At 44.2% G+C, this 144179-nt stretch overlaps 2 protein-coding genes across 2 annotated transcripts in view; both read left to right on the forward strand.

The window, feature by feature from the left end:
• Positions 1-4753: 4753 nt before the first annotated feature.
• LOC137519015 (carbonic anhydrase 2-like) lies at positions 4754-78530 on the forward strand. The gene is made up of 7 exons (XM_068237589.1): positions 4754-5167; positions 9613-9810; positions 47341-47459; positions 55822-55914; positions 69754-69816; positions 74089-74244; positions 77961-78530. The coding sequence occupies exons 1-7, from the start codon at positions 5134-5136 to the stop codon at positions 78078-78080; spliced, it is 783 nt and encodes a 260-aa protein (XP_068093690.1). The 5' UTR covers positions 4754-5133; the 3' UTR covers positions 78081-78530.
• A 21467-nt stretch (positions 78531-99997) lies between these two features.
• The window catches only part of LOC137519016 (carbonic anhydrase-like), a 71076-nt gene continuing 26894 nt past the window's right edge, over positions 99998-144179 (forward strand). The window contains exons 1-3 of the mRNA XM_068237590.1: positions 99998-100104; positions 101185-101377; positions 109256-109453. Coding sequence (XP_068093691.1) covers positions 101344-101377; positions 109256-109453 — 232 coding nt within the window. The 5' untranslated portion in view covers positions 99998-100104; positions 101185-101343. The remainder of the gene's footprint in view (positions 100105-101184; positions 101378-109255; positions 109454-144179) is intronic.

Raw genomic sequence — 144179 nt, forward strand, 5'->3', positions numbered from 1 at the left:
TACACACAATGCTATATAGTCTGGCTGAGCGGTGTACACAGAGTGGCAGTACACACAATGCTATATAGTCTGGCTGAGCAGTGTACACAGAGTGGCAGTAAACAATGCTATATAGTCTGGCTGAGCGGTGTACACAGAGTGGCAGTACACACAATGCTATATAGTCTGGCTGAGCGGTGTACACAGAGTGGCAGTACACACAATGCTATATAGTCTGGCTGAGCGGGGTACACAGAGTGGCAGTAAACAATGCTATATAGTCTGGCTGAGCGGTGTACACAGAGTGGCAGTACACACAATGCTATATAGTCTGGCTGAGCGGTGTACACAGAGTGGCAGTACACACAATGCTATATAGTGTGGCTGAGCCGTGTACACAGAGTGGCAGTACACACAATGCTATATAGTGTGGCTGAGCCGTGTACACAGAGTGGCAGTACACACAATGCTATATAGTCTGGCTGAGCGGTGTACACAGAGTGGCAGTAAACAATGCTATATAGGGTGGCTGAGCCGTGTACACAGAGTGGCAGTAAACAATGCTATATAGTCTGGCTGAGCGGTGTACACAGAGTGGCAATACACACAATGCTATATAGTGTGGCTGAGCCGTGTACACAGAGTGGCAGTAAACACAATGCTATATAGTGTGGCTGAGCCGTGTACACAGAGTGGCAGTACACACAATGCTATATAGTCTGGCTGAGCGGTGTACACAGAGTGGCAGTAAACAATGCTATATAGTCTGGCTGAGCGGTGTACACAGAGTGGCAGTACACACAATGCTATATAGTCTGGCTGAGCGGTGTACACAGAGTGGCAGTACACACAATGCTATATAGTCTGGCTGAGCAGTGTACACAGAGTGGCAGTAAACAATGCTATATAGTCTGGCTGAGCGGTGTACACAGAGTGGCAGTACACACAATGCTATATAGTCTGGCTGAGCGGTGTACACAGAGTGGCAGTACACACAATGCTATATAGTCTGGCTGAGCGGTGTACACAGAGTGGCAGTAAACAATGCTATATAGTCTGGCTGAGCGGTGTACACAGAGTGGCAGTACACACAATGCTATATAGTCTGGCTGAGCGGTGTACACAGAGTGGCAGTACACACAATGCTATATAGTCTGGCTGAGCGGTGTACACAGAGTGGCAGTAAACAATGCTATATAGTGTGGCTGAGCCGTGTACACAGAGTGGCAGTAAACAATGCTATATAGTCTGGCTGAGCGAGGTACACAGTGGCAGTACACACAATGCTATATAGTCTGGCTGAGCGGTGTACACAGAGTGGCAGTAAACAATGCTATATAGTCTGGCTGAGCGAGGTACACAGTGGCAGTACACACAATGCTATATAGTCTGGCTGAGCCGTGTACACAGAGTGGCAGTAAACAATGCTATATATAGTGTGGCTGAGCGAGGTACACAGTGGCAGTAAACAATGCTATATATAGTGTGGCTGAGCGAGCGGTGTACTACTGTTCCCAGCAGCGACACACAATGACTGGGGGGGACCCTGGCTAGCGTGGCTGGAGAGCGAACTACCCTGCCTGCCTACCCAAAGCTAAACCCACAGAGAAATGGCGGAGATATGACGTGGTTCGGGTATTTATTTACCCGAACCACGTGACCGTTCGGCCAATTAGAGCACGTTCGGGTCCGAACCATGTGACCCGTTCGGCCAATCACAGCGCTAGCCGAACGTTCGGGGAACGTTCGGCCATGCGCTCTTAGTTCGGCCATGTGGCCGAACGGTTTGGCCGAGCACCATTAGGTGTTCGGCCGAACTCGAACATCACCCGAACAGGGTGATGTTCTGCAGAACCCGAACAGTGGCGAACACTGTTCGCCCAACACTACTGTTAACATGTGCAGTTTGCGGTAATGCACTGCATGCAGTGAGATACGATGCTGCACACCGTTATATCACAATGCACCCACCGTTTTTACCCAGGAGGTAATGTTAAATCATATTTAAAAAATAAATTTGTACTAAAAAGTTGGTCAAAAGTAATTTCAAACTTATTTGAATGTTTTCTGGTTTGCCAGAGAGTCTGGACTTTTGAACCTGAAGTGAGGAAACATAGCATTACATGTAGGCAGGGGATTAGTGTTAAGTTGGCCATACAAAATTCAATTTCTTAATTTTTTTTTTTTTTAATAAAATTTTGATCTATTAGATTATTTCATAATTTCAAAGCAATCGACCTTATTTTTCTACACATCCAATCAAATTTGTATAAAAACAAAACAAAAAAAAAAAAAACCTGAATAATCGATCATTTTTTATCAATTGAAAAAAATATTATTTTCTATTTCTTCTCTATGCAATCATTTAGGTCAAGTAAAAGGGAAAATCAAACGATTTGCTTGTATAATGTATGGGTACCTTAAGTGGTAGATGGTGGGTGGAGTGTGGGGGGTAGTGTTAGGCATAGGTTATGGGTAGTGTTAGGCATAGGTGATGGGTAGTGTTAGGCGAAGGTGAGTGGGTGCTAGGTTAGTGTTAGGTGTAGGTGGGGGGGGGTAGTGTTAGGCGTAGGTGGGGGGTAATGTTAGGTGTAGGTGGGTGGGTAGTGTTAGGTGTAGGTGGGTAAGTAGTGTTAGGCATAGCTGGGGAGGTAGTGTTAGGTATATGTGGGGGTTAGTGTTAGGCTTAGGTGGGGGGTATTGTTAGGCTTAGGTGTGGGAGGTTGTGTTAGGTATATGTGGGGGTTAGTGTTAGGCGTAGGTGGGGGGTAATGTTAGGCATAGGTGGGGGTGGGGCGAGTAGTGTTAGGCGTAGATTGGGGTAGTGTTAGGAGTAGGCGGTGGGTTAGTATTAGGTGTAGGTGGGGAAAGAGTTTGTGATAGGCATAGATAGAAGGGTTAATGTGAGGTGCAGGTAATGGCAGCCTATAGAATATCAGTAACATTTGATTACCGATATTCTATCGGCAAGAGGTGGAGCACAAACTAACAGGTGCTCTTCTCAAACACACTTTATTGTGTACCTTAATCACTACAGCACAGAACGTTTCTATGCTACTGAATACACAGTGTTTTTATTTTCAAAGTTTAAAAATAGATCAACAGATCAACAGATTCAAAATCTGCAGTAAATTATTTATTTATACTCCGGGAGCTTTTTTTTTTTAATGCTGTGATTATAGTTCCAAGCCAATGTCAAGCGTACTTCATCTATTAATGCCAAATAATAAAAGGTATGTGACAGGCTAACAAATCCAGTCGAAGATAGTTGGACATGGACACATTTACAAACTCACTGTGACAAGCATTACCATAAAAATAAATGTTTCATGTATCTAATGAGTTCTGTTCTAACAGTCTAGTCGAATATTTCCAATCAATGATCACCATTTATTGAAACCAATGAGCTGTGGGATCCATGCAAAGCAGAGCGAACTAACAACTTTTGGCCGCTAGGTGGAAATACTGAGCCATGTACATACAGTCACGCTGCCTAGAGAAAGCATGTATATCTGTATGCTGCTATTTTCCCATTTCTCCAGCAGAGGGAAGAGGAGTACTGACTACGAAATTAAAACCTGATGAAAATAAAAATAGATGAAACAGTTCCAAGAAAGGGGTCAATTATTCATTATTTCCGAGGCCACTAGAGAGAAGGTAGGTGCAGGGAGGGAGTTGAGGTCATTTAAGGATAGGGGGGCATCCTCTGCTTTTTATAGACCGTGCCCTGTACTCGGGTGCTCAGCAAGTGTCTGAAGGATCCTACAGTGCTCAATCGATTAGATGTTGCTGAGAGGTGTGGAGGGAGAGCGCAGGTCTGTAGTGTGGATGAGACATACGATCTGTCACATGAGATGCCATTGCTCTGCTAATACTGGTGCATGTATTCCTCTGGCTGTCAGACTGCCGTCCATCTCCCCCGCTAGCAGAGCCGGGACAAGGCCCTCCAGCACCCAAGGCTGAGACACCAAAGTGCGCCCCTCCATCCCTGCCACCCCAGCCATCACACACTGATTGCTATTAGACTAAGAGGTGCCACACGGCCCACAACCTCCCCAACACCTTAATATCTAGTTATCTGGCTTGCAGTGACTGCTATGTATCCCTTTTTCTTATTTCTTTCTGCTTCAAACACAATTAGGAATGACAGCTGAATGAATTCTGCGCCCCCTCCTACACTGCGCCCTGAGGCTGGAGCCTCTCCAGCCTATGCCTCGGCCCGGCCCTGCCCGCTAGCATCTCCCGGGGAATGCAAAGCTTTGGAGTCCTCCAAGCGTCCCATCAAGCCATAGAAGGCAGATCTCCAGCGCTGTCTCTGGTTATCTGGTGCTGATCGAGGATGACTGTGAATAGTGGAAAGCTGAGCTCTGCAATTTGCGAGGGTCACTTTGCAGATAAACCTACACGTGACCTTGACCGAGATACTTTATCTGGCCAGAAAGGAAGGAAATTCTGCAAGCCTTGTAGAACTGACTGTGATTGGAGACCTAGACTTGCCCTGACGAGCTTGTCATCAGAGTGCTGAACAAAGTGGAATAATAGGAAGCATTTCCAGCAATTATGGGATGAGATTTTGAATGGAAGTTTATGTATACCCCTACCCCAGCCTTCTCTACACAACTGCAAGCCTTGCTGGTGAGTGCAGATCACAGTCTACTTTGCACATGTTGCAACAGAAGGTATGAATTGCAACACTTTGCTGTGTGCAAGTTGTAATCCTTATGCTTGCTCATCTCCTTTTTGCTTCTTGCAGTTATGAGTGTTTTGGATTTGTTTTTAGGAAAAACATGACCTGCCCCAGTAAAATCTGGAAGTGTCTCACCTTGTTATGGGTGCTGAGACATGGCACTGCTGAGCCTGTATCTGTAATGTGTATACAGAAGTTAGAGAGCAAGAGGGAGGCGTGTCCAAGAAGGGACTGTGAAAGGAATAAAGTCATCGTTATCGACTTGGAGCGAAAAGAAGGGGTTAGTTTTTTTCTCCGCCCCTAAACTGGCTGAGCTGTGACAGCCAATCAAACCTACCGTGGTCTGAGCGATATGTAGCTGGTGGGACCCTATATAACCCCAGAAGAAGAAGCCTGGTGGTTGTCATTGACTCACTGGCATCCAGAGGACAGAGTTGGCCAGCAGGAGCAGCAGAGAGCAGCTAATCATGTCACACTCCTGGGGATATGGTCCTGACAATGGTGAGTGATGGGGCCAGGTGTCACCCTTCTTTGACACCTACTTTAGAGTGTTACTCATATGACCTGCCGGCGGTATGCTAACTGCTGTGAAGTTCACATATCCCCAAACCCATAAAACAAGTGAAGATTCCTAGAGAGATCAGCCAGGAGAACATAATCTATTTTTAATGTCTACAGCCTTCCTTATGGAGTGGGTGTCAGTGCCTGTAGACCACTTACTATAACTAAAGTGCCCTGGTTTATTCATTGCGGTGGATTGACTTTTCATTAACTCACAGAGGCTCCCACTGGACTGCAGCGGGAGCAGAAATTAAACTAATTGCATCTGGAAGACTTTCAATGAGATCATTTATCTGACACTCTGGCCCTGCAGTACGTCCTGCATATTGTAATGACAAATCAGAAAGTGCTTCTCTTCGATATACTGTAGCACTATGTGCACTTATAATGCATTGACAATGGATAGATTTAAAGCAAATCTGAAGCGAAAAAAAACTTTATGGTATAATGAATTGTATGTGTAGTACGGATAATGAATAGAACATTAGTAGCAAAGAAAAAAGTCTCATATTTTTATTTTCAGTTATACAGCTTTTTTTTTTTTTTATAACATTGCATCATTCAGTTATATTTGCAGTTTAGAAACCACACTTTGTATTTTAAACTATAAAACATAGCAGTTCTAATGGCCATTTAAACTTTCCTGCAGTAAAACCTTCTCTCAAGCTTTCTCTCACTGTTTCTTGGTTGTACAAGTGCTTCAGAAGACAGGAATGTGTTCGACCCACGTTTGGTGGAAGAGCTCAGAGAAGCTCTTTTTCATAGATAACAACTGAAGTTTCTTAACTCTTCTTGTACTGGAAAACAATGAGACTCTTTTCTTTGCTACTACAGTAGAATTCCTTTATAGTAAACTCCTAGGGACCGGGAAAAGTAGTTTACTATATCAGAATTGGTCATCCATTGTATATTTATACAGACACATTTGCTGGCACCTGAAGACTGAGTTTTCTATATCCAGAGGTTTACTTTATCAGAGTTTACTATAACAAGATTCTACTGTAATGTCCTATTTTTTAGCTGTACTACACATACAGTTTATTATCTCATAAGTTTATTTTCGATTAAGGTTTGCTTTAAGTTATAAATTCATAGTTTTTAAAATGCTTCCAGTATTCGCCATGCTTGACCTTGACATTCTCACACAGACATAACTGTACGTTGTAGAGCAGCGTTGGTGTCACATCCGGTTTATTAGCAAGGCTGTGAATAGTCAGAAGAATCTGTTGAGGAAATGTCCAATTCCATCCAAGACAAGGCTTTCCTAGTGGGGATACTTGTTGCATACAGATCACAACGTGTAACGGTGTTCTTTCTGTGAATGGTTTAATATTAGCACACATCGTCTGCAAAATTCATGATTAACTTTTAAAGTGTTACTGACTAACCTTTGAATCATCCTGGTATGCCAAGGTTTTCATTGCATTTTGGCCTTGAGAAAGCTTTACAGTACATGGCATGCTTCTCCTGAGGCATAGTTCTCCGTTCTGACACACTGGAGGACATTTGTAATTGAAATGGAATATACAGACTTATTATCAGAGGCTTAAAGTTAACCTGAAGTGAAAAAAAACTTATGATTTATTGCCTGTATGTATAATACGGATAATGAATAGAACATTAGTAGCAAAGAAAAGAATGTCATATTTTTATTTTCAGTTATATAGCTATTTTTTTCATATCATTGCCTTATTCTGTCATATTTGTGGTTTTCAAACCACACTCAGTCTTTTTAAGCTATAAACCAATGCAGAGCTAATGCCCCTTAGAAACGTTCCTGCAGGAAAACCTTATCTCAAGCTGACTCTCACTGTTTCTTGGCTGACAGGACTGTATTTAACCACCCTGGCATTCTATTACCTGCGCCAGGGTGGTGGCGCAGCAGTTTTTTTTAAAAAATTTTTTAAATCATGTAGCCAGCCTGGCGCTAGCTACATGATACCCCCCTCCGTGCGGCGTCCGACGTGTAACTTCGATCGCCGCCGGCGCGTACCCATGTAAGGAAATCCCGTTCTGAACGGGATTCCCTAAGGGCTTCCCCGTCGCCATGACGACGATCGCGATGATATCATCAACGTCGTCGACGTCGTGACGTCAGACGGAGTCCCGACCCACCCCTCAGTGCTGCCTGCCACTGATTGGCCAGGCTGCGCAGGGGTCTCGGCGGAGGCGGCGGTTACGTGGCGGATAGCAGCGCATCGGCGGCGATCGGGACCAACACGCAGCAAGCAAAGTGCTTGCTGCATGTTTTAAAAAAAATTGTGAAAATCGGTCCAGCGGGGCCTGAGCCGTGCCCTCTGGCGGTCATGGACGAGCTGAGCTCGTCTATACCGCCAAGGAGGTTAATCCAGTAGGTTGAATAGCTCAGAGAAGCTCTTTTGCATAGATAACAACTGAATTTATTAACTCTTCCTATACTGGAAAACAATATGAGACTCGTTTCTTTGCTACTAATGTTTTATTTCTTAGCTGCAGTACACATACATTTAATTATCTCATAAGTTTATTTTCACTTCAGGTTTGCTTTAATTCAAATTTAGATTGAAGGTGCCCATTAACGATACAATCCCGCAGATGAACGATCGTCCGATTTGATCATTGTGATTAAGTGGAAATGAGCGACTATGCCCACCAAGGGACAAAAACCTGCTAGTCAATTAGATCAGATTGATGGGATCCTTCCGAAAAATTGATCAATTCCATTAATCTGATTGAAGTGGTTACCAGTATTTCGTTGCGGGATTGTATGGTTAATGAGCACCTCATACTTTGAATTCAGTGCTGTATATCTTATTTGGCACTTCACCTCTTTCTGCCTAATACTGGTTTCCAAATTTGGATGGTGATAAAAAGCAAGGAGCGGTTGCCTCACCCTGGAAAATCTACTTAATATTCATGGTCAGTGAGTTGTAAATAATTCTAAGATTTTAGAAATGTTATGATATTTGTATGCCCGTGTATGCAGCTTGAAAATTGACCAATCAAATGTAGCCATTCAAGATGCATGGATTTGCATACATATACCAAAAGGTTGCCTCAATTCAGAATGACAGCCATCTCACGTTGCATGCCTGATTACTGTAGTTAGTAATATGAGTAGTATCTTGATTATATGCTATTTTTATGTAGAGTATGGAGACATCAAAACCAGCAGTACTATAAGCTTTCTGAGCAAGGCTGGATTTATACTTTTTACGCCCCTTAGCCAAGTATGTTGGGGCTTCCCTTCCATGTGCAGCAGGGCCCCTCCCATTCCAAGTACAGCCTCCTCTTCCATGTGTATCTTCTATGTACAGCAGATACTTTCTTTTATGGACAGCTCCCTTGAGCACCAGTTTCCCTTTTTCATGTGTTTCTGACCATTTCAGCCTCCACTTTTATATGCTTTTTGCTTTTCGTGAAACTACTCTCGCTCATCTCCTATCTGTACATCGCTGCCTGTACCAGGAACAAATGCAGATCCAATGTACTATCCTTCTGAAACCCTTAGGGTACCCATACATTACTCAATAGTGTGGGATGGTTGTCCTTCTGATTCGATAATAAGAAGAGAATCAGTGCCACAACATGGCCGCCCAATTGATCTTGCGATTGATTTCCATCTGAAATTGGTTGAACAGGTTTATTGGGAATTGGGTAAAGTCTCGATCACAGAGGGTCAATTGGGACCGCAGCGGACCGATCGCCTCCTGCCCGGTGTCCCCCCAAGTATATCTGTGTCCCACAGTGCCCATGTGCACTATAGGCTCACCTCTCCGCCTGCATGACTTCTGGCTCCCTGTGTCTACCGTCACCTGACTGCCTGTTCCATGTGACGCTGGTGCATGTTGTGATGTCACTACATGCCCCTAGTCACATGGTACAGGTACGCGTGGTGACGCTGAACACTGGAGGCAGCCAGAAGTCAAGCCAAAGGAGAGATGAGCCTTTAGCACACAGCACAAGCATGGGGGAGTAGGGAGACACTTATACACATGAGGGGCAGTCCGGCAGGCGGTGCTAGGACATTTTCCAATAGATTTAATAATGACATCTATTGGAAATCACTGGGCAGTGTGTGTGAGCAAGCAATAGCTCCCTCTCTGATCAGAGTCAATCAGAGAGACATCTTTGTCTAATGGTCGGTCAGGTGTCCTTCAAGTAATGTGTGGCCAACTTTAGGCCTCTTTTCCATGGGCAGTTGAACTGTGTGCTCAGCAAGCAGTTACCAGGCAGCAGCAAGCAGTTACCAGGCAGCAGCAAGCAGTTGTGAGAGTTTGAGAGGCATTTCACTGCCTATCAGCTGTCCGTGGAAAAGACCATGTGCAGGTTTACCACAAGAACTAGGACACGTAATAATACAGCAGTAGCACATTTGTTTAATCTTACTTTTCTCCTTGTCTTAGGGCCTGACACTTGGCATCATTCCTTCCCCAACGCTGTGGGGGACCATCAGTCTCCTGTGGACATCAACACACATGAAGCCAAGTATGACCCATCACTGAAACCTCTGAGCATCAAGTATGACCCCTCCACTGCTAAATACATCTGGAACAATGGCCATTCCTTCAATGTGGAGTTCGATGATTCCGATAACAGATCAGGTCAGTTTTTTTTTTTTTAAATGTGCCTTTACTGTACTTGCTAATGAGAATTTGGAATGAGGTTACTGGTGAAGATCTGGATAACATCTTCCCGTTTTTTCATCCATGTGGGTGCTGTCAGTAATGGTGTGCTACCATGTTTCACCTGCTGATTGCAGTGTATACATGAACTGGACTTCCTCTGCCAACCAGTAGGTGGCCTCCTCTAGCGGTTGGACAAACAAAGCAATTCTCTGTTTTGCCTGTGAGTGGTTTCTGGAGCGCTACAGGAAAGATTCAAGTTCCTAGATCTCCGGAAACCACCCACATGAAACAGAGAATTAAAGTGTCTGTCCATCGGCTTGAGGGGGCCACCTGCTGGTGGACAGTGAAAGTCCATCTCAATTCAAATGAGATGGACTTTCACAGTTACTGCTACCCACATGCAGAGCGTTACAATACATCATTCCTGGCATAAAACTAAGAATTGTAGTGTTTAAAGTGGACCCAATTTAAAAATACAAGATTTCAGAAATAAAATCTATTTTCTAAATTATAATAATAAATAGCAGCTTTTTTTCAGCTGCATGATGACAAAAATACAATATTTTACATTTATTGGAGGAACCCCTCCCTTCCTTTCATATTGCCGGGACAGAATCCGGCAGACTGGTGGAGTAGGAGGTGTCCGGCAAAGGAGGAATTGCTAATGGCTGCCCCCAGTATAATCCTAGTTATGAAGAGAGAAGGGTGAAAAGCATGCACTGAAATGCTCATAGGCTTGAAGGAGTGTTTGTTTATCTTTGTATGTGTCAGAGTGGTGCAACTAAATATTTTGAATTAAAAAAATGCTTGGTTTGGGTCCGCTTTAACATGGGCTGAAGGAGGCCATCTGCTGGTGGGCAGCGGAAGTCCTTCACAGTTAAATATTTAAAGAGAACCTGAACTGAAAATAAAAAGTCTAAATAACCATACACAAGTCATACTTACCTCCTGTGTAGTCTACTCCTCAATCACTTTCTCTTCTCCTGCGTCTTGTTTGTCCACTGTGGTCAATGGAATTCTCTGTCCTCCATTTTATAAAAAGCCATTACCCCATAACAGCTTCCTGGTCGGCACACTCTTAAACTGTAATATCACCCACTTGAGCCATAGGGAAACATGGACATTTCCTTGCACATTTAGTTGTAACTGACAGCTGCAGATACATAACTGACAGCAACTGGTATATTTCAGTTCTGACAAAATATTGTCAGAACTGCAAGGTATCACTGTAAGAAGAAAATAGTGAGCTTCTGAGAGGAACTGATGGTGAGGTTAGTATATAATATTCATTTGCAGCTACGTCATGTCTTTATTTTGAATAATTTTTCTCGCTTCAGGTTCCCTTTAAAGTGAACCTAGACTCATGCACAGGATACAAGGAAAACATAGAGAAATGCACCCCATAGAGAATTTAGCCTGCCTCCATTAAAAACAGCAAGTAGACACACTGCACATTTATTGCACGATTTGTATCAGCTGTAGCAAAGAAATGTCTTTTTTCCTTACACAATATTATGCTGTTGCTTATCTTTTAGAGCAGAGAAGAAGTTCTGAGTTCAGGTCCGCTTTATGAAGTCAGCAATGGCACCTTCTGTGTTTCTCTCATTTCAGGCTTCATTGAAAGTGACTCTGAGGGCTGGAACCCACAGGAGCGCTTTTGGCAGCGTTTTGGCAGCACTGCGATACGCTAGCAGTTTGCCAAAACGCTGGGCTAATGTTAATGGATGGGGCAACTTCCACAGGAGCGTTTGCGTTTCCCAGAAACGCAAACGCAGGACCTGCAGCATTTTTGGAGCGTTAGCGCCTCAATGTAAAGTATTGAAACGCTAGCGGAAACGCTCAGCAAAACCTAAACTGAGCGGTTTTGCTAGCGTTTTGCGGTTCAGCACACTGTAACAAAATTAAAAATAATTCACAGGACCAATCAGGATAAAAACGCAAAACGCAAAACGCTACGCACCCGCTGGGCAAAAAAATACAATGTTGCAAAACACGACCAAAAACGCGCATGAATCCGCTTGCAAACCGCTCAGACAAAACGCTAGCGGTTGCGTTTTGCGTTTGCTGATTTCAGTGGGTTCCAGGCCTGAAGCAGATCCATGAATATGAATCCAGTGTTATATCCTGAAACAGAAACAAAGCTTATACATTGCTTCTGTTGTATGATATAACAGTGGATTCAGGGCCGAGCCTGGGCGGGTGCTGCGGGTGCATTGCACCCAGGCGCCTGTCTCCAACAGGCGCCGCTCAGCCTCCGCTCACCCCATCTGGCCGCCGCTCTCTCCCTCCCTTCCTCCCTCCCTGTAGCCGCCGCCGCCGCCGCTGCGTCAGACCTCGATCAGGCGGCGACCAATAGTGCGGGCGCTAGGACCCAGCGCCCGCACTGATATGCGGAAGTGACATCACTTCCGCATATAGAGCGGGTGCGTCCGGCGCCCGCACTTACTGGTCGGGTCGCCGCTGATCTTGAGGTCTGCTGAGTGCTGGCTGACTGACTGCCAGGTAAGGAGGGAGCGGCGGCGGCTAGAGGGGGGCTCCCTGTCACTCGCTCACTAATGGGGCTCCCTGTCACTCGCTCACTAATGGGGCTCCCTCTCACTCACTCACTAATGGGGCTCCCTGTCACTCACTCACTAATGGGGCTCCCTGTCACTCACTCACTAATGGGGCTCCCTGTCACTCGCTCACTAATGGCGCTCCCTGTCACTCACTCACTAATGGGTCTCCCTGTCACTCACTCACTAATGGGTCTCCCTGTCACTCACTCACTAATGGGGCTCCCTGTCACTCACTAATGGGTCTCCCTGTCACTCACTCACTAATGGGGCTCCCTGTCACTCACTAATGGGGCTCCCTGTCACTCGCTCACTAATGGCGCTCCCTGTCACTTGCTCACTAATGGGGCTCCTTGTCACTCGCTCACTAATGGCGCTCCCTGTCACTCACTCACTAATGGCGCTCCCTGTCACTCGCTCACTAATGGGGCTCCCTGTCACTCACTAATGGCGCTCCCTGTCACTCACTCACTAATGGGGCTCCCTGTCACTCACTCACTAATGGGGCTCCCTGTCACTCACTCACTAATGGGGCTCCGTCACTCACTCACTAATGGGGCTCCGTCACTCACTCACTAATGGGGCTCCCTGTCACTCACTCACTAATGGGGCTCCCTGTCACTCGCTCACTAATGGGGCTCCCTCTCACTCGCTCACTAATGGGGCTCCCTCTCACTCGCTCACTAATGGGGCTCCCTGTCACTCGCTCACTAATGGGGCTCCCTGTCACTCGCTAATGGCGCTCCCTGTCACTCACTCACTAATGGGGCTCCCTGTCACTCACTCACTAATGGGGCTCCCTGTCACTCGCTCACTAATGGGGCTCCCTGCCACTGGCTCACTAAAGGGGCTCCCTGTCACTCGCTCACTAAAGGGGCTCCCTGTCACTCGCTCACTAAAGGGGCTCCCTGTCACTCGCTCACTAAAGGGGCTCCCTGTCACTCGCTCACTAAAGGGGCTCCCTGTCACTCGCTCACTAAAGGGGCTCCCTGTCACTCGCTCACTAAAGGGGCTCCCTGTCACTCGCTCACTAAAGGGGCTCCCTGTCACTCGCTCACTAAAGTGGCTCCCTGTCACTCGCTAACTAAAGTGGCTCCCTGTCACTCGCTAACTAAAGGGGCTCCCTGTCACTCGCTAACTAAAGGGGCTCCCTGTCACTCGCTAACTAATGGGGCTCCCTGTCACTCACTAATGGGTCTCTCTGTCACTCACTAATAATGGGTCTCCCTGTCACTCACTCACTAACGGGTCTCCCTGTCACTCACGGGTCTCCCTGTCACTCACTCACTAACGGGTCTCCCTGTCACTCGCTCACTAACGGGTCTCCCTGTCACTCGCTCACTAACGGGTCTCCCTGTCACTCGCTCACTAACGGGTCTCCCTGTCACTCGCTCACTAACGGGTCTCCCTGTCACTCGCTCACTAACGGGTCTCCCTGTCACTCGCTCACTAACGGGTCTCCCTGTCACTCGCTCACTAACGGGTCTCCCTGTCACTCGCTCACTAACGGGTCTCCCTGTCACTCGCTCACTAACGGGTCTCCCTGTCACTCGCTCACTAACGGGTCTCCCTGTCACTCGCTCACTAACGGGTCTCCCTGTCACTCGCTCACTAACGGGTCTCCCTGTCACTCGCTCACTAACGGGTCTCCCTGTCACTCGCTCACTAACGGGTCTCCCTGTCACTCGCTCACTAACGGGTCTCCCTGTCACTCGCTCACTAACGGGTCTCCCTGTCACTCGCTCACTAACGGGTCTCCCTGTCACTCGCTCACTAACGGGTCTCCCTGTCACTCGCTCACTAACGGGTCTCCCTGTCACTCGCTCACTAACGGCGCTCCCTGTCACTCGCTCACTAACGGCGCTCCCTGTCACTCGCTCACTAACGGCGCTCCCTGTCACTCGCTCACTAACGGCGCTCCCTGTCACTCGCTCACTAACGGCGCTCCCTGTCACTCGCTCACTAACGGCGCTCCCTGTCACTCGCTCACTAACGGCGCTCCCTGTCACTCACTAATGGGGCTCCCTGTCACTCGCTCACTAATGGGGCTCCCTGTCACTCGCTCACTAATGGGGCTCCCTGTCACTCGCTCACTAATGGGGCTCCCTGTCACTCGCTCACTAAAGGGGCTCCCTGTCACTCGCTCACTAAAGGGGCTCCCTGTCACTCGCTCACTAAAGGGGCTCCCTGTCACTCGCTCACTAAAGGGGCTCCCTGTCACTCGCTCACTAAAGGGGCTCCCTGTCACTCGCTCACTAAAGGGGCTCCCTGTCACTCTCTCACTAAAGGGGCTCCCTGTCACTCTCTCACTAAAGGGGCTCCCTGTCACTCGCTAACTAAAGGGGCTCCCTGTCACTCGCTAACTAAAGGGGCTCCCTGTCACTCGCTAACTAAAGGGGCTCCCTGTCACTCGCTAACTAAAGGGGCTCCCTGTCACTCGCTAACTAAAGGGGCTCCCTGTCACTCGCTAACTAAAGGGGGTCCAGGCTGGCTACATATACTGGGGACACTGGCTGTTTGTCATTATGTGCATTTACTGGTGAAAAGCTGTCTCTTATGTGCATTTGCTGGTGAAAAGCGTTCTTTTTATGTGCATTTACTAGGGAAAAGCGGTCTCTTATGTGCATTTACTAGGGAAAAGCGGTCTCTTATGTGCATTTACTGGGGAAAAGCTGTCTCTCATGTGCATTTACTGATGAAAGGCTGTCTGTCATTACGTGCATTTACTGGTGAAACGCTGTCTCTTATGTGAATTTAGTGTGGAAATTTTGTCAGTAAAAAATATTTTCTCAGTAAATTTTTAGGTATTTGTCAGTAAAAAAATAACGTGAAAGGTTGGCAACACTGGCTGGCGGCATAACGGGAAAGATACAGGCAGCCTACCTCACGCTTGGGCTTGGTGGGGGGAGGTGCCAACAGCGAGCGAAAGTAGGGTGGCCGCAGGCAGCCAGAAGTACGCAGTGTGTGACTGCGTCGCACTCGCAGAGCCTCTCAGCCTGAGTCAGTCCAGAGACTAGCAGACTCGCAGGCAGCCAAAGCCAGCCAGGAGCAAGCCCATGGAAGAGGGGTAAGAATGGGGTATCACATGCATGCGTAAAGAGGTGGAAGGTGTGGGTGTGATTAGGCAGGACATGGGTGTGGTTATGTGGTTGGGCGCGGTTAATTTAACCACTCCCATAGGCGCCAGAAAAAATCTTGCACCCAGGTGCCAGGCACCCCAGGCTCACCCCTGAGTGGATTTATATGCATGGATAGACTGCATGGTGCTGATGTAATGCATCACTAATTTTGCTTCTGTAAGGACGTTACCCTGCAGTGCTTTTCCTGCTACTCCGGTCCTCTGTCCTACTTATACTGTGGTAACTATAGCTGTATTATGAATGGCAGTAATAGCATATACCTTGTGTAGTGTGAGATCAATCCATACGCTCTTTTACTGTCATCCCATCCCACCCTCAGATTCCTCTCCCAGCAACACAGCAGCTTATACTGAGCTCCTGGTCTTTAGGCAGGGATTTGAAAGCAGCCCCAAAGCTTATTGGTCAGCTTATTAATCAGTAAATAGTAAGCTAGTCAATGTATGCCGTTATAATTAGTGTGGCGCTAGTGTGAGAAGGGCAAAAGCACAAGGTTAAGACAATGACCTTTGAATCAATAATTCTGACGGCATAGGCAGGTATTTTACTGTTGTATAAAAGCTTTATGGTATGTTGTTCATGTGCTATGCTATGTACTATGGTGACAGAATGATTCGTACTCCCTGCTTGTCATATATAGTATGCGGAGCCTGTATGGTGCAGTGACAAATGCACACATTCTCAAGGTTACTGCAGGCTTATCAGAAACTGATATGCTGTGTACACAAAATACAGTAAATCTGTAGCCTGCTTCTGTAATATTACCTGCACTTCACACTTCTGTAGCAGAGCAAAGCACAGAGCTGCTCTATGCCTTCCGTGCTGCATTGCACAATGTGCTCTCCAGCAGAGAAAATCTTATATTCAAGGGCGTAACAATAGACCCTGCAAGGGATGCAGCCGCAGGGGGGGGGGGCTGTCCTGAGATACTGACAACTAATGGCACAGAAAGAAAAAACTTTCTGCTCTCTGCACAATTGTTCTAATGACTGCATCTGCTCAGCCACTGATAAGGAATCTTACAAAGTTTTGCAGACAAAGATTTGTAGACATTCACTATTCAGGGTTCAGCAGGGTCTTGTGTACAGCAATGCCCTACCCCTAGCCTCTCTGGGGGGAGGGCGGCCCCATCCAAAGTTTCGCAGGGGAACCCAGTGATTTCTAGTTACGCCCCTGCTTATATTAATCTCTTATGCTAGTGAAGTGTGGTCCGTTGTTATGCTGGGTACACACGGTACGATTTTCCGTGAGATAGATGCATCCCATTGATAAAATCCCTCATGTCCGATATTACTCCCAATCGATTCTGCGCTCGATTTCTCATAGAAGTGAATGGAAAAAGGTAAGAAAAACGAGCGAAGATAAGAGAATCGAGCGCAGAATCGAGTGCAGAATTGAGCGTAAAAAAACGAAACGGTCGGAAAATTGCACGGAAAATCGTACCGTGTGTACCCAGCATTAGTCGAGGAGCAGAAATGCAGACATCAAACCAACAAACGTTGAATCCAGTGAAAACTTTAATGACTAACTGTATATGGTTTATTGCGTTAAGTTTCTTCTTTAGGCATTATACAGAACTACAGTATGTCAGAACCGTACAAAGGTTCTCATCCAGTTCTGTATGATGCCTGAAGAAGAAACTTAAAGTGAACCTCCGGACTAAAAATCTACTCAGCAGAACTGAAAAGGCTTGGTGTTTCTTTCAAGAGAACCCGAGGTGGGTTTGAAGAATATTATCTGCATACAGAGGCTGGATCTGCCTATACAGCCCAGCCTCTGTTGCTATCCCAAACCCCCCTAAGGTCACCCTGCACTCTGCAATCCCTCATAAATCACAGCCACGCTGCTGACAAACAGCTTGTCAGAGCTGGCTGTGTTTATCTCTATAGTGTCAGTCTGCTGCTCTCCCCGCCTCCTGCAGAACTCCAGTCCCCGCCTGCATCCCTTCCCTCCCTGCTGATTGGAGGGAAGGGACGGGGGCAGAGACTGGAGCTATGCAGGAGGCGGGGGAGCAGCTGAGACTGACACTACAGATGTAAACACAGCCTAACAGCACGGCTGTGATTTATGAGGGATTGCAGAGTGCAGGGGGGACCTTAGTGGGGTTTGGGATAGCAACAGAGGCTGGGCTGTATAGGCAGATCCAGCCTCTGTATGCAGATAACATTCTTTAAACACACCTCGGGTTCTCTTTAACAGTTTCACAGCATCAGAACTTTAATTTTCTTACCAAAGCCTCATTTTCAGCTGCATTTTTAGCTAAGCTCCACCCATCAAAGAAAACTGCCCGGGCTTTTTTACCCTGATGCTGTGCAAAGCATGATGGGATTTCCTATGTTGTTATTCACATTGCCTAGCAACTGTGAAGGGTGATCCGCACACAGGACAGTTGGAACTGTGTCTCATGCTCCCTGTCACCTCCTTTCAACCAAAAAGATGGCTGCTCCCATGAAATCACAAACATTTGCCTGTTCTTTTAAAACAAGGTGGGTAAGAGATTATATTACCTATCTATTTTAATTAACATAACTAATGTAACTTAATGACAGTATGTTTGTTTAGGCTGAAGTTCCTCTTTAACGTTTCGAAAGCTTGCAATAAACTGAATTTCCGACCCAAGGGCTGCAGCGTGTTACCGCAGGTGCCGCACTTAACCCACGGAGTCTGCTGTAATGGAAGTCTATGGGCAACGCAGTAAGTGTAAACAACGGGAGTGCGGTGCGGCGTGCATGCGCGGACCGATTGGAGTTCCAGTGACATTCTTTCTGCCCAGCAGGAAATATGTCACTTGGGAGGGGAAAATGCATGCCTATGCATGCACAGACTGATGGGAGAATCCCAGTGACATTCTTACTGCCCACCAGGCAGTACGTCACTTGGGGAGGCGCTATGCATACGACCTGTTGGCGCACTTTGCCGCAGGATCATATGATTGACATTTTTTGCGATGTAGCAGGAGTATCACACCACACCGCAACACAAAAAATAAATATAAAACCAGCCTAAACAATCTTTAATAGATCTGTATTTCAATCAAAATATTTAATCCAAGCTGTCCTAGTGTCGATAGACTGTCATTAGATTTGATTATTTTATTGGATTATTTTATGGGATCTAACGTCAACTCCACTAAAATATCGAACAGTATATGTCCAGGTTTCAGATTAGTAAATGAGAATTTCTGAATATCTAAGCTAAGTACATCAGTGACAGTGACAGACTCACATGTCATTTTATAAGACCGATGTTCCTCGCTACACTGTCTCGGCATGTAAGTTACTGTTATTCTGATTTCATAATAACAGCTTGCAGATCCCCAGACAGACACACAGCCGATAGTCACTGCAATAAAACCGGCAGTAAATTATTATCCTAATTGATTTTCCCATAGTGGAGACTTGGCCAAGTGTAAACAGAGGGAAGGTGTGGGAACCCCGCTGTGCAGGATCACACTATATCAGCCACACTAGTGGGAGGTAGGAACCGTGATAAAGCCAAGAATCATTGCGTTTCCTTCTCAAGCCTGCTGCAGTTGTTTATGTGAATTGTAAAGCAAGACGCTTCTGCTGGTGGATACAGACAAAGAGAAAGTTTATAGAAGAGAGTGGGCAATAAAAAACTGCTAATTAGTAATGTTGGCACCTGTGTAAAGGTCACTGAATTTAAAGTGTAACTGTCGGGCATAAAATAAAAAATCAATTCTTTATTTATATCTGGTAAACAAGTAATAAGGATGCTAGCCAGGCAATCCAAAAGTTAAAATCACTAATACTATCACAGTTTTTTATATTCAGTAAGTAGAGCATTATTTGACTACTTGCCGACTGCTCCACGCCAAGTGGCGTGAGCAGTGCGGCAGCCCCAGGACCGCTCCACGGCGATTGGCGTGAACGGCCGTCTATGGGGCTAGCAGGAGATCGCGCGCACACTGCGCGTGCATCTCCTGCTCGGGGGCGGAGCTCCGCCCCGCCTTCAGTCTCGAGTGGCAATTGCCGCTCCGGAGACTTAGACGGTGAAACCGCCGTCTAATAGGGTAGTACAGCACTGCGATCAGCAGCAGCGCTGTACTGGGGACAGCCGTGTGACACGGCTGTCCCCTTGGGACATTAGAGAGCGATGGGCAATCATAGGCAGAAGCCTATGACAGCCGATCACCATGATTGGCCGGCTACGGGAAGGGAGGGAGGGGAGATAATAAAAAAATGTATTATAAAATAAAGCAATAAATATTTATTAAAAAACAAACTAACAAACATCTGGGGGATGATCAGACCCCACCAACAGAGAGCTCTGTTGGTGGGGAGAAAAAAAAGGGGGGGGGGGATCACTTGTGTGCTGTGTTGCTTGGCCTTAAAGCTGCAGTGGCCTATTTTACTAAAAATGGCCTGGTCACTAGGGGGTTTAACTCTGCGGTCCTCAAGTGGTTAATATATTATGTATAAAAAGAGTTGGTGGGTATGTTTTAGTTTTTGAAAAAGGAAAATACCTGTTGTACTAATTCAGCTCCTACTTCTGGACCAACATCTGGCTGCTCCCCCCCTGTCCCCCCCCCCCCCTTTTGGTCACATGGACAAGCAATTAAAACCAATTAATGCATGAGACACAAGGAAAACAGATTAATCCACCCTGTTGGTGTTTAGAGTGAAGAGCCTGTCAAATTCTCCTTCACCTGCAAGTAATCACAATTGAAATTTGATCCCTCAGCTGTCAGCACAGGAATCTGCAGCTAATTTGTTAACATGGGATATTAATGCTTTATCTGCTTTAATTAAAGCAGGAAGTAGACATATTGCAGATTTATTGCAGGAGTTCTGTGGGCTGTAACAAAGAAATGCTTTTTTTTAAAAATACTACAATGCCCTAACAAGTGTTTTAAAATGACAATGTACAAATAATGTCTAAGATAGGGCTGGTGCACACCGAGCGGCTTTTTGGGCGTTTTCAGATCCGCTTGCGGCTGCGGATCTGCTTGGTCAATGTATCTCAATGGGGTGGTGCACACCAGAGCGGCAGGCGTTTTGCAGAAACGAAAAATGCCTGGGTGAGGCATTTTTTGGATTTCGGATGCGTTTCTGCCTCCAATGTTAAGTATAGGAAAAACGCAAAACGCCTGTAAAACCGCTTGATCAAGTGGATTTTGATGCGGATGCGGATGCGTTTTGACATGTGTCATCAATATATCGCACTTTAACCCCTTGTTTAAGGTCTTTCTACCTCTTTTCCTGAAAAACGCAAAACGCAAAACGCTTCCAAAAACGCTTGCAAAAACGCACGCAAAAAACGCAAAACGCCCCAAAACCGCGCTATCAAAATGACACTAAGCGGTTCAAAAACCGCTAGCGTTTTGCGGATCTGCTTGCGGTTTTTGGTGTGCACCAGCCAGGGGCGTAACTAGAAATCACTGGGCCCCCCTGCGAATATTTGGATGGGGCCCCCCCCATAGGTGCCAAATAATCGTAATGGGGCAGCGTTTCACTGTAAATTAATTGTAAAGTGGGCAGCATTTTACCAGACAATCGTAATGTGGGCCAGAAAATCGTAATGTGGGCAGAGTTCACCAGAAAATCGTAATGTGGGCCTTTAGAAAATCATAATGTGGGCAGAGTTCACCAGAAAATCGTAATGTGGGCACCAGTCACCAGAAAATAGTAACGTGAGCAGCAGTCACCAGAAAATTGTAACGTGGGCAGCATTTACCAGACAATCGTAATGTGGGCAGCGTTCACCAGAATATCGTAATGTGGGACAGAAAATCGTAATGTGGGCAGAGTTCACCAGAAAATTGTAACATGGACAGCATTCACCAGACAATCATAACTTGGGCAGTGTTCACCAGAAAATCGTAATGTGGGCCAGAAAATCGTAATGTGGGCAGCGTTCACCAGAAAATCGTAACGTGGACAGCATTCACCAGACAATCGTAACGTGGGCAGTGTTCACCAGAAAATCGTAATGTGGGCCAGAAAATCGCAATGTGGGCAGCAGTCACCAGAAAATCGCCATCTGGGCAGCAGTCACCAGAAAATTGCAATGTGGGCATCAGTCACCAGAAAATCCTAATGTGGGCAGCAGTCACCAGAATATCGTAATGTGGGCAGCAGTCACCAGAAAATCCTAATGTGGGCAGCAGTCAGTCACCAGAATGTCGTAATGTGGGCAGCAGACACCAGAAAATCCTAATGTGGGCAGCAGTCACCAGAAAATCGCAATGTGGGCAGCAGTCACCAGAAAATCGCAATGTGGGCAGCAGTCACCAGAAAATCGCAATGTGGGCAGCAGTCACCAGAAAATCCTAATGTGGGCAGCATACACCAGAAAATCGTAATGAGGGCAGCAGACACCTGAAAATCGTAATGTGGGCAGCAGACACCTGAAAATCGTAATGTGGGCAGCAGACACCAGAAAATCGTAATGAGGGCAGCAGACACCAGAAAATCGTAATGAGGGCAGCAGACACCAGAAAATCGTAATGAGGGCAGCAGACACCAGAAAATCGTAATGTGGGCAGCAGACACCTGAAAATCACAATGTGGGCAGCAGACACCTGAAAATCGTAATGAGGGCAGCAGACACCTGAAAATCGTAATGAGGGCAGCAGACACCTGAAAATCGTAATGTGGGCAGCAGACACCTGAAAATCGTAATGTGGGCAGCAGACACCAGAAAATCGTAATGAGGGCAGCAGACACCAGAAAATCGTAATGAGGGCAGCAGACACCAGAAAATCGTAATGTGGGCAGCAGACACCTGAAAATCACAATGTGGGCAGCAGACACCTGAAAATCGTAATGAGGGCAGCAGACACCTGAAAATCGCAATGTGGGCAGCAGACACCTGAAAATCGTAATGTGGGCAGCAGACACCTGAAAATCGTAATGAGGGCAGCAGACACCTGAAAATCGTAATGTGGGCAGCAGACACCAGAAAATCGTAATGAGGGCAGCAGACACCAGAAAATCGTAATGAGGGCAGCAGACACCAGAAAATCGTAATGTGGGCAGCAGACACCTGAAAATCACAATGTGGGCAGCAGACACCTGAAAATCGTAATGAGGGCAGCAGACACCTGAAAATCGTAATGAGGGCAGCAGACACCTGAAAATCGCAATGTGGGCAGCAGACACCTGAAAATCGTAATGAGGGCAGCAGACACCTGAAAATCGTAATGTGGGCAGCAGACACCTGAAAATCGTAATGAGGGCAGCAGACACCTGAAAATCGTAATGAGGGCAGCAGTAATGTGGGGCTGTGGTGGGCAGCGAGCGGCGGGCAGATACATACCTGCTTCCGTGCGTTCCATTGGAGACTTCTCCCTCTAGCGGCTGACGTCACTTCCGGAAGTGACGTCAGCCGCTAGAGGGAGAAGTCTCCGATGGAACGCACGGAAGCAGGTATGTATCTGCCCGCCGCTCGCTGCCCACCACAGCCCCACAGACACTTACGAGCTGGAGGGGAGCACAGAGGGGAGAGCCCCGAGGTGAGGGAGAGGGGGGAACTACCCCTCTCCCCGCCGACTGTGGGCAAGGCTTTCCCCTCATGCTGCCACCCCTCCAGCACCCACAAAACGGCCCCAAGCGGGCCCCAGGGGGGGGCCGGGCCCCCCCGCGGGCGCAGGGGCTGCAGGGCCTATTCCTACGCCCCTGGCACCAGCCCTAACTGTGTAAACATTTTCCTACTTTTCATGTTAAATATCAAAGCTGTAATTTATTGAGGGTAGGATTTAGCTATATTGGGACAAATCAATTGCAGAAGGGGTGCCTGTTTCAATGCACAGCCAGAGTTGCATATCAGGCTACAGAGTATTTTTCTCTGAAAGCAAAGCCAGTATCAAAATCTGCGACAATTACAAATGTTAACAAGTTACATTTCCTCTGCTCTCTTCACACACTTCAGTCAGAAACACAGGACACAGAAGCTGCAGCAGTTTGGAGCTCTCTCTCTCTCTCTCTCTCTCTCTCTCTCTCTCTCTCTCTCTCTCTCTCTCTCTCTCTCTCTCTCTCTCTCTCACACAGAGTTAAGGCTCATACACACATCAGACCATAGTCTTTTGAAAATGAAAGATCACAGACCAATGTTACCCCCTTCCATGTAGTATGAGGGCCATACCTACACAGTCTATTCTATGGAGCTGAGCTCCCAATCAGACAGAAATCTTTGCAAGATGCTGCACACAAAGATGCTGTACAGACACAAAAGATCAGTACAGTGGCGTAGCTAAGGAGCTGTGGGCCCCGATGCAAGTTTTACAATGGGGCCCCCCCAAGCACTCTATACATAGCAATTGATACGGTGCACCAAAACCTGCCAATGGCAACTACAGTGTCAGAGGAGCAAGAAGGGGATGGGAAACAGTTTGTTAATGATTACCACTATTCAAAGTATCTAAAGAAGTGATTATTATGAGCACAGGACCAATAGAGAGCTAATACTGTAGTTGAGGGAGGGCCCTTCGGGGCCCCTCTGGCCCAAGGGCCCTGATGCGGTCGCTACCGCTGCACCCCCTATTGCTACGCCCCTGGATCAGTATCTGCAAAAGATCTGTTCCTGCAAAAGACCCGTTCCTACAAAATGCATTCATAGTCTATGAGATCTGCAGATCATCATACACACCTTGTTTAACAGACATTCATCTGTAGATCAGATCCACCAGGATGGATTTTCAGATCTGCAGATGATTGTCTGATCTGCAGATGAATGTCAGTTAAACAAGTGTGTATGAGCATCTGCAGATCTCATAGACTATGAATGCAATTTGCAGGAACGGATCTTTGGCAGGAACAGATCTTTTGCAGATACTGATGTTTTGTGTCTGTACAGCATCTGTGTGTGCAGCATCCTGCAAAGATTTCTATCTGATGGGGAGTTCAGCTCCATAGAATAGACTGTGTAGGTATGGCTCTCATACTACATGAAAGGGGGTAAAATTGGTCCGTGATCTTTCATTTTCAAAAGACTATGGTCTGATGTGTGTATGTGGCCTAACACACAGGGTTAACTGATCAAGTGTGAGGGGAATTTCCCCTCTCCTCATGGCTCATTCTGCCGCCAGTTTTGGCGTCAGTAAACTTTGAAAGTATTTTGAGAACAGTAAACAAAGAGGTTGCCAGTGAAATGTATACACCAGTACTTAGCAGCACTTCCCAAACAATTCCTATCTCAATTGAAAAAAATATGTAGATGATGTTGCGGAGCTGCGTTCTAAAGTCTTACAACGCAGCTTACTGCAATGCAAAGAAAATTGTACACAGCGTTCACAGTGCGATGTTAACATTGCATTGTAACGTGTAGCATTATGGTAACGCACTGCTGCAGTGAGTTACCTCTAAATGCACACGTTACCAGATACAGAAAAGCATACATTTCATTGACTGTGACCTATTTTATGCGACAGTAACACAGTGCTAATCTCTGTTACCACTTTCTTGTTGCATTGTAATGTTGCGTTGCCACTTTACAACGAAATGTCCTACTGTGAACCTAGTCTAAAGGTTATAATGCTGCTGCTTATCTTTGAGAGCAGAGAGGAAGTTCTGAGTTAAGGCCCTCTTTAAAGCTGACAGCCTATCTGGAAGCATTGCCTTACACTGACAGGAAGTGGTTTGCTGGGAATGGTTATCAATTTTTTCGAGGCAGCTAAGATGAAATTGGTGTCCCAAGTAATTGAAAGTTGCAGTTTTTTTGTCGTACTTTTTCATGCAAAATTAATAAAAAATAACTCTCCAATAATATCATTGTAACCCGATTTTACTTTATTATTATATTATATATAAATATAGCAATGATCACATCTTCCGCAGCTCTGTACAGAGTATATAGTTTTGTCACTTAAAGTGGACCCAAATTAAAAATACAAGATTTCAGAAATAATCTATTTTCTAAATTATAATAATAAATAGCAGCCTTTTTTCAGCTGCATGATGACAAATATAAAATATTTTACATTTATTGAAGTAACCCCTCCCTTCCTTTCAAATTGCCGGGATTTTTCCGGCAAACTGGTGGAGTAGATGGTGTCTGGCAATGGAGGAATTGCTAATGGCTGCCCCCAGTATAACCCTAGCTATGAAAAGAGAAGGGTGAAAAGCATGCACTGAAATGATCATAGGTTTGAAGGAGTGTTTATTTATCTTTGTATGTGTCAGAGTGGTGCAACTAAATATTTTTAATTAAAAAAATGTTTGGTTTGGGTCCGCTTTAAGGTGGGTACACACATCAGATAAAAGTCTTTGGAAAATGAAAGATCACAGACCAATTTTACCCCCTTTCCTGTAGTATGAGAGCCATACCTTCACAGTCTATTCTATTGAGCTGAACTCCCTATCAGATAAAAATCTTTGCAAGATGATGTGCACAAAGATGCTGTACACAAAGATGCTGCACACATGCAACAGATCAGTATCTGCAAAAGATCAGTTCTTGCAAATTGCATTCATAGAATAGACTGTGTAGGGTATGGCTCTCATACTACATGGAAGGGGGTAAAATTGGTCTGTGATCTTGCCTTTTCCAAAGTCTTTTATCTGATGTGTGTACCCACCTTAACTGTCCCTCAGAGGAGCTCACAATCAATTCCCTACCTTCTTTATGTTAATTATGCATAGGGGAATCAAATAGCTCATCAGTATGTTTTGGGGATGTAGCAGGAAACCAGAGGGCCTAAAGGAAAAACGTATACAGTAAATTCAGCGAGTACATGTAAACTCCATGCAGATAGTTTCCAGGCCAAGGTTTAATCCTGAGACTCTCAAGAACGATTAAAAACCTGGGTCTTTCTCAATCAATTCTGATAGAGAAATTGATTGGCTATTGATTGGTTGTGAGGGGAAGAGTGATTTATAGATAGCCTCATAGCTTTATCTAAAGCTAAATACCCACCAGCAGATATGGCCAGACGTTTTGGGGGTCCCCACTGACGAATGATTGTTTCCCCGATTCGAGTTGTTGGTTGCTGCGGCGGAAATTAACGATCATGTAAACTACAGTTTACATGATTACGGCAAAACCCACGCAAGTCAATACGGATCAACAACTCATCGGACATGTCGGTCATTCAGAAACGAACGATTACCATGGGTGTCGTGCATCGTTAAACATCAATTAATGAATTTTCATTTAACGATGTTGTGCAGTATCGCAAAAAAAAAAAATTGTTCTTTGCACAAAATCGTTTACGAAAATTCGGTGTGTGGGTATGGGCCTTAAAGGTGGCAAAGCAGTAAAATGACCAAGTGATATCTGATCAGGAAAATATTGATTGTTTGCTATCTCAAACCATCTAATAGTGGTGATGTTTCTTTACTCAGACGCAGCTAGTAGCACCCCCAAAATGTAGGGCTTAGCCAATCATGTTGCTGGTTGAGTCCTATGGTTTTCATTGGCTTCGAATATTACTTCGTTTTTACATAATAATGAAATCCAAACATGTTGACTTTGCACTGACCCTTCCAGTCTCACCTTCCCTGCTCCCTCCTGTGTGCTATTTGTAGCATTGGCTGTGAGCTCCAGATCACATTGAAGCAGCTGGTAAAGCAAGCTCAGTTCTCCATTTAGAGAGTGCATCTTCTAGGTTGGCTGAGTTATCATGGGAGATGCATTGGATGATAAATGATGATGAGTATTTTAAGTGAGCTATATGTATTATGCAGCCCAGGCTATGGCAGGAGAGCTGGGAATGCTTCTTGCTGTGACTTATAGGGGTTATATTGGGTAAGGCAGGAGAGAACATTCTGTACAGATCACCTGGCAGGACTAAAGATGTCACCACTAGTGATGAATTTCAGAATGTTATTCAGGTAGAGGAAAGATGTTACAATGGGGCTGCTCTTATGTATTAAAGGGAAAGGGTGTGAGGGATTTGGAGGCTGCCATATTTATTTTCTTTTAAACAATACCATTTGTCTGGCAGTCCTCCTGATCCTGTGACTCTTATACTTTTAGGCATAGACCCTGAACAAGCATGCAACAAATCAGGTACTCTGACTCAGCTGACTCAGGTTTTACTGGATTAGCCATATGCTTGTTCCAGGGGTTTGACTCAAACACCAGTTATGCCAGAAGATCAGCAGGGCTGCCAGGCAACTGGCATTGTTTACAAGGAAATAATTATGGTAGCCTCCATATCTCTATCACCTCGGGTTCCCTTTAACCCCCTGGGAACCGGCTGCCTAACCCCCCTTACGGACCAGTATTTTAGGTGCGGGGGGCACGTTTAGAGGGTCAGGCTGCCGGATCCCCAGTGTATATAGCTAGCCATCGGTGTACCCAGTATAGCCAGATGTCCCCCATATTGCCAGCAGCCTTTACTCACCTCCCAGGCTCCAGCGATGAGCAGCTCTAGCCCCCTCCGCTCTGGCCGGCATCCCCGCTCACACTGCCAATAAGTTCCAGGTCGCGGCTTGATGACGTCATCAAGCCCCACCCCTAAACTCAAGACAGAGTGAGCAGGGATGCCGGCCAGAGCGGAGGGGAATGCCGATCGCCGGGAACGTTAGGAAGGTGAGTCCCGGTCCTCTTCTTCCGCTCCGATCGCCGTTGCTAACATTGATCACTACAATCAGCCGGCGATCGTAGTGATCATGTGATCACGAGCCAATCGCCATGGCTCCTGATTACTGCGGGGAGATGTCAGCTGTCATATGACAGCTTAACCTCCCCTCTCAGGTGCGCATGATCACGTCAGGAGCGTTTCAAGCGGGCGGCGTAAATCCTACGCCGCATCAGAGTTAGGCAGCCACAAGTGTGGCGTAGGATTTACGCTGTGCGGTCCCAAGAAGGTTAAGGTCAGCATGGCGGCATAGTGTTTAGCAGTTTCGGATTGCAGCGCTGGGTCTCCAGTTTCCTCTGACCACTCTTGTTCCTTCCCACATCCCAAAAACATACAGATAAGTTAATTGGCTTCCCTCTTTATTGGCCCTAGACTATGATACATACGCTACATGATACATACATACTTACATAGACAAATGACTGTGGTAGGGATTAGACTGTGAGCCCCTCTGAGGGACAGTTAAGTGGCAAGACAATATAATCTGCTGACCATTGGGGTGGACATTATACTGTGAGTCTGACTGGATTAGCCACATGCTTGTTAAAGGGTTGTGACTCAGACACTACTGATGCCAGAAGATCAACAGGGCTGCCAGGTAACTGCTGTTGGTGTGGCATAGTTGGGAGTAGCTCTGCTGGATTGCTTTAGCAGCCATGCATTTAGAGTTGTGTAGCCATGACAGACAGGGCCAGGTCAAGGTTCTCCAGTAGAGATGGCCCGAACCTCAGGTTTGCGAACCGGCGAACTCGCGAACCGCAATAGACTTCAATGGGCAGGAGAAATTGAAAAACTGCAAACACTGTTTCTGGCCACAAAAGTGATGGAAAGGATGTTTCAAGGGGTCTAACACCTGGAGGGGGGCATGGCGGAGTGGGATACACGCCAAAAGTCCCGGGGAAAAATCCGGATTTGACGCACATTGCATTCCTGAAATTGGAGGCCTAAAGTGCTTTAAAACATCTTGCGGGTGTATACATGGATCAGGTAGTGTAATTAGAGTACTGCTTCACACTGACACACCAAACTCACTGTTTAACGCACCGCCGCAAACAGCCACAAAGGGTTGTCAGTTTACACTCCCAGCCCAGGACATAAACTATCAGTCCTCTCGGTGGCAATGTTTGTGTAGTGATAGCCGTGTTCGGGCGCACGTTGGCGAGAGTACAGGCTATGATGATGAAAATTGAAAAATACATTTGTTTGGTTTTTTGAATAATTGAAAACTGAAGTTACTTATAAAATTCTATAATTTTTTTCCCTGATATAAATTACTTTGATAACTGTGGTAGTTCCAGAACTAATACCTGCCGATGAGAGCTAACTAGATAACCTTGGGTCGATCGCATGTCCCCGTGATGGCGATGACGCATTCGGATGTCTGACTGCCTTATTAACTTTCGATGGTTCTTTCTCTACCGTTGTTAAAGCTTACATCTATTTATTTAAATTACTTTTTCTGCGGTCTGGGCAGTTCCTTCAATGAATATCTGTTATGGAGGGCAAGTCCGCCATTCATTCAACTGTGTGATAAACTTTCCATGGTACTTTCTCAGTACCATGGTGACCACGGGTAACGGGCAGGGAATCAGGGTTCGATTCCAGTCCGGAGTGGAAGCCTGAGAAATGGCTACCACCACCACACATCAAAGGAATGCAGCAAGCCCGGCACGCAAGTCCTGACTCAGGGAGGTAGTGACGAAAAATAACGGAGGACTCTTTCGGGGCCCTGCTGTATAATGATGAGATGAATACACTTGAAAAACTTTCACGAGAATCTGTTATGGAGGGCAAGTCTGCCATTCATTCAACTGTGTGATGAACTTTCCATAGTACTTTCTCAGTACCGTGGTGACCACGGGTAATGGCCAGGGAATCAGAGTTTGAATCTGGTCCGGAGAGGGAGCCACAGATGCAGTGAAGGTATGCACTGACTGATATAAAACAGTGTGCAGTCACACAGATGCCATGAAAGGTATGCAGTGACTGGTACAATACAGTGTGCAGTCACACAGATGTAGTGAAAAGGTATGCAGTGACTGGTATAATACAGTGTGCAGTCATTGTGGGTGAGCTGGCAGGCACTCGGGTGCACTCCTCGGAAGAAGCTTGGCGTTTGCCCTGCGAAACTGCGTAAGGCCGTGCACCTATTGACGCCCACACCTGCTGCCTCCCCTACGCCCAGGTATAGCCACTATTGTCTTGCTGTCATTATACCACTCGGACATTTTTTGATCAAGCGCAATCTTTTTGCACTGCATATTTTTTTGCTGCATCCTGCAATCACTTGTTCACTTTTTGCTACGATTAAAACTATAGTGCCAGACATCTCCTGCTTCTCTGTGACAGTGTGCAGTCACACAGATGCCGTGAAAGCAGTGGCGGCACCAGGGGGGTACTTTGGGGTGCTGAAGCACCCCCTAAAATTCTCCAAGCACCCCTAAAGCACCCCCCAGCGTGAACTGACTGTCGGCGTTCAGTTCACCGGCAGCAGCAGCCCGCAGCTCCAGCAGCGGCAGAGCAGGGCTACGGTAAAATGGCGTCCGAAGCCCTGCTCTGGAGACTTTGAGTCTGCAGTGCAGGGCTTCGGGCGCCATTTTCCCATAGCCCTGCTCTCAGCGTGGAAGTTACAGTTGCTGGCTGCAGAGCATCGTGGAAGCTGCGCACCGGACGGAGGCCAGGACAGGAGGTCTGCTGCAGGTGAGTAAATGTTTTTTTTTTAATTTATACTAGCAGGTGTATTTGCTGGTCAGGTCTGCCACATGATTGCATGTATTTTCTGGTCAAATCTGCCACATGATTGCACATATTTTCTGGACAAATCTGCCACATGATTGCACGTATTTTCTGGTCAAATCTGCCGACATGATTGCACATATTTTCTGGTCAAATCTGCCACATGATTGCACATATTTTCTGGTCAAATCTGCCGACATGATTGCACATATTTTTTGGTCAAATCTTTCACATGATTGCACATATTTTCTGGTCAAATCTGCCGACATGATTGCACGTATTTTCTGGTCAAACCTGCCGACATGATTGCACGTATTTTCTGGTCAAATCTGCCGACATGATTGCACATATTTTCTGGTCAAATCTGCCACATGATTGCATGTATTTTCTGGTCAAATCTGCCGACAGGATTGCACATATTTTCTGGTCAAATCTTCCACATGATTGCACGTATTTTCTGGTCAAATCTTCCACATGATTGCACGTATTTCTGGTCAAATCTGCCGACATGATCGCACGTATTTTCTGGTCAAATCTTTCAAATGATTGCATGTATTTTCTGGTCAAATCTGCCGACATGATTGCACATATTTTCTGGTCAAATCTGCCACATGATTGCACGTATTTTCTGGTCAAATCTGCCGACATGATTGCCCATATTTTCTGGTCAAATCTTCCACATGATTGCACGTATTTTCTGGTCAAATCTTACACATGATTGCACGTATTTTCTGGTCAAATCTGCCGACATGATTGCACATATTTTCTGGTCAAATCTTCCACATGATTGCATGTATTTTCTGGTCAAATCTGCTGACATGATTGCACGTATTTTTTGGTCAAATCTTCCACATGATTGCACGTATTTTCTAGTCAAATCTGCTGACATGATTGCATGTATTTTCTGGTCAAATCTGCCACATGATTGCACGTATTTTCTGGTCAAATCTGCCACATGATTGCACGTATTTTCTGGTCAAATCTGCCGACATAATTGCACATATTTTCTGGTCAAATCTGCCACATGATTGCACATATTTTCTGGTCAAATCTGCCGACATGATTGCACATATTTTCTGGTCAAATCTGCCGACATGATTAAACGTATTTTCTGGTCAAATCTGCAACATGATTGCACGTATTTTCTAGTCAAATTAGCCGACATGATTGAACTATTTTCTGGTCAATTCTGCCGCATGATTGAACGTATTTTTTGGTCAAATCTGCCGACATGATTGAACGTATTTTCTGGGCAAATCTGCTCACATTATGTGTATTTTCTTGAGAAAACCTGCACTATTATGTGAATTTTCTGGGGAAAGGTCACCAAAACTTGGGCCCACTGTCTTTGTGTTGCACTTTTAAAGGGAACCCGAGGTGAGAATAATATTGAGACTGCCATATTTATCTCCTTTTAAGCAATACCAGTTGCCTGGCTGCCGTGCTGGTCCTCTGCCTCTAATTTTTTCAACCATAGACCCTGAACAAGCATACAGCAGGTCAGGGGTTTCTGACAATATTGTCAGAACTGACAAGATTAGCAGCATGCTGGTTTCTGGTGTAATTCAGTTCACTACTGCAGCCAAATAGATCAGCAGGGCTGCCAGGCAACTAGTATTGTTTAAAATGAAATAAATATGGCAGCCTCCATATCACTCTCACCTCGGGTTCACTTTAAATTACAGTTAGCTCCGCCCTCATCCGGTCATGGCCACGCCCATTTCTTTGCCGTGGCGCAGGTTATGGCCACACCCATTTTTTTGCCATTAGCTACCCCAGAAATTGGTCCAGCACCTGCATAGCACCGCACCCCCCCCCCCCCCAAACAAAAACCTGGAGCGGCCACTGCGTGAAAGGTATGTAGTGAATGGTATAATACAGTGTGCAGTCACACAAATGCCGTAAAAGGTATGCAGTGACTGGTATAATACAGTGTGCTGGGCCTGGCACAGTACAGCAAGGGCCAGCTGCGACAGACAGGGCTGTATATATGAAGTGTCAGTCACTGTGGCACACACACACACAAAAAAACACATCAGAAGAACATTAGCTCTCAAAAGAATTGTTTTGGGGTGCTTTCAGCAAAAAATATCAGCAAGGAGCAAGCTAACAAACGCTTTCCCTATCTCCAGCAAGCTCTGTCTCTTCCTCTCACTATAGCAAGATCAGCAGAGTGAGAACATGGCCGACGCTGCTGCGTTTTTATAAGGGGGGTGGGGGGGGGAGGAGAGAGTGCAGCCTGATTGGCTGCCATGTGTCTGCTGACTGTAATGTAGAGGGTCAAAGTTTAGCCCAATGATGTGGTATATGCGGCGGTATGCGTTTGCGGTTCGCCGCGATCGCGAACTGCTTGGATTCGTGCGAACAAGTTCGCCGGTGAACTGTTTGGGCCATCTCTATTCTCCAGTACTAAAGGCGGAAATTCCAAAGTGCCCCCCTCCTTCGACTTGTGCCCACCCCAGTATAGGTAGCAGGTGTGCCCCCAGTATTAGGCATACTCCCCTACCCAGTTTAGATAGCCAGATGTGCTCCAGTACTAGATAGATTGCCTCCAGTATGGTAGCCAGATGTAATCTCAGTGTTGGGCATCCCCTATAGCCAGATGTACCTGCAGTATTAGATATCTCTCTGCTCTCCAGTCTTAGAGAAGCAGAACTGCACAAGTCAAGTCTTATTTTAGGTACTAGACCAGTCTTTCTTAACCGTTTCACCAGGAACCCTTTTAATAATTTTTGGATCTCAAGGAACCCCTGTATTAGCAGAGGGAGTGAGGATTTATTTTTGTGGTTAAAAACTTTTTTTCACCTCTAATAGCCTCCTTATTTAGCTGCCATTCCATGTTCCTCCTGTTTAGCACTCCCTATTACAGTAACCTGTGTTGGTGTTCCTTATAATAATTCCCACAGTTATAGCTCTCCCCTATATTAGGGCTCTTTATTATACTGCCTCACCATCATACTGTTTTTTGACTATGTATGCTCTTTATTATACTGACCACCAATTTAGCCCTTCTTTCAATAGAGGAGCCAAGGAGGTACTTCACCCCCCCACCCCCACCCAACTGCAGCCAGTCTTAATGGAGGGAAAATGCCAGGGAACCCTGCAATGTCCTCAAGGAACCCTTGGTGAGAAACTAGAACTTACTAGACTTTCAACCGGATGCTTTCCATAAACTACCCCCATTTTTATTTACTACATCTCTACTTCCAAGAACTCCCATCCACGAGTCTTGTTTGCCTTCTACACAGAGATCAATATAAGGTCACCACATTAGCATATGAGGATATAGCACAGGCATGGGCAAACTTGGCCCTCCAGCTGTTAAGGAACTGCAAGTCCCACAATGCATTGCAGGAGTCTTACAGCCACAGTCATGACTCATAAAGGCAAATGCATTGTGGGACTTGTAGTTCCTTAACAGCTGGAGGGCCAAGTTTACCCATGCCTGATATAGCACCAAATAAAGTGTTAACTTTTCTGAAGCCAAGATGTGATCCCCAGAAGGCTGCTCCCACTGCTGTCCATGAGAGATAATCAGCATCCGCCCAACTTCTAGCTATAATTTATGAACAACATCGTATCTGTACTATCCAGTAGTCTAATGACTATGTGCTAACTGTACCACCAGATCTCGCTGACAAGAACCAAAGTCACTCTATTGGCTGTATGTCTCTGAGTTTGCTGAAAGCTTAGCAGAGAGCCTGGCAGGAGGAGAGCGATGTCTGGGTGGCTGGGATTACCCTGCGCTCTCTAACAATTTCCCTGCATTATGCGGTTACATAACCTGTTTAACCTCTGTTCTGTCACACAGCCAATGCATTGTTGTCAAAGTCCCGCTATTAGTCAGATACTCATCAGCCATAATCCTGACTGCAGCCTGTGGCCTGCAATGGTTCTGTATGGGAGAGAGGAAGAAAAGGAGTGTGATTTCCACTAAACAGAATGAGAATCACATCGCCAAGCCATTGCCCCAAAGAGCTGCATGCGCACATTTGTGATTTATGCCAATCGCAAACAGTGAATTGAGAATGATCCCATAGGAATACATTAGCAACAGCGCTTTGCTGATCACCGGCAGTTAGCAAAGCTCTGAAAAGCACCCAAGTGTGAACCAGCCCTTCCTGCTTGTGTAATGCTGGTAGTAACAGCTCCATAAGCCACAGGCCGTGCCAGGCAATTTCAGGCTTTTATACCACCCGGAGGCTTTATGAATTGTGTATAAATATATGGTAATACTGTATATATGTGATAATTTAAAGTCTATGTAGAGAGAATGTTTGCTAAGTTAATTCCATCATGTTTGGTTAGTGCTACATTTATGCCCATTTGTGCTGAAAAAATTAAAGTGTACCTGAGATGGGGTATTATAAAAAATGTATATATATCTGGGGCTTCCTCCAGCCTCCTCTGGCTTGATCGCTCCCTTGGCATCGTCCTCTGCTGCCTGCAGCCTCCATAACTGGTCCCAGTAAGTCGTCTAGTCAGGGTCACTCGGCAAAGGCACAGTTTGGCTGTGCATGCTCCTCCGACTGCGCAGGCGCAGAACGCTTCCGGTTATGGGGGCCCCCGTGTGGCCGGGCCCCTGTACAACAGTTAATGGGCATGAAACTGGTATGTGTGGATAGTGCTGTGTTAGTGCTCATTTGTGCTGCAAAAATCATCATTCTCTCTTTTATCGTTTTTGAGATATTTAAGTTTTTACAAAGGTCAAACGTTCACTCGGCCCCCTACAACATGAACGTTTGACCTTTATAAAAACTTGAATATCTCAAAACTTATAAAAGATATAATAATGATTTTTGCAGCACAAGTGAGCACAAACATAGCACTATCCAACCACACCAGTTTCATGTACGGTGGCTGGGTGATATAATTGTCTAGGAAAAAATAATTGCTATTATCTTCAAAACAAAAGCAGCACAGATCTTAATTTTTGCAGCACAAATGGGCACAAATGTAGCACTAACCAAACATGACGGAATTTTTTATTTGTGCTTATTGTAGGGGAACCAGCTTCACGGAGCCGTTAAGGCCCATCTCCAAGCAGAGATCAGTTTTTCCTAACACATCACTTTAATTACTAAAAGGTATGAATTATACAGGCCTCATAGCTAGCTGCATGCAGTTTAGGCACTGATAATGTGAAAGTGGCCCCAAAACCTGCATAACTTATATGTGTCACCATTAAAAGAGAGGATTTGGCAACCCTGGCAGAGGTACAAATATATAATTTGCTTTGAAAAGTGATTTGCAGTGATTTGGGGGCCGAGCGATGTGAATTTTAAATAAAGTTAATAATACTTACTGGGTGTCCCAATGTTTTCCGTTCATATCCTCACCCCCTAACAGAAGAGTTCACAGGCGTTTCTCTGATTGGTCCTAGAGAAGCATCTATGACATTTTCTTTTAGGGGGTGGGGCTACAGATGGAAGCCAGACATTGGTACACCTTGTATGTTTAATAAAGTTTATTTAAAAAAAAAAAACTTGGTACACACAAATTTGGTACGCAAAAAGGAAGTTGCAGGGCATGCTGGGTTGTCCTTTTTTGCTTCTCTACTTTCCCCTCAATCTTAACTAATGCAGCCTGATTGGCTGAAACCTCTTTCCCTCCTGTTTTCCCCTCTCACACCTCTGTTTCTCTCTGATTGTCCAGTGTTTCTTATGCTGAGACAATGCACTTTCTAAAGTGAAGGGCGGGCAATGCATACACGATCAGGCAGAGGAGAGTAAGGGAGGAAATTACATCAGGATTGGTTCAAAATAGCCACAGTTAAAAATGGGAAATGCTAAGAAGGATTTTCTCTTTTTTTACTGTAAAAAAAACACTAAAATCAAAACGTGGACAGTGCAATACATATGTTATGTAAGTAGAGCAAGTATTTATCTACTTATATATGTGTTTTTTTTCTGAGATAGTATGGCTGACAGCTCTTCTTTAACAGTGATTTTTAGTTTGTGTAGATGGACACAAGAACAGTAATCGGGGACATAACACAGAGAATGTCATTCATTCTGACTGTTAAGTCTTGTATTTGGTTTCAGGAGAAAATCATTTCTATGTGTTTATAGTGCACAATGTATCTGATCAGCGGCAATGTTTTGGCTGACGAGGAACAATAGGTACAAGCTGGTACGTGACGGCTGATACCACAGCGGCTTACTCACACAATACGGTGTTATTTGCTGGCACAGGGAGTCCTCCGACACAAAGAATAACTCACTTGTTGGACGGCCACTAGACAGACACAAATGTGCCAAAAACTCATCTCAGTGTAGCAAATGCACGGCTGGGAAGCTCTCATGTTACATTTACTGTGCCTGGCTCAGAAGTGGGAAATTTCCAATAGATGAAAGTCACCAATAAAGCTGGAAATGGAATATTTCCTCCATGGCTGATCACAGCTAGCGATGGATTCTGTGTTTTTGCACAGGGCTACATACAAAGATTATATGAAAAGCCTAAAAAGGACATTGTGATATTTTCCAGTCAACAGGGGCGTTGCTAGCCCCAAATATCAGTGGCACGTGCCACTGATCTATTCTGGGGTGCCCGGGATGATGCCCAGGCAGTCAAAGTGGTGGAGCTTCTATGGGGGCATGCTGGAAGATGTGGTGCCTCAATGGAGGCATGTTGGGTGCTGTGGTGCCATACTGGCTGCTGTGGTGCCTTTATGGGGGAATGTAGGGAGCTGTGGTTCTTCTATGGGGGCATGCAGAGAATTGTGGTGCCTTAGTGGGAGGCCCATGGGAGCATGGGAGGGGGTCCACTAGAAGGTCAGGGAATGCCATGGGGGGGGACTGCCAGACAACCTGGCAGAAGGGCAGACCGCCCATCAGAAAGCCAGACTAGCCAGTGCAGAAGCCAAGTAACTGCCTATTTATATTTAAGTAGCGCTGCCTATTTATGTGATATGCAGCATTTATATTTATTCATTTTTATATTAATGGAAAGGGAGGCTTCATCCAACATTTTGCTGGACAGGTCTACTTAGACTACTGTTAAGTTCATGTAGATTTGGCTCCACCCATGACCACACCCACATTCTGGTGCGTGGCCCCACCCATTTTTTTCAGCTGGAGTGCCAAAAAGTGCCCCGGATCTCTTAGGATCCCAGCAACGCCCCTGCCAGTCATCTTTATATGAAGCCTAAGTACAGTATTTATGTAGAGGAATTAAATATGAAATAAAGTACCCCCTATATACATCTTAGCTATTCGATATAATTTCAGGTGAAAACCTAGAATAAATGCAGGTGTCATTGACAGCATACCGTAGTTATTGATCTGCAGTGCTGGATCTCTAATAACTAGGAACGGCAATAGAGATGCAAATCATTCTCAGATAATAGAAGATTATGCAAATCATGTAGCTTGAAAATGGACCAATTGAATTCCAACTTGGCAAAATTCGATTGGTTCATTTTCAAGCTGCATAAATTTGCAATTAAGATCTGCATTATCCTGCATCAGCTTGGTATTATTTGCATCTCATTGGCCATCCTTACTGTTAACCTGTTAAATTGTTATTCTATTGCTGATCTACAGTAAGAACAAGCCGCCTCTTTTGCACCCTTCCCTCTCCATAGAAAAGAACAGGCAGCTTAGTTGATAACTCAGCTGCTTGGTGTTATAATTTAAGTATTATATGTAGGCCTCAGTTGCCTGAACTGATGTTAGGTAAAAGGTTTGGTTCTCAGAGTCTACCTTTAAGACGGGTTTCTCGCAGAAGAGATGATGCCGTTAGTTACCAGGAATATGTTCCCGGTAGAAGGCCATAGGTCTGAGCTGCCCCAGACCGTTAGCCAACAGAAAGGTAAACATAGCCAATATTTACCAAACATGGCATTCCTTGTAACTACAGTAAGTTAGAAAGCAATCGGAATATTAATTAAGTAGGTGCATGTCATGACACCACGTGGGGTCTGAGCCAATTGTAGGTTTGGGGGGATGGCTCAGATGATGTCACATTTAACTCTTTCCTGGTTGGGATTAAAGCCACTGACGGGCCTACGGAGAGGCACTTCTCTTTGCTGGCTTTCAACCTTTTACTCTTATTTATGTCTTGTCATGTCATCTTATATAACTGTATGCTGTATATACGTAGTGTAGATGGAACGTAGTATAGACATAAGAGGACACCTGATTCCATGCAAGGGAATCAAGAAGCTGCAACGCAAAATACTTACTACAGAATAATCTGCTTGGCTAAAGATGTAACGAACTGTACTGTTTTATCTGTTGACTGAATAAACTCCTAAATTCTGAAGACGCCTAAGACGTTTATCTCCTATGCTGTTGCTGTGATGAGAGTCGAGTTCTCTCACTTCCTGTGAGTTGCAGCTCTAAGGAGTTGCTGGTGCCGAAAAAAGGTGTTGTGTTGTTGCCCATAGCAACCAACGTATAGTTTCTTACACTTGGTAGGTCTGTACAGTGGATTGTTCCTAAACTGTCAACCAAAATAATAATTTGTCCCCTGACAAGTGATTTACAGCTGGAGCCATTACGAGCTCGCTCAGTAAGCCACCCTGCAGTGTCAGGGAGCCTTGCCCAAGGACTCCTTACTGAATAGGTACTGGCTTCAGACAGGATTTGAACCCTGGTCCTCTATGTCTAAGGCAGTACCCTTACCAAGTACGTTATGAAGCCTCAACCATCAGGCTAGGAACACACAAGGCAGGAACGATAGCGTTTTTGTCGTTAATAAAAGTCTATGGGCCGCATGTAAAAAACCACATATATGTGCATTTTACATAGTGCATTTTTGAAAAATGCACAACTTGCTGCATCATTTTTAAAAATGCATGTAAAACACACATAATGTATCTCAACGGAGATGCAGAGAAATCCGCTTTTACATGAATTTTTTTTAAATACAATACTGTATCCATTGAATACATTCCTAAACTGATTCGCTGCAGAAAGTGAATGGCCCTGATTCAGCAGGACCGATTGCAATTTGCTGAAATCGCAATCGCCGAGCAGTTCCAGAAACGAAAGCGGGGCACAAAATCGCTCCGCTTTTAAGTGGCAAAATCGCAAATGGGCTCCAGGCCTAAGTGGGTGTGTAAGAGCACAAATTATAATAAACTTCATGATAGACTTAAAAAGTCCTTTTAACCTCCCTTGCGGTGAGCCCCAGCTACGCTTGAGTTAGCCGCCAGGAGCTCAATGCAGAGAATAGCGCATTTTTACTCACCTCCCGGGGGATCCAGACGTTGGTAGCCGTTCTCCTTCCTGTCCTCGGAGGCTCTGAATCACTGGTGAGAGCGCCCTCATCGATCACACTACAGAGTTACAGCGCCACCCGGAGGATGGAGGAAAAATTGCAGCGCTGGAGCCCAGGGAGATGAGTGAGTGCTGGAGCTGCTGCAGGCATTGTGGCGGCATGATTTTTCCTGATATTAGGGCCCGAAACATGCTTAAAGGGATACTGTAGGGGGGTCGGGGGAAAATGAGCTGAACATACCCGGGGCTTCTAATGGTCCCCCGCAGACATCCTGTGTTGTTGCAGCCACTCACCGATGCTCCGGCCCCGCCTCCAGTTCACTTCTGGAATTTCTGACTTTAAAGTCAGAAAACCACTGCGCCTGCACGCCCGTGTCCTTGCTCCCGCTGATGTCACCAGGAGTGTTCTGCGCAGACACAGACCTTACTGGGCTTGTACAGTACACTCCTGGTGACATCAGCGGGAGCGAGTACACGGCAACGCAGGCGCAGTGGTTTTCAGACTTTAAAGTCTAAAATACCAGAAGTGAACCAGAAGCGGGGCCGGAGCATCGGTGAGTGGCTGCGCCAACACAGGATGTCTGCGGGGGACCGTTAGAAGCCCCGGGTAAGTTCAACTCATTTTTCCCCGACCCCCCTACAGTATCCCTTTAAAAGACCCTAAACTCCTAAAATAATCATACCGCCAGTGAGGTTAAAAATTAAATATTATTACTGTTTAACTACAAAATGTAACATGAAAGTAGTACAGTGGTGAAGGGGGAACAAAGTGAAAATTCTCATAGTGGATTTGAAATCCTGCTAAGGATAGAAGGAAAACATAGAGAAATGCACAATGTATATATTTAGAGAGTTTAGCCTGTCTAATCCCCCTCATCTGTGACTAATCACAAGTTGTAATTTGATCCCTCAGCTGTGTCAGCTGACTGCCATGGCGGAGAAGCTAATTGGTATACACAGGATGTTAACCATATGTCTGCTTCCATGAAAGCAGGAAGTAGACACACTGCAGATGTATTGCATAATTTGTCTCAGCTGTAGCAAAGAAACGTTTTTCTTTAAAGGGTATTATGCTGTTGCGTATCTATTAGAGCAGAGAGGAAGTTCTGAGTTCAGGTCCGCTTCAAGAAGAGATGAATTATTGTTATTCTATGTTGTCGCAGTGTTTGCTTGTATATAGCGTGTTTGCACAGAGTCTGCTGTGCACTGATGTTGTGTCTTCCTGGTGCAGCTGGGCAGGGCTCTATCTATGAGCTTGTGTGCAGCATAGATAATACCTGGACTGCCTCACAGCATCAACATATGCCAAAAGCAAGCTACTTACTCTATAATACACTCATGTGATGTGATGCCAAGCCCTGTATGGCCTCTGTGTCTGTGATGAAAGCAAACTGTTAGCTCAGGTAGTGTGCTAGCATCATGGAATTATCACTATTCAGTCCTCTGGAAGGATGGGATCATTGATGCTGAATATGTAGGACCCTAATATCTAGTCATGGCTACACCACTGCCTGGGCATGTTGCATTGCGGTACTATCACTATGCTATGGTGCCAAAAGTTGCACGTTCAGTACAATGCTTCACTGCCACTGTAAACATGTACTGCATGCGCACATTGCTCGGTTAACCCACAGAATGTGCACATTGCCCAGTTAACTCAACTAGATTAAGTAAGCTCCTCTCTCCCCTCATCCACCCCTAGCACCCTCAGTAAGCCCATCTTTCCTCACAGCACGCTCAAAAAGAACCCCCCCAGCACCCTTTGTAATCCCCTTTCTCCCCTCAGAGGCCTTAGCAAGCCCCCTCTCTCCCCACAGCACGCTCGGTGAGCTCATCTCTCCTCCAAGCACACTTAATACTCCGCTCTGTCCCCTAGAAACCTTAGTAAGCCCCTCTCTTCCCCATCTAGCCCTCTTCACCTTTAGTAAGCCCCTTTCTCCCCCAGCACCCTCAGTTTGCCCCCACCCCCTCATCCACTCCATCTGCACCCTCACTAAACCCAACTCCCCAGCAAACTTAGTAAACTCCCTCTTTCCCCATCCCTGTATTTAGAGAATATGCCCCTGTGCTCATTTTTCACTCATTCGCTTGTGTCATTATCTAGGGGGATGGGGGGGGGGATGGGGGGCCTCCAAAATCTATTTTCGCTCAGGGCGCTGTGAAACCTAAGTCCGGGCCCTGTACAGACCCATATGCAGTATATGACATGGATGGGGACAAGTGAGGAGCAAAGAGGGTCAGAATAATTTTGCTTTAAAAATAGGAACTGCCCCTTCAAAAGACAGGCATTTTTATTGTGTGCAGGCAGCATGCAGCATGTGGTGTATCCTGTATGTAGTGCATTGCCAAGTGTGTGAACTTGTGAGCACAGGGTGACTGACTCTCCCTCCACCTGCTCAGGGATATATTTAACATTGTAAGAAGATTGCCTGAAGACTTGTCACAACTGATTTGACTAAATAGGTCAGTGAGACTCATTAGTCCTGAGTCAATTTTGAAGGTAAAAGTATTTAGGCCTCTTTCACAGTGGGAGGTTGCGTTTGATGCGACGTTAAAGTCGCACAACGTGCCCCTAACGCAGCGCATGTAGGTTATAAAATTGGACGTTATTTTGCATAGCGTTATGTGTCTCTTGGTGTGCCGTTTTCGCCGCATACTGATGGAACGAAAACGGCGCATGCGTTACATTAAAAAAAAAAAAAAAAAAACATTACTGAGCATGTGCAACACACATAACACAGCAAATGTATTGCTAAACGCACAGCATGCAGCACTTTCTAAATATTGCTACACGTTACACACAACGCAACGTGTGCACTGTGAATGTCGCTCAGACTTTGTATTGCTGTGCGTTAGTCTGCGTTATAATTTTTTATAACGTGTGACTTTAACGTCCCACTGTAAAAGAGGCCTTAAAGGGATACTGTAGGGGGGTCGGGGGAAAATGAGTTGAAGTTACCCGGGGCTTCTAATGGTCCCTCGCAGGCATCCTGTGCTCGTGCAACCACTCACCGATGCTCCGGCCCCGCCTCCGGTTCACTTCTGGAATTTCAGACTTTAAAGTCTGAAAACCACGGCGCCTGCGTTGCCGTGTCCTCGCTTCCCCTGATGTCACCAGGAGCGCACTGCGCAGTCACAGACCATACTGGGCCTGCACAGTACACTCCTGGTGTCAGCGGGAGTGAGGACTCGGCAACACAGGCGCAGTGGTTTTCAGACTTTAAAGTCTGAAATTCCAGAAGTGAACCAGAGGCGGGGCCGAAGCATTGGGGAGTGGCTTCGCGGGCACAGGATGTCTGTGGAGGACCATTAGAAGCCCTGGGTAACTTCAACTCATTTTCCCCTGACCCCCCTACAGTGTCCCTTTAAAGTGAACCCGAGGTGAGAGTGATATGGAGGCTGCAATATTTATTTCCTTTTAAACAACACCAATTGCCTAGCAGCCCTGCTGATATGTTTGATCCAGCGAGAAAATGATGTGCAATCTTGCGCTAAACAGCAGTACTTAGCTTGCCATTGTAATCAGCGGCCGACGGATAGTAGCTCATCTGTCAGCCATAGCCTAGTTGCTTAGCAACACCAAGCCAAGTAGCGTCATTAGTGGCGTCATCTGTCAGCCACAGCTCAGTTTCTTAGCAACATCAAGCTATGTAGCGTCATCAGTGGCGTCATTACATCGATGCCCACAGCGATCAATTGGGTCCCCCTGCCGTAGGAGTGAGCGTCTCATTTCCAGCCTCCCCCGTGGTGCCTCATTCAGTGCCGCCCAGCAGGTCACACCGGTCTTCTTCCAGCGATACGTCATATGTGACGTCTCCACTCTGGGTTATCCCTTCCATTTTCGGCTGCACTTCTTTCCCACCTCGGCTGAGATCATGTTCAGTGCAATACAGGTCAGTGGGGTTTAAGGTCACAGAGACAAAGACCTAATTAATTTTGCGCAAGCACTCATTAAGGTTTATTAATGTACATTAGCGCTTAACGTATATTGTGACACCGGAAGTGTTTCTTTCGGTTTCCATGGCTGCAGGGTCATGCAGCCACTTCCAGGTTCAGTCTCCATTGTTTTAACAGATATAAAAATACTCGTGTGCAAGCAATGACACACTTGACAAAGGCGTGGATGCGCCGAAACGCGTCGTGAGGTCACTGCACACCACCAGAGGGAAGGCTTCCATTGTCCACCACCATCCGGACACCCATCCACTGCAGGCCACAGAGAAGGAGCAGGTTGCCACCCTTGGTTGTTTTATTGGGCTCCAGCCCATGATATGCTCATTTATCTTTGTTATTTAGTAAGTGTTTTTATACTTTGCGTGTTTGAGGATTAAATAACTTTAATGCACTATGGAGCGCTCCTTCTTTTTTCTTTTTGATATATTTGGCTGCAGTAGTGTCTGAATTACACTAGAAACATGCATGCAGCTAATATTTTCTGTTCTGACAATATTGTTGAAAACATCTGATCTGCTGCATGCTTGTTCAGGGTCTATGGCTGAAAGTATTAGAGGCAGAAGATTAGCAGGGTAGCCAGGCAACTGGTTTTGCTTAAAGGGATACTGTGTTGGCGCAGCCACTCTCCAATGCTCCGGCCCCGCCTCCGGTTCACTTCTGGAATTTCTGACTTTAAAGTCAGAAAACCACTGCGCCTGCGTTGCCGTGTCCTCGCTCCCGCTGACGTCACCAGGAGTGTACTGCGCAGACACAGACCATACTGGGCCTGCGCTGTGCGCTCTTGATGACATCAGCGGGATTGAGGACATGGCAACGCAGGCGCAGTGGTTTTCTGACTTTAAAGTCAGAAATTCCAGAAGTGAACCGGTGGCGGGGCCGGAGCATTGGGGAGCATTGGTGAGCGGGCACAGGATGTCTGCGAGGGACCATTAGAAGCCCCGGGTAAGTTCAGCTCATTTTCCCCCGACCCCCCTACAGTATCCCTTTAAAGAGACACTGAAGCGAAAAAAAAAATATGATATAGTGAATTGGTTGTGTACTATGAATAATTACTAGAAGATTAGCAGCAAAGAAAATATTCTCCTACTTTTATTTTCAGGTATTGTGTTTTTTCTAACATTGCATTATTCTATAATATGTGCAGATTACACAACACTCAGCATTCAAAATGAGTCTTTCAGAGCAGTCTGTGAAGTAATGACCTCTCCTCTAGCAGAGAAAAAGTAAACAGTTCACTTACAGTTGAGATAATAAAAGGCAGATAACAGCCCTCTCCATGACTAACTTAGTCGGAGAGCTTAATGGCTTGTTTGCATAGAGATAACAACTGGAGTTTCTCAACTCTTCCTGTACTGGAAACAATTAGACTAATGTATCTGATCTTAATGTTTTATTTCTTAGCTGTACTACACATACAAATCATAATATCATAATTTTTTTTCCGCTTCAGTGTCTCTTTAACCACTATACCACTGAGGGTTTTTTCCCCTTCTGTACCAGAGCAATTTTCACCTTTCAGCGCTCCTTCCATTTTTTCGCCTATAACTTTATTACTACTGTATTTTTCAGACTATAAGACGCTCCTGACCATAAGACCTATATTTAGAGGACAAAATCAGGGGAAACAATATATATGCTAAACTTGGTGCATCCATGGTGAAGGGGCATCTTGTGGGTTATGCCCCCTTGTACCTCTTGGGCTTGATTCACAAAGCGGTGCTAACTGTTAGCACGCCTGTGAAAACCCCCTTAGCACGTCTAAACGAGCTTTTCGCGCGCAAAACCTTACGTGCGCACTGCACAGAGCGCAGGGCGCTCCGTGCGCAGTGCCCTTTAAAGCCTATGGGACTTAGCACGTGCATAGGACTTTGCGCGCGTAAAACTTTACGCGCGGTACTTAGCGCGCAATGTGATTGAGAAAACCGGTGCTAACCTACTTAGCACCCTGGTTAGCACGCCTAAAGACTTTAGACATGCTAAGTAGGTTAGCACTGCATAGTGAATCAAGCCCCTTGTGTCTCCCTGTGTCCTCCTCTGTCCCCCTTGTGTCCTCCTGTGTCCGCCATGTGTCTGTCTCTGTCCTCCTTGTGTGCTCCACTATGCTCCTTTGTGTCCCCTTGTGTCCTCCTCTATGACCCTTTGTGTCCCCCTGTGTCCTCCGTTTGTCCCCTTGTGTCCTCCTCTGCATGGGCGCAGTAAGGGAGACCACGAAATTGCAGTGGGTTGGAGGTTCGTATTGGCAGGCATTCACAAGTCAGGAACTCCCTGTATTTGGACTAAAAGACACAGCAATTTTTTTCACCCACTTTTGGGGTAGAAAAAGAGAGTCTTATAGTCCAAAAAATACAGTACTTATCACATTGAAACAATCTATACCTTGTTTTTTTCCCCACCAATTAGGCTTTTTTTTGGGTCCTACATTTTGCTAAGAATTATTTTATTCTAAATGCATACTAATGGGAAAATAAGAAAAAAATGGAAACAATTCATTATTTCTCAGTTTTTGGCCAATATATTTTTCAAATAATATCGTAATTAAAACCCACACATTTTATTTTTTTATTTGCCCATTGTCCCGGTTATTAAAACGCTTAAAAGATTTCTCTAGTCCAATGTATGGAGCCAATATTTTATTTAGAAATAAAGGTGCATTTTTTCAATTTTGTGACCATCACTAATTATAAGCCCATAAACTCATAAGTGACATTAATATACCCTTTTCACATACATGTTAAAAAAAAGTTCAGTACCTAAGGTAACTATTTATGTATTTTTTTATTTGTCATTTTATATGCATATAATTTATTTAGGTGACTATGGGAGAGGGTGGGGGTAAGGGGTTAATGTATACTGTACATGGGTCTTTTATTAAAATAAATGAATGTAGGTGTAATTTTACTATTTGGTACAAGATGTCCTCGCACATTATTTCTTATTAGAGTACTGTAAGTACGCTAACAGGAAGTAAAGCGTGGATGTGATACTCTGGAAGTTTACAAATGACTGTGGCATCTCATTGATGCCGGCGATCATTGACATGGGGACTTAGATTAATGAATGGAAACCACGTTTCCATTCATTCATCTCCCCTCTAACGGGTGGCGACGAGTAGACGGGCAGGAGCGAGCACGAATGGACAAATATCTATGTCCCTGTGCAGGAACTGAAGTCCTGCAGGACATAGATATGCCTTCTTAAACCTCCTAAGTGGTTAAAAGGAAGTAAGTATGGCAGCCTCCATATAACTCTCACCTCAGGTTCACTTTAATGGCTCAGTAGTCTTACATGAAGCCATAGACTTCCTGTGGCACAGATAAGCAGGCACTAATCGGCTGTTTGTTCTTGAATCACAGTTGTGAGTGGTGGGGCTATGGAAGGCACCTACAGGCTGAAGCAGTTCCACATTCACTGGGGATCCTGTGAGGGACACGGCTCTGAGCACACTGTGGATGGGAAGAAATGTGAGGCTGAGGTAAGCTGATCCTGCCATGTCTCATCTGCCTGACAAGTGTACTAAACTCTGAACTGGAGAGCTATAATCTGCCTGTGATGAAACACTCAACTTGTTTAACATTTGAACTGTTATGATGCTTGCCTTTCAGTAAGGACCTGTTCAAAGCCCATTACACTAGGTCCGCTGACAGACCACTTTGCAGTGGAGTAACAGATGTGCAGAAAGGACCCCATGTCTTTCTGTGGGAAAGCACAAACTCATTCACTTGTCTCTCTCCACTGTGTAAATCAGTGGTCCTCAAACTAAGACCCGCGGGCCGAATGCGGCCCCCTGAGGCTTTTTTACCGGCCCTCCACACACAAAATGTATTACTTATAGATGCAGTCTGCTACATTTTTAAATATTGGTGGTCCGCATATAGAATAGCAGTGCTGGCACCACCCATCCACATGGAAGCCAGAAAGCAGTAATTCGCTGGTTTCAAATCACATTCCACATCAGGTGACACTGCTGTCCAATTGGGACTGCAGGTTGTCACATGGGTATGTTTTACTGTCTGGCCCGCAAAGACGTCTACATCATTTTTTGTATACTCCGGCCCCCCAGCAGTCTGAAGTATGTTGACCCGGCCCTCGACCCAAAATGTTTGGGGACCCCTGGTGTAAAGGTTTGTGTATACAGTTTCACCGGTACACAAACCCAACTGGTGAATAATTATTTCTGTAGTAGTGTTACACAGTAACCTATATAGATTTCATAAGTACCGTAAAGAGTACCCGAGAGGACATGTGACATGAAGAGATAAACGTGCATGTACAGTGCAAAACATGAATAACTAGGCTCTTTTACTTGATTTATTTTGCTGCCTGAAAGAGTTAATTTTCAGGCAGGCAAGTTACAGCTACTGTCTTGTTGACACCTTGTTGGGAATATAGTATACATCACGGATGAGCAAATTACAGCCATAAAAGTTTTCCTGGCAGAATACAACTTCTGAGAGCAGGGAGAGATAGACAAATGTCTGTAGTTCATGTATTTTCATTTAGGAACACTTAAAAGGCTGCCACTGAGCAGAGACAACAAAACATTTAATTGACTTCGTAAACGATTAAATATAAAATAAAGTCATGTGATATCCAAAAAAAGGGTCATTTTTAGGAGTAGGGGGAGTAGGGGGATAAGTACAATTGTTTATCTCATCAGTAAGTAAGGGTTACAGGAAAGAGAGACTTTTGCTGCTATCATTTTTAACCACTTCCCGACCGCCCACTACACAGGGGCGGCGGGGAAGTGGAGCCCTTCAGGACGGCCTCACCCACAGAGGCGGCGGTCCATTTAAGGGCATGGGCGGAGCGATCGCGTCATCCGTGACGCGATCCTCCGCCGGCGCCTGTCACCGCTCGCTCGCCGCAACATCCCGCCGGCTATACGGAAGCGCCGGCGGGATGTTAACCCCGCGATCGCCGCATACAAAGTGTATAATACACTTTGTAATGTTTACAAAGTGTATTATACAGGCTGCCTCCTGCCCTGGTGGTCCCAGTGTCCGAGGGACCACCAGGGCAGGCTGCAGCCACCCTAGTCTGCACCCAAGCACACTGATTTCTCCCCCCCCTGCCCCAGATCGCCCACAGCACCCATCAGACCCCCCCCCCTGCCCACCCCCCAGACCCCTGTTTGCACCCAATCACCCCCCTAATCACCCATCAATCACTCCCTGTCACTATCTGTCAACGCTATTTTTTTTTTTATCCCCCCCCCTGCTCCCTGCCCCCTCCTGATCACCCCCCACCCCTCAGATTCTCCCCAGACCCCCCCCCCCAGACCACCCCCCCCTGTTTACTGTATGCATCTATCCCCCTGATCACCTGTCAATCACCTGTCAATCACCCGTCAATCACCCGTCAATCACCCCCTGTCACTGCCACCCATCAATCAGCCCCTAACCTGCCCCTTGCGGGCAATCTGATCACCCCCCCACACCAATTGATCGCCCACAGATCCGACATCAGATCACCTCCCAAATCCATTGTTTACATCTATTCTCTCCTCTAAACACCCACTAATTACCCATCAATCACCCATCAATCACCCCCTATCACCACCTGTCACTTTTACCTATCAGATCAGACCCTAATCTGCCCCTTGCGGGCACCCAATCACCCGCCCACACGCTCAGATTGCCCTCTGACCCCCCCTTATCAATTCACCAGTGCATTAATTACATCTGTTCTTCCCTGTAATAACCCACTGATCACCTGTCAATCACCTGCCAATCACCTATCACCCATCAATCACCCCCTGTCACTGCCACCCATCAATCAGCCCCTAACCTGCCCCTTGCGGGCAATTTGATCACCCACCCACACCATTAGATCGCCCGCAAACCCGCCGTCAGATTACCTCCCAAATGTATCGTTTACATCTGTTATCTTCTCTAAACACCCACTAATTACCCATCAATCACCCATCAATCACCCCCTATCACCACCTGTCACTGTTACCTATCAGATCAGACCCTAATCTGCCCCTTGCGGGCACCCAATCACCCGCCCACACGCTCAGATTGCCCTCAGACCCCCCCCCCCCCTTATCAATTCGCCAGTGCATTAATTACATCTGTCCTTCCCTGTAATAACCCACTGATCACCTGTCAATCACCTGCCAATCACCTATCACCCATCAATCACCCCCTGTCACCCCCTGTCACTGCCACCCATCAATCAGCCCCTAACCTGCCCCTTGCGGGCAATCTGATCACCCACCCACACCATTAGATCGCCCGCAAACCCGCCGTCAGATTACCTCCCAAATGTATCGTTTACATCTGTTATCTTCTCTAAACACCCACTAATTACCCATCAATCACCCATCAATCACCCCCTATCACCACCTGTCACTGTTACCTATCAGATCAGACCCTAATCTGCCCCTTGCGGGCACCCAATCACCCGCCCACACGCTCAGATTGCCCTCAGACCCCCCCCCCTTATCAATTCGCCAGTGCATTAATTACATCTGTCCTTCCCTGTAATAACCCACTGATCACCTGTCAATCACCTGCCAATCACCTATCACCCATCAATCACCCCCTGTCACCCCCTGTCACTGCCACCCATCAATCAGCCCCTAACCTGCCCCTTGCGGGCAATCTGATGACCCACCCACACCATTAGATCGCCCGCAAACCCGCCGTCAGATTACCTCCCAAATGTATCGTTTACATCTGTTATCTTCTCTAAACACCCACTAATTACCCATCAATCACCCATCAATCACCCCCTATCACCACCTGTCACTGTTACCTATCAGATCAGACCCTAATCTGCCCCTTGCGGGCACCCAATCGCCCGCCTACACGCTCAGATTGCCCTCAGACCCCCCCTTATCAATTCGCCAGTGCAATATTTACATCTGTTCTCCCCTGTAATAACCCACTGATTACCTGTCAATCACCTATCAATCACCCATCAATCACCCCCTGTCACTGCCACCCATCAATCACCCCCTGTCACTGCCACCCATCAATCACCCGCTGTCACTGCCACCCATCAATCAGCCCCTAACCTGCCCCTTGCGGGCAAACTGATCACCCACCCACACCAATAGATCGCCCGCAGATCCGACATCAGATCACCACCCAAGCGCAGTGTTTCCATCTATTCTCTACCCTAAACACCCACTAATTACCCATCAATCACCCCCTGTCACTGCTACCTATCAGATTAGACCCCTATCTGCCTCTAGGGCACTCAATCACCCGCCCACACCCTCAGAATGCCCTCAGACCCCAGCCCTGATCACCTCGCCAGTGCATTGCTTGCATCTATTCCCCCCTCTAATCACACCTTGAGACACCCATCAATCACCTCCTGTCACCCCCTAGCACACCTACCCATCAGATCAGGCCCCAATTTGCCCCGTGTGGGCTCCTGATCACTCGGCCAAACCCTCAGACCCCCTTCCGATCACCTCCCCAGTGCATGGATTGCATCTATTTTCCCCTCTAACCACCCCCTGAGACACCCATCGATCACCTCCTGTCACCCCCCTAGCACTCCTATCCATCAGATCAGGCCCAATACAACCTGTCATCTAAAAGGCCACCCTGCTTATGACCGGTTCCACAAAATTCGCCCCCTCATAGACCACCTGTCATCAAAATTTGCAGATGCTTATACCCCTGAACAGTCATTTTGAGACATTTGGTTTCCAGACTACTCACGGTTTTGGGCCTGTAAAATGCCAGGGCGGTATAGGAACCCCACAAGTGACCCCATTTTAGAAAAAAAAGACACCCCAAGGTATTATGTTAGGTGTATGACGAGTTCATAGAAGATTTTATTTTTTGTCAAAAGTTAGCGGAAATTAATTTTTATTGTTTTTTTTTCACAAAGTGTCATTTTTCACTAACTTGTGACAAAAAATAAAATCTTCTATGAGCCATATACCTAACGGAATACCTTGGGGTGTCTTCTTTCTAAAATGGGGTCACTTGTGGGGTTCCTATACTGCCCTGGCATTTTAGGGGCCCTAAACCGCGAGGAGTAGTCTAGAAAACAAATGCTTCAAAATGACCTGTGAATAGGACGTTGGGCCCCTTAGCGCACCTAGGCTGCAAAAAAGTGTCACACATGTGGTACCGCCGTACTCAGGAAAAGTAGTATAATGTGTTTTGGGGTGTATTTTTACACATACCCATGCTGGGTGGGAGAAATTTCTATGTAAATGGACAATTGTGTGTAAAAAAATCAAACAATTGTCATTTACAGAGATATTTCTCCCACTTAGCATGGGTATGTGTAAAAATACACCCCAAAACGCATTATACTACTTCTCCTGAGTACAGCGGTACCACATGTGTGGCACTTTTTTACACCCTAAGTACGCTAAGGGGCCCAAAGTCCAATGAGTACCTTTAGGATTTCACAGGTCATTTTGCGACATTTGGTTTCAAGACTACTCCTCACGGTTTAGGGCCCCTAAAATGCCAGGGCAGTATAGGAACCCCACAAATGACCCCATTCTAGAAAGAAGACACCCAAAGGTATTCCGTACGGAGTATGGTGAGTTCATAGAAGATTTTATTTTTTGTCACAAGTTAGCGGAAAATGACACTTTGTGAAAAAAAACTATTAAAATCAATTTCCGCTAACTTGTGACAAAAAAATAAAAACTTCTATGAACTCACCATACTCCTAACGGAATACCTTGGGGTGTCTTCTTTCTAAAATGGGGTCATTAGTGGGGTTCCTATACTGCCCTGGCATTTTAGGGGCCCTAAACCGTGAGGAGTAGTCTTGAAACAAAAATGACCTGTGAAATCCTAAAGGTACTCATTGGACTTTGGGCCCCTTAGTGCAGTTAGGGTGCAAAAAAGTGCCACACATGTGGTATCGCCGTACTCGGGAGAAGTAGTACAATGTGTTTTGGGGTGTATTTTTACACATACCCATGCTGGGTGGGAGAAATACCTCTGTAAATGACAATCTTTTGATTTTTTTACACACAATTGTCCATTTACAGAGTTATTTCTCCCACCCAGCATGGGTATGTGTAAAAATACACCCCAAAACACATTGTACTACTTCTCCCGAGTATGGCGATACCACATGTGTGGCACTTTTTTGCACCCTAACTGCGCTAAAGGGCCCAAAGTCCAATGAGTACCTTTAGGATTTCACAGGTCATTTTGAGAAATTTCGTTTCAAGACTACTCCTCACGGTTTAGGGCCCCTAAAATGCCAGGGCAGTATAGGAACCCCACAAATGACCCCATTTTAGAAAGAAGACACCCCAAGGTATTCCGTTAGGAGTATGGTGAGTTCATAGAAGATTTTATTTTTTGTCAAAAGTTAGCGGAAATTGATTTTAATTGTGTTTTTTCACAAAGTGTCATTTTCCGCTAACTTGTGACAAAAAATAAAATCTTCTATGAACTCGCCATACTCCTAACGGAATACCTTGGGGTGTCTTCTTTCTAAAATGGGGTCATTTGTGGGGTTCCTATACTGCCCTGGCATTTTAGGGGCCCTAAACCGTGAGGAGTAGTCTTGAAACGAAATTTCTCAAAATGACCTGTGAAATCCTAAAGGTACTCATTGGACTTTGGGCCCTTTAGCGCAGTTAGGGTGCAAAAAAGTGCCACACATGTGGTATCGCCGTACTCAGGAGAAGTAGTATAATGTGTTTTGTGGTGTATTTTTACACATACCCATGCTGAGTGGGAGAAATATCTCTGTAAATGGACAATTGTGTGTAAAAAAAATTAACAAATTGTCATTTACAGAGATATTTCTCCCACCCAGCATGGGTATGTGTAAAAATACACCCCAAAACACATTACACTACTTCTCCTGAGTACGGCAATACCACATGTGTGGCACTTTTTTGCAGCCTAACTGCGCTAAGGGGTCCAAAGTCCAATGAGCACCTTTAGGCTTTACAGGGGTGCTTACAATTTAGCACCCCCCAAAATGTCAGGACAGTAAACACACCCCACAAATGACCCCATTTTGGAAAGTAGACCCTTCAAGGTATTCAGAGAGGGGTATGGTGAGTCTGTGGCAGATTTCATTTTTTTTTGGTGCAAGTTAGAAGAAATGGAAACTTTTTTTTTTTTTTTTTTCCTCACAAAGTGTCATTTTCCGCTTACTTGTGACAAAAAATAATATCTTCTATGAACTCACTATGCCTCTCAGTGAATACTTTGGGATGTCTTCTTTCCAAAATGGGGTCATTTGGGGGGTATTTATACTATCCTGGAATTCTAGCCCCTCATGAAACATGACAGGGGGTCAGAAAAGTCATAGATGCTTGAAAATGGGAAAATTCACTTTTTGCACCATAGTTTGTAAACGCTATAACTTTTACCCAAACCAATAAATATACGCTGAATGGGTTTTTTTTTTATCAAAAACATGTTTGTCCACATTTTTCGCGCTGCATGTATACAGAAATTTTACTTTATTTGAAAACTGTCAGCACAGAAAGTTAAAAAAATCATTTTTTTGCCAAAATTCATGTCTTTTTTGCTGAATATAATAAAAAGTAAAAATCGCAGGAGCAATTAAATAGCACCAAAAGAAAGCTTTATTAGTGACAAGAAAAGGAGCCAAAATTCATTTAGGTGGTAGGTTGTATGAGCGAGCAATAAACCGTGAAAGCTGCAGTGGTCTGAATGGAAAAAAAGTGGCCGGTCCTTAAGGGGTAGAAAGCCCTAGGTCCTCAAGTGGTTAAGATAATACCAATTTTTTTTCCCAGACAATGACATCCCCCCCACTCCCCTACAGTTTATGGACATTAAAAAGACATTAAACCGATATGGTTGGGTGGTGCTGCATTTGGTGCACTGCTGGATGATCTGTTGACCTTTATAAAAACTTTAATATCTCAAAAACTATGAAAGATAGATTTTTGCAGGATATAAGGGCATAAAAGCGGCACTACCCAATGATATTGGTTTCATGTCCATACGCTGTAGGGGGGCTGGGGGATGTCATCATCTGGGAGAAAAATAGTGCTATCATCTTCAAAATGAAAGCAGCACAAATGAGCAGAAACATGGCACTAACCAGACATGATAAAGTTTTTATATGTGATTATTAGAGGTGGGCCGGCTTCTTAAGCTCACAAATGCAACTTTAAAAAACTGTAAAGTTATAAAGTTCAGCACACACGGGTTAATGATGGACAGATATAACAAGCAGCTTATCCATACTCTATCGGATATTGACCAGTTAACTCTGGATTTTCTGTTTCCTTGTCAGTTTGATTTTAGATTGTAGCAGAAATTGATCAAACCACTAGTGTTGTACTGCTCAATGTGGTGCAATTTTATGGATTTTAACTCTTCTATATAATGTGTGCTCCAATTAGCAACATTTGTCCTCATTTTCGGTCTAATGGGAAATCAGGCTAAATCTCTGCATGGACTTCACTGACAGCAGTAAAAAGACAAGATGGTTTAATCTTGCCTATTTTTTTAATTATACTGTATTTCCTTTGCAAATTAACTTATCAAACTGAAAACCCCTTTTGTAACTGTGCTTGTTGCACTTCTTTCTGTTTCCACAAATGGGGTCTTACAACTACTTCCTGTTACCTGCAAAGCCCCACCCCCTTGAATATTCATGCTTTCTATTGGAAGCCTTGGACTGGCCCAGAAAGAGAAATTTGGCCTGTCAAAGTTGCTTTTTAGTGATGTGTTAGCTGGATGATTACCCACCCCCCTGAAGCTTTGATTGACTCAACTAATTCCTGTCTTTGGTCAGTGGTGGATATTTCCCTGTTGTAAGTTTTAGCTCATTATTAAATCTAGTTTAGCACATGATTTATCTAATATATGTTGTAACTGCCGTTATACTCGTTTTCATGGCAGCTCCACCTGGTCCACTGGAATACCAAATACAGCAGTTTTGGTGAAGCCGTGAAGCACTGCGATGGACTTGCCGTCATTGGTGTTTTTATGAAGGTAAGAAACTTTCTGCAATTTGAATTAATTTTTTTAAAACAAGACATGGCAATCATATTACAGTAGAGTCCTGGTTATCCGGAGCTGAACTAGTTAGCAGTCTCAACCAACCAGCACAAATCGCCTTGCAGCGCTCGCAGTGGTGGAGGCCACCTTCTTAGACTTTTTGTGCGGTAGAGCAGAACCTATTTCCGTCCAAAGGGAAAGCCACTACTGCGCCTGCACGCATCAGCAACAAGCGCAGACAAACGGATCTTTGGGGGTCTCACCACTGGATCCCCACTGCTCTGCTATGGAGGATGGGGAAAGACTCTTTAGCAGGGGTGTAACAATAGACCCTGCAAGGGAGTCAGTCCAGAAGCCACAGGGGGCCTAGTGGGGGTAGAAGTTTATTTTTCCTGTCCTAAAAGACTAACAACTAAGAGTATAGAGAGAAAAAACTTTCTGCTGTCTGCACAATTTTTGTAATGACTGCATCTGATCAGCCACTGATAAGGAATCATATAAAGTTTTGCAGACAAAGATTTGTAGACAGTCCCTATTCAGTGTTCAGCAGGCTCTTCTGTACAGTGCTACTCTACCACCAGCCTTTCTACCCCTACCCAAGTGCTGCCTGATGCTGAAGGAGTCTGCAGAGCCAGTTATGCTCCATCAGAGATTGACAGAGTGTGCTTGATTCACTAAGACAAATAGCATGCCTTATCCAAGTTAACATGGCTTATCAGAGCGTAGCGAGTGCTACGAACTTATGCCTGCTAATTTGCAATGACGAGAGCTCCACTCGTCCTGCCCTGAGGCTCTGCGGGATTGTAGCGCTCTCTATTCTACTCTGATAAGGTATGTGTAACTTTGATCAAGCCCAGTGAGTGTAATAAGCTGAGGCTGGGAGCACATTCGTCTGTTTTCTGTATGTGTTTTCTGCACACATGTCTATCTGTATGTGTGAAAACATGCATGTTTTATCACAGAAACTAATGTAATTGAAAGAGAAAATACCTGAATGACATTGATTCCCAATTTACCTGTACAGAAAGGCGGGGGGGGGGGGGGGGGTTATGCAAAGTTTTGCAGGGGGGCCCAGTGATTTCTAGTTACGCCCCTGCTCCTTAGGATTCAGAGCAGGGGCGTTGCTAGCGCCAAAGATCAGTGGCACGTGCCCTGGATCTATTCTGGCGTGCCCCGCATGTCCCCCAGGTAGAGTCAGCTGTGGTGCCTCGATGGCGGGCATGCTGGGAGCTGTGGTGCCCGCCCAGGAGAAAGCCAGATCAACCAGCAGAGAAGCCAGGTAACTCTATCTAGTTATGTTTAAGTGCCTATTTATCTGATATGCTGCATTTTCTTTTGTATTAATGGAAAGGGGGCTTTATCCAACATTTTGCAGGGCAGGCCTACTTAGACCACTGTTAAGTTCATGTAAATTTGGCTCCACCCATGGCCACACCCCCATTCTAGTGCGTGGTCACACCCATTTTCCATCTTGAGTTCCCAAAAGTGCCCCTAATCTCTTAGGATCCTAGCAATGCCCCTGATTCAGAGGCTTTCCCTTCCTGAGGGAAGTATGTTTTTTCCTTCAGGTACACTTTAATGCAGAGTTCATGGTATGTATATAGAATGGGGTATGGTACTGTATCAGCTAGTCTATTTTTTACACTGAGTCTCAAGCAACCAGAAAGCACAATTACCTGGCAACAACCGATACCCATCTGTGCTGAAATACCAAAACTCTACTGAACATAACTTTTCTGTGGAAAGTGCAGCATGTATTCATAAGTTTTGTTTGTTTTGTTTTAATCTGCCAACATCTTTATGAAGTGAAAAAAGATTCCCATTCTCTATTCCTTTACTTCCTGTCTGAAAAACCTCTGTCAGAGATGAGCTGTTTCAGCACAGGGAGATGAGGTTATCCGCCCACTGAGTGTACAGAATGATCTCTGGGACCGCCCACAGAGCTGAATCATTCTGTTTAGTGAGAAGCATTGGAAGACTGGATTTTTGCATGGCAGAGAAGGATCTTGCAATGGGAGGGCAGATAGTTCTCACCTTTGCAAAGCCCCGCCCCCTAACCAGTGGTAGGGGAGTTAGGTGGTAATAATATTGAAGGGCTTATGCAACTATCTGGATATGATCAACTAGCCACATTCTCCCAGGAAAATAAATTAAGGTCACATTCACAGTGGGACGTTATGGTCGCACGTTATAAAGTCTTATAACGCATCTTACCGCATTGCAGTGCTAATCCTATGGGCAGTTCACAGTACGACGTTAAAGTCACATTACAAATGTTGCGTTATGGTAACTCACTGCTTGCAGTGCGTTACCTCTTAATGCAGACACATTGCGACTTTACCGTTGCATTAAAACACAACGTCCCACTGTTAATACAGCCTAAAGGGGTAATTTGTGATCCTTTTCATTTACCATGCAAGCGTAACAGTAAAAAGAAAAAGCAGGCACCATGAAAAAAAAAATAGTAAAATAAATGTACAAGTAGCTCAAGGAATATACAGGCGCTCCTATCAGCTCACAAACATTCCAATAGCTCTCCAAGCAGCAGCAAAGGTAACTACGCCACAGTAGGTGCACAACAGTATCCTGTTAACATCTTTGCTTGCTGAGCAGAGTCCAATAAACACATACAGTAAAATTCTCCTGCAGCCACTGGTGCTTAATAAACAGGTGATCATCACCAGAGAGAGAAATATGACAGAGAATGAATAACTCTGTAGCAATAACTTTTAATAGTAGTCTTGACACATATAAAACAATAGCGGTAACTTGAGCTTACATTGTGGGTCTCTATGACAAGAACCCAGAAAGTTGTAATCACTTCACACATACCAAAGTACCCAAACACATCAGTAGGTATCAGGATTAATGTCCATTTTCTCCTTCCCTAAGCAATACAGATATCCCAACGCTGCAACCCAATCTTTAACAGCACCAGGGAGTCAACCAGCAAAGCCCCTCATCCACCATAGGGTTACTTCCACACATAGAACAAAGATGCTGGGTCTCTACATGGATTTAAGGCCGGCTGGCCAATTTTATTGCAAGTGCCACAATGCACAGCACAACATTTGACCGCAGAGGTCTTTCTCCTTCCCTACCGGTTTCTCCTTCCCTACCGGTTTTGGCATTGCATCAGAATCCCCTGAAGGTGCATGGCTGAAACCGATAGGGAAGGAGAGACTGGCCATTATTCCTGATACCTACTAATGTGTTTGTGTACTTTGGAACGCTTGAAGCGATTACAACTTTCTGGGTCCTTGTAATAGGGATCCACAATGTAAGCTCAAGTTACCGCTATTGTTTTATATGAATGTGAAGACTACTATGAAAAGTAGTTGCCACAGAGTTATTCACTCATTCACTCTCTGTGTCATATTTCTCTCTGGTAGCGATCTCCTGTTTATTGAGCACCGGTGGCTTGAGGAGACTTGTACGTGTTTATTGGACTCCACTCAGCAAGCGCAGGGGTTAAAATAAATGCACGTTATTATTCCAGGGCTGTAATCTGCATGCACATTCTAAAAATATTTTCTTCTGTTCCTCTGCAAATATCTTTATTGTAGAAAACCAATCTACCCTCTTCTCCCATCGCTTCTCCACTGGACTTCAACTGACCATTGTGATGAGTGGGAATCACATAGTAAATTCCTGTTGTGGGCTGGGCGTTTACCCACTAGTGAGCATGTCTGTGGCCTGCTTTTTTATTTTTTTAGTTAATCTTGATCATGCATTTAGTAAATCAGGATCACTGTGTATGTAAACTGATTAGTTGAATTGCCCAAAATTAAGGTTTAAGGGTCCCATACACCTAACGATTTTCCCACCGATATACAGCCGTTTCGATCACAGTGATAAACGGAAACGAAAACGGCTGTGAAATCGCTGCGTACACCGCGGACAGAACGATCGATTTCTGTCCAAAATCGATCGTTCCCGTCGATTCCCGTCGACCCATCCGTACGGAAGATTTTTCTCGGTCGCCGGCGGGTCGGGAGTGCGTCGTTAGCGGCGTTCGAATGCCCGACGACCGACGCAATACAGCGGGTATACATTACCTGTTCCGGCCAGCGCGATTCCCCTGGTCTTCTTCTCCGCTTTGGGCTCCAGACCGTTCCTGCAGCTCTACACAGAACTTCCTGTCCCGGCAGGAAGTTTAAACAGTAGAGCGCCCTCTACTTTTTAAACCTCCCCCCGGACAGGAAGTTCAGTAGCCGGAGCGGAGAAGAAGACAGCGGGGACTCGCGCCGGCCGGAACAGGTAATGTATGCGGGGGGGGGGGGGGGGGCGGTTGCAGCGGCAGCTCCACAGATTGTGATCGGTTTCAGGCTGAAATCGATTCACAATCTGTTTGCAGTAAAGGTGGCCATACGATCCCTCTCTGATCAGATTCGATCAGAGACGGATCTATCTGTTGGTCGAATCTGATGGAAAATCGACCAGTGTATGGCTGCCTTAAAGTGGTAAGTCTTGCACAGGACACAATGAAAACGGAGAGAAATGCACACTGAGTGTTTTTAGAGAGACGAGCCTGTCTAATTCCCCCTCATCCTCAAGTAATCACAAGTGTAATTTGATCTCTTAGCTGTGTCAGCTCTGAAATTTGGCAGTCCTGGCAGACACAGCTAATATGTAAGTAGGGACACTGTAGATTTACTGCAGGAGTTCTGTAACATGTCACAAAGAAATGTGTTATTTTTAAAGGTTATTATACTGTTGCTTATCTTTTAGAGCAGAGAGGAAGTTCTGAGTTCAGATCCTCTTTAAAACAGTGGTCCAGCATGGTAGAATTGTAGCGTGTTTTGTATCTGGGTTTTGGGTTGTACTTGTGAGGTATGCAAAGAATGTTGGTTGTATTTCTGCAGTGATATCGTGTCTGTTTTGGCTTTGCGTAATGCACACAATGTATGTTTGTTATATAGACACAGTAGCAGAGGCAATCACAGTTGTCTCATACTTAATGACTGCTGTGCAGGGATGGTCGTAGTCAGCCAACTTCGCTACGCTGGAACTACGCGTATTTTTACGCAAATACGCTTCGCAATCTACAGCTATGTAATCAGAAACGTCACTACGTTTACATTCCGTAGACTACGCGTTAAAATACGCAAGCTTCGCGTAGTGCGTAGCGTAGTTGATGCGACCGCTTATGCCCTTATGCGGAATAATTTCCGCAATATTTTGCTACCTATGTGCATGTATAAACTAATATAAGCGTACATTCCACCTTCCAATGCGGAATTATATGCGTATAAAAGGGCAATAATATTTCTGCGCATGCGCAATGAACCATATAGATGCAGTTACCGCACGCGTAGTTGACTTCGCAATACATACGTCAACTACGCGTAGCGGGCGAAGCTTCGCATAGCGGGACTACGACTACGCGGAAATGCGTACGTGTAGTTCTTAAACTTCGCCTACGAACTACGATGCGTAGTTGCGTACTATGACGCGTAGATTCGCGCTGGCGTAGTTTACGAGCAACCCTGCTGCTGTGCAGCAATTCATAATACACCAGTACGGATTTATAGTATACACAGTGCTAATCAGTGTGTTAAGGGCCCTCATAAATCGAGTTTCCACACCTCAGGGTGGGCAGAAGCTCATCAAGTGGATCTTAGTGTAGCCAAGCTGGCACCATTCTCAGCATGAATTGTTGCGTGAGCTCTGAGCTGAGGAGTTCAAAGGACCAGCAATCTCTCCAGCTGGCGGACCTTACCGGGCACTGGTACTGAGAAGATTCCAGAACAATCCGAGATATGGGCTGTCAGTAAGACCGATTCAAAGTACCCTGCTGATACCACAGGGGCGCTGCCCCTCGTGTTTGGTATCATTGTGCTGGATAAATCTGGACTGACCTGAAAATTTTATTAAATCTGCCCTGACTTGTATGGTTCTGTGAGATAGAGCCCATACATGGTTAGATATGATTTTCGGTCCCCAGGAGAAGGGGGAGGGCTTATCTCAGGTTCTAAGGGGTGTGTGGTTTCCGCCCTCACTCCTTCTTACTGTGTCAGGAGTATAAAAATGGCAGAGGACCCAAAATCAATGTCCTCCACTCTGAAACATCATCCAGATTATATCCTTGCCAGCTTGAGGACATGCTGGCATGCATCTGGTTTGGACTTTGATGCTGAGTCCCCCGACTCTGAACCCAAGGACTTAGCTATTTATTTTCCAAGCGGACATTTTTCACCTGAACCTAAGTATCCGTATTTTCTCCTCTTTTTATTTTTATACTGCGCTACTATTGTCTCCATGATTGTTGATTTTAATGATTTTCTGTACATATTAATTATTTATATTGCATTTATAATAAAAGACTTCTAAAAGTCATTTATCTTATGGCTACGCCTACTACAGTCACACAGAAAAGAATCCTAGCGTTCTGAAGAGTCACTACTATTGTTGATAGCTAGATAAAATAGAGGGTGTTTTAACCGTTTTATTTGCAGGTATTAGTATCAGTGAGGTTAGATCTCCTGCCCTTCTGCAGGAGTGGTGGCAGTTTTATACTCTGAAATAGTGTGTAGTTTATGTTACTCTAACTCCCAAGCTCCCTTCTAGCCTGCCTGTTGCCAAATTCCAGTGGTTTTTGCGCATCGATTGGGACCACAGATTGCATGGTCTGTGTGCTGAAACCGATTGGAAGGCATTGTGCGGTCCGGCCACCAAGGGGCGTGTGACAGGGAGTATTGTATGTGATGCTGGCATCCCGCATCTCACATTGCCGGCTGGCACCTCGATCATTTTTTTTTTTGCCTCCTCCCCACCCACGGGCAGGGTTTATTTATTTACTAGGAATTAAAAAGTACTGATTAACCTAATGCGGAATAACGCAGTTTAAATCTACGGCAGGCGGGTGGCGCTGCGGTTCTGACCAAACGTAAGCTCTACGTCCCATTCACCGCGCGTCCCCGCCCGTTCCCGCCGCTCTCGCCGCTTTCTACCCGTCGCAATGTGCTGCCCTGCCACCTCTGATGGCAGAGCACTGTGAGCCGGGCAGGAGCCGTTTTCATTGGCTCTTGGCCCTGTCATTACTGTAAGCCAATCCCATTGGCTTACATGGAGTAGATTGGCTTACATGGGCAGAGGCTGCTGGTACTGAAGTGGTTAAAAATCATTTTTTTGTAAAAAATCTTTATGGTATGTGGGACAAGGGGTGTGTTGGGTAGTGTGGTTAGGGGTGTGGTCTAAGTGTCCCGGTTTCTGTTTCCAAAATGTTTGGAGGTATTGGATTGATTCGAAAAGATGGCAAAACTCGCAAGGGCTCAATCGTGTGCACTGCCGCAACAACCGACGGTCCCCCGGCCATGGTCCCTCCAAGTATATATGTATCGCTCCCCCTTGGTGCCCATGTGCAGTGTTTAGGGCTTACCTGTCCCACACGATGTCACTACATGCGTTGGTGTCATGTGGTACAGACACTCACAGTGCTCCCGGGCACTGGAGGAGGCCAAGCGGGACGACAACACATGTACACTTGGGAGGCTGCGGCATGACATTTTCTAATAGATTTCATGCTTTAAAGAGGAACTCCTGTGAAAATAATGTAATAAAAAAAAGTGCTTCATTTCTACAATAATTATGTCTAAATGATTTAGTCAGTGTTTGCCCATTGTAAAATATTTTAAATCCCTGATTTATATTCTGACATTTATCACATGGTGACATTTTTACTGCTGGGAAGTGATGCAGCTGCTGTATGCTGTTTTGGCAGTTGGAAACAGCTGTAATCAGCTATTTCCCACAATGCAACAAGGTTCACAGACAGGAAACTGCCAGAAGTACCTCGGTACTCAGAGTTTCTTGTGGGAGGGGTTTCAGCACAATATCAGTCATACAGCGCCCCCTGATGGTCTGTTTGTGAAAAGGAATAGATTTCTCATGTAAAAGGGGGTATCAGCTACTGAATGGGATCAAGTACAATTCTTGGTCGGAGTTTCTCTTTAAGTGTACACGAGACCACTTGTGACATGATGAGATAGACATGTGTATGTACAGCGCAAAGCATATTAATAACCAGGCTGTTTTGATCTTTTTATTTTGAGTAGGAGGATAAATACAATTGTTTATCTTATATGCAGGCGCAGGGGAGCCCGTGGGGGGGTGAAGCCTGGTGGGAGGGCCACCCAGGGATGTTTTTAGTGGCAGGAGGGGGGCGCTGTGCAGGAGAAGGGGCAGTGGGCACACAGCAGCAGGGAGGGGGATAGTCCATTCAAAGTTTGCAGGGGGGCCCAGTGATTTCTACTTACGCCCCTGAGGCCATGCTTAGGTAGGCACAGCTTAGAAATCCAGTGGTGTGATTTAGAATATGAAGGGCCAGAGGAAACTGCCAAGGCAATCTAGTATACCGTGATCAGGTCACTGCAGGGGAGCAAAAGTGGTGATGAACTATAATTACGTCATTAGCTGTGTTGTGTTCTGGTATGAAAGGTCATGCCCTACTGACTGCACTTTATTGATTGTAGTTCGTAGGCTTCTGAGGCTATGTGTACTGTTGGGGTTTCCCTAAATAGTCACACGTATTACTGTGTCAGATGATTGCTGTGACATTTCACTCTACTGCTGTTAGAGCACAGTCTAAGCTCATGTATCCCCTGATACATGAGGTACTATGCTGTTTGTTTTGTATGGGGCACACAGGAAGCTAGTTAGCTACGCCTCTTCTTATCACTGCTCAGGAGAAGTGATGAGCAGAGAGTAAGAATAAAATTGTTGTTACCTCCTCTGGTATTTGCAGTCTAAACAAATCCAGCCCTGCTTGCCACTCCTCCACTGTTCCTGTCATGGGAGACAAACTCTGACTTTCTATGAATGTGTGTAAAGCTATTATTACCTGGCTGTTACATGATTTATGCTGGTAGTGAGACATTATGAAAATGATTACTGTAATAGTAGCAACAAATATTATAATGGCTGTCCATATATGGACAGATCTCCTACTGAGAACGCCGTTCTTGTTCTGGTCTGACACTTGACAATACTTTTTTTTCTTCATAACAACAGTATATGTTGTTGTGGTATAGCAAAGTGAGGCATTTGTACAGCACTCAACCCCTAACTGTTGCCCGAAGGATCGAGTCCCAGTCCCTGCAAATGAATATTACATACTTACTTTGCCATCAGTTCCTCTCAGAGGCTGCACTTCTTAAAGTGGTCTGAAAGCCAGCATTTCTACTTTGCGCTAAAAGATTCCGCACAGCTTGAAAGCTACTATCCCAGACATTTTTTTTAGTAGGACATCACTGAAATGGTTAAACAACGCATTTTGTCCTGCTATTCAGCTTCAAATCCACATCCAAACTGCAGATAACAGTATCTGTTTTACTTGTTAACCACTTGAGAACCACAGTGGTAAACCCCCCTAAAGACCAGGCTGTTATTTTCATAATTGGCCACTGCAGCTTTAACCAGTTTACGTCTTACATACAGTATATTCACGTCGTTGCAAGTGGCTCCTGAAAGCCACCCGACGTGAATATAAGTTGCTGTCATTTAATGAGCACAGCGGGCCTGCTAGCATGCTCCTGGGCTCATTAACCCCCCTCCCCCTAACTACACTACACTAGCATCCCTTCCCGGGGCTCCGATCCCCCCACCCACCTGCCCGATCTCCTGTACTAACCCCCCTCCCCCTCCATGCTGCGATCGGGCAGCATGGAGCATTACAATGTAACAATCTTTACCTGACCTTGTTCCTGAGGCGATCGCGATCCTCTCCCTGCAGTCCTGCTGTCAGCCTCACTATGCTGAATGAATCGGGTCCCGGCTTGATGATGTCAAAAAGTGGCCCATCAATTAAAAAAAAACCCAAAGACGCAAAATGGAAAAAAATGCACCTTTATATCCAAGTAATATATTGTCACTACACATTGTACTAGGATCATACTTTAATTACTGTAATAACCAGGACAAACGGGCAAATCAAATGTGTGGGTTTAATCTACAGTAGCACTTATTATTTTCAAACTATTATGGCTGAAAACTGAGAAATAATTACTTTTTTTCATTATTTTCCCCTTATTACCTTTAAAATCCATAAAAAATAAAACTAAATTCTTAGCCTAATTGGTGGCGAAAAAAACAAGGTATAGATCATTTATGTGTGATAAGTTGTGATAAAGTTATTGGCTAATGAATGGGAGGAGTGTGAAATGTAGAAAATTGCTCTGGTTTTTAAGGGGGAAAACCCCAGGGACGCAAAGTGGTTAAAGTGAACCTCCGGACTGATAATCGACTCAGCAGCACTGAAAAGGCTTTGTGTTACTTTAACAGTTTCACAGCATCAGAACTTTGTTTCTCTTATACAAGCCTCATTTTTAGCTGCACAGAAGAAAACTGCCCGGGCTTTTTTTTTTTTACATTTTGAATTTGACATTTGAAGCCTAGCGTGCGCAGCTGGGAGAAATTATCAGGACACAGGATAGTTGGAACTGTGTCTCCTGCTCCTTGTCACCTCCTTTCAACCAAAAAGATGGCTGCCCCCATGACAAAGATGTCAGCCCCCATGAATCACAAACATTTGCCTGTTCTTTTAAAACAGGGTGGGTAAGAGATTATATTACTTATCTATTCTAATTAACATAACTAATGTAACTTGATGACAGTATGTTTGTTTAGGCTGAAGTTCCCCTTTAAGGCCAAGCTGCAGGACCGCACAACACAGCACACCAGTGATCCTCCCCCCCCCCTTTCCCTTTTCTCCCCACCAACAGAGCTCTCTGTTGGTGGGGTCTGATCGACCAGTCCAGTGTTTGTTTTTTGTTATAAATATTAATGTGGTTGTTGTTTTTTTTAATTATTTTTTACTATTTTTTATTTATTTGTTTATTTAAAACCTTCCCTCCCCCCAGCCAGCCAATGATAGCGATCAGCTCTCATAGGCTTCACCCTATGAGAGCCGATCGCTCTCTCTTGTCACATGGCTGTCCCCAGTACAGCGCTGCTGCTGATCGCAGCGCTGTACATTATAATTATTATTATTATTATTATTATTATTATTATTATTAAGTATTTATATAGCGCGGACATATTACGCAGCGCTGTACAGTGTGTATATATATATATCTTGTCACTAACTGTCCCTCAAAGGAGCTCACAATCTAATCCCTACCATTGCCATATATCTATATTATGTAGTGTAAGTACTGTAGTCTAGGACCAATTTGTAGGGGGAGCCAATTAACTTATCTGTATGTTTTTGGAATGTGGGAGGAAACCAGACTGCCTGGAGGAAACCCACGCAGACACAGAGAGAACATACAAACTCTTTGCAGATAGTGACCTGGCTGGGATTCGAACCGGGGACCCAGTGCTGCAAGGCGAGAGAGCTAACCACTACACCACCGTGCTGCCCTACATGTAAATAGACGGCGATCATGCCGTCTAACAGTCTCCTGAGCGAGACGGGGCGGAGCTCTGCCCCCAGAGAAGGAGATGCACGCGCACCCTGCACGCGATCTACTTCAGTAGCTGGCTCCAGGACCTGATGCCAATTGGCGTGGGGCGGTCTTAGAGTAGTTAAACACAAATGTATCAACACTGGAATGTAAACAAACACTCTCTGAGAAACTGTCTCTGCTTCAGGCACCCACAGAGTTCAGAATAGTTCATTAGAATATTTTCATATCTAATAAAAAGCAGTTTGAATAAAATGCAATGACAGCTTTTAGGGCACGATAAACTACACTTAGGAAACTTGTAATTTTTAAACAGACAATATTACGTGTGCACAAAAGCAAATATGATAACTGTATAACTAATAAAAAGTAGGAAAACACATTTTTATTGAATGTTATGTCGGAGTTTCATACCACTTTAACCCTCCTGGCGGTTTGCTAAAAAATCGCCAGGGGGCAGCAAATCTTTTTTTTAAATTTTTTTTTTCATGTAGCGAGACAAAGTCTCGCTACATGATAGCCGCTGCTCAGCGGCATCCCCCCAGCCCCTCCGATTGCCGCCGGCGATCGGCGATCAGGAGATCCCGTTCAAAGAACGGGATCTCCTGGAGGGCTTCCCCCGTCGCCATGGCGACGAGGCGGGATGACGTCAACGACGTCAACGACGTCGTGACGTCATAGGGGATTCCGATCCACCCCATAGAGCTGCCTGGCACTGATTGGCCAGGCAGCGCACGGGGTCTGGGGGGGGGGCGGCTGCGGCGCGACGGATAGCGGCGGATCGGCGGGTAGCGGCGGCGATCGGGCACTGTACACAGCTAGCAAAGTGCTAGCTGCGTGCAGCAAAAAAAAAAATTATGCAAATCGGCCCAGCGGGGCCTGAGCGGTGCCTTCCGGCGGCATAGCCCGAGCTCAGCTCGGGCTTACCGCCAGGAAGGTTAAGAGAAGATATCTGATATTTAGATTGACCCTTATTTCATTCTCCATCTTTCAAAGCCCGTTCACTGTGTTTTTTGTTTTTGTTTTTGTTTATTTCACAACATATTAATAAATCTGAGGGCAGGATTTTTTCCAGCTGGTCACACTTCTGCAGATGGGCTCTCTATCATAATTACATTTTTGCTACTATCTCAGCAAATAAAGAAACGTTACACTGTAACAAACTTCCTGTTTTATAAGTGTTACAAAATCTGCTAAAAGTTAAATAAAAAAAGTTACAGAAAGACCTGGAAGCCTGCATGTAATTTTACTAGTGAAATTGCTTTTTCTTTGCTGTAGATACTGGTAAAGGCCGGTTCACACTTGCTGTAAAAAGTTATTTGTGCAATATGTTTTTAAAGCTCCGCTTAACCGCAGGAAGTGGATCCTATGTTAAAAATATAATCTGCTTCCACTTGTTACAAAACACGTGGAACGCGAGACAGAACACAGTCCCAACTTGGCACTTTTTCCCAGACCGGATGGGAAAATGTGTCCAATAAAAGCCTATGAGAATGGACAGTGTCACATCTGCGCCGCCCTTTTGCCCGCATCCGCGTTGCAGCCGTGACTTCATACTTACTTGTCCCGCCGCCCATCACCGCTGCTCAGTGTTCAAAACAGCCCGGTGGCTGGGGGATCTCCATTGGGCTGCAAAAAAGCAATGGGAATCCTCAGCAACAGGGAGAATTCTCATTGGTTCATGTTGGACCAATGAAAATTGGACTGCTGCAGCTTATGGAGAGCTGCATGCTGCGGAAGGCGGGACAGGTGAGCAGCGATGTGGATGTGATCGATGCAGGAGTGGCGGGTGGACGTGGAATGGACAGGGTGCAATTTTATAATGAAAGTGGAGTTTCCATTTAAGGCATCTAGAGACATTCAGATAAATGCACCGTAAGCAACTTCTCTTGCTGTTAATTAATTCTGAAATCCAGACAATAATTTCATCAAAAATTTACAAAGGTGCATAAAAATATTCCTGCAATATCTGTCTTTCATGCAGCAGCGACTTATTTCCAGGATTTTTATTCATTGATTACTGGGTAGGGTAGCATGACTAGTGACACCACTCTGTTATGGGTCTGCAAACAAAGAGAATGGTGTCACCCACCCTCCCATGTAAGCCTGTGGTGAGATGGTATTATTTCCTCCTCACTGGAGAGTCAGGGTTTCCTTCCTCCTGACAGTGGTGACTGAGCTCTTTTCAGTGTTGGTATCTATCCCCAGACATGGTACCTTCCCTGCTGGAGGCAAGTATCTCGCTAAAATGATTATAAATTACATTACTTAATTAATAGATGTCCAAAGGGCGGGTTAAATGCGACATTATTTCATGTAAGTTAGCATATTGCTTTATGTTCTCAAATATGAATGCTTTGCTGAGCAAAATTATTTATCCTGTGTTATTATTGTGCCTATTTATATAATTTGTCCTTTCCTTACACAGGCCGGAGCTGCCAGGCCGGAGCTGCAGCCCGTGATTTATGCCTTGAAGTCAATCCCAACAAAGGTAACCTTGAGTGATTTTAAAGAGCTAACTGGTGACTTGTATAATCTTATCCCATGCTGTTATATGCACAGCACATACTTGGTGGCAGTGGAATGGGTATATAAGTATAGAGTTTATTGACAGCTCTTAAAGTGACTCTGTAACAAAAAAGTTCTCCTGGGGGTACTCACCTTGGCAGGGGGAAGCCTCAGGGTCGAAGCCTCAGGGTCGATAGGATCCGGAGGCTTCCCCCGCCCGAAGTGAGTACCCCTAAGGGGAAATTTTTTTTAGTTACAGGCAGGGCCGGCCCTAGACTTTTTGCCGCCTGAGGCAAAATTTAAATAAATCGGGGGCCACAGAGCTGGAGGGGTAGCGGGCAGGAAGAGGGTATTGGGCCTAGCGGTGGGGAGGGGGGGTCGGACCCCCCCTCCCTCGCCTGGGTCCCTCGATCTGCGCTCCCTTCCAGCTGTAGATAGTTAAGTACCAGCGTATAGATTAAGAAGCAACGGGCGGGGATCACTCACCTTTTAACAAAAAGGTAGAAATGACTGGCACAACAATGATCTGTAAATGTCCCGGGTATTCATTAATTTTCATAGGTACACATACACCGTGCAGCCTGCCCAAGCATTGCTATTCATCCAAAAGATAAGAAAGAAGGCGGGCACTGGTGCTCGTTTTACCTTAAGAACATTTATTGGCGGCAGATGGTAAAAGCAGAGGAGGCCCCCGGTGGAGAGTGCCCGCCTTCTTTCTTATCTTTTGGATCACTCACCTTTTCCCCGTTCCAAAGTGCGCTCCACTGACGTCACTTCCTGCAACACTGTCCACTTACAATACAGTGGGCGGCGTTGCAGGAAGTGACGTCAGTGGAGCGCTCGCTGGAACGCGGAAGAGGTGAGTGATTCCCGCCCGTTGCCTCTCAATCTACACACTGGTACTTAACTATCTACAGCTGGAAGGGAGCGCAGATCGAGGGACCCAGGCGAGGGAGGGGGGGTCCTACCCCCCTCCCCACCGCTAGGCCCAATACCCCCTTTCTGCCCGCTACTCCTCCAGCTCGGCGGGCGGCCCCCCACCCACGGACAGGCGGGTGCCGCCCTCCCAGATGTGCCGCCTAAGGCAAATGTTTCACCCCGCCTCATGAGCGGGCCGGCCCTGGTTACAGGTTTTCTTTGAAGGGAACCTGAAGGGAATAAAATGGGTACTTATCTCAGTAGAGGGAAGCCTCTGGATACTACAGAGGCTTTCCACATCCCCCTCGTCTCCACCAATCCAGCACTGGGACCCCCAAAACTTCTTTGACAAGCCCTTTTCAAAGAGAGCACGTGTCCGCACTCCCATCTGTGAAGCAGTGCGGCCGCACTGCGCAGGCTAATTTAAAGTGTACTGAGGTGAAAATGATGGAAAAAAAAAACTAGATACTTACCTAAGAAGATGGGAGCCTCTGGATCCTGGAGAAGCTTCCCTTGGCCTCCTGGCCCCAACCGTTGCTGCACACCCACCCCCAAAGGATATCTGACAAGATCTTGTTGGATTTTTGATTTAGACTACACTCCTCTACATGCACAAGCTCTGCTGCCTATGTAAGTTTGGCCACGCCTGTACAGTAAGCCAGAGCCACTTGTACACAAGCGGCTCTGTGTTACTGTGCAGGTACAGCCCTACTTGTGCGGGTGCAGCGCAGTCAGGTTTGTGCATGAAGAGGAGCACTGTATGATCTTCCGGCCCTGGGCATCTGCAGTGGTCTCCAGGTGGACACGGGAAGCCTCTGGAGGATCCAAATGTGGGGCTTCCCTCTTCTTAGGTAAGTATCTAGTTTTTTCACCTTGAGATCATCTCAGGTTTACTTAAAAGATCAATACCCAACTGTTCTAAAATGAGAATGTAAAAATACTGTCTATGTAGCTGTGTAAACATTTTCCTACTTTTCATGTTAAATATCAGAGGCAAAAAGCTTTAATTCATTGTGTGTAGGATTTAGCTCTATTGGAACAAATAATTTACAAAAGGGGTGTCTGCTTCAAAGTATTTTTCTCTGAAAGCAAAAAAAAAGTATGAAAAGCTGTGGTGTTAGGTTTCACACACAATTACAAATCTTTATAACAAGTTACATTTCCTCTGCAGACAGCTCAGAGACACAGAAAGCTGCCAGTGAGAGCTTTCTCACACACAGGATTAACAGATGTAGTGTGAGGGAGTTCCCCCCTCCCCTCATGGTTCACTGGGCAGTCAGAAATGTCTAGACTTGCCGTCGGTTAAGATTGAAAGATATTTGATAGAATAAACAAAAGAGATAAGCAATTTAAATGTATACATCATTATTTACCAGCACTTCAAGAACTCTCTTAATTCCAGGTTAAAACATATTAATCAATAGTGTTCTTTTAAGGATTTATGTTAGCCATATATTGTTCTGGATGCACTATTTGCCTAAGAGCACAAAGTAATTACTTTGATGTTTCCATCCACTGTCCCGAAATGCCACATGGAAGAGATGTCCTGAAATACATTGTTTACAGGCAATAATTACATTTTTGTGACGAAAGTATACAGGATGGGCCATTTATATGGATACACCTTAATAAAAAGGGAATGGTTGATGATATTAACTTCCTGTTTGTGGCACATTAGTATATGTGAGGGGGGGAACTTTTCAAGATGGGTGGAGACCATAGTGGCCATTTTGAAGTGGGCCATTTTCAATCCAACTTTTGTTTTTTTAATAGGAAGAGGGTCATGTGACACATCAAACTTATTGGGAATTTTACACAAAAAACAATGGTGTGCTTGGTTTTAACATAACTTTAATCTTTCATGAGTTATTTACAAGTTTCTCTTTGTTTACAGCCATTGACATGTTGCCGAGATTAACACGTGAGGAGCGGATAGAAATTGTGTTGATGTCTGGTGAATGCAGTAACCGGGTCATTGCAGCAGATTTCAATGCAAGACACCCTATAAGACCACCCATCTCCCATGCTACCATTAGAAAACTGCATGCTAAGTTCCGTGAAACTGGTTCAGTGTTGGATTTGCCAAAATGTGGACACATGAAATCTATCACTAATGAAGAAACACCAGTGGCTGTCCTAGCTTCATTCAGCAAGAGCTCACTGCGTAGCACTTGCCGCATGTCACTGGAGAGTAGCATTAGTCGAACATCATTTCGGCGGATATTAGCTACTCACAAATCACACCCTTACAAACTCCAGCTACTGCAGCATTTCAACGAGGATGACCCAGATCGACGCACTGTATTTGCAGGGCAAAACAAAAATTGGAACAGGACCCTCAGTTTACGCAGAAAATTTTGCTCAGTGATGAAGCAAACTTTTATGTGAATGGTGAAGTTAACAAACAAAACCACTGCTATTTGTCTGACACTAACCCACATTGGATAGATCCCTCCAAGATTGTTGGAACACAAAAATTGATGGTATGGTGTGGTATATGGGGTACAAAGATAGTGGGGCCATTCTTCATCAATGGCCACTGGATATGCGAAATTGCTACATGATGATGTGTTTCCCTCTTTATGCACTGAAGCTGGCATGTTCCCTGAGTTTTTCCAGCAAGATGTGGACCACCACCTTATGGGGGTCAGGTGCGAGCATTCCTAGATGAACCGTTTCCTAAAAAGTGGATTGGTCATCGTGGGCCAGTTGAATGGCCCCCAAGGTCTCCCGATCTGACCCCCTTAGACTTTTATCTTTGGAGTCATCTGAAAGCAATTGTCTATGCTGTGAAGATATGAGATGTGCAGCACCTGAAACTATGGATACTAGAAACCTGTGCTAGCATTTCTCCTGCGGTGTTGCTATCAGTGTGTGAAGAGTGGAAGAAGCGGGTTGCATTGACAATCCAACACAATGGGCAGCACATTGAACACATTTTATAAGTGGTCAGAAACTTGTAAATAATTAATGAAAAAATACAGTTACATTAAAACCAAGCACACCATTGTTTTTCTTGTGAAATTCCCAATAAGTTTGTGTCACATGACCCTCTTCCTATTGAAAAAACAAAAGTTGGATTAAAAATAGCCAACTTCAAAATGGCCGCCATGGTCACCACCCATCTTGAAAAGTTTCCCCCCTCACATATACTAATGTGCTACAAACAGGAAGTTAATATCACCATGCATTTCCATTTTATTAAGGTGTATCCATATAAATGGCCCACCCTGTACAATGGCATGAAACCAGGAAGCAATGTCAGTTGTTTTCCCTATGAATTTACCGTGTTGCATGTTTCTGTTAATGACGCACATCATGCCATTTATTATTTCAGGGAAAAGAAGCTCCTTTCCTCAACTTTGATCCTGCAGGATTGCTTCCAAAGTCTCTGGACTTTTGGGCCTATGGTGGATCTCTGACGACTCCACCTCTTCTGGAGTGTGTGGTCTGGCATGTGCTTAAACAACCAATCACTGTCTGCAATGAACAGGTATGCCAGAAATAAATTTCTATGTGTTATATTATCAGTACACCTTTACAAATCAAAAGTGAAGGAGGAGTTTCACTGAGACAACACGACTTCTTACCAGTCATAGGGCTAGATTCTTGTGGACTTGGATATAGTAATGATTTTAATTCCATAAACAGGGCAGTAGTTGGACACAAGGCAAGCTTTATGTCCAGTTGATATGAATTGCTGACAGTCAATGTACTTATCACTTGTCAGTTTCTGTGGACAAGAATCTAGGGGAGCTAATTATATGTTGATTAAACAGTACTTTATGCAATGTACAGTTAGAGCAGAGGCATCACTAGGGTTGGTGTCACCCGGTGCAGAAATGGTGTCACCCCTCTCTTACTCCTTGAACCTCCAGCCTCACCAGGCTAAACAAAACCAAAGATACTTTTTTAGTAGTAACGTTATCGTTACTTGTTGCATTTTGTGAGAATGGGGTTGGGAAGGGGATATACGGGACCCATTTGCGATAGGGGAGAGAGGAGTTGGGCAATAGCCTGGTCTATATTTACATAGCCCTTCTCCACTGCCCCTTAGCCTAGAGTTTGGTGTCACCTACCTAACCCCCCTAGTGAAGCCACTGAGTATGGGAAAGAAGTACCGTATATACTCGCATATAAGCCGACCCGCATATAAGCTGACCCCCCAACTTTTACCTGAAAAACCAGGGAAAAATGATTGACCCCCATATAAGCCGGGGGTAGGAAATGCGGCCGCCTAATTCCCCTAGTGTGTCCCAGTATAGCTAGTAAAGGGCCCAGACTGGGTAGGTAGTGCCCCAGTATAGCTAGTATAGTGCCCAGTATAGCTAGTATAGTGCTCAGTATAGCTAGTAAAGTGCCCCAGTTTAGCTAGTATAGTGCTCAGTATAGCTAGTATTGTGCTCAGTATAGCTAGTATAGTTCTCAGTATAGCTAGTATAGTGCCCCAGTATGGGTAGTATAGCGCCCCAGTATAGCTAGTATAGTGCCCAGTATAGCTAGTATAGTGCCCCAGTATAGCTAGTAAAATGCCCCAGTTTAGCTAGTATAGTGCTCAGTATAGCTAGTATAGTGCTCAGTATAGCTAGTATAGTGCCCCAGTTTAGCTAGTATAGTGCTCAGTATAGCTAGTATAGTGCTCAGTATAGCTAGTAAAGTGCCCCAGTTTAGCTAGTATAGTGCTCAGTATAGCTAGTATAGTGCTCAGTATAGCTAGTAAAGTGCCCCAGTTTAGCTAGTATAGTGCTCAGTATAGCTAGTATAGTGCTCAGTCTAGCTAGTAAAGTGCCCCAGTTTAGCTAGTATAGTGCTCAGTATAGCGCTCAGTATAGCTAGTAAAGTGCCCAGTGTAGGTAGTATAGTCGCCCCCACCCCCACCACCGCTGCTATTACCTGGCCGCATCTTCAATTCCCCTCTCCGTGCTTGTAAACATTCACAGCAGCGCGCCCTGCGCTGCTACTGTGACGAGGCAGGAGGCAGGAAAGAGCGCAGCTTCCTGTTACTATGGGAACCACTCTTTCCTGGCTTGCCGCTCGTCACAGTAGCAGCGCCGGGCGTGCTGCTGTGAATGTTTACAAGCACGGAGAGGGGAATTGAAGATGCGGCCAGGTAATAGTAGCGGCGGCGGCCATGGGGGGAGCGGGGGACCCGCGGACCAGCAGAGGGGGGGGACCCACGGACCAACATGACTCGCATACAAGCCGACCCCCCAACTTTTGGCCCCCTTTTTGGGGGTCAAAAATTCGGCTTGTATGCGAGTATATACGGTATTTGATCCCCTTCTGATTTTTCTCATTTGCCCTCTGACCAAGTCTATAAGAATGACCAGTCTATAATTGTAAATGGTAGGTTTAATGTAGCTGGGCAAAACAGAACAACAACAAAGTAAGGCCCATTGGGATCTGAAAAAAAGCACTTGAGCATTATTTATTTTTGCAAACATAGGTTCTTTTAAATTGTGCAGATTGTGGGGAAAAAAACTGTAGCATTTGGCGCCAACTGCTGAGAAATTTGGATGGCCCTGAACTTATTGGTTTACTGGGATTGGTTTGTGGACCCAACAACAAAGTTATTAGCAGGCATCAGAATGTTGGTTAGTTTTACTTGTTAGGGTTAGTTGGTTAAAGGGACACTTAAGCCAGGAATAAAAAGAAAAATCAGTATTGATCACCTTGGGCTTCTACCAGGTACCTCCAGCCGTCCCTTGCCCTCACAGTCACTCACGGAGCCTCTGGTCCCCCACCGCCAGCTAATTTCATTTTCGCTGACAGGCCTGGCCATGGGTATTTTTCTTTGCGTTCTCGTCCGCAATAGCGTCCTGTGCCTGTGCAGGACGCCATTTAGGATGCAAGGGTGAAGAAGGATACGCGTAGCCAGGCCTGCGCGGGCGAAGAAAGCCCACTGACTCCCTGTCAGGGCCTGTCGGCGAAAGCAAAACTAGCTGGCTGTGGGGGACCAGAGGATTCGGGAGTTACTGTGAGGGCACGGGACGGCTGGAGGGGGCTGATAGAAGCCCCAGGCAAGTAAAACTGTTTTTTTATTCCTGGCTTAAGTATCTCTTTAAGGTTAGTCATCAGGAAAAGGATGACTTTGGAGAGGAGAGGTTGGTTAGGTGTAGAATGCTGGGGGTAGATAATGAATAGGTGTTCGGTGGAGATTATGGTTTGGGAGGATTAGGTGTCTGTAAGGTGATTTGTTGTCAATGGAAGATCAGATGCTTCACAGTGTAGACAGAAATTACCTTATGTCTCAAACGTGAAATAGTAGAGTATTGGTAATCGCTTTGCCAGTACTCTGCTTAACAAGGACAGTGCCAATTCAATAACTGAATCTGTAGGAACCCAGTGGGGAATCTGATGTAGTTTAAACCTTGGAAAATGTCATGTGTATGTGCTCTAAATATATGTACGCTAATGCTTGAAAGCAAATCTAAAGCGAAAAACAAATTATATAATGAATTGTATCTGTAGTACGGATAATAAATAGAACATTAGTAGCAAAGAAAAGAGTCTCATATTTCTATTTTCGGTTATATAGCTTTTTTTTATAACATTGCATCATTCAGTTATATTTGCAGTTTAGAAACCACACTCTGTATTTTAAACTATAAAACACAGCAGAGTTCATGACCATTTGAACTCTCCAGCAGTAAAACATTATCTCAAGCTGTCGCTCACTGTTTCTTGGTTGTACAAGTGCTTCAGAAGACAGGACTGTATTCAACCCACGTTTGGTGGAAGAGCTCAGAGAAGCTCCTTTGCATAGATAACAACTGAAGTTTCTTAACTCTTCTTGTACTGGAAAACAATATGAGACTCTTTTCTTTGCTACTACAGTAGAATCTCTTTATAGTAAACTCCAAGAGACCAGGAAAAGTAGTTTACTATATCAGAAGTTTACTATATCAGACTTGGTCATCCATTGTATATTTATACAGACGCATTTGCTGGCACTTGAAGACTGAGTTTACTATAGCCAGAGGTTTACTTTATCAGAGTTTACTATAACAAGATTCTACTGTAATGTCCTATTTCTTAGCTGTACAACACATACAGTTTATTATATCATACGTTTATTTTCACTTCAGGTTTGCTTTTATGCTGTTATTTATATCAGTGATGCTAACTGTATTAGGCCTGATTCATATTTGGTTCATACTGTATATGCCATCTCATTTGTAATCTCCTTCTTCCTCTCTTGCCGTCTAGCTGTCAGCTCTGCGAAGCCTTTTCTTCAGTGACGAGCATGAAAGCCCCTGCCACATGGTTGACAACTTCCGCCCACCTCAGCCACTGAAGGGTCGTGAGATCCGAGCTTCATTCCACTAGAAGGAGAACCGCCCCATCTCTGCTGCCCACAATCCACTCGCTAATGCTTAATTATCTTCCGCTGAGTGCAAAACTGGAAGCCTTTTCTGTCTCTATGCTGAGCCTCTAATCCCTGGGCGAGTATTAGGATCTGATTAATGAAATGTGAAAGTCGAGTGACATAGGAAAATCATGTCTAATGTAAGACATTGCTTACAGCTGAATAGGGCCGTGCTTCTGCTGAACCTCTTCCACATACTGCTGCACTTACACTATGGGGGCTGATTCACAAAACATCTCACGCAGGGGTTTAACAATTGCCCTGGGGGTGGGCACTTAGGAGGCCTTGGGTGCAGAGTAGCACGGCAACCGAGCCTCATACTGTGCCTCATTCCAGCACAAGTCCTCATTCTGGCACAGTTACAGGACCACTATCACAAAACATTGTAAAATGTAAAATGCATGTAAACAGATACAAATAAGAAGTATGTTTCTTCCAGAGTAAAATGAGCCATAAATTACTTTTCTCCTCTGTTGCTGTCACTTACTGTAGGTAGCAGAAATCTGACGGAACTGACAGGTTTTGGACTAGTCCATGTCTTCATGGGGAATTTTCAGTATAGCATTTTTTCTTTATAAACACACTCCCTGAAAAAGATGTATGCAAAGGTGCTGGCCAGCCTCCCTGTTCGCTGCACATTTCTTTGGCAGTTGGACGGAGAAACTGCCTTTCACTAAGTGCTTTTGAAAATAAAGAAAACACTGAGAATCCCCCATGAGTTGATCAGATTTCTACTACCTACAGTAAGTGACAGAAACACAGGAGAAAAGTAATTGATGGCCCATTTTACTCTGGAAGAAACATACTTCTTATTTGTATATGTTTACATGTATTTTAAATTTTACAATATTTATCATAGTGGTCCTTTAAGTTACACCTTACTTATCTTTCAGCTATAAAGGAGAGAGACTTCATGAGATAAGCAGATAAGGAGGGATCATTCATACCATTCATCTTGTGAAGCAGCCCCTATGGGAGAGGGGAGCAGCTTCCCCCATATAGACCTCTCTAGAATTATGTCTAAAAAAAAACTTGAAGGAGATACGACCATACACTGCTGTGTATTTTATAATGTGAACCTAAGTGAATTTTCAGATTTTATTTTCTTTGTTGAAGAGAACAAAATATTTTTTTATAGACTATGAATATTTTAAATGTAGACATGATGAGGGAATGAATGACAAAGAGAGTCTTATTGATGCTTGTTTTGCACAGTCCTAAATTTCCTGAATGAAATTGAAGAAACTATAAGCTATAAAATCTATTTTGTATACCATAATAAAAGCTATTACTGCAAACTGCAAACTCGTGTTTAGTTTGTTTTTGTTCTTTTTGAAGGGGTTTTTGTGTTTGTTGTTTTTAAGCCAGCCTGGCAGCAAACTCAGGTGTGAGGAAAAACAGGCTGGCAACAGTACCTTAGAGCAGTGTACCCCAACTTTGTCCTCAAGGCCCATCAACAGTGCATGTTTTGCTGAGGCATTAATTACCTCACCTGTGCATGTCTGTGGTTTTCTGCAAAACATGTACTGTCGGTGGGCCTTGAGGACAGCTTTGGGGAACTCTGCTTTAGAGGACAGTCATGTGGTTGACCTATTAAGAAACACTTTACACTGACTATGATGAACTCTGTGTAGTTAAGACCTGTAATGCTATATAAAAGTGTTTTTCTTAAAACCCTTAAATGAATACTGGTAATACTGTTTAAATACTGGCAGTCAAGTGCATGGCTGTATAAGGGTTTGTGCTGCCCTAGGCAGCTTAGACCTCTTATTCCCCACTGAAAGGACATTGGGTGAAAGTGGGCATGGCAACAACAGGCAGTGGGTGTGGCCAATGAAAATGTATTGGTAAAAGTGCAACCAAAAGTCAGTGGGCCCATGTTTCCTCTCCTAAAAAGTAAGTAGGAAAGTAGGAAGTGTTCAAAATGGTGGTAGGTATTAGATTGTGAGGTCCTCTGAAGGCAATCAGTAACATGACTTTGTACTCTGTAGAGTGCTGCAGAAGATGTCAGTGCTATATATGGGTCTTTTATTACATTAAGAGGCACAGGAAATTACATGTGAGAGAATATCTTGGTGTCAGCTACAGCCCGCTGTTTCCAAGAGCAACTTCTTTGTCAAGCTGCAAGCTCTCCCCTCTTGAGAGAGACACACATACACATAATGCGGCAACGTTTTCTCACAAAATGCACATAATGCAGCAGCATTTCACACAAAATGCACATAATGCAGTAGTGTTTTCCCTAAAATACACATATTGTGGTAGTGTTTTCCCACAAAATACACAAAATCCGGCAGTGTTCCCACAAAATACACATAATACAGCAGCGTTTCCCACAAAATGCACATAATGCAGAATTGTTACCACAAATACACATAATACGGCAGTGTTACCACAAAATACACATAATGCAGCAGTGTTGTCCACAAAATACATGTAATGCAGCAGTGTTTCACACAAAATACACATAATGCTGCAGTGTTTCACACAAAATACACATAATGTGACAGCGTTCCTACAAAATACCCATAATGCAGCTGTGTTCCCCACAAAATAAACATAATGCCGCATCGTTATCACAAAAATTTACATAAAAACATATGAGGCAGAGTTCTCCTTGTGTTCTGTTATCCCCTAGATAATGCCCTAATAACCATGGTGTCACCTATACCTACAAGTAAAAACAATGTACTCACCCGGTAGAAGACTCCTCTCTCAGGCACCTCCAGCATCGCTCCCTGATCTGACATTAGATGAAATAACCTGATCTGATGTACTAATATCTGTACCATCATCTTTTGACCTTCTGGCTGAACCCTGTAATGGATAGCGGAGATACCGCCGCAACAGCAAGCGGCATGGCGGTTATCTCCGTGTCGCAGCCGGCGGTTTCCGCTGCACAGTTACATGCTGGTGTTTTGCCTCGTCCTTCTATCGCTCGTAGACTAAGGGCTACGCGCGCGCGCCGAGCGAAAGGACCTTTATGCATCTAGAAGGTGAGTCAGCTGATCACTCGGTCAGCTGACTCCAGCTATGCTCTGGATTGGCTGAGTGACTGGGGCGGCGCTATAGAGCGCTCTTAGTATATATAGGACCTGACTGTCAGTTGTTCCGCGTCTGCTGTTGCATATGCTACATGTTAGCACTCAGACCTAGTCAGATCCCAAAGTGTGCTAGAACCAGCTGGAGCTGGGAATCCACACGTAGCCAGATTCTGTTGATAGCTTAAAGTACTAATTGAATTGTATTATTTGTTATGACCTTCTGCTAGTTTGACTATTCTTCTGCTCTCTGATTCGGTACCTTTGCCTATCTGATATAAGTTGCCGACTCTGCCTGAACTACTACTACACTGATTTCGCTTCCTGTCTCTGTACCTTATCTGTCTGTGTGTTGCTAAACCTGCTTGTCTGACTCTTCTGCCCTCACCAGGGAGCTTAGTCCTGGTGAGGGACTCTCAGTTTAGTTATCACCTGCTCCTCAGGTAGATAGCTGCAGTATAGTCTGAATCACCTGCTTTTCAGGAAGATAGCTGCAGTATAGTCTGAATCACCTGCTCCTCAGGTAGATAGCTGCAGTATAGTCTGAATCACCTTCTCCTCGGGTAGATAGCTGCAGTACAGTCTTAATCACCTGCTCCTCAGGTTGATAGCTGCAGTACAGTCTTAATCATCTGCTCCTCAGGTTGATAGCTGCAGTACAATCTTAATCACCTGCTCCTCAGGTTGATAGCTGCAGTACAGTCTTAATCACCTGCTCCTCAGGTGACTAGCTGATACAGCACTGTCAGGATCTCCTGCGCCTCAGGGAATCACGTGCTGCAGTACAGTCTGAATCACTCGCTCTTCGAGTGATCACTCTACATTGTCTCACTGTGTATCATCCGCTCCTCGGGTGAAACTATCACTATTGCTCGGTGTCTCCAGCCTGCTGGGGTACTGATTCCAGTGTTCTATAGAGATACCTCCCTCTACCAGCTCCTCTGGGATAGTGGGTATCTCTATCAATATTTACTGTTGCACCAAACACTATCTTACACCTGAGTGTCCTGTGTCCTGCTATACTTGTATTATTGGTGATTCTGCAGATCACCACATAATCAGGTATAACATCTATATTATTGGTGATACTGCAGATCACCAATAATCAGAAAATCTGTTCTTGCTGACACCAATCGTTACAAACCCAAACATAGAAAACAGCAAATTGAGCCAATTACAGAGGCAGAGCATTACCTGCTCAAATCGAGAAATATTTCACTAACATGCTTGAGTCCTCAAGTCAGTAAGCCCCACCTCACCAAGCAGGTGCTTTTAGCAACAAGTGGTTTGGATGCTGGCAGATGTTGTAAGCAGTGTTGGAGCTTACAGATACTGTAAGTATAAGGCAGGGAACACACTTGACTTTCAGTTTTTCTGCATACTTTTTCTGCACACCAAGTGTGTTTCCTGCCTGAAATTAATTTCTGCTTCACAAACAAGGGGGTCTAAGGGAGAGGATTTTGGTTTCTTCCTTGGCTATGTTAGTGACAGAGATATGGATTAGGCATCCGTTGAAGGAAGTTGGGCCACATTCGCAGTGGGACGTGGTGGTGCGGTGTAACTGGTACTTCGTAACACAGCTTACCGCACTGCAATGCACCAACTATGCGATGTGCACAGTGCACCGGAAGCGACACAGTATAATGGGTTCCAGCGTTGTAGCGCACTGCATGTAATAAGTTACCAATTAACCTCCCTAGCGGTACTGACAGATTCTTAGTCCAAACAAAACATGCCGTGAACAGTATAAACGTGCATACACATCAATACTCTCCTGAACTGTATACTAGACCCTTGCTTGACACATTTTGGCACGTTACAGGAAAAAAAAAGTTTTAAAAATGTATTTTATCACTTTTTGCACAGAAATCCTGGGGAAATTGAATGCCAGGGAGGTTAATGCGGGTTTACAGGGAGATGAAGAATACTTTTCATTGACTGCGGGCTTCAATGTACCCAACACAACGTAAACATAATGGGCAGCACTGAAGTCCTATCCGTTGTATCCATGCTGTCACAAGGAACGCAATGGCCACGCGTACGTTAAAAAAGGGCGCCGGGAAAAAAGGGCGCACGGTTTTAACCGATAAGCATGAATAACGTTTAAAAAAAAATGTGCTATATTTCGTTTAAAAAAAATAATGTTTTATAAAGTTATAAATCATTAAATAATGTGTATGAAATCGGCAATTGTAAAAACGTTAATCTTCCCTGTTTAAAAAGTGAAATTTATAATAACGTTTTATAAAACATTTATAAGAATGTTACTAAAGCTATACCTAACCCTACTCTCACACAGAACCCTCCCTGTACCTATCCCTAACCCCTAGACCCCCCTGGTGGTGCCTAAACCTAAGACCCCCCTGGTGGTGCCTAAACCTAAGACCCTCCTGGTGGTGCCTAAACCTAAGACCCCCCTGGTGGTGCCTAAACCTAAGACCCCCTGTGATAAGCATTAATAACGTTTTAAAAAATATTGTGCGGTTTTTCGTTTAAAAATAATGTTTTAAAAAAAGAAAAAATTTACAATTTTTCGTTTAAAAATAATTTAAAAAATATTATACTGTTTTTCGTTTAAAAATAATGTTTAAAAAATTATAAATCATTAAATAATGTGTAATCATGAGAAGCAGTTATAAAACATTAAAAGTCTCCGGGTGCCGCTTTTAAAACGTTATTTTTCTCCGGCGCCTTTTTTTCCTGTTGGGCGCCAATTAAACGATATTTATTATGGGAGTGAATGGCGGCACCCTTTTTGTCCACCTGCCTCATGCGCCCAAATTTCCTGCTTCCAATGGCCACTGTGAATATATTTTTTTGCTTATCAAGAGAAGGTTGGAGCACAGCTGGCACAACTGTGCCTCAACCTTCTCTTGCTATGCAGAAAGTCTTTGGTGTTGCTTCATGAGTGCATGTTACTGGAGGTATGAGATCCCAGAACAGCGGGCAAGCTTCTAGTGCCAGTCTTTGCTTTTCTATTTTTGGTGATCCACTGTGAATGTAGCTTCAGACATAGAGGAAGTCAGTTATGGCTAGATGTCATGCAGAGCAGAGGTTAAGGTTAGTCACAAAAGGGGTATCTGCAACAAACATTTTAGTTAGTGTTATGGAAGGCATGGTAGAAGATTAGGGTTAGGGAAAAGTAAGTTTAGATTTAATGTGATATAAGAACTCAATTAAAATTCAGCGGCCCTACAAAATCCCTAAAACAATTGGTCCACCAGGCATAAGAACATCGGCACCACATTTCCACATACACTGCCTACATTTCTCTTGGATTCCACCCCTGTAGTCTGCAGTGCCATGGCTAGTGCAGTTCTGGGGGCCTCCACTTCATATGCACAGGAGAACTGTAAGAGTTGTATAAAATAATGATACAGTGGAATGCGAAAGTTTGGGCAACGTTGTTAATTGTCATGATTTTCCTGTATAAATCGTTGGTTGTTACGATAAAAAATGTCAGTTAAATATATCATATAGGAGAAGTGAAATTAAGTTTATTGCATTTACAGAAAGTGAGCAATAATTGTTTAAATAAAATTAGGCAGGTGCATACATTTGGGCACTTTTGTCATTTTATTGATTCCAAAACCTTTAGAACTAATTATTGGAACTCAAATTGGCTTGGTAAGCTCAGTGACCCCTGACCTACATACACGGATGAATCCAATTATAGGAAAGAGTATTTAAGGGGGTCAATTGTAAGTTTCCCTCCTCTTTTACATTTCTCTGGAAAGTGGCAACATGGGGGTCTCAAAACAACTCTGAAATGACCCGAAGACAAAGATTGTTCACCATCATGGTTTAGGGGAAGGATACAGAAAGCTGTCTGTTTCCACAGTTAGGAACATATTGAGGAAATGGAAGACCACAGGCTCAGTTCAAGTTAAGGCTCGAAGTGGCAGACCAAGAAAAATCTCGTATAAACAGAAGCGACGAATGGTGAGAACAGTCAGAGTCAACCCACAGACCAGCACTAAAGACCTACAACATCATCTTGCTGCAGATGGAGTCACTGTGCATCATTTAAAGAGACTCCGTAACAAAAATTGCATCCTGTTTTTTATCATCCTACAAGTTCAAAAAGCTATTCTAATGTGTTCTGGCTTACTGCAGCACTTTATACTATCACTGTCTCTGTAATAAACCAATGTATTTTTATCCTGTCAGACTTGTCGGCCTGTGTCTGGAAGGCTGCCAAGTTCTTCAGTGTTGTGGTTCTGCTATGAATTCCCCCTTCCAGGCCCCTCTATGCACACTGCCTGTGTGTTATTTAGGATTAGAGCAGCTTCTCTCTTCTCTCTTATCTTTTACAAGCTGGATAAATCATCCTCTGAGCTGGCTGGGCTTTCACATACTGAAGAATTACAGACAAGGGCAAAGCTGTTTGCAATGAAGAAACAAGCAGCCTGAAACTTCAGTGCATGAGAACAGGGGGAAAGAAACACACAAATGATCTCTTGAGATTCAAAAGGAAGGCTGTATACAGCCTGCTTGTGTATGGATGTATTTTCTATGTGTGGACATACTGTACATCAACCTACTTCCTGTTTTGGTGGCCATTTTGTTTGTTTATAAACAAACTTTTTAAAACTGTTTTTAACCACTTTTAATGCGGCGAGGAGCGGCGAAATTGTGTCAGAGGGTAATAGGAGATGTCCCCTAACGCACTGGTATGTTTACCTTTGTGCGATTTTAACAATACAGATTCTCTTTAACCCAGGCATAGGCAAACCTGGCCCTCCAGCTCTTTAGGAACTACAAGTCCCACAATGCATTTGGCTTTATGAGTCATGACTGTGGCTGTAAGACTCCTGCAAAGCATTGTGGGACTTGTAGTTCATTACCAGCTGGAGGGCCAAGTTTGCCCATGCCTGGTTCAACCATTAGGCACACTTTACACGAGGAGATGCTGTGGGCAGAGGAAGCCCTTTCTTCGCCCACAGCACAAACACAGCCACTTGAGGTATGCTGAAGCACATTTGGACAAGCCAGCTACATTTTGGAATAATATGCAGGAGAACAGAGGCGCCAAAAGGATAAAAGGAAGCTAGATGAGCTTAAAAACCAAATTCTTGGTAAATAGAGGAGGTAGTGGTGGACTTACCTCCTCCAAGTAGACACACTGCAGCAAAGAAAGTGAACATATTCTATTTATGAACTCCAAATATGCAACGTGTCTCGCAGGCCGGATCCTGCCTCACCAGGCAATAACAATGGAGCAATAGCATATGTGGTCAGTAGAAGACCCAGGCACCTCTGTTGTTATTGTCTGATGAAGCGGGATCTTAAGCCGCATCTACACGAGTAGATGCGGCCGCGATGCTCCTTATCAATCGAGCCGCTGATGCGGCTCGATTGATAAGATCCGACAGGACGGATCTCCGCACCGCCAATTCCCTGCTCGCTCCCCGCGAGGGGACAATGGCAGGGAATCGAGCGGAAGGTAAGCGGCGCCGGCGGGGACGAGCGGGGAATCGAATGCGGTGCACGCGCGGCGAGCGGGGACGCGGCGGGCACGCGGAAGAGGCGATCCGGTGGCTAATCGAGCCGCCGGATCGCTGCAATGTCTCATAGTGTAGACGGGGCTAAACCGGAAAAAGGCGTTGCATATTTGGAGTTCATAAATAAAATATCTAGCATTTTTGCCTGGTTGGAGTAGGACTCACCAGATTGGGGACACTTTGGCGCAGTTGGTGAGCTTAAATGCGTTAAAGCGTAACCAAGAGCCCCTGTCACTGCTTTCCTGGTGCATGCTGCAGCCCCTCTGTATTTATATATTAATTATGGAGACTTGGGATCTCCAGGCTGCGTGCATGCTTTGCATAGTATTGCATATAATCTGGTTTGTGCTGCTCATCCCTTGGTGTATATATATATATATATATATATATATATATATATATATATATATATATATATATATATATATATATATATAACAATCAGTATTAAATAGCTTTTGTGCCCTCTCTCTGCCCCATTAAAAGATCTTTAGAAGTCTAAATTAGGAGTGGATCTCTAGAAAGTAGTTAGCAGAAGTCACCTGTCTGCACCAAAACACTGAACACATGTACATGCTGAACTACAAATTATCTTGTAGGACAACATCTCTTATTTTAAAAGAAGTTTGTTTTTTAATTGGTTACAATTTTGTTGCCTTTTTCAGTGGAAATTGAGAGAGAGATGTGTTTTGAATTTAATCACCTTCGGGAGGTAACTGTGATTATAAGCTAACTAAGCTAATGAGGTAATAACGTTGTTGTTCAGTATGTTTGAACCTGCCTTTGTTGTTGCTGTGAAATTTCTCAGTAACAAAACTTAATGAATTAAAAAGTCTCCCAGGTATTGAACAAAAATGTTAAATATGTTTTTATAATTGCATTTCTACAAACTAATGTAATAGTCTTTAAGCTTTTAGCAGTAGTCGTGATTCTGAATATTAAAACCGTTAGTATAGTATGTGTTTGTTGAAATATTTTTACTTTGCTGTTTTTTTTGGGCAGCTTTCATTACCTATTTTAATTTTTTATAAAGCACTCCTATGCTGACTGAGATAAGCTATGCCTATAACCCTGTTGGCGCACTTGGCTGCAAGGTCATAAGATTGTAGTTTTTGTGTTTCGACGGGATGCAGCAGGAGCATGGCCTTTCACCGCAACAGAAAAACCTATTGTAAAACCGGCCTGAAGAAGCTAGATTTATACAAAAAAAACAGTTATATAAGTGTTTCCACTTAAAAAACTGCAAGGGTGAAATGGGTGTACAAAAAGAATGTTACACGTTACAGAAGAGACAGTATGCTGACTCACTATAGCATATCCTATACCTATACAATAAAATGCAAGTGTCCCTGTGTCATCAACTGAATGGTTGTGTGTCCCTGGCTTTTTTTGTACTGAGCATGTGCGCAGCCAGGGCAGTTAGGACACAGGGCCGGATCTGACAGTTTGCTGTCTGTGGTTCACAGAGGTTCTCATTGCATTGTGGGAAATAACAGCTTTTTCCAACTACCAAGCAAGCAGCTCCCTGTGTGCATATAAAGGGTTAGGCAGGGAGGTATGGATGATTTGAACGGGGCACAACACTAGGCTGGGTTAACCTTGGTGGATAAAGAGTGGAGATATCTTTCCATCAAGAGCCGCCATTTCAGTAACAATGGAGACGTGGTCGATAGCACCTTTATTGAAACGGTGTGTTCGTGTATAGAACCTTTATTGAAACGGGCCGTTCTGTCATTTAAACACAGAGATATTTTCGGAATCATTTCACCTGTCACCTTGTGACTATTTTTTATGGGGCTACCTCAAAGCACGAGTATACATAGACAAACCACGTACACTTGAAGCCCTGAGTGAAACAAAAAAATGAGAAATTCGAGCAGTTCTACGTGAAATGCTTCAGAGGAGTATGGACAACTTTTCAACACGTCTACAGGAGTGTATGGACAAAAATGGACGCCATTTAACAGATGTTATTTTTCGTACTTAATGTTTTTAAAAAATGTTTTCTTTTGATTTTCTTCAATTTGTCTAATGGCAACATCCAAGCTACACATTGAAAAAATAAAATTTAAGTTTTGTGGAAAAAAGAGTGTGTAACTGTTATTTCAAATCATCCATACCTCCCTTCCTAACCCTGTACTTCAGACAGTGGCGGGGAACGAGCAAGCGGGACGCGCATTGCGGGGGGTAGCGGCTGTGACCTAGCGCCCGTTTTTTAATGGACGGGCCTTTTTACAAGTCTACAATAAAGAGCAACAGCACCAAAGCAGAAAGAGACATAAGAAAGTATTTAGGCCATAAAACCAGTGAAGGAGAGATCTGCATTCACACCCTGAGGGAATTGTGTACAAACCCAGCAACTTTACACTATAACCGTTTTGACTGAATGCCTTGTTACCGGTACGGATGATCAATGAGATGCAAATAACTTCACCTTGCATTTGCCATTCATGTAAATGCTATGCAGCTTGAACCAATAAAAACTGACAGGAAATGTGATTGGTCCAATTTCAAGCTGCACAAAATTTACATGAAATTTAAATGCAAGGAGAAATGATTTGCATCCCATTGATCATCCCTAGTCACCAGTGTAATGGTATGGCCCATTCCCACATCTCTCCTGGCTAATTTGATGGTGGACTTATGTTTGTGAAAGCCTTGTACACACTCTAGTTGGGTCTTGGCCCGAGGCAGCTGGATGCAGTGCCCTCTGCCAAGTATCTAGTGTATGTATGGTGACCCACAATCATTGTTCTGTTTCGAATTCCCGCTTTATGTGTGAGGCATACTCCAGAAGACCCAGTCTGTATAGCAGTATAACTCCACACTGATTTAGAAACCTCCACAGGCAGTTTACTCGATGAAATAATGACTCCAAGTATAATCTGTAGTATCTTTACTTGCGTTGAAAGCATACAAAGATGTTTTTAGAGCATATTCATAGGTAAAAATACGATGCGACTACAAGCACAGCAGGATCTCCTCACTAACTGATCTCAACTGTTGCAGAAACATCTAGACAAGGCTGTTGAGCAGGGAGTTACAGTTGGGAAATGCTAAATAACTAAATCTTGCAGGGGGACTGGAATATACTAATACAAAGAATATAAATAATGTTAAATAACATTAAAGGAGGCTGTTGTGACAGCACACTCCCCGCTTGGTATCGGTAGATACCACTATATATAATACAATTTAACATTGAAAACTATAAGTATAATTAAAACTTGTAGAGAAGAGAGAAAACATAAAACATAAACATTCATTCTTGAATGCAGATCTTTGAAGAATCTTCCATCACTGTAGAAAGGATGTAACTCAGTAGACTCGAAGGCATATCAGGCTGTTCCCTTAGATCGAGTAGATAAGACATCTTCATTTGAAGGCAGGAGTAAGACTGTCTCCGTGATGGGTCTAAACAAAGTCTTAACACTACCATTTCTTGCTGTCTTCACTTCCACCTTGCGAACCTTTCCATCGTCGCTAGTGATTGCCTTTATAAAGTGATCATTCATATCGGGTTTGTTCTTCAGAATTTTTTTAAGTAAAGTTAGCCTAGAAATAACTTGTTTCTTGTTATTTGGAAGTATAATTCTTGGTAAACGAAACGGTAAAGGAGCTACCCAACTGTTAGTTTCATCCTTGAAGAATTCATTATTCAAGATGTTTATGAACTCTTTATCCTCAATGGAAGGAACTGTCTTATTGTCATCACGAGTTATTTGGAATATAGTGTCACCGAAGTCTTGATGAGAACTGTTCTTACAATTGATTTGCTTTTGTACATCGCATTAAGTCTTTAAACTGAAACTCTCCTGAACTTGAAAGTTAAAAGGATGTTTAAGTAAATGAAAGGTGCATTCAGATTCTCTGATGCTGGTCTTGCATGAGAACACATCATAAGACTCTTGAAATGTATTTAAGCAAATATCTCCTATTATGACCCATCCAAAATCTAGTTTCTGTGCATAAGGGGCATCATTTGGTCCATTGCATTCTTGTCGCACCTTATGGACTCTTGGGATATCTCTGCCTAAAAGAAGGAGAATTTTTGCATCCTCATCAAGCGGTGGAATGTAACTGGCTATGTGTTTCATATGAGGATGATAAAGAGCCGCTTCTGGTGTAGGGATCTCTTCTCGATTGTTTGGCAACTGATCACATTCGATAAGTGTTGGAAGTGGAAATTCTGTGTTTCCATACTCAGATGCTACCACAAAACCATGTGCTCTTCTTCCAGATACCTTAGCCAGGCCTGAGCAAGTTTGTAAAATGTAGGGCCAGGTTTCTCCTTGAATATTGAATACGTTGAAGAATTCTGGACTTGCTAATGAACGATTGCTCTGGTCGTCAAGGATATCATACATCTTCACTGCGCTCTGTGGTCGTCCTTCTGGATATACCTTGACCAGACATATTTTACTGCATGACTTTCTGTGGAATCCTTCTTCACATACCTCAGTACATTTTGTGGATAGAGATGCTGTCATTTCCTCAGTACTCTTCCCGCCATAACTTGGTGTGGTCTTTGAGGCTTGAGCAGTTTGAAGCACTTCTTTGGGAGTACCAGGATGATAAGCCGTTATGTGTTTATCACTGTTGCAGTCAAAACATTTGACAGGAACTTTACAGTCTTTAGCAAAGTGGTCTGTAGATGCACAACATCTATAACAAATATCGTGTTCTCTGAGGAAAGACTTGCGCTCTTCAAAGGGCATTTGTTTAAACACACGACAATTTCTAAGAGGGTGTGGCTTGTTATGAATAGGACATTGATACCTAGGATCATTTTCCTTGACTTGCTGTGGTTTAAAATCAGAGTCTTGAGAACTTGAGAAGATTCCAGTCTTCTTAACATAGATAGAGTTCCGTGAGTCCTTAAACTTGCCTTGAGTATCGCAATTTAAAGATATTGAAGGAAGAACTGTAGTATCAAAAAATAAAAAGCTTGGGTCATTCTTTACAGTAGCTATGTCTCTAATGAATTTGGAGAAAAAAGAAAAAGGTGGAAAGGATACTTTATAGTCCTGTTTATATTTAGATCCTTTCTTTGCCCATTCACTCTGAATATTCGGTGGCAACTTCTGTACAATTGGGTTTACACCATGAGCTGTATCCAAGTAGACAAGACCTGGAAGGTGTGGGTCTGCCTTGGCTCTTTCTACTTCAAGAAGAAGGTCGCTTAATTCTTGAAACTTGTGGTTGTCCTTGTTAGACAGTTTTGGGAAGTTTCGAAGTCTCTTGAATAAGGCAAGCTCAATAGCTTCAGAACATCCATAAACTCTCTCTAATCTCTCCCAAACTATGTTAAGACCCGTTGCTGGATCATCGCAATGAACAGATTTCAGTCTTTTAACTTGTTCTGATGACTGCGGTCCCAACCATTTGATAAGTAGGTCAAGTTCTCCTATAGGTTCAATCTCCAGGTTCTGGATTATAGTCTTGAATGTAGCTCGCCAACCTCTGTAGTTTTCTGGTTGATCATCAAATTTTGTTAGTCCAGAGTTAAGAAGCTCTCGGCGAATCATATACTTGCCAACTTCTTCAATTTCAGACTTTTCTGATTTTATTTCTGTACGTGGAAATGCGTCACCACTGCAGACAGTAAGTGGCTTGTGCTGTTCCAGTGGTGATGGAGAGAATGGAGATGCAGATGCGTTTACTCCAGGCGAAGGTTTGATCTGTGTGATGTTTGGAGCATGGAAGCTTGAAAAAGACTGTGTTATGAGATTCATGGGATTTGTTCCAATTGGTTGTGATATTTCTTTGTGATTATATCTTGCTGAGGTCTGACAAGGTGTATAGATTTGTTCTCTTGGACTTGTAGTGTTGGACAGCATAGCAGAATCCTTCAAAGGTACAGTGTTAAGCTGAGATTCATGTTTTAATGGTATGCATTCTGGCTGCTTACTTGCTGAACAGGTAGGTGTAGAGACTTCAGCTGTATGCAGGGGAGTATATCCATTGTTCTGGTTCATAACAAATTGCAAAGTTCGTTTAGCAGGATCATCAGCAGACTTTAGGCTAGGGTAATTAATTCCTTCTTCCTCTTCCACAGCTTGTTCGAAGACCTTTAACCTTGCTAGAGCTGCTGCTTCTTCTCTTTTCTTTTGCAGAAGTTCTAACTGGGCCTCTGTCTCTGCCTGCACACGTGTTGCTTCTGCCTGTGCTTCAGCCTGTTTGCGTGCTGCGTCCGCCTGTTTGCGTGCTGCATCCGCTTTAAGAGTCGATTCTTGTTCAAAGCAATAAGATTGTGCTTTCGCAGCCTCTGCTTCTGCACGGGCTTTGACTAACTGAATGCTTAATGCTGACCTCTGGGAGAGTGACTGCAGCGATTTGCTTGATCTAGTAAATCTGTGAGAGGTTGCTTGCACTGACAGTTTTTTTGAGTGTCTAGAAGAAATAGAGGTACAGGATGTAGTTTCGATCAAATTTGCTATCCTATTCTCTAACTGTAACTTCGCTTCCATAAACGCAACATGTCTCTGTTGATCAGCGGTGGTAAAGTCATCCAACTCTTTTGACGCTTGTTCTGTACTAACTTGCGATAGAAAGGAAGAATATTTTTCAGAGAGTTTCCTGTAATTTTCATATGTCTTCTTAAGTCTTGTAAGTGCATTGTTTAATTGCTCTCCATTACTGCCAGTCTTCTCAATATCAGATATGTGTTGCAGCGTTTTTATCCACAATTCAGACAGACTATGGAACATTCCTTCACTTTCTGCTTCATACCTCTCTCTTGCCTTTAGAGAAAGATGTATTGACCGCCTTGGTCTCTCAGGTAGTACAACATGTTTATCTGAATCATCTTGACCGAGCATTAATTCATCTTCCATGTTAATAGAATGCATAGAAATAGACATGCTCTATGGTTGCAGATATGATGCTTATGAATCTTATCACTGGGTGATTTTTTTTTTTTTTTTTTTTTTAAACTTAATAGCGATAGTCCCAAACAGAAGAAATGTACAATTTCTGAAGCAGTCTGTACTCACTGTATTCACTGTAGGAAGGCAGACAGGCAATTCTTGTACTTTTTTGCTGAACGTCTATTTACTCTTTGTAGATTTGTGTTTGAGGTGTAGCTAGGTAATCCTTTATCGTATTGCAGATCAGTCCTTTACTGATGAGATGACAGGAAATCCCATTACCTTCTTGCAGATATCGTATTTTTACTGTTCTGTTTCGAATTCCCGCTTTATGTGTGAGGCATACTCCAGAAGACCCAGTCTGTATAGCAGTATAACTCCACACTGATTTAGAAACCTCCACAGGCAGTTTACTCGATGAAATAATGACTCCAAGTATAATCTGTAGTATCTTTACTTGCGTTGAAAGCATACAAAGATGTTTTTTAGAGCATATTCATAGGTAAAAATATGATGCGACTACAAGCACAGCAGGATCTCCTCACTAACTGAACTCAACTGTTGCAGAAACATCTAGACAAGGCTGTTGAGCAGGGAGTTACAGTTGGGAAATGCTAAATAACTAAATCTTGCAGGGGGACTGGAATATACTAATACAAAGAATATAAATAATGTTAAATAACATTAAAGGAGGCTGTTGTGACAGCACAATCATACATGGTCAAGATATCCAGATTTTAAAGGCCAACCCTATTGTGCCAGAATGCATGCAAGGAGAAAGGTACTACTGCTCTCACATACAGTATAGTAGTACAAAACATGCAATTTATTTCACTAAAGTGCAATATACAGCAAAGTCCCTGTTATCCAGAACCAGACCTGGATTTACCTCACAGGAGCCTATAGGCACAGATGTCCTGGCGCCTTACAGTTACCCCTCCATGAACCTACAAACCCCCACAAGTATGCTGGCTGTCACAGCTGTCACTTCTACCTTACTTTCCTTGGCAATCACAGGTAGCTACAAGTGCCCCTTAATATCAGGTAGCCAGAAGTACCCTGAATATTAAGTAGCTAGATGTGCCTCCAAGTATTGGGTAGCTAGAGGAGCCTCAGTATAGGTTAAGTAACTAGAGGAGCCTCAGTATAGGTTAAGTAGCTAGAGAAGCCCCTGACTGAAGGGAGATCTTGTCAGTGTAACACCGAGAGCAGGGTGAGTAACTTCTTATTTACACTCTCATTAGGACTCTGCATAGGGAAGGAGGGAGGAAGGTACTCAGGGTGGGGAGTGAGCCACCTTTACATCATCAGGCCTATGGTCAATCTGGCTCTGTCCAGAACTTAGGCAACTGGAAGCCTCAACTAGCCTCCAGCCACATCTAGCACCCTTCCTGCAGCACCTAGTAGGCTCCTAGTAGGCAGTTAAAATCTGACAGAACTGACAGGTTTTGAGCCAGTCCATTTCCTCATGGGGTATTCTCAGTGTTTTCTTTGTTTTCAACAGCATTTCCTGCACAACAGTTGCAAAGTCTAACTAACACAATAGTGTGCACGTGAGTAGGGAGGCTGGCTGGTATCTTTTGGCAGTTTAACTGCTGTTCAGGAAATGCTGTTGAAAACAAAGAAAACCCTGAGAACCCCCCCCCCCCCATGAAGATATGGACTGGTCCAAAACCTGTCGGTTCTGTCAGATTTTAACTGCCTACTTTTTTCGTGATAGTGGTCCATTAAAGAGAAACTGTGACCAAGAATTGAACTTCATCCCAATCAGTAGATGATATCCCCTTTCCCATGAGAAATCTTTTCCTTTCCTCAAACGGTTCATCAGGGGGCTCTGTAGGGCTGATACTGTGGTGAAAACCCTCCCACAAGAAAAAACTGTGAGGACCATGGTCCTGGCAGTTTCCTGTCTGTAAACTTTGTTTAATTATGTTGTAGCAGGTAACAGAGGCGCCAGGTAGAGTAAAATTAATTAAAATCGTTAAAAAGGGCGAAGTGGGTGGACTCACCTCCCTTCTGGAAGAAATGGCTGGACAACGGGCAAGTTACTTGCAGTTTAAAGTAACATTTAATAATAACTCCAAAAGAGCAACGCGTTTCACGGGTAACGGGTAACAGTCACGCTTTTTCAGGCAAACAATTTTTGGAGGGTACACTGTCTGGTCAAGAGCTGGGTATAGCGCCCCAATAATTTAATCCACCCTTGGTGGAGGGGTGTATCCCCACTTTTTCCCATCTACAGAGAGCGACTTCTTGGACCTGAGCGGGGTCAGGTTATAATTCTCCCCGCCTGCTCGCCCAGTGGTTGCCTTGGTGGCGACCTACCTTTGTGAGTATAATCACCTTCTTTATCACCAAATACCATTACATTAACATACTACACCATATCGGGCTCTCGGTTTCCCTCTCTTCACATTCTTGTTGAATTATGGGAAATAGCTTTTTCCAACTGCCAAAAAAGCAAGCAGCAGCTTCTTCTAGTGACATCACCTGCCAGCAGTAAGAATGTCACCATGTGATAAATGTCAGAATGTAAATCAGGTAGAGGAAAGCTTTTACAGTGGCCAAACACTGACTAAATCATTTATACATAATTATTGTAAAAATTTAATTAGACTATTTTCACTGGAGTTCCTCTTTAAGGTTCCCTAAACGGTACAATCTCCCAAGCGATCGACTGTCTGATGGACCGTCCGATGGATCGGGAACGGTTGATGGTACCAATCGATGATGAAAGATTGATTTCCCTGATTGCATTGGATTGAATCACATTTTTCCTCCCCACTTATGGGCCCAAATGATTGTTTCTGACGACTTGTCAATCGGATTGGCTGGTTGATCATTCAGAAGATTGCATCAATAATGGGCACACCACCCTGCACTCCTCCCCATTGTGCACCTGCAACAACGCTGCACCCAAACTCACAATCTGAAAAGTTTGCCGTCTGGTACTAAATTCATTTTTTGGAGCAAAAAAAAAGGTCATGTGTCATAACCTACTGTGTTGGCTACTGGGAATACACCATACAACTTTCTGTCAGATTCTTCTGTTAGATTTTGTGTTAGAATGCATAATTAGATTATTTTCTGTAGAGAATGGTCATTATCTCTGATGCATTGTCTTCTGGTCATCTCCTGCTGAGTAGAACAATGCCTAATTGATCGGAAGATGGATGGTAAGATAGATACATTTCCAACATGTTGAATTTAGAGAATCTAACAGAAAAATCTAACAGAAAATAGTTTGGTGTAATCCCAGCATTAAATCTACAGACTGCTTGGCGATAGCCTGGTAAATCCAGACTTGTATATTTTATTGTTAAGGTGTGGCGACTGTATTCATTTAAATATTCCACCGCCATTGAAAAAAATCTCTACATAAAAGAATATTTAATCCAAGTGATGTTGGTCTGATATAAAGAGTAAAAATGTTTTTGGACAGACTGGACAGAAAAACAGGTACGTCTGAGATTCAAGGAGTCACGGCTTATTAACTGATCTCCAATCTCCTGCATTTTACGTGCAAGTTTAATTCCTCTACAGGCTGAACTTTTTAATAGAAGCGAGAAGTCTTTTACAATCGGAGCTACTGTGTAGGTACAAATCAAAGGATTACACTGTAATCAGATCCCACAAAGGAACGTACATTCTGAATACAGCTAAATGACCTTTGAAAGACTAGAAACCCATTTATCTAAGGGGCTTTATTTGTCTACATTTTATCCAGATTAGAACCACTTGACATAATGCTGATCATTCATTGGATCACTTATTTAGTAACTCCTGAGTTGAAGCCATCTGTGGTATTACTACTTTAAAGAAAATCTGTAAGAAAAAAACCCCACAGTAGAGCAGACTCAATCAGGCTCGGCTATTTCTGCCTGAGCCCAATCGGAAAGCCTCTACTGCGCCTGCGCTGGAGCAGAGGAAGGTAAATATTGCAGGCGCTACTACGACTACACCACAGCTGGCATACTTGTTGGCTGTGGTTTTGGGGGAGACAGCACTGGATCCATAAGGCTTAGGAGGACGGGGGAAGCCTCATTAAGATCCAGAGGCTTCCCCCTCCCAAGGTAAGTATCCCCCAGGGGGGTTGTTACAGTTTCAGTTTTATTATAAATCAATGAAATATAATAGTAGTGAACTTTGGATGGTCCGACTTGGCCAGAGTGCCAGGCTGTCCAGCAGGGGATAGGAGCGGCCCAAGGAGATGGCGAGGGGCCACGTAGCCTTCAAAGAAAATCTGTAACAATAAAAATGCTCTGGGGATTTACCTCGGGAGGGAGAAGCCTCTGGATCCTAACGTGGCTTCCCTGGTCCAACTCTGTCCCTTTTTTCAATTGCTGGGATCCCTGAAGAGTGGCAATGTAAATATTTACCTACTGTGATCCTGCTCAGGCGCACTACCAGCTCTGCGTTCGTCTCAAGGTGAAAATAGCCAAACTCAATCGCATCTGCTCTACTGCGCTGATCTCCTGCGCTCTACTATGCAGAGTCCTTTGTGCCTGCATAGTAGAGCGGATACGATTGGGGTCATCTATTTCCGCCTTCCCCGAATGGAGAGCGGGTAGTGCGCCGGAGCAGGATCGCAGAGAGGTAAATATATCATCCCTTGTCAAGCTTGTCGCGGGAGGTTTCGTGGGAGCCAGCGCAGGGTTGCTCTAAGCTACAGAGGTTGGGGAAGCCTCAGGGTCCCAATGAGGCTTCCCCCTCCCGAGGTAAGTATCCCCCAGAGGGATTTTTTTATGTTACAGAGTTTCTTTCAAGAGGACCTCCATCCAAAAAGAAAAATCTGTCTGCGGTGCTGTCATGAAAAGTTATATTTACCTCCGGAGTCTTGTACCACGAAGCCGCCCCGAAGTCCCTGCATCACTCCACTTCCGCCGCTTGGCCCCGACTCCCCTATCTCCTCTGAGAAAAAACGCCCGACAGATTATGCATTTTTCCTCGGAGGAGAAAGTGGAGGCGGGGCCAAGCGGCGGGAGTGGACGTGGAGTGATGCAGGGACTTTGGGGGCGGCTTCGTGGGACAAGACTCCGGAGGTAAATATAACTTTTCATTACAGCAGCATAGACAGATTTTTCTTTTTGGATGGAGGTCCTCTTTAAAGAAACTCCGGAGGTAAATCTAACTTTGCATTACAGCAGCGCAGACCCCATGCTTGTCTCTTACTCTGCACAGCACCACGTTGGCACCTTATAAATCTATAATAATAATAACTACTACAATGTAATTAAATAACTAAGCCTTAAAGTGCAACTAAACTCGGAATTTCCTCTTTGCTTTAAATGATTAGCCACAGTATGATAACATTTAGCCACAGCATGAAAATCTTTAAGGACAAAAAAAATTCTGAAATGCAGAGTGTCATAACACTTTAAAGAGAACCCGAGGCGGTTCATGGGGGGGTCAGATGGGACACAGAGGAATGTTCTCTGCCTCATGACATGCCTCTGTGTCCCCACACCGCAGCTCTTGCCCCCCCCCCCCCCAACGCCATGCTATAGCCCCCCGAGATTAGCGACAATATTTATCGCTATCTCAGAGGTAAACATAGGGGACAGGGATTCCTTGTTCAAAACATCTGCCAGGGGCGTTCCTGCAAGGTTTCTAGAACTGCCATTGGGCAGCTCTCTCTCTCTGGCCATGCCTCCTGCCACTCCCCCACCTCCCTGCACGCTGGATGAGAGAATGAACCTCTCTTTCCTTGTCGTGACCTAGAGGTCAAGAAAGTGACAGAGGGCCAGCGCGGCCCACAGGAGCAGCAGGGAGCAACATTTTTTGCGTCTACGTGATCCGCTCAGCCCCCACCACCGGATCAGGTAGCCTACATTTTTTTTCTATGAGCTCACCTCGGGCTCTCTTTAAGTACCGATGTTGAAAAACGAGGCCTGGGAGGATAATAGGAGCTAATTGTATGGAGAAATATTAGAGATTGAGAAGACATTAAGAAGATATTCCCCACCTGGGGAAGTAATATAGGGCTATATATTAGCATATATGTGAGGATAGGAAGATAGTTATGAGTTACTGTCAAGAGCTGTTTCATCCACTCACATTTCATGATAAAATGTTTGTTACAGGTTGCAAATCCAATATTATATATGCAGATGGATCACTAATTACACACTACATTTAAAAACGATTACAAGGCTTTCCGTGGAAAATAAATTGTCCGTTCCATTAATCCAATGAGTTCTGCTGTAACCGTCTACTGAATGTTTGCAATCAATGATCACCATTTATTGAATCTAATGAGCTGTGGGGAAAGAAAGTAGAACGAACTGACTGCTCTTTGGCCGCTAGGTGGACCTGCTGAGTCATGTACATGCTGGAATGAAAACAGAATCACACTACATAGAGAAACCATGTTATCTGTATGCTGCTATTTTCCAATTGCTCCAGCAGGGGACAGCATATTACAGCATACAAAACGTAATCCTTATCCTAATTAAAAAATAGATCACACAGCGCAGTTCCACGTCTCAGAACGACAAGGTCAATGTTTGATTCAATGCGATGCGTGCGGCTGAGCATTCTTTTGGATTGCAGGAGGCCACTAGAGAAAAGGTAGGTGCAGGGAGGGAGTTGAGGTCATTTAAGGATAAGCATCCTCTGCTTTTTATAGACCGTGCCTTGTACTCGGGTGCTCAGCAAGTGTCTGAAGGATCCTACAGTGCTCAATCGATTAGATGTTGCTGAGAGGTGTGGAGGGAGAGCGCAGGTCTGTAGTGTGGATGAGACATACGATCTGTCACATGAGATGCCATTGCTCTGCTAATACTGCTGCCTGTATTCCTCTGGCTGTCAGACTTCCGTGCATCTCCCCCGCTAGCATCTCTCGGTGAATGCAAAGCTTTGGAGTCCTCCAAGCGTCCCATCAAGCCATAGAAGGCAGATCTCCAGCGCTGTCTCTGGTTATCTGGTGCTGATCGGGGATGGCTGCGAGTGTTGGAAGGCTGAGCTCTGCAATTTGCGAGGGTCACTTTGGAGATAAACCTACACGTGACCTTGACCGAGATACTTTATCTGGCCAGAAAGGAAGGAAATCTTGCAAGCCTCTTTGAACTGACTGTGATTGGAGACCTAGACTTGCCCTGAGGAGTACTTGTCATCAGGGTGCTGAGCAAAATGGGATGATAGGAAGCATTTCCAGCAATTATTGGATGAGATTCTGAATGGAACTTTATGTTCTGAGGTATTGTGCTATCCCAAACCTTCTGTAGACAAGCCTGGCTAATGAGTGCAGATCAGTGAAGTTGCATTTGTGTTGCAGTAGGCATCATTTGCACTTGGGTTGCAGTAGGTATCAGTTGGTGGTCCTGTCCCACCTGCAGCACCCTGCTGTGTGCAAGGTGCAATGGTTGTGTTTGGCCATTTACTATTGCTTCATGCAGCTATGAGTGTTTTGGATTTGTCTGAAGAAAAACATGAGTCACACTAGTCAATTCTGGAAGCGTCTCACCTTGTTATGGGTGCTGAGACGTGGCAGTGCTCAGCCTGTATGTGTGTATTGTGTATACAGAAGTTAGAGATCAAGTGGGAGGCGTGACCAAGAAGGGACTGTTAGAGGAACCAAAGTCGTCATCATCATCATTGTCACCCTGAAGAGACAAAAAGAGGTTAATTTTTCTCTCCACCCCTAAACAGGCTGAACTCTGAGAGCCAATCCCACCAACTGTGGTCTGAGTGAGATGGAGCTGGTAGGACCCTATAAAACCCCAGAAGAAGAAGCCTGGTGGCTGTCACTGACTCACTGGCATCAAGAGGACAGACTTGGCCAGCAGGAGCAGCAGAGAGCAGCTAATCATGTCACACTCCTGGGGATACGGTCCTGACAATGGTGAGTGATGGGGACAGGTGTCACCCTACTTTTCACACCTACTTTAGAGCGTTACTCATAAGAACTGTCTTTGGTGTCCTAACTGGTGGTGGGACATACTTCTAGACCCATAAACTTAAGTGAAGCTTATTAGACTGATCAGTCAGGACATCATCTATCTTTAATGTTTACAGCCTTCCTTATGGAGTGGGTGTCAGTGCCTGTAGACCACTTACTATAACTAGAGTGCCCTGGTTTATTCATTGCGGTGGATTGCCTTTTCATTAACTCATAGAGGCTCCCACTGGACTGCAGCAGCGGGAGCAGAAATTAAACTAATTGCATCTGGAAGACTTTCAATGAGCGGATCATTTCTCTGACATTCTGGCCCCGCAGTACGTCCTACAAATCGTAATGACAAATGAGGAACATTTCCCCAGCACTTCTCTAAAACATCCTCATTTCACGGAAAATAATGCTGCTCTTCCACGTAGAGCACTATCTTTCCACCTCTGTATATATAGACACTTGTATGCTGCATGGTAAATGGACAGTTTTGATTTATATGAGTCACCTTCAAAAATAAATTCAGATTGTTTGCAAAGATTCCAGGATTCGTCATGTTTGACCTTGATATTCTCACATAGACATAACTGTGAGTTGTGAAGCAGCCTTCGTATAAAATGCAGCAAGGATTTGACTTATTGTTGGTGAAATGTCCATTTCCATCCGATAATAAGGGCTCATTCACACTACAAAACGCATGCACAAACATGATTTCGTGCATGCATTGCCATCGCGCAGAATGCATGTCGTGGTGCCATAAAACTTTCATGTTGCCTTGTGAATCGTACACTTTGTGCAGTGTGTCAAAACGGACGGCGCAGCGCATAGTGTGAATGAGTCCTAAGGCTTTCCCAGAGAGGATATGTCTATTCAGGTCACAGAGTGTAATGGATGTTCTTCCTCTGAAGGAGTTAATATTAGCAGGATTGTCTGCTGAAGCACTCCTGCAAATTCAATATTAACTTTTGAAGAGGTACTGATTAAACTTGGAATCATCCTGGTATGCCAAGGTGTTTTCATGGAGTGTTGACCTTGAGAAATGTGTCAGGTCTTACAATACATGGCGTGCTTCTCCTGATGCATAAATCTCACTGTTGATGAATTGGATCACAGCTGTAATTGAAAAGGAATTAATAATTTCCCCATCAGGAGCATAATACAATTTCAGCCTTATACTTTGATGTAGGTGCAGTGGTGTAGTGATAGGGGGTGCAGAGGTTGTGACTGCAGCGGGGAACCTTGGGACAGTGGGGCCCCTAGGGGCCCTCCCTCAACCACAGTATTAGCTCTCTATTGGTAGATGCTTTGAATAGTAGTAATTATTAACAAACTGACAAAAAACAGAGAATAGCGCTCGTATCCAAGTTTGTAATTGATAGTTTATTTATCTATACATAAAAAATATCTAGCCTTTGGAGTTAAAACCATATATGCATAAAGGGTTTCATATACAAGATCACTTCAAAAGTTCTCCACTATATCCCCTCCTGCATATGTCTTCTAAAAAAATAATAATAAGTCGAACAATATAACTTCATTCATGCCATGCACACTGTCATGCATACCATGGAGCCACCTGAATCTCTAATAAAAATTCCCCATAAAAAATTCTCCAGTAAAATCCGTGTAGATAAGTGTATTGGGTCAATCCGCCTATGCGTTTATAGCAGTCCCCTCCGTTATCTCAGAGTGTCTATCCACCTGCCGCAAAGGACGCTTTCAATCACTTGTGCGTTCAGTCACTTACGCGTCTTGCAGCTTTTCTAATTTTCACATGCGGGCTCCGGCCGGTAGCCTCGCAAGCAGGACTCCTCTCTCTTTCCGTATCGCCGCTCCCCCGGTATGGCGTCCGTTTGCAAGCTCCTTACAGCTCCGTGCGCTCCGGCTGCACAGCTTTCCGGGTGATTGGCCAGTTGGGAGTGACGTCACTTCCCTTTCCGGGCTCCTGCGTTCCAACCAGCGTTCCAATGCGATTTCCTGCTTTCAGAACTCCCATATGCAACCATGCACCTTGTACTGTACGTGCTTTTGTTGCAGAATGTAGGAACACTGCGTGGATGCTCCTAGAGCCCTTCACATCGACATGTTTCGATAGTATACGACTATCTTCATCAGGATGAGGGATACCCACTGGCCACCACTTCCTGCTTTTTATAGGCATCCAATCTATCAAATCTCCACCTTTCCTTAAAGGGGAACTCCATTCATTACTCATAGTTGCCCTCAATTCTCTAAGTCTCAATTTTTCACCCTCCATAGATTATTTTTACATTTTCTAAGCGTTTTTAGGCATTTATTGGGCATTTTTTGAGCGTTTTTAGGCATTTATTGGGCATTTTTTGAGCGTTTTTAGGCATTTATTGGGCATTTTTCAAGCATTTTCTGGACATTTTCTGATCATTTTTCAGTCATTTTTTGAAAACATCCTCCTAAAAGCTTTACTTCTTCTTTTTGCTTCTCCTGAACTGACAGAATCCCTTTTGAATTATTAACAAACTGTTCCCCATTTCCTCTGGCACTGTGGTTGTCCTTGGCAGGTTTGGGCGTGCTGTATCAATTGTATTGTATAGAGTGCTTGGGGGGCCCAATGTAAGACTTGCACTTGGGCCCATAGCTCCTTAGCTACACCACTGTGTAGGTGCTTCCTATGTTTTTTTGGTAGCTAACCTTCTTCCTCTAGATTGTAAGCCTTTGGGCAGGGTCCTCACTCCTTTTGTGTCCTACCTGATCATGCACCTCTATTACTGTGCACCCATGCTATGCATTTGAGTGAACCTAACTTGCCTAACTCCATGCTCCCATCCAGTGACTGACTAAGCATTACCTTGTACTCATACTGTGCTGTGTGATCTGGTTTTCTTGTATTCCTGTATTGTCATATTGCTGTTTGTCACCCCTAAATATTGTCTGTAACCTAAATTAATGTCCAGCGCTGCGTAATATGTTGGCGCTTTATAAATACAACAAATAAATAAATAAATAAATAAACATGCTAGTTTCCAGGTGTGAGCACTCTCGAAGGGGAGGTGCGGTTGCCTTCCCCTACTCTCCCCCCCCCCCCCCTTTGGAAAACATACTTTCTAGAGTTGTAGTTAGTAATAGTTTAAATTCTAAAATGCTATGTTTATGTAAATGATGGTGATATTGAAACTAGTAGCATTATTAGCCTAGGTTAAAATTTAGGTATGGTATAGTATATCAAAAGAAAAAATAGAACTATTTCAACACTCATGAGGTCGGCATTCACCTTTTTTTAAAACACACTTGACATTCTATTAAATAAAAGTATAGAGCATAAAAAAATCTTTCTGTGTATATTTAAATTTATATTACAATAAAAACTGTTTTGTACCTTCTCATGCACCCAAGAGGCAATTTTCTTTTTTTTGGTAGTTTGATATCATAAAAAAAAATCTGTGATTGTTGCTTGACTATGTTATTGAAAAAATATTGATCAACGTGAACATACATACAGTATGTCTATGGGAACTATGGGGGGGGACCGTGGGTGGGGGCACTACATGATCAATGGCTTCACAGCCAGTGATGGCACAAATGCTATGACACCAGGTTTCAGCTAATAACACTTAGGTAGGTATCAATCGTTTTCCTGATCTGCTACTTTCAAAGTGTATAAATACCTCTATTGAGCAACTTCCCCAGTCATAATGAGGTAAAGGAAATAGACAGACAGTTCTACGTACAGCTTATCTGCTTACTCCAGCCAACAAACTATCACTAACTGACACTCATTCTAGTATGCAGGGCAGGGGTGCTCGGATACCCCTTTTTAAAATCCGAATTGATTCAGATCCAGATACCCAGATATTCGGATCCGAATCGGATATCCGAATCCAAACTTTTTGTTATCCGAGTAAACTCGGATATCTGAATCCAATATCCTGGATATCCGGTCGGATTGAGATATCCAGATAAAAAACTGGAAGTGACCTGATTTTTGCCATTCAAAGTGATTCTGGCTTCTGCTCGGGTATCTGAAAAAACTATCCGCCAGATTTCGGATTTCAGATGGATGGGAAATCCAAGTTTGCTCGGATAGTCTATTCGGTTTTTAAAAAATACCCGACTTGCTATTCAATGTTCGGATAGTGGAAAAAGTTTGGATTATCTGGGTAGTTCGGATATCCGACATCTTGCTGAGCACCACTGTTGTGCAGGGGTTAACTGTTGACTTAAAGCAAACCTAAGCAAAAATAAACTTATGAGATAATGAATTGTATGTGTTGTACAGCTAAGAAATAAAACATTAGTAGCAAGAAAATTGGCCCATATGCAATTATCTTTGGTATTTTCAAACATGTCAATAAAATGCCTTTCAAACAACCAGCAAGCAAGAAAATACTTAAAATAATTTTGATAGTACTTGATTACCTACTTTTTGGTACTTTTTTAATCGCAAAGTGCTGAAAAGTTATTCTAAGTTGGGAAATGATCTCCTAGGAGAAAACTCAGGAGCAAAAAATAATTGCATATGGGCCAGAGTCTCATATTGTTTTCCAGCACAAGATGAGTCAAGAAACTTCGGTTGTTATCTATGCAAAAGAGCTTCTCTGAGCTCTCTGACCTTTGGGTCGAATACAGTTCTGGTTTCTGAAGCACTTAAACAACCAAGAAACAGTGAGAGACAGGTTGAGATAAGGCTTTACTGCAGGAAAGTTCAAAAGGTCATTAGCTCTGCTCTGTTTTATAGTTAAAAATACAAAGTGTGGTGTGTAAAGTGCAAATATGGCAAATATGATGCAATGTTATAAAAAAAATAAAAAATAAAAGCTATATAACTGAAAATAAAAATATGAGACTCTTTTCTTTGCTACTAATGTTCTATTCATTATCCGTATTACACATACAATTCATTATCTCATACGTTTTTCGCTTCAGGTTGTGTGTATTTTAACTGAAATTAAAATACGCTTTTTAACTATCTAGTCAAGAATGATAAAACAGCGGTATATGTTGAAGTGAAGTATTGAAGGACCCCTTTCCTTTTAGGGGGATATGTGGTTTGGAGAAGGAGCGAATGTCATTACACATTAGGTCTGCTGGTGGAAATGAGCATGTAGAACGGACTTGTGACTTCCAATGATTGTGTTCACATAGTCCTTTTAACTGGATATAAGAATGTACAATAGGGTACTGCAATGGGCACTATTAACCTGCGTGGTTAATAAATGGATATGATATGACAAAGACAAGACAAATAACATTTATACCACGCTTTTCTCCTGGCGGACTCAAAGCGCCAGAGCAGCAGCCACTAGGGCACGCTCTATAGGCAGTAGGGAGACTTGCCTAAGGTCTCCTACTGAATAGGTGCTGGCTTACTGAACAGGCACAGCCGAGATTCGAACCCTGGTCTTCTGTGTCAGAGGCAGAGCCCTTAACCATTACACCATCCAGCCATGGCACGGTTCCATTCCACAGGTGGTGGGAACACCTCTAACAGATCACCGGAGCAGGGTTAGTGCATCAAGTATGCTGCCTTCTCCAGCTGTTCTCTGGTAGAGTGAAATGACTTTGATTGAGGCTATCTCAAATAGGAAAAACATCCCTTTTCATCCAGTTCACACTAGAGCGTTTTACTAGCGATTTCAGCAACACTTTCAATGGCTGGGGATCGCTAGTGTTTTGCTACTGCAATGTAAAGTGTATGGCAGTTTTCTTACTGTCGAGATCGCCAGCGATTGGTGAGTTGCTGAAATTGCAAACGTGGTACATACAGCATTGTTTTAGCGATTTTGGCTCCATTGTGTTTCAGTGTTGAAGAATCTCTATATCCAACTGCTCCAAAATCACTTACCCAGTGATTTTGTTAACGTTTTTCGATTCCCAGTGTGGGCTGAATAGAGATTGATGCCTTCAATCATTTATCAATACCAGCTTTATTTCCTTGCCTAAGTGCTGTAAAGACAATACACACCTTTGCTTAAATAATGCATATTTGTATATTAAGTGTCAATTAGCTAGACTGTTGTTGGCTGATATAATTGGATTAATTATTATTATTAATTATTATTATTATTAATTATAATTGGAACCTGTTCATATAACTGTCTGGGTATTTTTCTTCATCTCATCAGAACTCGGGAAATTTCCTAGTAAATAGTGGTGGAACATCTTCTAAACTAGAACAAAAAAATGGTGTTGGAGATACTTTGTTTCTGTGAACATAAAATATTCTTCATATTTTCCATAATTTGTATATTTCTCGACCCCTCCTCCCTCTAAAGTCCAATTCCAGGCTTACATCTTGATCCTCTGTAGATAATACTTTATATATAACGAAAGTTAGGTTACGTCAGTTATGGCTTAGTTACCATAATCGGGGAACTATCTGTGATCATTCCTGAATCTGATGACAAAGTTCTGGATGATTGTTTAGGTATATTCGCTGTACAAACACCCTGTTCAGAGACAGCCAAGCAGCCTGTACTGTACTGTTGGGAGGACGAACAGCAGATGGATGCGCGGCGTCTACAACTGGAAGAACAGTAGAAAGCAATTGCACTCCCTTGTCGATAATTGTTTAGTAGTCCAACATGACAGGTTATTACGATAAATTGCAATGCTCTAACAATGAAAATCTGCTGATTATACATCGCTATTCCTAGCACAGAGAGGCAGAGTGACTGTATATATCCTTTTGAAAATCTTCATAAATCTGAATACTTGTTCCAGATGCATAACTCTTAAATGATTATAGGTCAACCTGAGGTGAGAGTGATATGGAGGCTACCATATTTATTTCCTGTTCAACAATAGCAATTTCCTGGCAGTCCTGTTTATTCTTTGACTTCAGTAATATCTGATTCACAGCCCTATAATAGTCAGACTTGAGTCAGAGCGCCTGATCTGCATGCTTGTTCAGGGTCTATGGCTAACGCTGGGTGAACACATAACATAACATGAAAGGCAGCGTTTTATGTCAAGTTTCATTCTATGTTGTGTACATTTTTTGTGCATTTTTACTGCGTTTTTTTTTTTTTGGTGCATTTGCGTTAACTTTATTTTACCGCAGATTCGTTTTACAAGCGTTTTGCGTTTGTTTTAGTGTGTTTGCGGTTTGCATATACAAAACTCATATGTGTTTTTCATACGTTTTTCATTTGAGTTTTGTGCACATCAGTAGGAAGACAACAGGAAGCGGAAATACATCATTTTTTTCAAAACCGCATAGAAAAAACGCATGTAAAACGCATACCATTGCTTTTCCATTGACTTTTATTATGTGCGTTTTTTCTGCGATTTTGAAGATTATGCAACAAAACCTGATTTTTTTGAAGACGCACTCATCGAAAACGCATATGCGTTTTTGATATGCGTTTTTTCCTGAGGCCCATAGACTTCCATTAGTGGCAAAAACACAGCGTTTTCTGCAACGCTAGCGTTTCTGCTATGTGTGCACTCAGCCTCAAAGTATTAGTGGCAGAGGATCAGCAGGACAACCAGGCAACTTGCATTGATTAAAATGAAATAAATATGGCAGCCTCCATATCACCTTCAGGAATTAAAACATTTAGACATGTAATAGACATGCAGGCTCCTCCCCCTAGTTTTTTTATATTTCTGCAGTTCGTAATCAGTCACATCACCTGTATTCCTGGATGTTTGTAAACAAAGCATAAACTATGTATGTATTTTGTACTTGTGTTGTTGGATGCTTTGATTGTACTGTGTGTAGAACTAGTTACGTATCTGCAATCCCCTCTGTTGTCTGATTTGTACTCTGTACAGCGCTACGGAAGATGTTGGCACTGCATGAATAAATCATCATAATAATAATAATTGACATTTTCTTTCACTTTTTCTTCCTAGGGCCTGACACTTGGCATCATTCCTTCCCCATTGCTCTGGGGGCCCAACAGTCTCCTATTAACATTAACACACATGAAGCCAAGCATGACCCATCACTGAAGCACCTGCACATCAAGTATGACCCCTCCACTGCTAAAGTCATCCTGAACAATGGACATTCCTTCAATGTGGAGTTTGATGATTCAGAGAACAGATCAGGTCAGTTTTGATAAACTTTAGGGCCTTCTTTGTCATTATTGAAGTTGTCATGGTCAGTGAAGATTTGTTGAGGGGTTATCCGCGATGGTCTGGATGAGAGGTTTCAGATGTCAGCATCTATGGAAAAGTATGTGGACTTACTCTAAGGATATCTGAGGTGGAATTAAGCAGTTTGCTTTTACTTACCTAGGGCTTCTTCCAGCCCCAGTGTTCTCCCCAGGCTCTTTTAGCCGGGTGCTCCACCCGGCTAGATTTGGTGACCACCCGGCTGTCATTGGCTCACCTCCTCACCACCTCCTATGCTGTAAGCAGAGTTGCCCTACATTTTCATCTCTACCCACCCAGCTGCTTTTTCATGCCACCCGGTTACTATTTCATGCCACCCGGCTGGAAAATAAATCTGGGGAGAACACTGCAGCCCCCATGTAGTCTTGTAGGTCACTCGTTGTCCTCTTGGTACCCTCCGTTGATCGGCTGTCAGCTGACACAGCACCGTGCCGCCTTGATTGTGCTCTTGTTGCCAGGAATGTTCTGGGCATGCGTGGTTACGAGTCTTAACAAACAGCCTTAGATATCCTTTAAGAGATAAGTGTACTTTTTAAATGTTTCCTATTTGGACTTTTAAGAGCAATTCTTGATTATTAGTTAAACTTTGAGTGAGAGGAATATAGAGAATTACATTCTGTTCACATTTTCAAAAATTGGCATGTTTTCGGCAGTTGTCCAGATCTTTTCTCTTTGAGGTTGCCCGAGTTAAAGTGAACCAGAGACGAAGCACCCTCATGTATTTTACCATTTATATCAATGGGGACATTAGAGAAAACACCTATCCTGCGCTCTGTTTCATTTTTAACTGTTCAGCTTGCTTCTCTCAGCCATGATAAAATCCCCGACTTTGCTCAGGAATCATTAAAGCTGAGTCTGTGTTCTCTGGTGTCTTTTCAAGCCCAAGCCTGCCCCCTTGTGGCTCTGCTCAGGAATCATTACAGCTGAGTTATTATAGCTAAGCCAGACAGAATGCTCTGTCAGGGATTTTATCAGGGCTGATTAGAAGCAAGCTGAACAGTTAAAAATGAAACAGACAGCCAGGTAGGGGTTTTCTCTAATGTTCCCACTGATATATATGGTAAAATACATGAGGGTGCTTCATCTCTGGTTCACTTTAAAGGTCATCCACTTGGTTGGCTGGGACAGGCAGTTAGCAGGTAGTGATCAAGCGAGTCAGACTTTCTTGGCAGAAAACTGGACTTCTGAGTGTAGGAGATAGTTAAAAAGGTCAATAGTTGTAATCAGACCATTCAAAAATATCCTGAAGATCACTCAAGCTTTCTTATTAGATACTCCCATTTAAACACTCCTCATCCCCTGCCTTCTGATGACTCCTGCTGTCTTCTATTGACCTAGATAATATGAGTTATGAGAAGGTGAGGGGAGGAATGATCACATGGGATTCAGCACAGGAGTCTGTTTCCCCAGTTCTCTGTCTTACTAATGATATTGTGAATGTAGCAGGATTGTGAATGGCAGTAGTGTCAGATCTATTCAGTAGCTATTCTGCTGTTATTTCATACTCAGATTCCTTTCCCAGCAACGCAGCAGCTTATTCTGAGTTCCTGGTCTTCAAGCAGGATTTGAAAGTAGCATATTAGCTTATTGATCAGTAAATAGCGAGCTAGTCAATGCATGCTGTTATAATTAGTGTTGTGTTAGTGTGAGAAGGGCAAAAACACAAGGTTAAGGCAATGACCTTTAAATCAATAATTCTGACAGCGTGTGGCATAGGCAGATCTTTTACTGTTGTATAAAAGCTTTATGGTATGTTGTCCATGTACTATGCTACGTGCTATGGTGACGGAATGACGCGTACTCCCTGCTTGTCATATATTGTGTGGCTTCCACCTGCAGAGCCTGTATGGTGCAGTGACAAACGCACACATTCTCAAGGTTACTGCAGGCTTATCAGAAACTGATAGGTTGTGTACACAAAAGGCAGTAAATCTGTAGCCTGCTTCTGTAATAATACCTGCAATTCACACTTCTGTTGCAGAGCAAAGCACAGAGCTACTCTATGCCTTCCGCGCTGTATTGCACAATGCGGTCTCCAGCAGAGAAAATTGCTCTTATATGCAGATGTTGCTTTATTGTTGCGCTGTTTGAGTATTTGGGGTTAGATGAAAGCCTTTACTCTGTAAAAAACTTGTCTATGCCCTAGGCCTGACTTTACCTGGGGGCAAGTGATGTGGTGGGTTAGATATTACAAGCAGATTACTGGTGTATTCCTCCACAGTTAGGGATCCCTTGCCTCTCTCCCACCTCTATAGAGATATACAGCTGATCATCACTAGCATACTCTGGTGTGATGGCTTTTTAGTCATGCTTTGCATGTCAGGCAGCTGTGAGAAGTCTGTACCCACTTTATGTTTCATGAGCACATATTGGAGTGGACTTAAGCAATGTTTTTTTGTATTGTGAAAAGAGCTACCTTAGCACATGAGTGCTGTGGTTATGTAGACGCGAGATAGATTGTAGTGCTGAAACCACTTGTTAGCGAAGTTTCTGTCAGCCAGAAGACTGTGCTCTATTCTAGGCTGTTAAATACTCAGAGCCTAGTCCCAGACACGCCCCTATGATCCTTTGGTTCAGATTGAAGCTTGAGGAGCTAGAGGGTAGTGGGATGGAGACACTAGAAAAAGGAGACTTAGGAGTAAGGGCTGGTGCACACCGAGCGGCTTTTTGGGCGTTTTCAGATCCGCTTGCGGCTGCGGATCCGCTTGGTCAATGTATCTCAATGGGGTGGTGCACACCAGAGCGGCAGGCGTTTTGCAGAAACGAAAAATGCCTGGGTGAGGCATTTTTTGGATTTCGGATGCGTTTCTGCCTCAATGTTAAGTATAGGAAAAACGCAAACCGCTCTGAAAAACGGCACTTCAGAGCGGTTTTGCAGGCGTTTTTGTTACAGAAGCTGTTCAGTAACAGCTTTACTGTAACAATATATGAAATCTACTATACTGAAAACCGCAGCAGCAATCCGCAAAACGCTAGCAAAACGCCTCATAAAAATAAAAAAAAGCGTTTAAAAATCTGCTAGCATTTTGCGGATCTGCTAGCGGGTTTTGGTGTGCACCACCCCATTGAGATACATTGACCAAGCAGATCCGCAGCCGCAAGCGGATCTGAAAACGCCCAAAAAGCCGCTCGGTGTGCACCAGCCCTAAGACGATGAGTGAGCCTCCACTGTGACCTACAGCTAGTTATAGGCTAGTCCGAAAAGGTGTATTTTGAGAGTACATTTGAAGGTATCTAGGCTCGGAGCATGTGGAAAAGGGGAGCAGTGAAAAATGGCGCCAGGCGCGGGCGCTATAAAAATGGCGCCTCATTGAAAACCATTATTAAACAATATTTATCTTTTTTATAAAGTTAGAAAATGGCGCAGTCCGTCAAAACGATATTTATCGTTTTAAAACCTGCTTTTTTTGTTCTGCCTGAACGATATTTATCGTTTTAAGCCTTCTTTGCTGCCATTTAGAAAATGTCTGCCTGCCGACTTTAACGTTTAATAGCACAGCCCCCTTAAAAGATAGAAACACCAAATTTGCAGGGAATGTTAAGAAGAACAGTGGGAACAAGAGGAAATTTTTTTTTCAAAAAGACCTTATACTTTTTGAGAAAATCGATTTTGAAGTTCAAAGAAAAAAAACGATACATTTAAAGGAGTACTATCGATTGAAACGACTTTTTTTTTTAAATACTCTATATTAGTGTACACATTACCACTAGTGCTAGGGGCACTTTATTTATTCACCCAGGTCTCTCTCTCGCTATCCCTGCTTAAAAATTCATTTCTCACACAGCTCATAGTAGTTTGGGTCACCCTGAGCTGCTTGGTTACTCTGTCACACAGCTTACAAATATATTTCACTGTGTCACTCACAGCATGCAGCAGACATGAGGAGAAATGGGCTGATCTGAGGTGGTAACAGGTAACTAAATGAGCTGGAATATAACTAGCTATACCAGGAGTCTGTGTTTACACTCAGACTAGCTGCCTGCTTGAGGTGATTCACTCCAGGCTGCATCCACTTTACAAGCTGCTGAGAGGGGCAGACCACTGTCTACAATTAGCATTATTAGTATCTTTATCAGTCAAGAGAAGCAAAGATAATAAACACACATTGCTAGAATCTTTAACCCCTTACCACCATATCAACAAGATTCTTTCAGCAAGGTGATAATTAAACTATAAACTGAGGAGTTGATAGCATCTTCCCTTTGCAGAGACATGGTCTAGCCCTCTGGGAGCTCAGTATTAGATACATTTTGTATCCAACACTGACGCCAAAACTGACAGAGGATTTTACAGCTGAGAGGAACAGCTGTGTGAGGAATCAAATTGCTCCTAGTACTTGCCCTAATGTGTGCTACAACATACAGCATTTAAAAATAAATGCATACATCGATAGTATTCCTTTAAATGCCGCTGTCAGCGCGTGGGAAATATTTCCCAGCAGTTAATAACAAAGGCCCCTTACAACACCTAGCAACACCAAATTTGCAGGATATGTTAAAAAGATAGTGGGAAACAATATTTTAAAAACAAAATAAAAAAAAATATATTTTTGGGAAATGTTCTGAGTGTGGGAAATCTGAAAAAAAAATGGCGTGGGGTCCCCCCTCTCGAGCCTCTGTAACCCCTTGTCCCCCATGAAGGCTGGGATAGCGAGAATGCGGAGCCCCGGCCGACTGGGGCTTCACACCCTGAGCTATTCCAGCCCGCATGGTCCATGGTATGGGGGGACTCTGGGGGGGCGGCCAATCCTCCCCCTCTCCCCCCCTGGAGCCCTTATCCAATCAATGGACAAGGGGCTCTTCCCCACCTCCGGTGCCCCAGGAGAAGGTGGGGGCGACGACTCCCTGGGGGGGCGGGGGCTCATGGGGGCATCTGGGAGTCCCCTTTAAAGAAAACCTGAACAAACCTGAACTGAAAATAAAAACTATGGTAACTATTGCCTCATTAGACGTTTTGAACTGTTTGAGGGCCCTTTCAGTCTCATACAAGCTGATTCTTGTGTGGCATATATTGAAGGTTACTAAGCCCTTAGATTGGTGGCCACTTCATCTGCTTTGCTGTTTGTCTGACCATCAGCCGAGGACCCAACAGGCCCGGCCTTACAATTTGCATCGTGGACCTGTGTACCTTCTTTATGATAAGAGGCATCAATCATTTATTACAGAAAACTCATTGTGGTCTTTGATCACCCTGGATGCATGTACTGTTCAGCTTGGAATCATGCTGATGCTGCATACAGGAACTATCTATAACCTTTATAGCTGGGCTTGAACAATTTGAGACGGGCTTTGGGACTGCTGTTTAGGAAGCTATTTGGTTCCTTTTTACTTTTAGATTACCATTCTATTGTGTGTATTTATGACTTTTTATGAGATAATGGATTCATAAAATATTGTGTATTTTCATGCACCCAAGAGCCAATTTCTTCCTTAAAGAGAAACTGTAACCAAGAATTGAACTTCATCCCAATCAGTAGCTGATACCCTCTTTCCCATGAGAAATCTATTCCTTTTCTCAAACGGATCGTCAGGGGGCTCTGTATGGCTAATTTTGTGGTGAAACCCCTCCCACAGTGTGATGTCAGCGCCTCACAGCACTGAGGTACTGACATCACACTGTGGGAGACTTGTTGCATTGTGGGAAATAACAGCTGTTTCCAACTGCCAAAAAAACAAGCAGCAGCTACTTCCACTGACATCACCTGCCAGCAGTAAAAATCTCACCATGTGATAAATGTCTGAATGTGAATCAGGCAGTGGAAATATTTTACAGACTGGAATTTCCCTCCATCCAGCGTTACCATGGATCTTTGCATCTACTTTAATGTAACCAAAATAAAAATGCAATGAGGAAACCCTTTCAGTTTCCAGACACCAGGGTAATGTGTGCTGTATACCTGACAATGTACTGGCCTGCTGTATATCTGGTGTGTAACTGCTTGGACTGGATGGTGTAATGTAAGTGAGCATAGTGATAAGGATATAAGGCAGTGAGAAGTTTCAGGTCGTGCTGTGTTTGGTTACAGTTCCCTTGTTGCTATATTGACTAATGGTGAAGTTAAGTGGTTTATGCAATTACTATTATTTATGTAATTACTTCTTTCTCCAGAGTCATGAGAATTGCTTCTACCTGGGGAAGTGTATGTGCATAATAAGGGTAGGATTTGTTGCCTAGAAAGCAGCAGTAAAACTATTATTAAAAAGTTCCAGGTACTTAAACTGATATGTATCACGATGAGATAAACAGATACATAACTAATCCTACTTACAACTTGCCTCTGTTTCCCTAAAGGCTCTTTGATCTCCCATACAATGTGACGAGATTCCCAGTGTCTGGCTGTTCTCTGGACGCATGGTAGGGTGTTTATGCCCTCAGAGTAGAGGCACTGGGTGAAAGACTTGCAAATTGTACTTAGGTCCATCGTTTAAATCTGGTTAAGGCAGAACAAAATTGAGGTGCTGGTGATGGGTGGCCAATGTGGTAAAAGTCGGGCGTCAAAGCCCCCTCAGTTTGTGTAGCAGATGGCCCGGTGCTCGCCTTTTTATTGGCTGCCTCCGGTGCAAAATTTCCCTTTAAAGCTTCATTTAACATGGCGCCTATGGGTTGGCCAAACTTCTACAGTGTCGAATATTTTATTTCTATAGCCGCAAAGGTGACAGTGATATTGGCAGGTTTGCAGTAGGGAGGACAGTTGGGGTTAGGCATGGGAGCTGGGATAGTTAGAGTTAGACATGGGTGGGGGGGGGGGTCAATTCAGCATTGTTGGGGGGATCGGTTAGGGTTAGGCATCAGTAGAGGGAGGGCTTGTTTAAGAACAAGATTAAATTTAGCATGAATAAAATATCAGTAAAAATTGACCCATATTTTACTCTCGGAATCACCACTGCCCAATAGTAGAATATTGGTAATTTTACCAATATTCTACTTGCAGCTATTTCTGATGCCCAAATTCCCCCAGTGCCCTTTTTGCATGTATGCGGCTGGCATATGATAAATAAGTCACAGAACACTGCTCATGTCAGCCTTTGGGTGGAGATGCCTTGCAGTATAAATAACTGAGAAGTCATGCTTGATAGCAAACTTACATGAAAAGGGCCCATACACTGGTTAATTTTAGCCATCGATCGACGGCCAATTCGGCCATTTTGATCGAATCGGCTAAAATTCGATGCAGCAGAAAGCATGATCGATCAGAACACCGTTCGAATTCCGACTGATATCGATCAATTTGGTCGATCAGTCCGGACAGAAAATCTGGGTCGATCGACTGCTGGCAGCCGATCGATGGCCCATAGGGTTGCATTGAATCAAATGGTGCAACACTGCATTTCGATCGTATTTCACATCAGATACATTCCTGTCAGATTCGGCTTGGCAGGCATCTGACAGTAATCTATCTGATGGTCGAATCTGCTGCAAATCTGTAAGTGTATGACCACCTCAAGACAGCTAGTACCATACCCAGTAGGATAGATAGCAGAAAACACAGAGCAATATACACCAATACTGTGACACCTATTTTTCTTTTAGACTCCTTTCCCACTTAAAGAGACTCTGAAGCAAGTCTCAATTCTCTTTTTTAACCTATATTACTGTTAAAGGGATACTGTAGGGGGGTCAGGGGAAAATGAGTTGAAGTTACCCGGGGCTTCTAATGGTCCCCCACAGACATCCTGTACCCGTGCAGCCACTCCCCGATGCTCTGGCCCCGCCTCCGGTTCACTTCTGGAATCTCAGACTTTAACGTCTGAAAACCACTGCGCCTGCGTTGCCGTGTCCTCGCTCCCGCTAACGTCACCAGGAGTGTACTGCGCAGGCCTAGTGTGGTCTGTGCCCGCGCCATTCGCACCTGGTGACATCAGGGGAAGTGAGGACACGGCAACGCAGGCGCAGTGGTTTTCAGACTTTAAAGTCTGAGATTCCAGAAGTGAACCGGAGGCGGGGCCAGAGCATCGGTGAGTGGCTGCACAGGCACAGGATGTCTGCGGGGGACCATTAGAAGCCCCGGGTAAGTTCAACTCATTTTCCCCCGACCCCCCTACAGTATTCCTTTAAGCCCCATAAGCACAGCTAAACCGCCGCTATCCCGTGGCAAAATGAGGGGTTAATACCCCCCAAATCCCCTCTCCTGTGTCGGGGGAGCACTTCCTGCTTGAGGCGGAGCTACAGCCATAAGCTCTGCCTCAAGCGCGTCAATCCCCGCTGATCGCCGCCTCCACCCCCCCCCTCTCATCTGCCTTCACAGAGAGGGGCAGGGGAGAGGCGGAGATCCGCGCGGCGATTGACGCGCATGGAGGTAGAGCTACAGCTCATAGCTCTGCCTCCAGGAAGTGCAAAATCCACAATCACGAAAGTCATGGATTTTGCTGGGGGGATTTGGGGGGTATTAACCCCTCGTTTTGCAGCGGGATGGCGGCGGTTTAGCTGTGCTTATGGGGCTTAACATTAATACAGGTTAGAAAAGAGAATTGAGACTCACTTCAGAGTCTCTTTAACAGAATTTGCATGCTAATTTTCTGCAGAAAAAAATATTGGCAGCAGTGTTCTCCCCAGGCTCTTTTAGGCAGGTGCACCATCCTGCTGTTTTTGGTGACCCCGGCTGTTATCTGCTCACTTCCTCCTCTGTTGTAAGCAGAGAAGCGCCAGCCCTGCATTCTCTCATCTCGCACCACCCTGCTATTTTTTCATGCCACCCGGCTACGTTTTCATACCACCCGGCTGGAAACAATGTTTGGGGAGAACACTGCGGCAGGTATGTACCGTATTTTTTGGACTATAAGACACTCCTGACCATAAGACGCGCCTAAGTTTAGAGGAAAAAAAATAAATATATACTAAACCTGGTGCATCCGTGGTGAAGGGGCATCTTGTGCATTATGCCCCCTTTGTACCTCATGCCCCCTACCTCTTGTGTTTCCTTGTGTCCTCCTTTTTGCATCTTTGTGTCCCCCTTGTGTCCTCATGTGTCCCCCTTGTGTCCTCTATTCCCTTTTGTGTTCCCCTGTATCCTCCTCTGCATGGGCACAGTACACGGAGTCCCCGACATTACGACGGGTTGAAGGTTCATATTGGCAGGCGTTCACAAGTCAGGAACTCCCTGCATTTGGAGACACAGTGACTTTTTTTCTACCACTTTTGGGGGGAAAAAGTGAGCCTTATAGTCCAAAAAATACAGTATGTTTTTTTTTTATTGCAAAGGATGTGCCATCCTTAATTGCAAACTTAAAAAAAATTACCCACGCGAGCACTGCTGTGCCTGCACAGGAGCACAGAGCCTCACGTGGATGAGCGGACTTACGCAAACACAGTATGGCTGCGATCATGCATGAGGAGGGGCATAGCCATATCTGACAAGCTCTTCTTGGATATGTTTCAGGGGTCCATGTGCGGCAACAGTGGGGACCAGAAGGACATGAGAAGCGTCTGCAGGATTCAGAGGCTTCCCTTTCAATCCCTGCCATGCACTGATGAGGACCAAAAGTCTGAAACAGGCTGTCTGCATGTTGGGTTGATGTGGCTCTGTAAATTTTATTAGCTATAGGCTTACAATACACCACCAGCGGTTCTGGATGTAAGCCTGGCTTCTGGGGCATAAAGAGATAATTTGCATATTCAGTAGTGATGCATTGTGGGTAAACACAGTCGCTCACTTAAAGCTGAATTATTGCAAATACTTCTGTTTTAAGAGGGCAAACTACACTCTTCTTGGGGAAGGTTTTACACTTAAAAATATAAATCCGGGCACAAGAGCTGTAATCCCAACAAATCCCACACCAGCTGGCATACTTTCAGGGCCAGTTCTAGACTGTTTGCTGCCTGAGGCAAGCTTGTGAGGATTGGAATGATCGCACAGCACCCTACAATTTGAACTGCACATTATAGCTGCAGTGAGCACCCCAAAAACCACTCAGTATAGGTAGGTAGCCAGGTATAGGTGCCCCCCATATTGGTAGCTAGGTACGGTTCCCCCCATTATAGGTTGGCGGGCACTCTCTTCACTTCCTGTCTCCGCCTGGTGCTGCCACTAGAATTTTGTCACCTGAGGAAGTTGCTTCACTTGGCATCATGGGCAAACCAGGCCTGCATACATTGATGTGTCACATACTGTATCTATAAACCATGCCCTTTCTGACCAATTTTTTAGACTTGTGGGATTTGTGTTGTGTCTGTAAATTGCACAGAAAACATAGTGCAAGTCATTTTCTTACCTTGGCGAATCAGAATTTCTGAACATGTGAGCTTTGCACATCAGTGACAGACTCATATGTCATTGTAAAAAGACCGGTGTTCCTCGCTACACTCTCTCTGCATGCAAAGTTACTGTTATTCTGATTTCATAATAACAGCTTGCAGATCCCCAGACAGATACACAGCCGATAGTCACTGCAATAAAACCAGCAGTAAATTGTTATCCTAATTGCATTTCCCATAGTGGAGACTTGGCCAAGTGTAAACAGAGGGAAGGTGTGGGAACCCTGCTGTGCAAGATCACACTATATCAGCCACACTAGTGGGAGGTAGGAACCGTGATAAAGCCAAGAATCATTGCTTTTCCTTCTCAAGCCTGCTGCAGTTGTTTATGTGAATTGTATAGAAAGACACTTCTGCTGGCGGATACAGAGAAAATTTAAATTTTTTTTGCTATAGTGCCCCTTTAAGTTCCCCAGAGCTGCTCCATGCTCTGTACACACGCTGCTGCTGCTGCATCCAAAGTCAACTGTAGCAGAGAAAGAAAAGGGGCGGGGCGGGGTGGCACATAGTGCCGCCTGCAGCACAGTGCTGTGAGCTGCAGGATACCTGCAGATATTCTGGTGTCTAAACTTGTGCCTGTCCCCAGACACTGCACCAGCCCTGGTCTAAGGAGGGATTCTGGGCAGCTGTAATCCCCCCTGCATTAGCCTATGGTAGTCTAGGGTCAATTTATTGGGAAAGTCAATTAACCCATTTGTTTGATTCTTGGGATGTGGGAGGATGCCGGGGTGCCCAGAGGAACACCATGCAGACACAGGGAGATCATACAAAGTACATTCAGATAGTACCCTGGCTGGGATTAAAATAGGGAACCCAGTGCTGTGAAGCGAGAGCGCTATCCACTAAGCTACTGTGCTATGACAGGTCTTTTTTTCTAGCATGGCCTTAAAGTACCATACAGTCGCCGTGGGGAAGTCCAATAGGGAATAATCTGTGCACAAATTATTTACTGAAGCTAACACCCTCCTTTGTTATACCTGTTTGAGTGCTAGTTGTGTAATGTTGTCCAGTTTCTGGAGCTCTGCACATCCATGCAGATAAATCATCCGGGTACAGCCTCTGTATGAAAGCACTGCCATGTCTATACAAATTGAACTTAAGTATACCTGTGGCTAGCTGCATTCATTGCTTTAATCTGCATTCAAAATCTTTTAGATTAGAATTAAGGTGCCCATACACTCGTCAGATTGGCAGCAGATAGATAAGAAATGCATCTGATGATCTATCTGATGCGTTTTTAGAACATTTTTTACCAGGAAAGAATTCCAATAGATTTCATTTTGAAATCTATTGAAATTCGATCTGATGGCATTTTTTTGCCATCAGATTTCCATTAAGGCCAATGCAAACTGATAAGCAATCTCATCAGATCGACCTAAATTTTCCACCCTGCAAGTTCGATGGAAATCCATCGAAATCGATCGAAATCGGCCGTCGATCGGTCGATTGGCCAACCGATTTGCAATCGATTGATCGATCGATCGATCGGGATCGATCGGTCGGCCAGAAAATCGGCTGAGTGTATGGGCTGCTTTAGTACATAATTGGATCTATTTTGCATTCAAGGCATGTATTTACCCCCAGAGGGGCTCTGCATGTCTCTGTTGGTTTTTATTTCAGGTGCAGCCTTGAGTGCTGTCATTTGTCTGCCTGAAGTACAGACTCGCACAAATCTGCATTGCCTACCCAGTATACCTCAAGCAGCATCCCAGCTAAGTATCCCTTTGCATAAATCGCCCCAGAGGTGGACAAAGGCCCGTGCAGGCCGTGCAGCCGCACAGGGGCCCCATGTCCTCTAGGGCCCATACAATTGCACCAGTTAGGGCCTGATTATCCTCTAGGCTTTTCTCCGTGTATTTCTCTTCGAAACTCAAGAGAAACAGTGATAATAACTTGTACCCCAGTCATATGCTAGTTTAAAATGTGTGCTACATTAATACAGTGTCTACAGAATGTGACCTAGTCTCATGTACTTTTATCTTATCAGCATTGTTTGGATCCAACCATGATGTTATGACCACGCCCATTCACATGGGGCCCGCTTCACTTATTCTGCACAGGGGCCCATCGTTGGCTTTGTTCGCCACTGAATCGCCCTCCTTTTCATGCTTAGTGCCAAAAAATCCCAGACACAGTTCTGGCTTGTCTTCCTCACTGAGATCAGTATAATGATGCCCATACACGATACAATAAAAATGTTCGATTTTCCCGTTTATTCGATCTAAATTATAGAATCGAATGAAAGTTGAAAATATTTTTTTTTTCCGATCAAGAAATTCGAACGATTATCCCGTTTTTTCGAGAAAAATCAGATCGGACATGCTGGAAAAATCTTTATATTCGATCTAATGGAATAATCAAACTAAATTATCTAATCAAACAAAAATGAAAAATTGTACCATGTATGGCCACCTTAAGATTACCACATCAGCATAGGAGGATATAGCACTGTAACTTGCTATTGAAGTGGTAACATCTCTGAAGCCAAGATGAGAACCACAGAAGGCCCCTCCCACTGCTGTCCATGAGAGATAATCAGCATCCGCCCAGCAAATAGCTATCATTGATGAACAAGTTAGTCATTAGACTACTGGAGGGTACAGATACTCAAGTGCTATACGTGTTACAAGATACCAAATTCATGGCATTAGCTGCGTGATTCAGAATTACTGAAAGGGATTAGAAGTATGAAAAGATAAGTTCCAGGCAAAAATACTATTTTACCTACAGATGAGGGCTGCTGTGTGTATTATAATAGCAGCAGTTGTAGTTCCGTAAAACTTGAAATGGAGCATGAATTTACAATTTCAAGAGAACGGAACAGAAATATTCTCCATGACGTCCATTGTTTATACTCTGCCCCCCTCCTGCAGTTCACTAATGCACCTGTGATGATGTTCCTGCCTCAGACAATGCGTGCCTTGCCTGTGTTTACCTAACTGTTCATTGTGTCACTTCACGTGTAGAACAATGTTACCAGAGACAGTTACAGGACAATACCGGAGAGTTATGTATTTCAGGTTTACTTCCTGTGTTTGCTTTGTAAGGCCTACGCATCGAATGTGGGCTTTGAAGTGTGCTTCTCCCAGTTTTTTTCTCACCTCTGCTCTCCTTCCTTCCATAAAGCAAATAGAGCATTTAACCCTTTAGCAGCCACTTTATTTAAAGGCTTGCAAATGCTCCAGGCCAATGTATTTTAGTTTATTTCTTATTTGTTACATTTCCTTGCTACTTATTAGCTCTGCTGTAATGGATATTTATGGCCACTTGCCACTAGGGGGCAGTGTGAGATAATAACAGAGGAATTCTGCTTTCATTTTCTATATTTTCTGCTAGCAGAGAGACATCAGAGCCTTCCAACAATATATGAGTTCTGACGCCTGAAGTCAGAAGCAGTGCACTTATCACAAACAAGATAATTCCTTTGATGCTAATGGGTTGAAGGACCACTTTTGCAAAAAAAAAAAAAAAAAAGTAAAATGCATGTGTTTACACATATAATAATAATAATTATCCAAATGTTTGTATAGAGCTTTCTTCCTGTCAGACTCAAAATGCTCAAGAGCTGCAGCCACTGGGACATGCTCAAGAGGCCACCCTGCAGTGTTAGGGAGTCTTGCTTTGAACTCCTTACTGAATAGGTACTGACCCTAGCCAGGATTCAAACCCTGGTCTCCCATGTCAAAGGTTGCGCCCTTAACCAGTACACTTTCCAGCCACTAGCCACTATCCAGTCAACCACATATCTAATGAAGTACATTTCTCCCAGAGTAAAATGTGCTGTATAATTTACTTTTCTCCTATTTATATTATATATATAATATATATTATATTCCTTTTGCTTACAGTAGGCAGTAAAAATCTGAAAGATTTTGGACTAGTCCATCTCTAATGGGGGCACTAACTGAACAGCAGTTGCTCACCCCAACTGCCAAAATCGTGTACAGATAGGTGGGGAGGATAGCCGACATCTCTGTACAGATCCTGTCCAGGGAGTACCTTTATGAAGAATAAACAAGATACTGAACATCCCCCATAAGGAGATGGAGGCGATTGGGACAAATCTGTAAATTTTTTATTATTTACTGTAAGTGACGGGAACATGAGAGAAAGCTAATTTCTAGTACATTTTAATTTGAGTGAAATGTAGTTCATATAAGTATGTGTAAACATGTATGTTAAACAGTTTTTCACTATAGTGGTCCTTTAAAGTGAATCTGAAGTGAAAATACACTTATGATATAATGAATTGTATGTGTAGTACAGCTAAGAAATAAAATATTATTAGCACAGATATGAGTCTCATATTGTTTCCAGCACAGGAAGAGTTAAGAAACTTCAGTTGTTATCTATGCAAAAGAGCTTCTCTGAGCTCTGCGACTTTATAAAGTTGTGGGCAGCACTGTATTTTGAAACACTTATCTCAACTGTCTCTCATTGTTTCTTCTTTGTTTTGTGTTTTTTCTGCACAGAAAAGTTCAAATGCTGAGTGTCGTGTGGAAACTGCAATTACTAGAGAATGATGCAATGTTATAAAAAAAAGCTATATACCTGAAAATAAAAATATGACACTATTTTCTTTGCTACTAATGTTCTGTTAATTATCAGTATTACACAACCAATTCATTATATCAATGGGGTTTTTTTTTCGTGTCAGTGTCACTTTAAGAAATGACGTTACCTTTTGAGGTTAAATGGCTGTCAGTTGTTAATAACATCCATATATAAAAAGGGTAACGCAATGCAATGATAACGGACCGGTGTGAAAGGAGCCTCAGGGTTTTTTTGCAAGTGGGAACAGTGACTAACTGTCCACGTTGTAGCTGCGGTCTAGCGTGATACCTTCCTTACCAACAAAGTTTTTTCCCCTTGAACAGAGTTAAAAAGTGACCATTTTATTGACTGTGAATTTGCAGAAGGTTGACAGTTCTGCTATTCTTTTATTTTGTGTCGGCACTAATGTCTGTAAATCATTTTATACAGCCAGGTGTGGGTGGTTTACCTTGTGTTTTCTGTTCTGTCACTGATGATAGACCGCCTCCCCCTTCCATCCAGCCTTGCTATTAGCATTGTTGTGCAGAGCCTGGCAGAGTGATATTACATGGATCAAGCAGGGGTGGGGACAGAGCTGGTGATATATAATCATGTCCGCCAGCCTGTCTCCCTGTCATGATATAATAGCCCTCTTCTGCTCTTTCCCCTTCATTTCTGAAAACCATTGACCTGAGCTGAACAAGATGATTATTCTGAGCATAGATGCTGCTGCAGCTCTGTGTTTGGAGGCAGTGATAGTAAACGGAGTATTGCAGCTTTATTTGGTGGATGTGAAGAGTCTCTGTTGGGCACTGAGAGTTCCAAGCTTCCCACTCAGGCTTGTGTTCTGTTGTCCCTCAGTGAATGTGTCCCTTGTGACTGTGCAGCCTGTTCTTATCTCAGAAGAAATCTCCCAGTACTGGCTTATTTTGCTTCAGTTGCAGGCTTCTGGCTAACGCTGTGAAACTTTTGTCTTTATACGCACTTTGTTGCATTTATGTTACCTATTTGTAAAGTGTAATTTACATACTTACATTTTTCAATCGTTAAAGCTAATGGGAACCGAAACAAACAAACATACTTACCTGAGGAGGGGGAAGGCTCTGGGTCCCCTCATTCAAGCGATGTCACCCCCGTTTGAATCCCCTGCCACGTGAGGCGTTGGAAGTCTTTTAGAGCGTGAATGCGCTCAAAGATGGACGGCTCTGTACTGCGCGTATGCATGAGTGCGCAAGAGAGCGTGCTAGTGCAGGCGCAGTATGGAGCCGCCCGTCTTCGGGAGCACTCATTCTCTCAAAGACTTCTGAAGCGTCCTGCAGTGGCAGAGAGCAATATTCGACCAATCGGTCATCAGCGCCGGAATGAGAGTGAATATTCAGCTTTAAAGAGAAACTGTTCTGGGTCCAGTGCTCTTCAATTTATTTATTAATGACCTAGTAGATGCAGTAGTGAGCAATGTTGCTATTTTTGCAGATGATACAAAATTGTGCAGAATCATTAACTCTCAGGAAGATAGTGTCATATTGCAACAGGATCTGGATAGGATGGCTATATGGGCACATACATGGCAGATGAAATTCAATGTTGACAAATGTAAGGTCATGCATTTTGGACGTACTAATGGTCTAGCACCATACAAAATAAATGGGATACAGTTGGGGACATCAAACTTGGAGAAGGATTTAGGAGTACTCATTGACAACAAGTTAAATAATCGTACTCAATGCCAAGCAGCTGCAGCTAAAGCTAACAAAATTTTGGGATGCATTAAAAGGGAAATAAAAACTCGAGATGCTAGCATAATATTGCCCCTGTTTAACTCTCTAGTAAGGCCACATCTGGAATATGGAATTCAGTTCTGGGCACCACATTACAAAAAAGATATTGCAGTTTTAGAGCAGGTGCAGAGACGAGCAACAAAATTGATGCGTGGGATGGAAGGTCTCACTTATCGAGAAAGGTTAGATAAACTGGGTTTATTTAGTCTAGAGAAAAGACGCCTTAGAGGGGATCTAATTAACATGTATAAATACATCAGAGGGCAATATAATACCTTGGCGGATGAGCTTTTTGTCCCTAGGCCTTCTCAAAGGACTAGAGGACATGATCTGCGCATGGAGGAAAAATGTTTTAGCCATTTATTTAGGAAAGGGTTCTTTACAGTAAGAGTGATTAAGATGTGGAATGCATTGCCACAGGAAGTCGTTATGGCAAACTCTATACCTGCATTTAAAGGGGGCTTAGATGCTTTCCTTGCGTTGAAAGACATCCATGGCTACAATTACTAGGTAATGCCTAATGATGTTGATCCAGGGATTTTATCTGATTGCCATCTGGAGTCGGGAAGGAATTTTTCCCTTTAGGGGCTAATTGGACCATGCCTTGTAAGGGTTTTTTCGCCTTCCTCTGGATCAACAGGGATATGTGAGGGAGCAGGCTGGTGTTGTACTTTATACTGGTTGAACTCGATGGACGTATGTCTTTTTTCAACCAAAATAACTATGTAACTATGTAACCAAGGACTGAACTTCATCCCAATCAGTAGCCGATACCCCCTATCCCATGAGAAATCTTTACCTTTTCTCAAACGGATCATCAGGGGGCTCTGTATGGCTGATATTATGGTGAAACCCCTCCCACAGTGTGATGTCAGGACCATGGTGCTGACAGTTTCCTATTTGTGAGCCTTGCTGCACTGTGGGAATTAACAGGTGTTTCCAACTGCCAAAACTGCATCATCTCTTTCCACAGATATCACCTGCCACTGCCAGCAGTAAAAATGTCACCATGTGATAGATGTCAAAATGTAAATCAGGGAGAGGAAAGATTTTACAATGAGCAAACACTGACTACATCATTTATAAATAATTATTGTCAAAATGTAGCACTTTTTTAATAATGTTATTTTCACTGTAGTTCCTCTTTAAGTTGCCCATACACGGTACAATAAAAAACATTACATTTTCCCATTTATTGGACCAAAATTATCTAATTAAATGAAAGTTGGAAAGGATCTTTCTCATCTCTCATTCTCTCATTCTCTCATCTCTCATTCTCTATCTCATCATGCCAAATGTCAGTTTGGGTACCCTTTAAGCAATTCACCTCTATACAGTATGTTTATTGGTTTACTGTTAGAAAGATCCGATTCTACTAAATCATGCTATTTATTAAAATGGCCAATGTGACTTTTTATGACATTTTCGTAATATGAATTCAACTAGCAAATAGTGATTTTTTTCCCCCAGTAATTAAATTATTGTTCCACTTTGTATTCTACTTAACAGGCTAATGGAATCTATAAAGAGACAGGGATCCTACCTCATGCAATGGAAAGGAGAATGCAAGGAATAACTACATTAATTAGACCGCATTTTCTTCTTACTATTCTGTGCTCAGTGCAGCAACTTCACAGTTTGCTTTTTTTTAAAAAAGGAAATTCCACTTTTCTTAAAAAAATATAAAATTTAAAGAGGAACTTTAACCTGGGATTGAACTTCAAGAGAACCCGAGGTGGGGTTCTGACAATGCTATCTGCATACAGAGGCTGGGTCTGCCTATACTGCCCAGCCTCTGTTGCTATCCAGATCCCCCCTAAGCCCCCCTGCGCTCTGCTATTCCCCATAAATCACGGCCGCACTGTCGACACGCAGTGTGTCGCAGCGGGCTGTTTTTACCTATGTACTGTCAGTCTCGGCGCTCCCCTCGCCTTCTGCATAGCTCCGGTCCCCGCCCGCTTCCCTTCCCTCCCTGCTGATTGGAGGGAAGGGACGCGGGCGGGGACCGGAGCTATGGAGGAGGCGGGGGGAGCAGCGAGACTGACACTACAGAGGTAAACACAGCCCGCACAGCGTGGCTGTGATTTATGGGGGATAGCAGAGTGCAGGGGGGAGGGGGGCTTAGAGGGGATCTGGATGGCAACAGAGGCTGGGCTGTACAGGCTGAACCAGCCTCTGTATGCGGATAGCATTGTCAGAACCCCACCTCGGGTTCTCTTTCATTCCAATCAGTAGCTGATATCACTTTTCCCAAGATAAATCTTTACCTTTTCTCAAATAGATCATCAGAGGGGTCTGCATGGCTGATATTGTGGTGAAACCTCGCCCACAGTGTGATGTCATGACCAAGGTCATGACAGTTAGCTGCCTGTACTCCTGCCAGGGACTACTGTACATGCACCTAGGGATGAGCGTAATGACCTAATTACGAATTTCCGAAATTTCGCGAAATTACTACAATTACGATTTTAGCAGTAATCGAAATTTCGTAATTTTCGCAAATTACGCAAATTTTCGTAATTACGATTACGAAATTTAGTATTTTAAAGTTTGCAAAGGTTTCTATCCCTCTAGATGCCTAAAATGAATAGCACAGCCAGCTCCTCCTCCTCCTCTCTCTCTCTCTCTCTCTCTCTCTCTCTCTCTCTCTCTCTCTCTCTCTCTCTCTCTCTCTCTCTCTCTCTCTCTCTCCAGAGATCTGTAGTACTTCAAAACCATACTCACATTCATGACATGTCCAGGGATCAAACCCAGGCCAACCACATGGAAGACAGCTATGCTCACCACCATACCACCAAACACACACTAAATAGACTGCTAACCTAAATCTTACTTGTAGACAGTCATATGAGACACATGCTGGGTGCAGGGCTTTGTGATTGGACCATGCGATAGAGTGAGGTGCAAAAATGAAATCATGCCTAGCAGAGGATGGTTTCACAGTGCTAAATGCTAGGCTGGCTGTGGTGCAATTGGTTAGTGTGTCTGGCTGGTAACAGCAAGGTTACAGGTTCAATTCCATCCAGGCATGTCTTTTCCTTTTGCGTTCAACAGTTGTCCAAACAGAGCCAACAGAGCCCCAGATAGCCATGTAGAGTTAGGTCACAGCTAGCCTGGCTGTGGTGCAATTGGTTAGTGCGTCTGGCTAGTAACAGCAAGGTTACAGGTTCGATTCCATCCAGGCATGTCTTTTCCTTTTGCGTTCAACAGTTGTCCAAACAGAGTCAACAGAGCCCCAGATAGCCATGTAGAGTTAGGTCACTGCTAGCCTGGCTGTGGTGCAATTGGTTAGTGCGTCTGGCTGGTAACAGCAAGGTTACAGGTTCGATTCCATCCAGGCATGTCTTTTCCTTTTGCGTTCAACAGTTGTCCAAACAGAGCCAACAGAGCCCCAGATAGCCATGTAGAGTTAGGTCACAGCTAGCCTGGCTGTGGTGCAATTGGTTAGTGCGTCTGGCTGGTAACAGCAAGGTTACAGGTTCGATTCCATCCAGGCATGTCTTTTCCTTTTGCGTTCAACAGTTGTCCAAACAGAGCCAACAGAGCCCCAGATAGCCATGTAGAGTTAGGTCACAGCTAGCCTGGCTGTGGTGCAATTGGTTAGTGTGTCTGGCTGGTAACAGCAAGGTTTGATTCCATCCAGGCATGTCTTTTCCTTTTGCGTGCGCGCGCTGCGCCATTGAACCCCATGGGGTATTTTGCGTGCGTAAAACTTTACGCATGCAAAACTTTGTGCTCGGTGTTTGGACAACTGTTGAACTCAAAAGGAAAAGACATGCCTGGATGGAATCGAACCTGTAACCTTGCTGTTACCAGCCAGACACACTAACCAATTGCACCACAGCCAGGCTAGCTGTGACCTAACTCTACATGGCTATCTGGGGCTCTGTTGGCTCTGTTTGGACAACTGTTGAACGCAAAAGGAAAAGACATGCCTGGATGGAATCGAACCTGTAACCTTGCTGTTACCAGCCAGACGCACTAACCAATTGCACCACAGCCAGCCTAGCATTTAGCATTGTGAAACCATCCTCTGCTAGGCATGATTTCATTTTTGCACCTCACTCTATCGCATGGTCCATGGTCCAATCACAAAGCCCTGCACCCAGCATGTGTCTCATATGACTGTCTACAAGTAAGATTTAGGTTAGCAGTCTATTTAGTGTGTGTTTGGTGGTATGGTGGTGAGCATAGCTGTCTTCCATGTGGTTGGCCTGGGTTTGATCCCTGGACATGTCATGAATGTGAGTATGGTTTTGAAGTACTACAGATCTCTAGAGAGAGAGGAGGAGGAGGAGGAGGTGGCTGGCTGGCTGTGCTATTCATTTTAGGCATCTAGAGGGATAGAAACCCTTACAAACCTGAAACAGTAAAATTTCGGTTGGAGACACGAAATTCGTCATTACGGGAGTGAAATTTCGATTACGAAATTGTAAATTACGATTTGAAAATTAATTACGAAATTACGAATTTGGGTCGTAATGTTAAATTTCGCATTCGTAATAAAAGCAGTTCGAAATTTCGAAAATTTCGGCTCATCCTGGCTGTGTGCTTCCTTGGTCGCACCTCCATGGCTGGGAGTGTTCAGCACCTGCTGTTAAGGCTTATAGCTGCACAGGCGCAGAATGCTCCCGGCAACAGGGGGGGGGCGTCACCAAGAAGTTGACTGCTGGAGAATGGATGAGACCAGACGGATACTAAGGGAGCCCACGGACTATAGGGGGCTGGAGGAAGCCCCAGGTAAGTAAAAATCCATGTGTTTCGCTTGGTCTCAGGTTCACTTTAAAGTTGATGTGTTGCAAGCAGGAAAAATTGGCACGCATGAGGATCTACTACTTCAACAAGGTCCAAATTGATTGGAACAGTTAGCAAAATGCTAATAATTGGCAGAACAATCATTTCACTTGTGAGAATACATACTGTATATCACAATGTAGCGTGTGATCATTCTGATGGAATTGTTAAAGCAGCTGTGTGAAAGTTTGCGTATAAAGTTGTGTTTGGTCAGTGTAACAATTTCCCAAAACAGCCTAATAATTAAGAAAAACGTGTGGGAGGGGTCATGAAGAGGTTTAGTTATAACACTGTTGCAGTGGTCCCTTACTTCAATTCAGAGAAAGCCTGGCAGGAGGAGAGCACTCTCTGGGTGGCTGGGATTACCCTGCGCTCTCTAACAATTTCCCTGCATTATGCGGTTACATAACCTGTTTAACCTCTGTTCTGTCACACAGCCAATGCATTGTTGTCAAAGTCCCGCTATTAGTCAGATACTCATCAGCCATAAGCCTGACTGCAGCCTGTGGCCTGCAATGCTTCTGTATGGGAGAGAGGATGAAAAGGGGGGCTTGCTTTAGGCCTCATTCACACTGGAGTGTTTTGCTAGCAATCTCAGTAGCTTTGTCAATTGCTGGCGATCGCTAGTGTTTTGAAAAATGCTACTGGAATATAATGTGTATGGCAGGGCTCACACTTAGCAATCCAGCGATTTGTCGAAATCACAAAATCGCTGCATGCAGCAATTTTTTGCGATTGCGTTTTAAACTTATAGAATTACAAAACGCAATCGCTCCAAAACCGCCTTCCTGTACAATGAAAAATCGCTGGAAAATTGATTTGCAAAACACTAGAGATTTTGCTAGCGTATAACGATTCCCAGTGTGAGGTTATGAATGCCCTCTCATGGGAGAGGGCATACATACCATGCGGTATCTGCTTGTGTAGTGCTGCTAGTAACATCTCCATAAGCCACAGGCTGTGCCAGGCACCATTGGACAGTCTACAACTTTACACCTAGAGGTAGGTAATTCACCCGAGTGCATATTACGGCACCAGGTGGTGGAACTAGTAAAAATATTGGTAATTTACATTACTGATATTTTATTATGCACTTACCCGGCATCCATTCTCATTTGAACCGTCACCTCCAAACACCTGAATCCTGACTAACACTGACTAATTCCTAACAGTAACCCACTTCCAAGTGCCTAATACTAACCTACAGCGCCAAAACAACCGCAAGTGTAGGCGATCGTCTACAAAATAGACAATCAACTCCTCTATTCTCTCCCAAACTAGTGTCTCATCAGCTAATGGGCTACTAGTACCGCATCGGGCGCCTAACTCACCGCCTGGATGACCGATTACTGAACAGCAGAGTCCCTGGTAGCCGGCACTAGTAGAGTGGAGATCACCTGATACTGGATAGATGAGCTTTCCGCTTGCTTGAGTACCCAGTCCAAAAAGCACAAACCTCACCCCCCCCTCTCCTTAATACTTACCGAGCCTTCCTGCAGCACCTAGCAGGCTCCTATCGGCTTTCCGGTCTCCCCCGTGCATGCAAGCCGGCGTGTCACCAGACCTGCATTGGGTCATGGGACACATTGACTTGCATGCACGGACGCCGGAAGCTGCTAGGAGCCCGTTAGGTAGTAGCAGGAAGGCTGTTAAATGTCGCTCAAGGCTCAGTAAGTATTTTAAAAGCCTCACAACCGCTGAAAACAAAGTCCTGAAAAAAAAAATCACTGCTGGCATCAACTTCTATAATTCGCAAATAAGCGATGACACTGGCTTACAATAAATCAGCTGTTTTTTCCAATAAAACCTCTGTGATGTGCTGTCTACCCCACAGGTCAGAACTATGCTGAGCAATGAGTCTCTGACATACAGTATATCTCCTTGAATCTCTGTAGAGTTCTACATCTCAGTGAATCTCTGTAGAGTGAAAATCACAGTATGTCTCTGCAGAGTACCAAATCTCAGAGAATCTTATTTGAGTGGCAAATCTGAATGAAATGAATCTCGTTGGGTTGTCATATCTTAGTGAATGTCTGTAGAGTGCAAATCATATATGTCTCTGCAGAGTACCAAATCTCAGTGAATATCTGTAGAGTACCAAATCTGAATGAATCTCTGTGGGTTGTCATACCTTAGTGAATCTCTGTAGCGTGCCAAATCACAGTAGAGTTCAAAATCCCAGAGAATTTTTGGAGACTACTAAATCTCAAGAAGTCTGTATAGGGTATTAAATCTCAAGAAATCTCTGTGGGGTGTCGATTAATTGCTGTGGAATATAACATCACCGTGATTTTTTTGCTGCGTAACAAATCTCAGAGAATCTCTGTAAAGTACAAAATGGCAGTAAACCTCTGCAGAGCACCACATTATAGAGAATATTTGTAGAGTACTAGATCTCAGAGAATCTTAGAGACTTTCTGTGGACTACCAGATCTCACAGAATCTCTGTAGAGTACCCTGATATCACAGAATCCCTGTAGAGTACCAAATCCAAGGGAATATCTGTAGAGTACCAATATGTGCTGTGGTTAGCTACAGTCTTCTCTCTGAGGGCTTGATTCACAAAAGAGTGCTAACTGTTAGCACGGGCATTTTCGCATGAATTTTCGCATTGCGCGCGATCGCAAATTTTCACGCGTATCAATAGTTTTTGCGCGCAAACGTGAATTTTCTCGCTAAGTCAATATCGATTTCACATGAAAATTCGCGTTTGTGCCCAAAAACGTTATCGTTTCGCGCAAAAATTCGCGATCGCGCGCAATGCGAAAATTCGCGAGAAAATGCCCGTGCTAACAGTTAGCACTCTTTTGTGAATCAAGCCCTGATTCTCCTTGCCGACACCTGTTGCCTCTCCCAGACACAGGCTTCCATGATCCCACTGCAGATTAGCATTATTGTAGTGGTGCAGGAAGTACCAGGAAGTAGAATGTCACATGATTGATTTTCTCCACCTCTCTCCTATTAGGTTCCCAGCTACAGTGGCACTGCTGGCCCCAGAGTAAGTTGAAGGGGAACAACTGTCAGCCACCAGTATGTTTCCTTTGCTAGGCCCGCCCCTCTTGTTGCTGTGCCATGAGGCCCCTGCCTTCCTTTGGCACAGCCCCGAATACATGCCAGGAATAATATTAGGCTCTGAGACAAATCTTAGATAAACGTCTACTGTTATCTTTTTGAATCTTTATTTTATTCAAAGGAACATTATTGCAAAAAAAAAAAAAAAAAAAAAAATTGAAATTTAAAATACACATGTACAAATACAGCGAAAGATGCACTGTAATTACTTTTCCAGTGTTGCTGTCACTTAACAGTAGAAAGTAACAATCTGACAGGTTTTAAACTAGTACATTTCCTCATGGAGGATTCTCAGTATTTCCTTTAATCTTTATAAAAACACTCCTGGAAAGATACTGGCCAGCCTGCCTACTCACCTGCACACTATTCTGGCAGCTGGACTGAGCAACTGATGTCCAGTAAGAGCTTTTGAAAATAAAGGAAATACTAAAGATCCCCCATGAGTCCAAAGCCTGTAAGGTTTTTACTATGTACTATAAGTGACAATGACATAGGAAAAAGTAAGCTACAGTGCATTTTATTCTAGGACAAATGTACCACTTATGTGTATGCATCCACGTGTATTTAAAATGTTACTGTTTTAAGGATATCGGTCCCTTAAACAGTTTGTAGAGGAACACAAAGACAGCAGGGACATAGCACAGAGAATGTCATTCATTCTGACTGTTAAGTCCTGTATTTGGTTTCAGGAGAAAATCATTTCTATGTGTTTATAGTGCACAATGTATCTGATCACCGGCAATGTTTTGGCTGACGAGGAACAATAGGTACAAGCTGGTACGTGACGGCTGATACCACAGCGGCTTACTCACACAATACGGTGTTATTTGCTGGCACAGGGAGTCCTCCGACACAAAGAATAACTCACTTGTTGGACGGCCACTAGACAGACACAAATGTGCCAAAAACTCATCTCAGTGTAGCAAATGCACGGCTGGGAAGCTCTCATGTTACATCTACTGTGCCTGGCTCAGAAGTGGGAAATTTCCAATAGATGAAAGTCACCAATAAAGCTGGAAATGGAATATATAGTCCTCCATGGCTGATCACAACTTGTGATGGATATTCCGTGTTCACAGAGGACTGAAGTACAAAGGCACACATGCAAAAACGGCACTGGGAAATTTGGGCGCAGGATGAAGCTGAAAAACGTCTCACCCTGCTACTGCAAAAGCCCCAGCGGTGTTAATTACTACCCCCCTACCTTCCCCCCAGCTGCCATGGACTCAGGGGAAAAGACATCATACGGTTGCCATTATTTCTGCGGCCGAATAAAGTAATTTAGGCTGTGTCTTTTGACAGCGCCCAAATTACCATCTGAGCACTGCCATAGCTGTAATTCACATGCCCGCGCCGTCCTTCCACGACCCTCCAGCAAGCAGCGGCCACTCCCTGATAGCTGGCTGGTCATGGCCAGTTGGAGGCTACTGCGTATGATCTGGCTCCTGTTTCTGGGAGCGTTCTGCGCATGCGCAGTAGCAGTTTTTCCCCCATACTGCCCATGCGCAGAATGCTGCCATGCATAGGGACATGATGAGGAGGCGCATTTGCTGCCCAACTTTGATGTGGTTGCTGCTTGCTGGAGGGTCGTGGAAGGACAACGCAGGCACAGAATGACTGTGGGGGGCTGCAAGAAGCCCCAGGTAGGTTAAGTGTTTTTTCTTTTGTTTTTGTTTTTTTTTTACTTTAGATTGCCTTTCACAATGGCGCGGTGCGGCAATTTAACGAAGCCTAACACTAGGGCAATGAAAGTCTATGTTTTTGTGCAATGCGATTTAAGTGACGTTTTGCCGCATCCCTGACACGACCACATACCTACAGTATGTTACCTCTGCAGCAAAGTGCGGTGGACTGGAAGTCATGTTAGTCTATGGCTAACCGTATTGTGTTTAAAATGACCGATGCAAGTTTTACACGTTGCACATGCGCGGAAGGGAATTTTAGCAATACAGTTCAGTGCACGTCATCGATTCGGCAACAGGAAGTAAGTATCATATCCTGCTTGGCCTTCTTGCCAGACGGGGATTAGCGCGGATAATCCCCAAAGGCTGTTTTTGGCGGTCGCACCACACCGCTACTGCCAGTATTCAGTGTGAATCTGGTCTCAAAGGTGAAAGCAGATATTAGAATCTGCATACCACTGATAGGCAGAACAATGCCCAGACTTACCAGCAGCCTGTGTGGGTATAAATGTGCACACTGCATGATGAACTTGGAAAATCCTTTTAAAAAGTCCTCTAAAAAAAGAAACTTTTATTTACAACATGTAACTTGAAAGCAGTGCAATTGTTAGAAGTTAGCCAAGTGAGAATTCTGCTCAGAAGAAGAGATGAAATAGAATGATTTTATGTTTTCTTCCTGCATTTGCTTTCGATGTTTTCCCAGCGTGTTGAAATAACCTGATTTTAGCGTGCAAGGCCGGCCTCTGCTGTGCACTGATAGCGAGTCTTCATTGTGCGGCCGGGCAGGCCTCTGATATCAGCCTGTGTGCAGCATAGATATTCACTACACATCCTGACGTCATCAACCTATGTCAGAAACAGGCCCCTTGCTTTGTAACACAGGGGCTGCGCCAGATATCCTTGTGTGATGCCAAGTCCTGCACGGCTTCTGTCTCTGAGATGAAAGCGAACTGACGTACGTACTCACTCTGAGATAACTCAGCAGCACGCAGGCACCAATGAATTATCACTGATACACATGAGTACCTAGTCAGACTCTGGTGACTTACATTGAAAGGCAGTGGTATTTTCAAGTCAAGTGAAGGTGTGTGCAATAGGGAACATATGCAGCTGTAAAGGGAAAACCCTCATACTGACTCTGAGGCCCTGAACTATAAGACCTCGCTCACCTTGGGTGTGTTCAGAAACGTGTAAAAGCACATGATAAAAAACGCATGCATTGGTGCGTGTTTTAGTGTGCATTTCAGTGCGTTGTGGTTCGCTTTTTTTAAGCATGTTTTGCTTATTGTAGCAGCAGCAGTTGTCAATAAAGATTTGTTTTCAAATGAAAATGCGGTTTTTGTTTGATTTTCATTTAGGGGTAAAAACCGCATGCCCTTATATGTGCTTGTAGGTGCTTCTGTGCGCTAAAAAAGCACACCCATTCACTTGCATTGATGTGCGCTTTACAGCTCAACCCACAGAAATGCATGCAACACTACGTTTTTGTAACGCAGCTCAGCGCAGCGCATACATGTGAACAAGACACATTCATTACATGAAAAAATCAATTGCAGAACGCACAGAGCAATGTGCACACAAAATGTACCTAGTGTGAACAAGGCCTAACCATGGATTGAACTTAATCCTAATCAGTAACCAATATCCGCTTTCCCACGAGAAATCTTTTACCTTTTCTCGAGTAGATCAGCCAGGAGGGGGTTTGTGTATGGTTGATATTGTGGTGAAGCCCCACAGTGTGATGTCATGACCAAGGTCGTGACAGTTTGCTGTCTGTGAACCTCATTGCATTGTGGGAAATTACTGTTTTTTCCAACTGCCAAACAAGCAATAGCTCCCTCTGTGCATAGAACTCTCAGTAACAAGCATTCCGTACAGATCACCTGGCAGAACTAAAATATGTCACCACACTGATGAATTTCGGAATGTAAATCAGGGAGAGGAAAGATTTTACCACTGGCAAACACTGACTAAATAATCTATAAATGAATATTGTAAAAAATAAGCAATTTTATTCATTTTGTCATTTTCACTACATTTCCTCTTTAAAGTAAACCTGAGAGTGTACAAGAGAAATCGCCGCCGGGAGACTTGGGCGCAGGATACAGTCGATATATGGCTTATCCTGCTGCTGCACAAGTTCCCGGCAACGTTAAATACTATTCCCCCTCCAGGTCCACGTGGATGGTGGGGAATGATGTAATTCGGCTTCCAGCTATTGCTGGCGGCCGAATTACAGTGTTTTAAAAGTAACTTCACCTACGTCTTCTGACGGCGCCGAAGTCACTAACTGTGCGCCGCTATAGCTGTAATTCCTATTACGGTCTATGGTGGCGCCGGCTGCGCCCCAATCTCCTGCGGTGGATTCCTAGTGTTCGAACCTGAAAAGAGGATATAAAAAATGTATACATACCTGGGGCTTCTTACAGCCCCCTCCGGCCTGATCGCTCCCTCGCCGCTGTTCTCCGCTGTCTGCAGTCTCCACAATTAGCCCCAGAAAGTCCTCTGGTCCGGGGCATACTGCGCAGGCACACTTGGGCTGTGTGCGCTCCCTCTTCGCGCTTCCGTGGCCGGGAGTGTTCTGCGCCTGTACTACTGTGCAGGTGCAGAGAGCGGGATCAGTGAATAATGGCGCACAGCGCCTATGCATAAAAATGGCGCCGCTTTAAAAAGATGCGCTTATCGCTATTTATCGTTAGTACTGCATAATAATGGCGCACAGGGAAAAAAGAAGAAAAATGGCACACACTAACGTTATTTAACAATAGTGGCACACACTAACGTTATTTATCAATAGTAGCACACTAACGTTATTTATCAATAGCGCCCTACATAAGCCAAACTGCAGACGTTATTTAACTGCAAAGTGGTGAATGGATTTAATGTAACACTGTCAAGGTTAGGGTTGGGCACCACTGGGGGGTCTTTGGGTTAGGCACCACCAGGGGGGTCTTAGGGTTAGGTACAGGGAAGGTTCTGTGTGAGAGTAGGGTTAGGTATAGTTACAGTACAATATGCACCACCAGGGGGGTGGTTAGGGTTAGGCACCACCAGGGGGGTGGTTAGGGTTAGGCACCACCAGGGGGGTTTAGGGGTTAGGGATAGGTACAGAGAGGGTTCTGTGTGTTAACGCTAAATAACGATAAGGCTTTAACGCTAAATAACAATAAGGCTTTAACGTTAAATAGCGATAAGCGGCAAACGGATTAGCGGCAACACTGTGCGCCATTATTCACAGGCGCCATTTTCAGATGGATGCGCAGAGAGCACCCGGGCACAGGAGCGAGATGGGGGAGCAGGCACAGCCCAAATGCACCCGCACCGACTGGATGACTTACCGGGGCCAGTTGCAGAGGCTGCTGGCAGCGGAGGACAGCGCCATGGAATCGATCAGGCCGGAGGGGGCTGGAGAAAGCCCCAGGTATGTACGGTATACGTTTTTTTACTTCCCCTGTCTCAGGTGCACTTTAACATATTTCATTTTCCATATGCAGAGAGCAGTGGCAGAAAGAATATTGAAAACTGTCTTCACACTTTAAATACGCAAAGACCAGTGTCACAGCCCTGGAGACGGCACCTGCTAAACACTTTTTTAGTGAAGTCTATCACACTTATCCACCCTCACAGGCTCACTGTAATATCCAACCAGTATTATTATTATTTTTTTATTTTATTTATATAGCGACAACATATTCCGCAGCGCTTTACAAAGCACAATAAGACGACAAGGGGAACATAGATATCATCGTGTTGGTCATGCGCTTTTGTTGGATGTGTGTACGAGCCTTTAGAAAGAGACTTGTGATCTTCTGTTGTATGATAGGCAAGTCCACTTTTGGCAGCTGAGATGTGACCGCGTCAAACAGGAAAATCATCACTACTGTATTTATATCAGAGTGAAACGCCATTTATGTTAAGAAAAATGCACAACCTTCAGACATTGTTTTAAATTGCTTACATTTTGTATGTGCATCTAAAATGCAGCCATTCAGTAGTGTACCTAACAGACGGTGCAAGATGGGAATGTGAAAGCTTGGTGACAATCACTAGATTAATCCTTGGATTGAAAATGAGTACAAGTTCTCAGTACTTTATTGTCCAAAAAGTGTATGGAAACCAGGGGCATAACTAGGAATCCCCGGGCCCCCCTGCAAAATTTGGATCGGACACCCCCCACCCCGGGCCCGCTCAGGGCTGTTTTTGGGGGCCGGAGGGGTCCAGCATGAGGGGAGAGCATTGGACATCGGCGGGGAGGAGGGACAGTCCCTCACCTCGGGCTCTCTCCTCTGCGCTCTCCTCCAGCATCTATCACTGGCAGCAGGCACCTCCATCCACCGCGGAGGTCTCCGATCTCTAAGTGCTTCACACTACTTCCTGTTTAACCACTTGGCCACTGAGGGGTTTTACCCCTTGAGCACCAGATCAATTTTCACCTTTCAGCACTCCTTCCATTCATTCGTCTATAAGTTTATTATTACTTATCACAATTAAATGAACTATATCTTGTTTTTTTCGCCACCAATTAGGCTTTCTTTAGGTGGGACATTATGCCAAGAATTATTTTATTCTAAATGTGTGTTAATGGGAAAATAGGAAAAAATGTGGGGAAAAAAATCATTATTTTTCAGTTTTCTGCCATTACAGTTTTTAAATAATGTATGCTACTGTAATTAAAACCCATGAAATGTATTTGCCCATTTGTCCCGGTTATTACACCATTTAAATTATGTCCCTATCACAATGTTTGGCGCCAAAATTTTATTTGGAAATAAAGGTGCACTTTTTTCAGTTTTGCGTCCATCCCTAATTACAAGCCCATAGTTTATAAAGTAACAGTGTTATACCCTATTGACATAAATATTTAAAAAGTTTAGTCCCTAAGGTAACTATTTATGTTTTTTTTTTTTATTGTAATTTTTTTTCTTTTTATTACAAAAAATAAATAAATTGGGGAGTGTGGGAGGTAATGAGTTAATTTATAGTGTAAAAGTATGTATTTGTTTATTAAAATAGTTTTGGATGTAGTTTTACTATTTGGCCACAAGATGGCCACAGTAATTTTTTTGTTGATGCGACCTGTGAGCGTCGGAAGTACGCTTACAGAAAGCACAATGAGGCTGGGAACCATTTTTTTTTTTCACAATGATCGTGCTGCTTCTCATAGAAGCAGCCGATCATTGCTGGGGGGCTGAGATCAACGAACGGGAATGTTTTTTTCCCGTTCATTGATCTCCGGGCGAGCGGCCGGCGGCGTGCACGCGCACGAGCGAGTGGGATCGCAGACAGTGGCAGTAGCGACGGGAGGTGCGTATATCTACGCTCCTGGTGGGAAAAGGGTGTAAAAAGGAGCTAAGATATACGCACGCATGGTGGTGAAATGGTTAAACAGAGTACAAACACTTTGAGGAACCTCCGGCGGTGGAACGCAGGAAGGTATGTGTTCCTGCCTGCTGCCAGTGATAGATGCTGGAGGGGAGCGCAGAGGAGAGAGCCCGAGGTGAGGGACTGTCCCCCCTCCTAGCCGATATCCAATGCTCTCATGCTGCGACCCCTTTGGCCCCCAAAAAATGGCCCCAGGCCCCCCCGCGTGTGCAGGGCTTGCATCCCCTATTGTTACGCCCCTGATGTAAACCAGTGAACATATAGGGCTTGATTCACAAAGCGGTGCTAACCCAGTTAGAGACTTTAGGCGTGATAACCATTGCACCACGCTGGTGAAAAGCCAGTTTAGGCGTGATAAGATTAGGCGTGATAAGATTAGGCATGATAAGTTTAGGCATGATAAGTTTAGATAAGTTTAGATCACGTGCAAAGTCCCGCACGCAAAGCAGCGCCATTAAACTCTATGCGAAGTGCACCAGACTTTGCTAGCGCAAAACTTTTAATTAGCTGTGCACTGCGGTGCTAACCCAGTTGGTGCTTAAACTTATCACGCCTAAACTTATCATGCCTAAACTTTTCACACCTAAACTTATCACACCTAAACTGAGTTTAGGCGTGATAAGGGGCTTTTCACCAGCGTGCTAACTGTTAGCACCGCTTTGTGAATCAGGCCCATAGAGTTGTCCCTTTAAAAAGGGACAGTTGGGGGCTGTAGCAAAGTCCCCGTTATCCACAACTCAGCAGCAGACTGTAGGGGGCAGCATCAGCTCTACAATCAGCTAATATTTTTCAGTCTCACCCTCTACTCTGTTGCTTCTGCCTGACTCATGGAGCACAGAGCTTACCTGCTGAGAGTCTGTGTGTGCTGGCACGCCCCTTAATTAAATATGCACTGCTCTTGGCTAGCCCCTCCTCCTCGCCATGTGCCATTCTACCTTCTGGTTCTGCTGGTAATCTGCAGTTTATTGCTGTGCATGTACAGTATGTCTTAGGGCCCTTTTCCACTAGCTGCGTTTTTTCTAAAAACGCATGCGTTTGCTCATTCTGCAGCCTGTTTAAAATAAGAATCTTGGGTGGCCTTTTCCACTGCTGCATTTCAATTTTTTTAAGAACGCAAATGCATGTCTGTGCGACTATTATGCGTTTTGCGTTTTAGTGTAAAGTATAGGAACGCATGAAAAATGCATAGAAATGCGTTCTGCTTTTTGTATTGATTTAACCACTAGTATCTATTTTCAAAAATCAAGACAACACTTGCCAATCAGAAAAATGGGAACGCAGACGCATAGAAAACACACATCAAAATAGATCAAAAACATTTGCGTTTTGCAGTGGAAAAGGCCCCTTAGGAAGTTTTTACATGTTACCCCAGCCACTCACCTACAAATCCATTCTCTCAGCCGTACACCTAGCAGTACCCATTCATATAATCAGGGGATCAGTGAATAATGGCGCACAGTGCCTATGCATAGAAATGGCGCCGCATTAAAAAGATACGCTTATCGCTATTTATCGTTAGTACTGCATAATAATGGCGCACAGGGAAATAAAGAAGAAAAACGGCACACAGTAACGTTATTTATCAATAGTGGCACACACTAACGTTATTTAACAATAGTGGCACACACTAACGTTATTTAACAATAGTGGCACACACTAACGTTATTTATCAATAGCGCCCTACATAAGCCAAACTGCAGAAGTTATTTAACTGCAAAACGATGAATGGATTTAATGTAACACTGTCAAGGTTAGGGTTAGGCACCACCAGGGGGTCTTAGGGTTAGGCACCACCAGGGGGGTGGTTAGGGTTAGGCACCACCAGGGGGGTGGTTAGGGTTAGGCACCACTGGGGGTGGGTCTTAGGGTTAGGCACCACCAGGGGGGTGGTTAGGGTAGGCACCACTGGGGGTGGGTCTTAGGGTTAGGCACCACCAGGGGGGTGGTTAGGGTTAGGCACCACCAGGGGGGTGGTTAGGGTTAGGCACCACCGGGGGTTTAGGGGTTAGGGATAGGTACAGAGAGGGTTCTGTGTGTTAACGCTAAATAACAATAAGGCTTTAACGCTAAATAACAATAAGGCTTTAACGTTAAATAGCGATAAGCGGCAAACGGATTAGCGGCAACACTGTGCGCCATTATTCACAGGCGCCATTTTCAGATGGATGCATAATCAGTGTTTTTCTGGTGTTGGGGGGGGGGGGGGGGGGGGCATCCTCATAAGTTTGCTTGAGGCAACAAAAAAACTAGAACCGGCCCTGAATTAATGTAATACTGTAACATGGGGCATATTCACAAAACAATAGTAAAATTGCTGTGTGTAGGCAACACACAGCAATATTACTAATACGTCTCAGGTTGTGCAAATGACATGTGAGTTGCTGATATGATGTGCATTACACCAGCAGCATTTGTGAGTATGCCCCCTAGTGGTAAAAACGTATTATAACAAAAATAGCACACTACTACACTAAAGTAAAATTGTATGTGAGACCTTTGTGACTTGGGTGTATATGTAGGGCCTATCTGTGCAGTAAATAAGCTATATAATTGTTTGTAAGATGCAAGTATATTATAAACATTTGTAGCAGGTGTATATTTAGTTATACAGACCCTGGTATATGTACTGACCTATGTACAGTGGGATACAAAACTTTGGGCGACCTTGGTAACCATCATGATTTTGCTGTATAAATTTGTTGGTTGTTCTGATAAAAAATGTCAGTTAAATATATCATATAGGAGACACACACAGTGATATTTGAGAAGTGAAATGAAGTTTATTAAATTTACAGAAAGTGTGCAATAATTGTTGAATCAAAATTAGGCAGGTGCATAAATTTGGGCACCACAAAAAAGAAATGAAATCCATATTTAGTAGATCCTCCTTTTGCAGAAAGCCTCTAAACACTTCCTGTAGGTTCCAATGAGAGTCTGCATTCTGGTTGATGGTATTTTGGACCATTCCTCTTTACAAAGCATCTTATTTAGGTTTGATGGCTTCCGAGCGTGGACAGCTCTCTTTAACTCACACCACAGATTTTCAATTATATTCAGGTCTGGGGACTGAGATGGCCTTTCCAGAACGTTGTACTTGTTCCGCTGCATGAATGCCTTAGTGGATTTTGAGCAGTGATTAGGATCGTTGTCTTGTTGAAAGATCCAGC

Source organism: Hyperolius riggenbachi, chromosome 5 (genome assembly GCF_040937935.1).
Source record: "Hyperolius riggenbachi isolate aHypRig1 chromosome 5, aHypRig1.pri, whole genome shotgun sequence".
NCBI classification, from domain to species: domain Eukaryota; kingdom Metazoa; phylum Chordata; class Amphibia; order Anura; family Hyperoliidae; genus Hyperolius; species Hyperolius riggenbachi.

Coding starts and splice junctions, on each gene's coding strand:
- LOC137519015 (XM_068237589.1), top strand. CDS start 5,134: ATGTCACACTCCTGGGGATATGGTCCTGACAATG. Junction 9,811..47,340: donor TGATTCCGATAACAGATCAG/GTCAGTTTTTTT, acceptor CTTGAATCACAG/TTGTGAGTGGTGGGGCTATG. Junction 55,915..69,753: donor TCATTGGTGTTTTTATGAAG/GTAAGAAACTTT, acceptor TTCCTTACACAG/GCCGGAGCTGCCAGGCCGGA.